The sequence below is a fragment of the Lipophrys pholis genome (genome assembly GCF_963383615.2).
Source record: "Lipophrys pholis genome assembly, chromosome: 16".
In the NCBI taxonomy this organism is placed as follows: domain Eukaryota; kingdom Metazoa; phylum Chordata; class Actinopteri; order Blenniiformes; family Blenniidae; genus Lipophrys; species Lipophrys pholis.
Genome location: NC_137634.1, coordinates 18,464,577 through 18,608,755, shown reverse-complemented (window position 1 = coordinate 18,608,755; position 144,179 = coordinate 18,464,577). Strand labels below are relative to the sequence as shown.

At 38.6% G+C, this 144,179-nt stretch overlaps 1 protein-coding gene across 2 annotated transcripts; it reads right to left on the bottom strand.

Annotated features, from left to right (window-relative positions):
- Positions 1 to 55,287: 55,287 nt before the first annotated feature.
- gabrg2 (gamma-aminobutyric acid type A receptor subunit gamma2) lies at positions 55,288 to 108,952 on the bottom strand. 2 transcript variants are annotated; one of them, XM_080482591.1, is made up of 10 exons: positions 108,471 to 108,952; positions 97,397 to 97,536; positions 92,707 to 92,774; positions 89,336 to 89,556; positions 87,829 to 87,911; positions 85,612 to 85,749; positions 65,388 to 65,540; positions 61,831 to 62,036; positions 60,438 to 60,461; positions 55,288 to 57,817 (listed from the first exon to the last, which is right to left on the bottom strand). In XM_080482591.1, the coding sequence occupies exons 1-10, from the start codon at positions 108,584 to 108,586 to the stop codon at positions 57,539 to 57,541; spliced, it is 1,428 nt and encodes a 475-aa protein (XP_080338717.1). In that variant the 5' UTR covers positions 108,587 to 108,952; the 3' UTR covers positions 55,288 to 57,538. The 2 variants fall into 2 exon arrangements, with proteins under 2 accessions (XP_080338717.1, XP_080338716.1); XM_080482590.1 differs by having other exon boundaries at positions 55,294 to 57,820.
- Positions 108,953 to 144,179: the final 35,227 nt, after the last annotated feature.

Sequence of the window (144,179 nt, the reverse complement as noted above, 5' to 3'; positions counted from 1 at the left end):
CATTTGAGTATTTGTAATTAATTAATCACAGTAAGTTAATTATCCATCCTACCAACCCCCATTTCTTTTAAACTAAATCTTTCCATCTACAGGACCAAACGACACACTGTCTTCTTAGCTGTTTGTTGTTTGATGCTTCTTGTGCATCACTCAGTATATACTATAGCAGTATACCATGAACTGAAAAAAAAACTTTCACAGGCACACCGAGAAATGTTTCTTGTGAGACTGAAATCAAAATGGACCATGAATAAATGCATACTTTTTAAATAAACTCCCTTTTCTGGAATGAAGCAAATGAAATTAACCCTTTAAAGTCAGAGTCTGCAACAGATCATAATAACTAGGTCATTTAAGATGTTTATATCAACAGTGTAGGCTTTGCACATGTGAAACTTTAAGCAAGAGAAATTATTCATGAGTGCAGACACGTGCATAATGAGACACAACCCATTCATGCAATGAAAATATAGATTGTAAGGACTATAGAACCACAATCACGCATATCATGCTGTCAACTGAAAGTCAGTTGGGTCATTGTTCAGGCACTAAATACATTTTGGTTCTTTTCTTTTTTTTTTCTTTTTTCCTCATCTTGAAATACATGATACAATCATGTGCTGCCCCCTTTAGAAATATTATTGTTCTAACCCCAAAGAAGCACGTTTATTTTTTTCTTTGTTTTTTTTCTGCATTCTGATGAGATTTAATGTGAGGGGTGCAAGTCTGTTGTTTTGAGCTGCCCATTTGCTGCCATGACAGTAAATCACCAGAGGGAAACTTTGTCCTTCCTCACAACCTTTTGCTTCTCTTTTGCTATGACTCACTCCAGGTGTGCATGTGTTTGTAGGTACACTTTGGGATTCACACACACACACACACACACACACACGCACACGCACACGCACACGCACACGCACACGCACACACACACTGGAAAAGAGAGAGTGGAAGGATAGTGTGTGTATGTGCATGCGGATACTAAATTTAGAGCGAGCTTCTTCGCTCGCTCCATCCTTACACGGCTGCTTACGTGTTGGAAGACAGACACCCTCTGGCCAGAGCTAAATAAAGTCTCCCCACCTGTTTTTGGCCTTTGAGGAAGACTGTGTGTGTCATCTCCCAGGGGCCAATGCCATGCTGACTTAAAGCCACTGAAACAATCAGCAGACTTTACAAGGCCGGGTCAGATAAAATAGCCCCAGCCCCTCTGACTCTAAGATCAAGAGCTGTTTTGTCTCTATACATGCTGGATAACTTCAGTCCAAAGTGGATGACTTTAGAGGATAAGTGTACTGCATGAGCGGAATAAAGCTTAGTCCAAGACTTGAACTTTGCTTATGTAAAGAGTTTGATGTAAGTTCAGTGATGGAATTTTAGGATTAACTGAAATGCCCCAGTGAGAATGTTTGACTTCTATTTCCATAATAGCTTACTCATTCCCATTCAGAACATCTATGGCCGAAGGTTACCACGATGGCAAAGTATATCTTCTTGAGGATTTAATAACAGACCCTTATAAAGAAAGGGCTTAGAGAGCACGCCACATATTTTGGAGTTGGTTGTGACCCAGATATACTGCAGATATACTGCATGTTGTATAGAAGGTTTAGCACAGCCGATGTGAAATGCATGTTATTCATTGGGCAATGGCCTGGCTTAGAAAAATAGTGGATTTAAATAGATATTTTGATGGATCAAATTTGTTTTAAGTGGATATTGAATGGAGCTGGCGAGCCTTTCACTTTCAAATGAAGGTTTGATAAGGCATTAGAGGTATAACCATATTAACTGATAAACCCTTGAGGATGGATTTTTTGGGGGGTTATTGTCTCACACTTTTACTGTATTTCCAAATATGAATTTTGCAAACATAAAGGTCTGGGTTGCCAGACATGAATTTTATTCCTACTGGAAAAAGACTTGCTCATGTAGGAATTAGCACTGTTGCATGAAAGCACAAGGATCCAGGTTTCTGTTGCAATGGGTGTGTTTGTACTGAGTTTGCATGTTTCACCTGCCTGTGCGGGGTTTCTCTTGGTTCCCTGGCTTCTTACCACAATTCAAAAAGATCTTTGTTTTGTTATTTGCTAACTGTGTGACGGATTGACCAACCTTCCGTGGTGAAACTTGACCTGTGCTCAATGTTGGATGGTATGGACTCTTGGCCCAGTGACCCTAACTTGGATAAAACGCATGTAAAAAGTGATTGAGATAATATGGAAAGATTTAGGAAAAGTACTCACACTCTTAATTAAGTAAAAGTACAGATACTTGTATGAAAAAAATACCTATTTAATAAACCATTGATGCTGTACATTTTGTCTTGTAGTCAACAATTTGGCAATGATGGAATTGTAATATGTTTAATGGTCTCTTGGAAACGATGCAAAAAACAAAATGACATCATGACTGAAGACTCGTTCTAAAGCAACAGCTCAGCAAATACCATTCATAGGTTAAAATGTGTTTGGCTGCACCCACTTCCATCCATCATTTCCACACACATACATGCATACACAGTGTATACTGTACAGTAACTCCCCTTGGGGTGCTGCTATACCTATAGATAGATTACTGTGAGGTCACTATCATTCCTATTCATGCAGGTGAAAATAGCTTTCATAAATATTCTATTATGATCAAGAGGACTCTGAGGACAAACATTCCCACTCAGTTTAGCTCAGAGGGAATGACTGAAATACAGGGCTTGTATGAAAAGCTTTCCGAGCCTTCACCGCAATCTTTCAAAAGCCCGGTTTGTGCCACAGTGAACTCATGTCATTTTCTAAAAGCATGTTTTTCACTGGTTCAGACCGAGCCAGGGAATGACAAAGTTAATCATTTGTCACTCTCATCTCAGATTATTTGATCACCCTCTTTGAGTGCAGCAGACTTTGCTCATCTTTTCTTACATTAACTTCTCAGTCAGGTTAGAAGTTGGGACAGATGTAATCTGTGCTGGAAGCCCTCCAAAAACCACCAAAAACTGTCAATTTACAGCGTGTAGATTGAAAACAATTTCACACATGGTTTCAGAGGGGATTTCTGGGAAGTAAGCTTTTAGATCAGTTTGTTGCTGAGAGAAGAGCAGAGCTGGTGAAGATTGGCTCTTGCCAGAGAGCTATCTCGTGAATTAATCAACTCTGGGGATTGCATGAGGCCAAATGGTGAAAACAGCAACCGGGAAAATTACTTAGCAGTAACAAGAAAATATTTGTTTCTTTAACCACCCCATGGTGTTTAAACAGTTTAACCTTTGCAGATTGGCATTTTCTTGTGTGAATCAACACAGCTTGTGCTGAAAACCGACATTCGACGTGTATCTGTGTGATTCTTGAAGGCAATTTGATCAGATCCATTTTTCCAGCAGGGGCAGGAACTGTATGACTTTCATGTCACATAATTTGCTGTTTGTACTAAAAGAGCTGCTATAATAACATATAGTCCGTGCTGTTTTTCTGGCATACCGACAGTCCAACTCCTTGGGGGGCTCGTGTTTGTGAGCACAGGTGCCTACATGACCATTATGGAGCGAGCATTAGTTCCTTTCTCATCCATACTGGTCACGCTCTGTCAATGGAATATGTTGTTGCAGCATGAGATAAGAGGATCAAGAAGATACACCGCTGCCCTGGATGTGCGTTGGTGTGTTATCACATTTTTTTGATCTTTTTGAGAGAGCAAGCTTGAGATCTTTCCCTCCAGGGCCCTTCTCAATATTTCATGACTGTGCAATGTATCTTTTGACACTGGAATATGCTGTGAATTAAACATGACTGACTGCATAATAAAAAGCTTTTAATGCAAGTAGAAGGGCAACCCTCTTTGGGTTTGCCTTTTAATTGAATAAATGGCCCCAGTTTTTGGTGACTTTAACGAGGAACAGTTCAGGCACAGTCTGTGCACCTCTTAGGAGCGAGAGCTCTGTGCTTTCTGCTCCTAACAGTCACTGCCATTTCAGTCACTCGTGAAGCAGCTCTAGTCACTCATAAAGGCTTGAAAAAGTAGTTTGTCGCGAGTGTTGAATGTAGTTGCGGCACTTTTCCGCCGAAACTTTTTTTGACGGAAAGGAGCATGTTGTTCAATTCTTTAAAGTAGACATGCATGCTGACCAATGCAAAAATAATTGGCCTCAATCAGAGCAACCTACGGCACTATATTTGAAAAACCGTGCTTGAAAAAGCTATTACTAACTGACCAGACAGACAATCTTCAAGTCATCAAGACAGTGAAAAACTGTAAGAATCACAGATGTCTTTTTTTTCTTCTAGAATTGGATTGGTGAGCTCAATCTGGTACTCACCCTTGCTTCCATTTCATGAATAAATGATCATATGAAGAACAACAAGATGAAAAACCATATAGCCTAACTCCTGTACGTGTCATAGATGGAGAGTAGCTGTCACAGATCTATTATGAATGTGTTTTATGATCAAACATGCTGCACATTCTCAGCAGAATTACACATCACTCATTACCTTTCAGACGAGCCCAGATATTCTAATATGCTAGTCTTGTTAAGTCATTCACTCATTTGAGATTGGAGTGTCGAATCAGTTATCAATATGTAGGAACACATTTTCATTGAAAACAAATAATTGTCCACTAGTAAGGATAAAAGAGAATGTACTACCTTTATTTTAGAATATGAACAGGCTAAGATTGTTTGCATGGTTAAATATATATAAACAACAAATATATGTGCTGGACTAGCTGCTTATTCTGAAATGTATTTTAGTTATTATTTGTACCTTGCTGCATAGTGGTGTAGTATTGAGTTGTCCTGGGTCCTTTCTGTGTGGAGTTTGCATTTTCTCCCTGTGCATGTGTGGGTTTCTCTTCAATAGTTGAGCTTCTTTACACAACCCAAGGACACGTTCAATCTATCCATCTTCTGTACCACTTATATTCTGTTTAGGGCTGCGGGGCGCTGGAGCCAAGTTAACCAGAGGTGAAGGAAAGATACACCCTGGACAGGTCCCCTATGCATCGCAAGGCAAACACAGAGGCATCACACAACCCCACACACACTCACATTGACAGCTAGTGGCGATTTAAGATCACCACAGAACCATGCATTCATGTTTTTATGACTGTGGGGAAAAGCTGGAGTACACAGACAAAAACTCATGCAAACTCAAAAACATTTTTCTTATGTTAATTAGTTGCTCCAATTTGCCACAACTGGTTCAAAGTGTATCTTGATGTAATTTTATTTTATTTTTTTACGTTATTTAGTTCACCTATATTTATGCGATTACAAAAACCCCAATATTGTGTAGGAAACCTGATTTAATTGCACTGACCAGTGATGATATGGTACAACTTCCAAAGAACAAAAACAATCCTAACCAGGCAGGGTGTGGATTAGGGCTTGGCAAAAAAATGTTTTAATCGGTTTATCAAATTTGTAGCGAAAATCAATTTTCATTGTGCAAACCCAAAGGTTATTATAGCAATATTTTACCAGTCCAGCCCACTCAAGATGAAACTGGACTGTATGTGGCTTCTGAAGTAAAATTGTATTTAGTATTTATTTTGTACACCTCTTTGGATATTTTATATTCATGTATATATAGAATATATCTTTATATTGGTTCTGAACTTTTAAATCAGTACTTTTTTTCCATTACATGTTGTCTGGTGTTTGGTTCGTTCAATATCGACTCCTCCTACAATTGATCAAAGGTCACAATATAGTATTCAGTAGTACACAATCTCATATTTAGTAGTCTACAATGCATTAGAATGCACCATTTAAGGTTTAAGGTCCCACCCCTTTGAGTGCACTGAGAAAGAAATAGAAAATCAAAACTCGCATTTTTTTTTTTAAATCATAGATTATTTTTCTAGGTCTAGGTGTGGATTATATTAAAGAACACACCACAGTTGTAGAGCTGTTTCTATACCTGCAGCTTCCTCAATCATGGGACATTGTCACGGTGAGCCAAAACTTCCCTGAATCCTCAGAGTCAGAGGTGAAAGCAGTTCAATCAGTTTCACAGCTTAAGATAATTATTGTTTTATTCGCCCAGATTATAATGTAATACATCACCATCCAAGGCTATCCCGAGAACAATGAAAGAGTGAGCAGCGGACAAAGTTTAAGATTTATCATAATTTTGAAAGGAACAAGGAACTTCTCTTAGAACTGCATATTCAGAACATTTGTCATGATGCAAAGGGCTGAAAGGACCAGTTGGTCAAGGCTTTTCACATTTTAATGATCCTCTCAGGGACTTATTTCCCACTTCTCCCTCTCTCACTCTTTCTCTGTCGACCACTCTCCCTCAGGAGAAATCCCAGAAATATAGATAAGAATTGCCCCACAGAGAATATATGACCTCATTTTGGTTTGTCACAGTGATGGAATAGGCTTGGATGCTAAGAGTCATGATCTGAAGGGTTTAAAATTGTCCTCACTTCATTGCTATGTGCTTTGCCATTATACATGGGGGTAATGAGGCTTTGACTGCAGACAGGATAGAGGAACTTTAAAGTTAAATCCTGTCTACTTCTTTGAACTGTAGGACATGTCAGATCAAGCCAGCGTTGAGCTTTGAAAAGTGAAACATGGCGATTTGGGGCTAATATTTACAAGAGTATGCATAGAAGATTATTTACCATTTAGTTCTTGAGCTTTTCTGCTAATGTAGGGCATTTGAAGAGAGAGAGAAAAAGGAAACCACTCTGTAATTTAATTATGCTAAAGACCTTGACATAATTAAACAATTTTGACGAAATACAAAAGATCAGGAAGAGGATACCTGAGAGGGCTCAGTGCAGTAAGTTAAACAAAATAAATCCTGACGTTGCACTGCTGGGATTTCCTACAGAGTCCGTTCTCACAACCACTGACAGCTGAACATTAGCGAGGAACTCTACGTAACGAACAACCATCAGCACTATAAACCAATTAGAAGGTGACAGGAACCAGGCAGACATTAGCACACAGCAATAGAGCAGTCTTTCTCAGCTTTTCATAAGCCCACAAAGGAGATGCCATTTTCATTTTGTAGTAATTACTACTCTTTCCATTTTACTTGATGAAGGGAAATTATATTTTAAACAAATTACAGCAAATTGAGCTATAAATACATTGAAGGAGGTGGATTTGACATGCATAATAAAAGGATTTGTTCATTCTGCAGTTAATTCTGTTTAGACTACATCTCTGCTACCTCATATTTACCTTTAACTTTGCACTTTGTAGCCATGCACAATTACATTGTTTAAAAAAAACAAAAAACATTTACATTATGGTTCTGCACCACTGTGATTCAATTAAAATCATTTAACCATGTAATTAAAGTCGGTATTAACTCGATGCATGAGCTTTCTTTTTCTCTCACTTTAATAAAAAACCTTTGCGTTACATTTAAAAAATAGTCAAATGTCTGCATTGCTTTATTTTATGTTTTTCTTTTAATACCCCCAGGCATCTCATCATTTATTGTTCTCTTAATCTGCTCCTGGAATTTCACAGTAGTCTGCCCATCACAGAGCCATCACCGCTTACAAGTCAACCTACTTTCCCTGAACAAAGCTGACATGTTACAGCAAACCACTTAGACACTTCTCCCACAGCTGTTTATCCTCACACAGAGGGGATGTCATCTGCTCAAAGTTTTCAGTCGACATCACTCCCATGAGATTCTTTTCAAACTGAAATTGCCCCACAATGCAGTCTCTCCTAAACTTTTTCACATCAAGCATCCTCAAATAGATGTTTGCATGTGTCATTTCAGTTCTTATAGCAGTCAGCCCCATCTGTGAAGCGACTGGTAATGTCGTCTGCGTCACACTCTGGAATTGTTACTGTTATTATTTTTGAAATTAAGTAAATTATGTATTGATATGTATACAAACCCATTTTCAAAAAAGGCGAGACCATGTGCAAATCAGTGTTTTTATGATGTTATATGTTCTTCATGCGTATGCAGCGTGCTTGGGGTACTTCAGTGTCCTCTATCAGTCTAAATCAGGGGTGTCATACACATTTTAGTTCAGGGACCACATACTGTTCAATTTCATATTGAGCTGGCCGCACCGATAAAATAGTACCATACTTACCTTTAAAAATCTTTTTTTTTTCCTAGTTTCCATGATGAAATTGTCTATATTTTGACAAAACCAAATAATTACTACAGAAACTTACTTCGTAAGTACATTTTAATTCTAGTCCAAAATACAGTGAAATGTGCCCCAAAATTCCTATGGCTGTTCTATTATGTATTGTTTTATAGACTCATTCTGACAGCATGGCTTTGAAGCTAGTTTGTTAGTAATGGGGCAGCTGTGTTTCATCCCATCATTGCTGATATCTCAGCTCAGGTCTCAGTGTTGTGTTGTGTCCGCTACTCTTAAGAAAGTTGGTATATGTACAAATATTTGTGTTTCCTTTTAAATTTTTACAAATTGCTTGACGGTTTGGAGGATGGTTTTGTCCCACAGACCTTATGTTTGAAGAATTTCAGTTGAATCAGTTTGCTTATGAGGGTCAACCCTGTTATGGACTGGGTGAGCTGTCCCAGGTGGAGCCTTCACCCATTACAAGCTGGAATTGGTTCCAGTCCTCTTGCAACACTGGTGTGCAGAAACTGATTAGTAATAGTTCTCATAAACTATCATTATATTCACAATATGAAACACATCATATACTGATAGTAAGGCATTCCCCAGATATTTTGGATTTGACAGCAGTGAACCTCTGAAAAAAGTGGGGATTTGGGGAGGACAGTTACAGCCAAAGGGAAAAAATCTAATCAAATGAGAGGTGTTGACAGAAAAAGACTTCTAAGAGGCCAAATACCTCAAAAATAATGACGAGTGGTATTTTAACAATCTTTCGGAAATAAAATCCTCTGAAAGTGTGAAATCCACAAATACAAGTCAAACCTGTACTGTGCTACAGAAAACAAAACCTTGAGTTTCATGTAAAAGTGAATGAGTCTGTTCTGTGGGAAGATAACATTTTAAATTCTCCCAGTGAAATATTGACACTGTTTCTTCCAGCATGAAGAAGAAAGGGACTATCTTGTACACGAAAAGCCAGCGACTCGTGGTTGCTTAGATTTAGGAATGGCACAAATAATTCTGAAGAATATATCGAGGTTTCAGAGTAACACGTGGTGCCATTGCTTATATTTGAACAACATCCTTCAAACCACAATATCTGTGGCTCAAACAGCATGGCTTCACTGTAAAGACACGTGAGGCAATATTAAAACAAGCCTTGGGACTTACTTTAGTATGATAACATTGCTCTATTATAATGGCAGACTTTTTTCTCCTCACTTTCCAGACGTCCTATTGAATTTATGTCTGCTCATATTCTGGTCTGATAACAACAAAAGGTTAAGCAACCCCAGATATGTAATACTGTACTGACATATGGAATGACCCTGATAGGTCAGTGAGCATTTCAATTCTGAACTACTCAATCAAGACCATGCTGGACATCTTAGAGGAACATGCCGGGATGGACAGGATCTCTGAGCTGAGGACCCTGACAATGGACAGGGAAATGTGAAGGACCCGCTATCATGTCCGACTGACTTCGATGGAGTACTTAAGCAAGTAACTCTTTTTAAGCAGACTTGACAATAAGAAAAGTGAATTGTTGGACATGAATTGTGCTGGAAAGACTGCCTTTGTGATGACCTCTACAGTACCAGATCCATTTCAAATTATACTACAACTATTGTAAAAATCCATCCATCTTCTATTGTACTATCCTGTACAGGGTCGCAGGGTGCTGGAGCCGATCCCAGCTAACCATTGACGAGGGCAGGATACACCTGGACAGGTCCACAGTCAACCACAGGACAAACGCACATAGACAATCACACTTACTCACATTCACATCTAGGGGCAATTCAGGGTCACCAATTAACCTCCTATACATGTGTAAACCCACACACACGCAGGGAGAACATACATGCAAACTCAACAGAGAAAGGATCTGGCCAGTAATCAAACCTATTACCTTCTCGCTATGACGTAAAGAGCAGCCTCATTCAGTAGCCTCAGCATATCCCCATGAATGTTTTAGTGGATCAATAATAATAATAATAATAATAATAATAATAATAATAATAATAATAATAATAATAATAATAATTAAGAATTAATAATCATGATTAGTATTAGTACGTACAACATTGTGGAAAAAAAGAAATACACAATAACAAGTTGTTTTAAATATAATTGCACACCTTTGTCAATGACAATCCAATTGTATTGGGTATGACAACACTATTGAGAAATGCGTAAACATTTCTATATGAATATATAATCAATCTTTTGTCAGCTGACGCATACAAGCACCAAGCATATTAAAGCATTCAGCTGAGAAAGAACGCTGCGGTGGAGGAGGGCAGATGCGGCATCCATTATGTAACACGTGTTTTCAATGACAAGTGGATGCTGGCTGGAGGATAATTAGTCATTAATGGGTATAAAAAAATCATTGTCAAACATCATGTGTTCCTGTGTGCCCAGTGCTGTAGATTCCCTAAACTATTGAATACACTTTGCATTCAAAAGTCGAGCATTGCCAAGAATATTACAGAATAGATGAGCAAAATTTGTAGCGACATAGTGGAATATATTTTATTTATAAACAACATGAAACAAACAGATGAAGATATACATACCATGAGCACAGTTATCCATCCAGGCTCTAATCTTAACCCGGCACACTCTGACAGAGATAAACATGTTGTGTTGCAGCAGACAGTGCGCCGCATGAGGCCTTCATTAGGCCCTGTGAAGCCATGTCCACCAAAGCACTGGGATCTGTCTAAGATTGATTGTGGCAGACCACAGATCAGTTAGGAGACCTCCCCCACTTTCTGCCGCTGGTCCAAACCCAATAGTCCTTGCTCGGGAGGAGCTTAGGGACCCCCACTCTACACAGAGGCAATATTGTCTGATAAATTGCCTTTCCTGGCACGATTATGCACCGGGGTGTTCCCCACGGTCTTTGGGAGCAATGTTTTAGAGCTTCTGCACTGTTGTAAGGAGGGAAAAGTGGGGCGATTTTTTACAGGAATAGACAAGCAATGATAGACTTAAATCATGGAGTATGAGACATTAAATGTACTCATTAAAACTACATGAATTTGTATATATCTCATCATGTGAACAAAGTCTTTATATTCAGTGAGTGACTAGTGTGTGGTTGTTACTGATTTTATTTAGGGAAAAGAAAAAATTTATTGAAAAAAAACATTCAGATTAGATTAAAGACAATGTATTGTCTCTTACTAAAACAACTATAGGCAGGATTTATTCATTTGAATCTTTTGGGATGTCTTTTATGACCCCATTCCATGTGACTGTCCAGACACAGTGTACATATATCATTCAGCCCATTTCTATGTATTCACAGTCACAGTTTCAGCAGATGGCGTACTGTGAAAGTGAATAACAGGGTTGTATAATCCAGAAATTCAAGCTGCAATGTTCCTTGCCTTCAAGGTGCTTCTGATGGGGTTATGTTGTATTTCCAGGCATGAAATATTTCAAGCTCAGAGGATGTAAAAAACCATTTGACACACAGACCACAGTTGGTACAACACTGAAACAAAGCAAAGGGATGTGGTTATGTGGGGAATGTCTGCCAGAACTGTTGAGTTCACTTTAATTATGAAGACAGGATTGTGCAGCCCGCCTGTCCGGCCTGACTTTATTCAAAAGTAATTAGTTGCTTGTTACGTTAATTATGGATGAAATGACACAAGAACAGAATAATTGCTGAAATAGGTCTGCTTCGTAGCCAGACAGAAATGAAAAGGAGGCACAAGTGGGGGAGGGAGTGTGCTGCACACAATTTTCATATTTCCACTGTGTGTTGTTAAATGTCTAGAAAATCAAATCCTACTTGCATGCTATTTGATTCACATCTGAAATAGATTGATGAAAGTCATTTTTTTCCCATCATATCAGCATTTTTCATGAATAGGAAACCTTTGACATGCGAGGGTCCTGGTAAGCACTAAATCCATCCATCTATCCATGTGTGCTATCTATAATGACACTGGAAAAATCATGTTGAACCTTGGGATTGTGGCTTGAAGCTAGGATAAAAAAAAAGATTCATGAGGATAAATGGACAGCCAAACAACCGAGGCTAGTATTTTTTATGATGTTTACCTGTTTAGTGATTGCCATATAAAAAGTATTAGTACTATCACTAGTGTTGCATACAAAATATTTTTACTTTAGCTGAAGCTGTTAAGTGTTGACTAACTAAAGATTTTTGTGAGAGAAACTTAGCCTTGCATAAATAGAATATGCTCAACGATATGATCAACATTAAGGTGCTCTGGGAATTTTTGTCCCAAGTGGCAGCAAGCAGGCATTTACAGTAAGGAGCCTCTTGCAGACTTGGCACAATTGCTGTCAGCGTTATGTTTTCTCAAAGGCTGTTTTGTATTAAACATATACGATAAAAATTGAATGGAGATGATTTCGTGAGAATAGCATATTAAGATGTAGCAGTCTTTTCTGGCAGAACTTTACCCTGAGGGGTTACAGTGCTATCAGCTTCCTGCAGCTCCTTTAGCCAATAATCTTTGCAACAGCATCTTGATTCCCCACTGGAACTCTGGATAGATTGCTTTAATTAATCACCAACATACTCAATGCACACATAACAACTGCTAAGTACCGGCCAGGTCAGCCGTTAAATGCTCCAGAGGGAAATATCTGGAGAAATCTAGGAACCACTGAGCAAGACTTCACACAAGGGAAAGTGAACAATCACTGATCACTAATATGGGAAACAACAGAGGTGCCCTGTGGTAACAATGTCACTGCTTCTGCATTCTGATATAAGGCTCTGTCCGTCCAATGGAATGGAGTATGTGACGATCTTTGAAAGAATTTTACTATCCGATAAGAAATCCACTTGAATTTATTTAAGCACATAGTTAAAACAGCTCCAGCGTTAGCTGATGCCCAAATGGTTTGGTACTTCAGCTCAATATAAAATAGAGGCTCATCAATGTTTTTCTTCTTATAGTCTTGTCTGACGGATAACAGCTCCTACATCACCAATTTCGCATTGTGATTGCTGGCAAATAATACTTTAACATATAACTACAGTATGTGTTAAGCCCCTTCCACATCAGGACCTTCACATATACTGTACATATATTTTAAACACCCACAAAAGCTATAAAGAACATAAAAAAGGCGGTGCAGGATTACTTTCTTTCCTTTCATCTCTTAACCAAGCTGACATTTAATGGTCACTCATCTCAATTTATAGAAATCAATCTAATCCTGTGATTACAACCCAACGCATAGCAAGATGGCAAGTATGTATGTCTTTTTAAAATGTGTGAAAATGTCAACAAATGATTGTCGAGATGGTGATTGGATTCCTGAGCCCTTTTGTTCGAGACCTTGAATTGTGTGTGTTGAGAAAAAAATATGTAACTGTCAAGTGACTTTTCAAATTTCTATTGCTGCTGGCCGACAAGGAAGGAAAATTATCATAATACTGTGACATTGTACCAAGTCAAGTTTCTGACCGTTCTTATTTGTTGCTGGTGTGCAATGGCAGCCAACAGTTTTGCGTCCTGAACACCTTAGATATGTGTCCGTGCATTCATTCCTGTGGTTCATACTTGAAATGGCAAAAATCGTGTTTCCATCGGTATCATAGTAAGACTGTATGCGGATATGTATATTTGAAACTACTGTGTGACTATTAATTCAATGCATTATTCCAAATGCTGAATATTTGACAACAGAAAAAAAGTTCCCTTGAGAAATATTTGCAATTTAAAAAATGGGGACATATTTTAGGTGAGACTGGAGCTAGGGTTAAGCATTATGTAGTTACTGATTATTTTAGAGTGAGTCCATAGAAAGGCACCGTTTACACTGGACATTTTTTAAGGGAAAACTGAAAAATGTTGTTGTGTTTTGGGCATTTGTTCAGTGCTCATGAAAATGCAACTTTTTGAAAATGGCTCCCAAGGTGGAAATTTTCAGAAGCTGGGGAAAACTCAACTTTTTAAAAACGCTGCTACTGCGCATCATAGCCGGAGTAAATATCTCTGCACATGTGTGAGTAAATGGATAATAACAACAATGGCGGCTTACAGAGTGACATGACTCCCAGTCCATAATTCCTGGGAGATTTATAGTTGAGTCTTCCGTCATAGCAATCCATCTTTGTTGTCTGTCCATGTTTAGTGTATTGTTCTCTGCAAGCATGTGTGTGTTGATTCATTGAAAAATCAAAACCAACAACACCAACACATGGCCTAGCATGCAAACTACATTGTTTTCAGCATTTTTGCCATTTCTGTCTAAACAGACATTATTTTCAAAAAGTTGTATTGTAAAAAAGAAAAAGAAAATTTTCTGAAACATGCAAAAATTATGCATTTTCACTTGAAATATTGTGTAAACGGGGCCTAAATGAGTGTGTGCATGTGTGTGCACGTGTGCGTGGTGTGTGTGTTTGAGAAAAAGTGATTCACATAAATGATTGAGGACCTCAGTGTTAATGTGTCTGTCATGCTTGAATAAGCAACACAAATAATCAAACAGAGTGATCATACAGATACGAACTTGTACATCTAACCATCTCTTCCACACACATCGCTACAAACACACACACTCACACACACACACACGCTCTGAGCTTTAATTCCTCCTCAGCAATAAGCTCTTAGGAAGCGACAGCGGCGGTTAAGGCATGACAGCTCCCTGGGGACCTTCAGTGCAACTCAGCAGAGAGCTCTTTGTGACTACAGATTACCTCCTTTTGCATTCCTTTTCCATTGACAGAGGGCCCTTCCTGGCCTTCCTCCAGCCTACAACCTGTCCTACTTGCATTTTCCCCTCCTTGTCTTTTTCATTCTTTCTCCATCTATCTAGCCATCTGTCCATTACTACCACATCCTTACATTCCCACAGGGTGGCTATCAGTTCAACGATTTCTCCTCAAGCTACTGTCGACGTTTGGCATGAATGCACAGGAGTCAATCCCCTTGGAAACCTGCGGTGTCAGTCCCGGATGCTTTGTCTGAAATAATTAGGAGTTTCATTAGCATCAGGGAGCATGGCGCCATTCGTTGCCTGCTTAGAGTACCCATAATTGGTGTCTAGAGCTTGAGAGCTTCACCTCCCCCGACACCAGTCTTGGAAAACTAGATGTCTCAGATGTCATGTTTTCCCAGGCCCTATCAACCTTACACAGGAGAGCTGCTCCCTTACTTGTCTCTTTTTTACCTAGCATTTAAAAGTTTGATGCACCTTGCCTTCCATTTCTCGACTCCATCTCTCACTGCCATTTCCAGCAGCTGCTCAAAAGGAAAGTCTTCTAATCTGTCTTTCAATATTTCATCCTGTCGTTCCATGCACATCCATGCAAAAAACAAAACAACAACAACAACAAAAACTAAAGGTAAAGCAAAGTTTTATTTAACACCCTGCAGAGAGGAACTTCTAAAAACTTAGGTCATGTTGAAAATAGCAGCATCTTCCACATACAGTCTGGTACCTATAAATTGTAGAGCAGTCACTTATAGTTTGTGTCACTTATATAAGTTAATCCACTGTTTATAAAAGGAACTGTTGCCATAAACAATTATATTACCTTGCTTTAAATTATGGATCTTTACTTGTTGACAGCAATTTCAAAATGAGACAGACTTTTGATAAATGATTACACACACTGCTGTCGTGGTACCAGATGTTAGAAACTTGACAGCAGTGCAGACAAATTTAATTGACAACTTCTTTTCTGGACATCTTTGCATTTTAAATTTCAAAACAAACTGTTGGTTTACTGATGAAAAAGCAAAGTGAGGTCACAACAAATGGATCCTGTGGTAATTGTGTTTATTTTGATATTGTCAGACAGCTTGCGTTGACTCAAAAAAGTATTGGTAATGTCGAATATTAAAATTAGTTGAGAGTCATTGCTGTAATCTCATGTTTTCTTTAAAAGGATAGAAAGTTCATACAACTTTTTGAATCATGTAAACATAACAATGGCCAATTTGGAAAACACAGCAATAGAAAACTCACAACAATTCTCACTTTGATATTTCAAACCTTTTGCTGAATGTTACAATTTACTTATTTATTCTAAGGTTTTTGTTTGTTTATAGTTCTCATGACAAGGTTTGACCCACAAACTTTATCTAGTCTATTACAGGCAGACCCAGTGACGTGCCATGAACATTAGGGTTGGGTAGGCAGGGCGTTGCACATCGAGATCACCAATGTCGACACCAATGACGGTTTCATATGTGTGTTAATCTAAAGGCCCCTGAATACTCCCATTCAGAAGCCAGAAGAAGAAGAAAATATTTCGGCACTGACGTCAGCCAGCTGCCAACAAAAATGCTTTTTCGCCAGGACTGTTCATACTCTGAGAAGAAGCTGAGGAAGTCGCAGGCCACGCCCACAAGCTTTGAGTGATGCGTTCAGGGGCATCTCGTAAAGCCGTTCTCCAACATGTCAACGAGCTGCAGGGCTCATATAGTAGCGGGGAAAATCGAGATCGGAAAACACTATTAAAAAAACTTAAACAATTATTCAATAGCGGTCTCCATACTCTCCCAACAAGATATATCTCATCACATGGCAGCACATCCCTTGTTTGTGTTGGAAACACAGAAACACGGAGACAATGACAACAACTCGGAAGGTGGAGCTGTCTGCCATGCAGAACCCACTCTTGCAGCGTGTCTGCACCCCAAATTCACATGAAATTGACAGCCAAAACCTTTACCCTAATAGGCTTGTACACATATTCAAATTGTGCAGCACCTCTTCCTCTTAATTCATCAGATCCTTCCTTTTGTACCATTCACTGTGGAAAAGGACCAACAATTTTCTGACCTTTCCTTTGCTGAAGGTCTTGTAGCTCAGGTGTTGGTCTCCCTTCTTTTAAAAGCTGGTGATTTTCCTCGAAAGAAAGTTGTGAGCATTTCTTTATCATCTCTATCGCTGTTATCCTGCCTGTTAACCTGCCAACCTGGTAGAGAGCGTAGCAGCACTGTATCAATTCACGAATGCACTGTGAACATACGTATAGCATTTACCATAACATGGTTACGTCCAGAGGCAGTGTAGCAATCTGCCTTTTTACGTAAATGATTTTCATATTGGGGAACTGACTGATACACTGGATATGACCAGCAAAGGCAGAGCAGCAGTGTGTCTTCAGGAGAGCGTGTGGCCTTCAAGAGAGGGTGTGTCTGCAGGAGAGGGCGTGGCTTTCAGGAAGGGGTGTGGCCTTCACAGTAAGACAGCGCAGGAGTCAGTGACCAGGAAATAGTGGTGTTGAGTCATTTGGGCTATGAAAAGCACAAAATGCTGACACTTTCAAACCTATAGGTACTGTAAGCTACCGGAAATTGAAAAATCAATTATATTAAAATTAAAACAAATAATCAAAATGAATATTTCATTAATTTCAATTCCGCTTTGGGTAGGCACTGCCTATTCTGCTACCCTGACTGCACGTCACTGAGCAGACAACCCCCCCCCCCCCCCCCCCCCCCCCCCATCTGGCCGAACCACCAAGCAATTTGAGAACATTTCACAGAAAACTAATTTCTTAAACACTGACATCCGAGCTGAGATATAAGTGATGCTGCCATGAAACGAAGCCTTAGAGGAAGTTGCTCTTGTGCAGAACAACATTAAATGAATATATTCTTAATATGTTATGATATTGGTCTGTTGAGTGCTTCTGTACATCTCTCGAGCTCATAAAATTTAGATAAAAATCTTTACTTGCACAAATATAAAATGGAAGGCTTGAAAAACCAGACAGTATAACATGGCATCAAAAAACATTTTTAATGCCATGTCTTTACAAGAAATTGGTATCACATTTAAATAAAAAAAAAAAAAACCTTTTATGTGTGTGTGTCATAACAGAATAAAAAACATCTTATTGAACAGAGTGTGTATTCATTTGAACAAAAGCTTCTAAACTGAGGACAGACTTACAGCAGGTTTCTGAATGCTGATCAGACAGTTATGATTCAGTGGAAATGAAGGCGTGGGCAGTAATAGAACAGAGAAGAACAGATAGCTAATGGAAATGGAGGTGCACCATCAAGCAGCCTCTGAAATAAACAAGATACCAGTTTTGTCAGTTACTTCAATCAGCTATTTTCGATGGTATTACAGCAGCACATCAACGGATAATAGATTCCAGCTGGTTTACATGAAGTCACGCACCCTCTCCAAAGTCACAGCCTGTCAGACTGCTGAAGTGTTAAAGCATGTGGTGATAGGTTGAAATACATTTCCACATTTATGCTGCATAATGTGATCATATGTTCCACTGTCACAGCCTGCCTGTGAATGTTTGAATACATTGGCACTCGTTTGCATACTTCTTCTTAGAGTGAAATTCTTGTGCATATCCTGGATTTTTGCAAGTTGAACTGCAGTTGTCAACTTGTGACATTACGTCTTGGAGGTGGTACGGTTTTCTTCTTCCTGTTTTGGCCACTGAACTTAAGCATGTAACAACTAAAATCACAATAAATTAAGATCAAAGACTAAAACTCCACTTTTTAGAACTTGAATACTTTCCTGCCTCTGTGAATCTTTGCTTGTCTGCTTGTTATTACCGGGGTGTAAGACCTGTTAATTTAGATCAAGCAACGCTTCCTATTTTAGAGCTGGAAACTTGTTGGCCTCCCTGGCAAACAGCAGACTGCCATATGGGTCTGATCCATTTTAAGATGCTCTCAATTTTCATCCTAAGAAGTTGTCATCCTCGGGACCCCCGGGCCAATAAGGCTGTTGAAAACTCTGCTCCTTGCATCAAGAACAACCAGTGCATCTCAGTGTGAATCAAATCGGCAGTCATGTTTTTGAGTCATACATATCACCTCTATTGACTGCATGCTTCTCTCACCATAAATAGTTTGCGGGTTAGCGGCACTGTAGACAGTTTTAGCCAATTCTCACTTTTTAAAAATAAATCCCTGCCAGATTTCTGCTATACTCATGACATAAAAGAGGTATGAACCACAATTCAGGGCACAGTTGTTTAGAAAGCTGTGTCAACACAGACAGAAAGTATTTTAGCTACCTGATTTATTGCACTATTTCATGAGTTTCTAATGGCAGAGATACCTCATACACACTTGTCATAGTACCATACAAGTTCATTCAAACTAGAATTGTGCATTAGTGTGTGTGTGTGTGTGTGTGTGTGTGTGTGTGTGTGTGTGTGTGTGTGTGTGTGTGTGTGTGTGTGTGTGTGTGTGTGTGTGTGTGTGTGTGTGTGTGTGTGTGTGTGTGTGTGTTACCCCGTCTAACACATCATTTGTAGATGAAACATGTTGCTCATTTTTGTGACTAAACAACTGAACTATCATGGTTAACCGACTATGATTGACTATCATGTTGAGTGAATAAGAGCTTTAAAAACTCCACACATCTCATTATTTTCTTTCTTCCAAGCGAGGCTACTTCAAAAATGCATGTGTATGGGCCTTTGTAGCAATCACCTGCCTTCAGTTCCCCAATGATCAAAACACTTGGTTTTCATCAATAATTCTGTGTTGAGGTGAAGTTTTGCAAGAAAGATAATCATTGGGCAATTATGGGACATGAAGGAGTATCCAATAGTGTCTGTGACCTAGCTTTGGGAAAAGGACAACAGTATAAATGTGTCACAACTCCTTTGCATTGTAATTAGAAAGCATTACATCGAGCCGTGCTGCTGATTTCTGGATCTGATTCACCACATCGAGTCAGGTGAGGTGTACAATGGCCTAATCTTTATTGATGGTCTTTCTAGATAGGCGTACACTTTCACAGGAATTTCTGAGAGCTTCCGATGTTAGTGGCTTTTTACTTCTACAAGGCCAGGAAAGTCTGTGGAATTGAGCAGTGTATTCTCACAAATTGAATACCTCTGAAAATCCACACAAGCTCTATTAGGGCAGATCAGGCTCCCTTGTAGGCGCAGGTCTCTCTGTCACACTTACCGAAGTAAGGGAGTGGATATCACACTGCCACTGAAAATACAGAATTGGGTGATATCAAGCACTTATGACGAGGACAGGTTGTGTTTGTGTCTGAGCACAAAGAGAGAAAAGCCTGCGCTTTTAGCTGTAGTCTGGCACGACCAATAAATATCAATAGTTAGTGGTGGAAAGGAGATCATTTATCTTGCGAGTGCTGTAAGCCATCACTTTTTGGCTATATAGTGGTTGTCTCAGGGTGGGTGGGGGGTGGGGGTGTTACCATTGATGAAGTATTTAGTATTTGCAAAACAACAACAGCTTGTAAAACATGGACACTGAAATAGTGCCAAATAAAATGAAATGCAGTAGAACAGGTCTTTTTATTCTACTTTGAACTGCCAATACTGGTGACTTTAATGGGATACTTTATTAGCATTCATTAAAAAAAGGCTTAAAAAATGTTCACATACAAGTAATAGTGTGTGATGTACAAATATTAGGCAGTTAAAATGGCATTAAAATATAATATTCTATACTTTTCATCCTGATTATGCACCAAATCTCCTGTGACAGACAGAGAACAAGCAGGACAACAATTATATATTTGTTTTTAATATGTGCTGTCAATAATCAAGGATAGATTCTCATTTTGACTTCATTTTAGTTACTTTATCTGTCTGTCCATCTGTCTGGTGCTGGAATTTTTCAACTTAGGGTCTTGGGGAGTAACATTGGGGGAGAATCAACCAAATGTACATGTATTTGGACAATTGGAGGATTGTGTTGTGACTAGAGAAAAAACAAGCGTGCTCAGGAAAAAACATGCACAATCACCCTCAGTAAATTAATTGAAGTGGGCTCCTCTTGCTCTGGGCCAACAGAGTACAACATTTTTGTACCTATTCATTTTTTTAAATATACAATGTGATTAATTACATAGTAGCACAGCAGTTACATTTTGTACTCCCTGAAAGACAAATAACAAAAGCCTCCTTCACTGTTTGCAATCCACTGATGTCCTATTTGGTGATGTGCCTAACTTTAGATAAAATAGCCAAATCAGGCAATTCATCTTTGTCCAGATAAAAACTTTTAGCATGCCAGTGGCAGCAGTGGCACCCAGCCAGCTGCTCACATCAAATTGTAAGGGCCAGGAGCCTGACTTTGATCTCTGTGAAAGGAATGAACTTACACATCCTTGTTCCTGCACTGTGACCCCCTACAGCTTTCTCACACACACACGCACGGACCCACGCACGCACGCACGCACGCACGCACGCACGCACGCACGCACGCACGCACGCACGCACGCACGCACGCACGCACGCACGCACGAACGCGCACACACACCTCTCCACATCTGTAAGGTGGAACAAACCTTTTGACAGCTTCACTGAACAAGCTGTATCCCTGTGCTGGTTTGATTCTTGCTTCAGGCCAAGACAGCTGGTGTGTGATTGTGTTTGTGTGTGTGCATAGGCCTGTGTGTTTGTGTGTGTGAGTGTGACTGCATGTTAACAAGATTCAGGAACTTTCTCCAATATGATGTCTCTTCACTCCACTTTCACAATGTTAACAGCTGCACTCTTGATTCCTGTTTGAAGTGGAAAGTAAAGTATGGGAGTACATTCAAATTCGGGGTGCATGCTATATTGCAGATTTACTCTTATCATGATTGTAATATATGCAGTAGAATTTATTACAAAAGGAGTCACTGAACTGTTGTAAATTATATGTACAATGCACTGTGCACACGCTCTGTCCATGGCAACATATATGGCCACTCGATAAATGTGAGTGACTAAGTTTACTAAGTGTAAACGGAAAGCTTCATGAGTGATGGTGGATGAGAGCAAATGAGGAAAATCAGGACCAAAAAAGATCGTGGCTAACCTCCAAGTCATATCGGGGGCAGCTTTGGCAAGTCACTACGCTGCAGCACTCAGTTATTTGCAGACGCAAGATTCAACATCAGTATTTTTATTATTCTCAGAAGTTATGTCAAGGAGATACAGTTGCCACGCAAAAAGTTATCGTGTGTTGATTGGTTCGTATTGCAGTTCATTACTATGAGCACAAAAGCCCACACATCATAGAACATTATAGAAAATACATTTGCTTATTTTGCACAAAAATACATATTGGTTAGATTTTTAATATCTTGTGTTTATGTTTCTTGAATAGCTTGTATTCAAAAGACAATTGAAATATACTGTCTTGAGCAAAACAGCAAAACATCAACCTGTTTTACAACAGCGATTTTTGTTGTTGCTTGGACTACAATGAACGATTCTCATGTTGATGGCTATAGTCAGCACCTGGTAGAATGAAGCTGCCAAAACAAAAACAATTAAATTGCAACAATTAAATACGAAAATTAACATACTGTCTAGGTCAGTTAGTTAGGATAAGAGACAGAGAGAGAAAGCTCTGTTATTTGGATGAGCAAATCTAAAAGCACAACATGAACATCATCTATTAACGTGCTTGTGTTTATCTTAAATCATATTGTCATCACAGTGATCAACATTTTCAAATACCCAATATTGTGCAGCCGTCATTCAAATGTGCAAAATGCCAAAACAAACCAAAGCAAGTTCCAGGTTTGTCCAAGGCGGTAGAGTTCTAATGACCCAGACATTGTCAGATGAAGCCAACAAGCTTTAAAGACCATTGATTATTCCATTTGACTAGATGTCATTGGAGCGGGGCAAGTTGAGGACAAGTTCAAGTGTTGATTTGGGTTAATTATCAAGCCACCAAATGCCTTTGCCTCTGGCAATGACACAGGCAGTAATGCGATTCATTTAGCTACCTACCAGCTGTAGTATCCGACAAGATAGAGTAGCAACAGGGGTCTCAGATGTGTATTGGTATTCAGATACAAGCCATTGGCTTCCTGCTAGATGTGCTGAATGTTGCTCCCAGAGGGGCGCTTGTGAATGCTGGAGGCAAATGCACCTTCATACCGCCAGCATCAGCTGCCGCCAGTGGCATGAAACCATGATAATGTCAAGTTGCCAGCCTTCTAGGGTTTTCCAGGAAAAGCTATACATCGCAAGGGTTGGGACAATATATTGCACTGTGAGGGAATCCACAGAGAGTTGGATGAAATTGAGCCCAGCGAGGGAAAAAAAAAAAAAAACAGCATGTGACAAGAAAATCAATAAGGTTTAAGAGGTTTGTAGTCGTGTTTGCAGTTGTAGCCATAATGTCAACTTGAGATGTGGTGAGTTGTATACAGTACCTCGACCTAAGTAACACATCTTCATAAATTCAAATAAAGATCAGGAAGCTGTTTGTTGTGTTTTTATAAGGGATTTTTTCCTTAAAAAAATTTTTTTTTAATGAATAATGCCAAGCCTTTGTTTATTTTTGAGTTTATTTTCAACATTCAAACTGCTGGCAAAACACTTATTTTTGTGAGTTGCAGCAGCAACAAAAGCCTGCCCAGTCCATTGCTGCCAAATATATTATTATTCAGTGACACATTTCAGGTGAAAGCAGACTGAAGGAGCTGCCACTAATGATTATTTTTTATAACATGGAGGAGACAAACATTTATTTTATTTTTTTTAACAATCTGCTTTCATTATAGCATTGGTAAGTACAAATTCACTGTGATGGGAGTTGAAAAAGTTGTATTAAGATATACACTTAGAGAGGGAGCATTGGAGGATAAAATGATGCCGTAAGACTCAATCACTACCGTCTCTTGTTTATCGTACTCTTGCCATCTGGAGGAGAAATCTTTATGCGTGAAACAAATGTCCATCATGTTCCATCTCCCCACTTGACTGTCCTCCTCCTTAACATCAGAGATGAATCAGGTAAATTGAGATAGAGGAGTAAAGTGGCGCCTGACAGCCATCTGGACAATAAACAGCAATGTATTACACACCAAAATGGAGAGGTGTTTAATGTAATTCATTGGCAGCATGTGAAACCTAAATGGGCTCCCTTGTCGCTCACAATTATGGTGCTACCTTTTTGACAAAAGAGCGGGATACTGCTTTCTCTCTATGATATTCTCGCAAAGAAATGTTCACATTCGTTACATGATATTCAATGTTTCCCATATATTTGTCCATGATGTTGGCATACTGATGAAAACGTTAGAAAAGTGCACCTTGACAATTTCTGCATCGCAGGGTTCATGTATTTCTTCATTTTTCTCTCCGTCTTTTATGCTTCAAGTGCAGTTTTCACATTGACTTTAAATTTTTTTATTGAAATTGTGACAAGATCAAACAGGTTTTTTTTTCTCCCATGGTAATACATGTTATACTTAATCATCGAGCTCACTGAGATACAGATATTTATTCTTCTGCAATGTTTACTTTGACCCGGTTATATTCACCATGGGTATAAAAGTGGGCTAAAGGGTCATCTCGCATAGGGGGATCAGGCCAACTTGAATAAAATATGAGCACACTGAGAAATGAGAAAAGAAAATCAATCTGTCCTCAGACTTCCCAAGAAAAGTTAAGTGCATGTGACAAGAATAATGCAATGTGAGGAAGATTAAAATGTGATGTCTGGCAGCCTGTACCTGAGGAGCCTGAACCCGCCATTGCGACTAATTCTCACTGAGTACAAAGGGAGAGGCAGAGACATAAAATAAAGAGAGAGTAGTGCAACATCATTTCTCTTGCTTTAGGATAGGCAGAAAGCGTACACTCGTTTGAATGAGGAACAAGTGCAACAACGCAGATTTGTCGTCATTTTGAATTTTCATAGTTCAGGGTGAAGGAACAGTGTTCATTTATTGATGGATATATTGAAATAACAACAACTCTATAGATGAAACTGTAAACAAAACTGAAATGGAGACGGTGTTACCTGCGGTTGAACACAGAAAAACAGACAGTCACACATCCACATTCACTCCTACGGTGAGCTTTAGTCACCAGTTACATCCGAAACATTTTGCGAGGAATCAGGAGAACCCAGAGAAAACCCAGAACATGGGAGAACATGCAAACTCCCTACTGTATGTAAATAGTAACTACTACACCACCATGTGGTCAATAACATAAATCGTGAGCCGGGCAATTATTTCGTATGTGATGATATGACCTCCATCAGACTGGAGATACCAGATTAATTTACATTGTTTTGTACAAAAATATATGAAACAAGACTGGATAATTTAACAATGATATTTCCCACATGTAATAAGGAATTATTGTTTAAGTCAGTGCAGTTTGTTGCCTCTCTCCCACTCACTGAATGCAACTTAAACACCATCGAAATGACTGACAGTTTTAATTTGGGCTTCATGTATACTGTGGGTTTTTAAATCTACCACTGTTAGACTCAAGATTGGCCGAATATACATATTCTCAGCTAAAATGAAACTTGTTGCCCCCTGACTATTTTAACTGTTATAAAACTGGAGTTGTTCCGGCTAGAAGAAGTTCTGATTTCTAAGCAGCAGAAAATCACGGCTGTGCTGCCAGCTTCCAGGTGTGGCTGGAAATCCACGTTAATGCAAACAGAGTTAGCGTAAGAGCAAACATGCTCAGTCAACTTTCCACCACTTCCAGCACAAATCTTCTCTTACGTAATGCGTTCTGTAATATTCATTTCACTTGTTTTAAGCAATGCAGATATGAGCTGAAGTTTGGCGGTCGTTGCTTGTGCATGACAAAACATGCTTTAACAGCTGGCTCTTTCAATTTTCATCAAACTTTTTTTTGTGGGATGTGAGTGAGGAAAATGTGTAAACTCTTCTATTGATATGCATTAGGATGCAAAGAGTTCCCTTTAGTAGCCCTGAGTGGATGGCAGTTGCTTTAAAAAGTGTTAAGCGCCAACGTATTTATAAAAGAATTTTCTCCCTTGGTTCACATTTCATTCCACATCAGGAATAAAGTGAATATGGGACTACTGTAGAGTACTGATTCACTTCATGTTTGAGTCACAGCTGATTGTTTTTAAGGTAGAGAAATGCTTGTGTTGATGTAACGGTTGGCATTTTCATCTGTCAGCTATGCTACAGTCTCATTTTAAAAGGTTTATAAGGTGTAAAGCAGCTTATGTCTGCCTATAAAATACACTGCAATTCATCATTACTGGGTTTTTTTTCCATTAAATTTTTTCCCGTTTTCCCCTTCTAAATCTTCAAGAGAAGGTCACGCTCCTTTACTCTATGAGTGCCTAGCGTTTAGTGGACGAGAGGGAAAAAAAAAATCTAAACAAGAAAAGCAATCGACGCAAATCTGATTAAACTCACATTAGCATCTAGAAGAATCTCATCAATCAATGATGCCTTCGTGAGCACATTCCTAAAGGCCACCCAGGACTCGGTGGATTTATTTTTAGGTTCAGAGTAAATGATTAAATAAAAACCTCCTTAAACCCTTGACCTTTTGTCAGTGCCCATGGTTCATCCCGACTTGACACAGTTATTTGAATTCAGTATCTTCACTCATCCAAATATCTACTTTGACTTTTATATTTACAGATGATTATTTCAAGACAGCAAGTGGCATTTTCCACTCATGGCCATGACTACCGCTTAAATCCATTACAATAAAGAGAAAAAGGCAGGAGTGATGTGATGTGTTCCAGTACATATTTGACTTTATCTCAGCATTCACCGACAGCACTTAATTGTGAAACACAAAAAGTGTCAAAGCCAATTGCTATATGCATAGAAATACACAGTGTTGAGCCATCTAAAGAGGTTGCAAGTTTGCAGGTTCGATTCTCACAGCGGACAGGTCACTGTGGGTCCCTGAGCAAGACTCCTGATTCCATCAGCTCCCCAGAGCGCCCTAATCCAACTTCCCCAAACATTAGTTAGGGACCAAATCCAAAAGGCCAGGCCTCCCTGGAGGCAAGGACCCAATTGTTTTTGTAATGATTCTTATTATTATTAGGGACCGAGCCCGAAAGGCCAGGACCCTATTGTTTTTGGAATGTTTCTTTCTTTTTTGACTCCTGACGTGGCATTGAGCCCTAAATTTGACTCACTAAACACACTTAAACTCGTCAAGACTGGCTAAAAAAATTGAGAAAATGTAAAAATGAACCCTCGGCGTGCCAAAATGTGCTCTCTAGTGCCACCTAGAAACACTAAAACGGCCACCATGGCCCATAGGAATGTTGAGATCAAACCAAAACTCAATTGTTTGTCTCATTAAGACCTAAATATCACGTGCAGCTACCCCTGACCTAAATCTAACAGGAAATCTACAATTTCTCATTCAAAGTAAGATTTTCACCCAAAAGAGGCCCTCACGCAAACGCTATCTCCTCTGACGGCGAACATCGTATCGGCTTTAAAACACAATCAAATGACAGAGTAGATGCTTCTGCTGAAAAAATTCTGTTCAACTATTTGACTAGATTTCAATTTAATTAGCTGTCAAAGCTCCGAACGCCGAATCCCGCCACCTGCCTCCTCGCATTCAAATACATGGGAAAACAAAGATTTCTCCTGAAAAAAGCAGTGACTGAACACCTGGAACAAGTGGCGACTGTAGTTAAACTGTGACTCTGATCGACAAAGTGAGCAGATCAGAAGCGCGACAAGAACCTGCTGAACAAGATGATGTAACACATGTGGGGAAAACTCCTTAAAATGTGATCTTTTTGACGAGGGAGGACAATGCTGTCATTTTTTTTGATCCCGTGATATCAAGCGACATTTATCATTGAGTCAGATGGAGCAAAATCGTGCGTCTGCGTCAATCTGAGCCTCCTCGTGTCTAAAGTTTACGTCTCACTGCTTCGAAACCCACACAGACTGAAAGACAACACATTTTCTTGTCAAGAAATGATAATTTTCTCAAAAATATTTGCCCGAAAATTGTGAATTCTGAGGAGTTGTTTTCAAAATATGTAGATATAATTCGTCCTCTCACCACTCTGATGACATCATCAACTGCAGCTGCGTCCATCAGTATTGCGTCATTCACACCAAGAATTACGGAATACCGTGTCAATCGAACTGTCACCACTTAACCTGCATGTCCTGACTTTCCAAATAAAAGCCCCGTAACTCCTTCAGAATATAAGTCCTTGTTTATCAAAAAATAAAATGGTGACTTCAAAATGGACATTAAGTGTTTACCTTAGCTCGAGGTGAGCTGGCTTTCAAAACAAAAGCCCCCATTTTTTTCTAATTGAAAGTCCTTGTTTTTTAAAAATGACATCAAAACCCTAAAAAATTCCTATTTAGGGATTAGCTAGCTTGAAGTTTAGTTGGCTTTCAAAATAAAAGCCCATACATTTTGGAAAATAAAAGTCCTTATTTGTTAAAACCTTCAAAATGTATGTTTGATCAATATTTAAATGGGGCAGAGGCTATGCTTGGGCCAGAGGTCATGACTCGGCTGACCCTGACAGGCCTGAGGCCAGAGTGTGAGGTCCCGATCACGTTATAAGACAACGCTTGAGGCCATCCTCTTCAGTTCAGATGACTCCGGCCTTGATCCAGGCCATGTTATAATTTTCTCTTTTGCAGTGGCCCGATATGGCAGATTTGAGGTTTTTGTCCATGGTTTTTAATTTTTTTGCTCTTCTTGTCTACTTATCATATTTCTGTTTTATCTTCAGTTTTTTGAATGTTGAATTGAACCCCAAACAGTATCTCACATGAAGAATTCATAAAAAAAATCCATACTGGCAACAGAGTTGGCATGTCAACTAAAAGGCATAATAAATATCATTGAGCTATTAGTTGGAGGCCATGTTTACCTTTTGATGTTGAATAAAATTCCTAACCATTTATGTTTATCCTCAATCAATTTTCAGTGTTTTATTTCTATGTTCAATAGAAAAGAGAAAATATAGCTACAATTAAGTGAATGCCCACCTTTACACGGTATTGCAAGTAATCCAGTGTTATGCTTTTTTTTTCTTACACTCTGCATAGTCAACAGGGACACACATACAGTATATATTCCCCCTCATAGAATATTAAGTATACCTGATGGAGATCATCCAGTTGTTATATAACTATTTCATATTTTACAGCTTCTCATCTGAGGCCATGCCAATCCACATTGTCAGACTTCAAAGTCCTTGAAGATGAGAGTGAATGTTTAAACATCACTTGGATGACACCTTCATACATGCATCTTTAGTTGGTTCCCTGTTTGTACCCTACCGTCATGGTTACGTGACCAAATAGCGCAAACTTTGATTTTTCTTTGGCTCAGAGTCATGTTCCAGTAACATTTTCTTAAGATATGTGAACCTTCAGATGGCAACGCGTCAAGAGCCAGAAACACTGAAAATGATGTGATTTGCATGTCAGGTCGCTAATTGGTGCTGTGATATTTTTTTTTTAAATAGTCACCTACACATGCATGCAGAAAACTGTGTGGTGTAAACATTCAAGCTCCTATATACTGTCTGTCAATGTTCTCCTTATGTAATGCGGATGGTGTACACTAATACTACACTAAATGTAAATTATTTTGCAGAAGAACTTTTGTTCTCAAAAGATTGATATGTGCAAATATTTCTATGGAATCCTCAATACTTATTGTTGTAGATCTACGAACTTTTGACTGAAAGTTTTTTGTGTTTTCCCTGTTTACACAAAGACAGAGAGTGGAGTGTTTCAAAAGTGGTGCACAGTGCAATCCATTTTCAAAAAGTGCTGTGTTCAGTGACTCCCAACACCATTGTCATGCAAACAAACAACTTACTCAGGGAGTGGGTGAATGCAGTGATGCCCTTACAACACTTGCACTTGATTACAGTTACTGTTGTTACTGCTTATCACTTTAAATAATACTGGAATTATTTTAATACCTTTTTTTAAAAAAGTAAGTATTTAATTTGTAAAGTACTTTTTGCATTCCTGGTCACTTGTCTTTCCGTGCAAATACCTGCATAATTAAGGCGTTGCTATGACATATAATGTGAGAAAACTGTTTATGGAAGTTGTCCGCACAAGTTTTTTTTGGTCTGTTTGACGAAGTCGTCCAAGATGAAAAATAGGTATGGTTAACTACAATCACACTGTCATTTTTGGCATTCGCAACTTCAACGTGATATTTAAAAACTGCTCTTCATTTAAAAAAGAAAAAAAAGAAAAAAGTGCAGGACTCTTCCTGTGTTAGTTAGATGCAGTTAATCAGTTAATTTGTCAGTACGATTGACTGTGTTATGAAAAGCCTGACACAACCTCAATAATTAGAGAAAAAAAAAAGTTTCACTCATGAACGTCGACTCTCAGACATGTGTTAAGTAGATGTAACAGAACTGCTCCTCTGTTGATTTGTAAAAAGTCAGATGGGGTAGTTCAAGCATCTGGTCAGAATATCTCCTGGATGGCTACCTGTGGATGTACTCAGGGAACGTCTAACATGCTGGAGAGATTATCTCACATGCCTTGGGATTGATAGAGAAAATCTCTCATGATGGCATCTTGTTTCGTCCAGCTGCCTTCGTGACTTTTAAGTCTCGGACTGAATGTCCCCATATAAACTTTTCAGTCAAAATTCTATTACATATTTGAAGGACGCCTCCAAGTATATGTTGAATGTACATATTTAATGCACTTCAGTGGGATGTTTGTGCCAGTGTCTTGTCTGTGTGCTTGCCGATGGGCGTGACTCAGCTGTGTGTTTGGGTGACTCACTGTGACCCCGGGGAAGTAGACTGCCAGTGGAGAAGATATCGAAGGCACGCAACCATGGGCCTTCAGCCCTGTGGGGAGATAGCGAGATCCAGTTTTCTCGACGAGACAGGCCTGACACTGGAGCGACATCACCTCGGGGAGACCAGGCAGGGGAGGTCACGTGGGCAAAGGTAGCATCAAGGACAGTGTGCTGCAGATGAAGGCTTTGCTCGCCCCCAAAGCATGCACAAACACTTTGGGATGTCGACAGATTGTGTGGCAGCACTAACTAACTCATTTCAACCTGTGTCACACTGGGTTACTTGCCATGTAGCGAGCCAATTTATTTGTTTTACCTCCTGCAACATCGGCATGATTTGAAGGGGATATTAGTATTCATCGTGAAGTCAAAATGTCTGCTAACTACGACTAGATGAAGAGGAAGATTACTTTTAATTGGTTTATATTTTGTTAGATTAATACTAACCCGTTTCTGAAATCGCTGTTGCAAAAAAAAAAAAAAGAGAAAAACCTCCGGCTTTTGATGGAGTTAGGTGAAATGAAACATGGCACAACTTACAGTGTTGTCGCAGAGCTTCAACAAACACCTGACAGTCCCTTGTGTGACTCTGCCCTGAACAAAGCCTCGACCTGACACATTAGCTCCTCACCTCAGTCGGATAGATTGAAAAAGGCAGTTGCTGAATGTGCTATAAGACAAGCAGTAGACTGTGTAAGTGTTTGTCAGTGTGCTTGACATGTATGTTGTGGGGTATGAACACATATCTCATGCACCTCCTGCCACATTTCATTCTCACAACATGGAAGTGTTTGCATCCGCACATGCTCAGAAGCTTATTGCTCCCATGTGCTTGTTGTGGATGGGTTCTGCGTTTGCTTGTGTGGCAAAGACCAAGGAGCTGGTGGTGGACCCAAGAAGGAACTCCCCCATTAAAAATCCGGTGTTTGGCATTGTGGAGGATTATAAATATTTTGGGGGTGTTCATAGACAACAAACTGGACTGCGTTCAGAACACTGAAGCCTTTTACAAGAACGGCCAATGGTCATTGAACATCTGCGGCACTAAGCTGGAGGTCTTCTATGAGTCTGTGTTGGAGAGTGCTATCATCTATGTTGTTGCATGATGGGGCAGCAGGCTGACGGTGGCCGACCTCAACAGGATCAACAAACTCATCAGGAAGGCCAGTGACATGGTGGAGGTGGAGATGGACTCTGCACAGACGGTCTCAGAGAGGAAGAATCCGTCCAAACTGAGGTCCATCCTAAACAATGTCTCTCAGCCCTCCGTGATGTCGCGGTCAACAGCAGAGCATCATTTGTAACAGACTAATGTCACTAAAGTACAGCACAGAGCGACAATAAGACTATAACTTTTCCTTTTAAATAGTGTTTGTTGTGTTTTTCTGTTAATTCCATTCATCTGTGTTTATATCGGTCACCGCTTAGCCCTGTATATATTCATAGTTAATATTGCTTCTTTAACTTTACTCTGTTGTATTTATTTATTTTCTTAACTTCTATGTTATTTATTCTATTCTTTCTGTATGGAGATACGCTACAAGAATTTCCCTCTGGGATTAATTATTTCTCTTTTTTCTCTTCTCTTCTCTTCTCTTCTCTTCTCTTCTCTTCTCTTCTCTTCTCTTCTCTTCTCTTCTCTTCTCTTCTCTTCTCTTCTCTGGTCTGGTCTGGTCTGTTCTGTTCTGTTCTGTTCTGTTCTGTGCAGATGTTACGAGTATGTGCACTATGAATCTCACTCTCTAAATTAGGTCCCATACTTTTGCTACTGGCGCTTAGGACGGCAGTGACTGGAAAAGAAAAATGAAACTGTTGTTAAGGCAGCTGAAAATCTGTCTCATGAAATGTGAACCTTAAGGGCTGGATTGTGTGTCATGTCAACACGTCTCCTCCACTCTCATACCCCATTGCTTCTGCAGAGCCGTGAAGGAGGCATCAAGCCTTTACTAGATTTTTATTAGCAGGAGCAGAAGATACTTTTTCTCCTTTCTTTTTTCTTTTTTTTTTTCTTTCTTTAGCACTCAGAAGCTCATGTTTTCCTTCTCGGCATCTCTCACTCAAAATGAGGGCAATTGCATTTTCTACTTTTCACTTCAATGCGAAGACAAGGGGAAATTACCTGGAATGGTTTTCAGTGTTTGCAGGAGAGAAGGCTGTATTTATGGTGTGGTTAGGATGACGCAACTAAACCATGTCATCATGTGAGATAAAGAGTTCAATTCTGGTATTGTTGCCTGTGGATGCACAGCGTGAGGAAGGGGGTTAAACAGTACTGATGCAATAAAGTGTGTGTGTGTGTGTGTCTTTGCGTTCGTACGGTTCTACCACTTGGCCTGCCTTTTTTTATTTTTTTACCTATTTTCAGTAACTGATCCACCCGTTGGGATAAAATGAGATTTCTCTGTAATAATTCCAATGATCCACATATAAGTCATCAATTTCTTTATATACTGGCTCTTTGAAACCCCAAGAGGATGTGCGGACAGGCACTGTACATCATATTCCTTTATTGTATCTACACAATATTCAATTACATCTGACCTGAATGTGTTTCTTGTGGATGTGCGTGTGTAGAAATAGTAGTAGTAGTTGTAGAAGTCACTGTCGGCGCATGTTTGACTTTGTCCAGCCATTTATATTCCGGTCCAAGGTGAAGCGGTTCTCTTGTGAGGACTGGGGGATGTGAATAACACTGTGTCACTCCTGTCTGCATGCTCCATCAATCCTGTCAAAGCTCACTGTCACAGTTAATCTCCAAACCAAACTGTGAAACAGGACTGGTAATGATATTGGCTTGACTTATCAGGTTTTGATTATGTCCGATCTTCATTCGGTGATGTGAGGAGACTGGGCTTCATGTTTCCCTCAGTCTTATTTCATTACATCTAAAAATCAATGGAATGTGGATTGCAACAGCATAAAAATCTGCATCGTGGGCAATAAAACACACACACCCAAAATCAAATTCAGCAGTGGATCCTTTTTTACTGATAGTATACAATAAGATGTTTTACAATGTACATTCTCTTAGATTGGTATTGAAAAGCATCCTACCACAGCTAGTCTGTTGTGAGCAGGTATATGGCTTTATAAATTCCCAATTTTCAAATGTTATATCACAGTTACAAATGATTATTTTAGGAAATGAAAGTTTCCCAAAAAATGGATTCTATGCTATTTAAATCAACGTCAGCCAGACTGTATCTGCTGTGGAACCCAAAGCAACTGACTGTTCTAATTTCACAGATTTACTCACAGTAAAGTCGTCAGAGATTTAAACACCTGGAGCTTTCTATGGCTGCAGGGTCAGCATGCTAATAGGGAACAGAATAAATGTATATGGTCCATAAAGTTCTGCGGGCTCGTCGAGAAATGGGATTATTGTGTACAAAGAGAGATAAATGACTCTCAGTTCATCAAACATGGCTACTTCTAATCTCCTCATAGTTATATCAGAGTAAAGGACATCTGATAGGATTCTTGTAGGTCACAATGTGCCATTATAACATATTTTTCAATATTCAATATAGTTTTTTCTATGTCTCATATGGTTGAAAATGCTTTACAAATTTTGGAAAATGTAAGAAAATTTTAAAAATGTAAATGACATTGATGTTATGTGTAAAGTTGAATAACAGACTAAAGAAATAAATACAAAGAAAAAAAGTTACTTCTCCCACTATGTAAAGGAAACTATTAAGGTATTTATCTCACAGTTTTTATAACCACAGAAAAATCAGTCCTTTATCTTTTTACTGCTTTTTATTCATTTCAACTGAATATTTTTTGAATTGTTCAAAACCAGCATGAGGTGCTGTAAGGACTGTAATCAACCAACTTGTAATTGTTAATAGTTTTGCACTGTTTTGAACCTCTGCTTGGCTTGAGAAATATCATTGATTGCATAAAAACAGCCACAATTTGAGCTTTATTCTGGGGAAGAGGAAGAAGTAGAAAACAGCCAAACCCAGCAAGTATAGGGGTTGTGAGGAGTAATGATCAGGCAAAGGTGGCAGTTAGATTTGCCATCATACCAGATTTCAAGTAATTTCTGCTGAATGCCCTCGTTTAGTAAATTACAGGAAGACTTGGCTTGCCTTGAGGGATGGCACACAAGCCAGCAAATAGTGAAGACAATAACAAGCATGCTCTCGGTTGTGCTCGTGACCTGGTTCTGACCCTAATGTCCGCTTTCTTTTGGCTCAGAAATTGAGCTCCTCCAGAGCGAGGGCGGCTGTTTGCTCTCTGGGTCATTAATCCAACTCTCATCACTCCCTAATGATCTTTGACATGATGTCAAGGTTATCTGGATCATCCTCTGCACAGGGGTCCTGACAGACATAAAAACGAGAAGAAGAAAAATATGGGAATGCATGCATTTATGTATCATGCAGAACGTTGCTCGCCTCATAATGTGACTCTCCTCCATATGTGCATAACAAGAGGAGTCCCAAAACTCTGGGTTGAAACTTCCCGGGCAACTCAGTAAATCCCAAACTTGTGGGTGCCTATTGCCATGGCAACCGTGGTCGTCAGGGTGTGAGTGTGTTCTCAGAAATGTTTGCATGACTGTTTGAATGCGACCAATCATGTTGAGCATGACGATTGATGTGGCCTCGTCATTTTCTCTTGTGAATCACTGGGCCAAATATGAAACATGTCCAAAGAAAAGTCTTGCCAACGTCAACCCCTTTTAAATCTAGTCCCTGTAAATTTGAGAATGTGAGGAATGATCTGCCCACCATGTTCAGATCCTGGAAGCTTCTGTACTCCTGTAATGTGCTTAAAATTGCTTGACATTTGATGACAAAATGATTGCAGGACTGGGAAGAGCCCTGCAAGTTCTTGTGAACGTCAGGCAAATGTTAACCAAAAACACATGAGTGACGTATACGCGGAGTACAGATTCATCAGTTTAAATTGTTCGTAGTTTGCACATTGATCACATTAACATCTCTGAATTGATATCTGGTTTCGTGAAGCCACAATCATGACTGTTTCCGCAGCTAATGCCAGCAGTTGCATTAAGTGCCACTGCTGATAAATAGTTTTGAATCTCTTTTTCCACAAAATATTTCAAACATAATCCAAAAGGTAGTTTTTCACAACCAAAATGAATTTCCATATATAGTATACTGCATCAGCTTGAAAATTCTTTTCGGTGGAACTGGTTGCATTATTTTATCAGATTGTTCTTACGAACAATACATCAAGAAGATTTCTACCTCGTATGAGTGCATCAATGTAAGGGATCTAAGCAAATCTACGCCTGAACTGCCACTACAGTGGTTTTATATATAAACATGAAAAAATACAGTGGAATCTCTTTTAAAATTGGTCAGGGCTTGCCAACAGCACATTTATTATATATAACCCTTTACAATTTGAAATAAAATGCACATATTTTCCTCTGTTTAGGGCGACACCTGAGGCCTGACAGACCAAAACAACCTCATTGCATCGTGTATGTGAAATACCTTCAGCTCGGGATACAACTTAACAACTTAACCTCCACCTCTTGCTTCAAATATGATGAATCTTTAATGATTCTTAAGGGGAGACGAGCTCACCTGTTGTAGGATACAGGGGAGGAAAATAAAAATAGCATGGTATAGGGAGGTTCCTTTAATGAAAAAAGTAAAATACATTGTTGAGTTTTTTGATTATCATTTGGACACTAGCATTTTTAAAACAAAAACAATGTGCCATCCTCTTTGCCTGAGAGAATGTACTGCAGAGTAGTCTAATATACTGTATTATCATATTCCTACTAGATTAAGGTACTTTACTGTCTAGACATTTGCTTCAAAAATGCAGCAAGCTGCCAGTTGGACCTTAGAGGAAGGATAAAAGTGACTGGAACAGGATGTGAGGACTCTGTAGATTCCTGTGCAGCTCTTGTTCTCAGCTTTGCCGGTGGATGGCGAGCAAATATCGATGCTGTGTGAGAAATTATAACGTCCTCGTATGGATTTCTGCTCAGATTTTCTGTTGTGTTTATCCCAGCTTATCGCTTTTCCACTTGTATTTGGCAAACTACTGCAATGGTCCCGATATATCTCCTTGGCTCGAGGGGGCCACCTACAATATCTTCCACTTTTTTTCCCCAAAGATTCTTTCAAGATCATTTCCGGTGAGTCCATAAATAATGACATTAAAATATTTCACCAGCGTGTGCACAGATGCTTGTTTAGGATGAGTATTCATCTTTATCGGAATGGCCGTGGGCATTTTAAGCAAATCTTCAAAGCTGTGGGAAGGTCAGGCGAAAAGCTAAAGATGACTTTACTGAAGGACTACTGGAAGCACAGTGTGCAGCTTCAACCATCAAGGATCGTTGAACTTAAGTTGCCCATAAAGTCTGTGCTTTATGGTGCTTTTCAATTCAAGGGAAATGTAGCTTGTCCTCAAAAAGACATTGTGCAATGTTGTCACACTGTGTTAGATCCTAACTCTTCTATTGAAAAGTAGTGGTTTCAAGCCTTTTTATGTGGATCAGATTTGCACTCAGCAAATGCAGAAAAAGAAAATCAAGTACTGTCGTTCACAAACTCTCAGCTGCATCGCATTTGTATGCACATTTGATACAGCATGAACTGCTGTGCACTTCAGATAATTTCAGTGGCATTTTAAAGGTACAAGGGCCTCCGATGGAGCTTGTTGTTCTTTACTCTGAGCCACCAGAGGCTCAATTAGCAGCTAAAAATAAAAAGCCTCTTCAAAACTGAAAACACAACAGGGATTCTCCGAACTTACAACTCGATGGGTATTTTTTTGTTTTATTACTTGGGTGACAGATTTTTCATCCAGTCACACTGTAGAAACCGTGTGCTTGCAATGCCTCACATGCTGAGTCCTCTCCTTTATTCACTTGGATTTCAGATTTTCAAATGGAAGCTTCAGAAGTTACGTTTCTGCTTCTTCAGCGCATTTTCCCCCGAAGCCGTTGCCTTTTTTCTTTTGTTTTTTCAGGAATTTATTCGGAGCTGTCATTGTGAATTCAGACTATGTTTACAGTTTCATTCTTGACTGGTGATCCTGCTTTAGATGGTCTATAAACTGAGTTGCATCTGTCAATTATTACTGATGTCGAAAGCAATGTGTGCAGCTGTTTTCTCCCTGTTTGATTGAATACACAATTATGTGGTCAAACGTCCATCTGCTGACATGTTAGTGCCTGCCTGTGCTTTGTCCATTCTCAGTCAGAAGTTCTTCATTCTTGAATTAATATATATCTCAAAGTGCCTTTATCCACTTTGACCACATTTACAATAATGACAAACCAATTGTGGCCAACAAGTATTCTTACAAAAATAATGTTTTTCTATATTTGCTTTGTATATAACAAACCTTAATAACCTAAAATGGTTTAACAGACGTGGTTTTTAACATAAAACAAATCAAAAGAGTTTTTAAAAGACCTTTTACTTCAGGAGAATGCTGTTACAAACATATCTTTTTAAATCTGTAATCACTGTAAAAATGTCCCAGCAGACCATAAGCTGCTAAGAAGGACACTGTAGGATGTTTGAGCTGAAAGGGGTAAAGCTGGTTACTCATTTAAAAAGCATGAATGTCAGAGGTCTCCACGGGCATTAAAGTCTCTGCTAATTACTGAAGTGAAAAGAGAATCAACTCGCTTCTTATTCGCCTTTCACTTACCCGCTGTCTTTAAATGTGCCCTCTTTGGACTTTTGAAGTCAGAAACGTAAGACATCATCGTGAGATGTGGGGACTCTAAAATGGACCATTGATTTTATGGCAGTTTGTTAAATTCCAGGATGAGAAACCTGCACTTAACTTAAGAAGTAAACAATAAAGTTTCCAATACCCTGGAGAATATGGACTGGGAGTCATGACACTCTGGAGGCTGCCATTTTGGTTCTTGTTCATCACTCTCACATGTGGATAAGAACTATTTACTACGACTGTAGTGCACATGGGCAGTGGAAGCATTTTTCGACAAAGATGTGTTTTGCCCCGTTTCCCAGGAGACAGAGTCGGAGCATTTTCGACGATTTCAAAAAGGTTTTCCAGTGGACACCCGAAACGCAACAAAAGTTTCCATTTTCACTTGAAAACACTGTCATGTAAACAGTATGTAAAGTATGACATACTTTGCGTGGGATGGCATGGCTTGGTTGGAAGAGCAGTCATCGCCTAATCGGAAGGTTGCAGGTTTGATTCCCACCTCCACCTGTCTCTGTGCCGATGGGTCTTTGGGCAAGACACTGAATAACAACATGCTTCCATTGGAGTGACAGCGCTTTGCATGGCTGTTGAAAAGCACTAAATAAGTGAAGTTCATTTCCCATTTACTTTCAGATTATACCAAAAAACATTGCCAGCAGAAATATGTTCTATGTTCATATTCGAGTAAATGTATCTTTTAATGCTTGTCTATAGTTGGTTTTAAATATATTTAGATTAATTTTTCTAAATACCATCATAGCTATTCTGCAAGTACCACCACAAACACAAATGCAATAGTTTTTCTTTTTTTTTTTATAATGGAGTGAACAAGGGTTTCTACATAAAAATCTAATATTAAATTTATACAATGTCCTTGTATACCCAGGCGAAAAAAAAGTATACTTTAGCACACTAAATTTAAATACACTTAGTATACTTCACAAGTATATATTATTAGTGTACTCAAGTGTGTTGTTTTCGAGCATTTTAAAAATGTACTTAGTATACTAATGATATATCATTAGTGCTACTTAAGACGTACTAAAATAGATCTTAGTGTACTTAAGTGTACTATTTTGAGACACCATTAAGATCAACTTAAATATACTTAAGTATAACTTTCTGTACTAATGCTGTACTTATTTAAAATGTTCTTTAATTGAACTGAAAGTATACTTTAAACCACTTTTAAGATTACCGTGAGTAAATTTAAAATATACTTGAAATGTATTTCTAATATAATAAAAATGTGTTGCCATTGCATTTGAAATATGTTAACAAAAAGTTTTTTTAAAGTTATACTTAAGTATATTTAAGTTGATCTTAATGGTGTCTCAAAATAGTACACTTAAGTACACTAAGTTCTATTTTAGTGCATCTTAAGTAGCACTAATGATATATCATTAGTATACTAAGTACATTTTTAAAATACTCGAAAACAACACACTTGAGTACACTAATAATATATGCATGTGAAGTATACTACATGTACTTCAATAAAATACACTTCAATACTACACAGAAAGTATACATTTTTTAAACTTCATTTCAAGTAAACATAAAAAATAACAACATACTTGCAAGTACAAAAAAGTTTATTTTTAACATGTACAGTTTAATGTTGGTACATCTAAACAACATTTTCAAACAGTCTGTCTCCATTGTGACATTTGTATTCAACAGGCAACTCCTTTTAGGAACACTCTGAACCAAGATATCTGGCGTAAACCAAATAATGAAGATGAAACTCTTTTCTATGTGAACATTTGGAGTTCAAACAAGTTTAAAGAAACTATATCCACAAACAAAACAAAAAATTCAAACACTCAAAATTCAAACAGCAGTTACAACACTGTTGTAATTGCTTACTGTTTCTTTTTGAACACAAAATTCTCATTGTTACATTTTCTCCGAATCACTGCTCTCACATCAGACACAGTTGTCCCTTGAAATTCAGCAATGACTGTATCTGTATAAAAATAGAAGAGAAAAAATAAAATGGTATTACAAATCATGCTTTTCCAGAGTTATCACGTTAGCGAGAAGGGGCGTGGATACACAAGGACAACTTCAAACATGTTGCTTCTGGCTATGGCCGAGTAATGGGTGGCGGCATAAGAACAAAACGTTATCAAGGGAAATAGATTTAACCAATACTTACCAATAAGGGCACTCAGCTTTTCTGGATGGAGCTGCTCCTTCGATGTTCCACCATGCAATGATTTTCCTGTCAGAGATGAGGATGCCAACACATCCCGACCAAAGATGAGCATGGCTAAATCCTGTGTGAACAGGGACATTCTTGTTCGGTTTAGTCTTTGGAAACTGCTTTTGCTGACCTGCACCCCTGTGTTGCCCAGGAAAATCTGTGTCCAGGAAATAAAAAAAATTCAGTTATTACAAATGGCCCTCGGAATATGTTTCTGGAATGCAAGACTAAGCAGAACTACTGAATGGCAGATAAAGATAAAGTTTGAATTCCTGCATTTCTTAAATGACTTAAAATATCATTTCTGAACACCTACATGATGAAATGGAAAATATAGTATTAGGTATTACTACAGAAAAAAAACTGCTAATAGTCAAGTAGTTTACAACAATTTTAAAGGACACAACTAAAGGAATGTGAAAACCTTTTCCGTAAAGCATTAAAATGTAATGCTACGCTATTTACTGAAATAAACTTTCATTACAAAGTATCTAAATGTATTTATTCAATAAAATGTTTTCTGTAATAAAAGGCATCTTTTAGTGGAAATGGAAAACATACCATTTCTGTAGCAGGACTGGAAGAACCAGAACTCATACTGTCAGTGTCCATAGGTGGCATTCTCTTCATGGTTGCTATAAGATCTTTGACACACTTGACTAAGGCTGGTATTTCTGCATTAGGGGAAAAAACACAAGTCACAAGTATATGAGGGATTAGACTCCTATCGATACAATTACTGGCATAAAAAAAAAGAAAAAATCATTCTTTGTGTGAATACCTTTGAGAGCATCCATCACTTCCTGTTGCATGTCAACATTGGATGTTGATTGATCCATCAGGACACTCTCCTCTTCTTCACTTGGCCCTTGGCAGAGGTCCTGCATTAATAAAAATATCAGCAATGCTATGTTAATGTGACTCACTAGGAACCAAAACTGGAATTACTATCATGGAGGAGTTTGCTTCCATGAACCATTACATGTCCAGTTACCATCCATGTTCCTAAATAATAAATAATAATACTTTCATCTAAGAACAATTTCATCTTATTAGACAACTGTGAAATGTTACCACTTGAATATGAATTCTTGAACTATAAACAAAAACAGATTTTGTGAGGTCACAGTGGCCTAACTGGTTTTCAAAAGAGCCCAGATTAACATAGACAGTAATCCCCACCTTGTCCCAACATAAGAACAGAAATACCTCAGCATTCTATTGCTGTTCCAAAGGGAAATGTGCAATCATCTTTGTGAGAGAAAGCAGGAGAGATATTTTTAGATGTGGTACCAGTCTGCTCTCCAAGCTAACTTTTTTCAAACCAGGACCACTTGAGGGCCTAACGGGAAAAAAGCATCGGCAGCATAAAAAATTTAAAAGCGCCAATAAGATCTCCATTCAACACAACAGATTCACATTAACTCTATAACTGATAAACAATTTGGCTTATTGGTAAGTTTAAAAAAAAGCTGGAGGTTGCGCCTCTGAAATAACTCTGGACCAAGATTATTAAATGGTAGCCTAACATGTGGCTTTGAGGGACAGAGAGAGATCACTGTGGAGTTGAAACCTTCCACACAGAAGCAGTGCAGTGAGATAGAAGTGCTATATGACTCTAAATAGACATGGAGGTCAATTCACACTAGACAGGTTTGTTTAGGCAAACAACCACATAGGAGTAGTTTTAGTTTCCTTTCTTACATTTTGTATGTACTTACAGTTGATCCTGTAGCCTGAGGTGGGTCAAATAAATCCACATTGGTGTCTATGTGTGTTTCATCGTCTTCACTTGTCAATGGGGTGGAGGTTGTTGGAGTTCTTCTCAGCAGTGAGGATTTCAGTTGGGAAAGGACTCTGTCTCTTGCAGCCTTTGCCAGCTTTGGTTTCTAAAACAAAGGGCAGAAAAAGTGAATGTTTAAACTGAAAATGCAAGAGAGGGGTAAATGTTCATCTTTAGATGTTTGTAGAATCGATCAACTACTGTACAGGATATTAGGTAGTGTGAGACTATATTTCACCAGTGGAACAATACTCACATATTGTTAGGCTAAAATGTAGCTTTGCAATACGTCTTCAAGTTCAATTTCATTAATTTTATCTTTTCTTATCCTACAAAGTGTCATGCTTTGTAGTTTTTGTAATTATTAGACAGTGTACAATACTTCAAAACTAACACAGCTGGAGTGCCATCATCCACTTCTGCAACATGCACTGCTATCAAACCTAAAGCTGTAATATTTTAAAAGATGTCATATCCAGCCACAATATTCCATTAATTCTTTAAATACTCACATTTTTTGGAAGAACTTGTGGGTCAATCTGTGTTTCATCTTCATCTGAAGAGAAACTGGAAGTTGTAGTCGCTGTTTTTCTCTGCACCGAACAGAAAGGATGTATTACATGACAACAGTATATGAACTATACCACAGATGCTTTCTGATGAACACATTTTTTTTTAGAAAAAACATTTAAACTATAAAACATCATAGTTTTACAGTGCCATACATTCTTTACAGAGTTTGTGTGTGTGACATGAACCTCTTCTTCTCTTTCATCTTTGCAGTCAGCAAGAGAAACTAAATGTTTTACTAGCTACTGAAGTGCATTTTGGAATATTCAAATAGATACAGATACATTTTCATCACTCAAGGTCCTATAGTTTCAGAAACAAATAATTCAGTGGGTGACATTCACTTCATATTATTATTTGTCATAAACAAGATGGTAGACAAGATATTAAAAGCATAACAAACCTGCAAATAGAGATTTCAAGTGAATCAAGAATTTGGTAACTATGATAAGAAATGGAGCAGCAATTTAATCCTACAGGTTATTTAATCTGATATGAAATGCAAAGCGAGGAAGGAGGACAAAAGCAAAAACCAATCGCTGTGGCAAGTGCTAGAGCAGCAACAGGTCATTCACAAACATGTAGTGACAAGTGATGAAACTGCAAACTATCTTCTCACTGCTGCCACTGCTGTGTATGAGTGTAAAAGACAGCAGCTGAGAGCAATATTAGTCAGCAATCTGCATTACTACTCAGTATATTACATACACTGAATATGCACATGTGCGTGTTTGCAACATATTGTGAGTTCTACCACAAAGTTGATATATTTTATTTTCATATTACCGGTAATAGGATGATGAGGGTGTTTTTGCAGTAGATTCACCTTTGTTATAAACATATTTGAATGTTATATCTATCTACAAAATATCTGGTATTGTGGTGTCCCTAGTGTATTTTCTATATAAACTACCAACACAAGCAAAACCACCTTTGATTTATTTCCACCATGTGTTGTGGTACAAGGTGAGGTCCTTCTCCTTGCATTGGCCACGTGCCAGATGTCCTCATTCTTCAGAAAGGCTGCTTTTCTTTCCATCAACTCTTTGTAGTTGTCTGTAACATCAACCATATCAGAAAAAAATTTCAAGACCATTTTTTTTCCGTCATTGGCTGTACATTGTTACATGTACAACAAATGCACAGCGGCTAATAAAATATTTACACAGAAAAGGTAACTGGAAGTCTTCTTATAAACATAGTTACATTACATATAAGGTTAACCCAAAAATATTAGCATGAGCTCTTTATCATCACTAACACGTGTGCATTTATGGTTAGCACCACAAAAACGTCTGCTAAACATTCTTTAAACGAAATATTCAACAATACAAACCTCCGAGCAGAAGCAGTTTGGCGGCCACCTTGTTTTGAGGCGCTTTCCTCGTGGACCAGCACACTTCCATCCAGCCGTCTTCACTCGAGAGGTCCGGCCGTTTTAAAACCTGAACCAGCTGCTGTCTGTACTGACGTGACACAATGTCAATACTTTCCACGTGAATTGTGTTGTCCCTAAAATAAAACATCCCAAACTTGAACTGTGCCATGATTGTACTATGACTCCAGGACGACGTTTCTTTCTGCATCAGCCAATCAGTGGCAGCACTGCGCGTGCGCGACGAGTACTTCGGGGTCAATTTGAAAATGTCCACATGCAAATTTTCTAAATATTTGACTGTGAAAATATTAATAGTCTGCCAGACAAAGACTGTACATTCTTTCCAAAAATTTACAAGAGTAATTAATAAAATAAGTATTTGTGAACATTGTAGATGTCCATCCACGCATGCGCGCATACTGTATTGTGATAGGCTCCACTTGCCGCTCGCGCCTTCTGCAATTTACCGGGTTAGAGCCGACGGGTAAACAGTAAAACCGCCGCAGACATGGCACCCAAAAGACATTACAAAGAATATCTGCTGAATGAATCAAGCCAACCTTCAAAAGCAAGCAAATACAGACGGATAGCAAAGGAAAAAGAGGTATTTAATCTTTCACATTAATTTTATCATCAACAGCAGTGATTATATGTGCATGATTATAGAAGAAGATTACTAGTTTTTAACTTTAAACACAATGATTGTTTTGTCCATTGCAGAATATTTTAAACTGCAGAGGAAATTATAAGAAATACCTCAGTTATGCATCCTGCAACAACAGAGAGATCTTGAAAAAGGTAAACCACTTTTTTCGTTCACACAATGAATTGTAGATCGTGTTACATGCAAGTTGACATTGCAACTGCACGCTCTAGATTCCACTTTCAAATAACGGTGAACCAACATCCTCTCTGGAGGGATACACAGGAGACATTCCCACAACTAACAAACAGGTAAAAAAAACAACATAAAATAAATAATAAAAAATAGACTGTAAGTATTAAGTAAAAACCGTGATTATTTTGTTTAATGCTTCCATTCTGAAATACACATAAGCAAATTACCTATTACTTTCCTTAAAAGTTTTCATTCATTCAGAATTGTATTGGTAATGTTTATTTTATCCTAAATGTTTACAGTATGATAGTTTAATACATATGTGCTTGTTCATGACCAGAATGATCCAGAAGTGGGCCTTCTTACAGAAGGAGCAAGCAGTCAGTCATCAGAAGAGTGTTCAAGAGGAAACCGTCTTGTTGGTCCAATAAGAGAGCATCTGCATCAGGACAGACCAAACAGAGATTCATCAGAGGTAGGTGTTTTTTCTTAAAATGAGACACAAAAATACATTGTTGTCATTAATGCTTACCTTGTGAATTTCCATGTATATTATATCTTCATTATTGTGCAGCCTGCCAGCGAGGGAGCATGCAGACAGTCCCACCCAGTGCTAGAATTGCCCCCCTCCACATATTCACAATGCACTTCTCACACAAGTGAGGATCAACAAGGCATGCAAGTTGGAACAAAAGCACAGGTACTGTAGATACAAGTTACTAGTTTCCTTTTTTATGCTTAAAATAATCATTTTAACCAATACAGAAAATGTTAATATAGTAGTTTTTATTTTTTTAACCCTCTGGTGCATAGCGGTCACTTCAGTGGACAGCTACTAAAAAAAAGTTTAACATATTTATTCATGTCCTGAGAAGGATAATAACATTTGAGAAAAAAATCTTGACCAGGGTTTTATTAATTCATGCATCAGAGGGTTAAGCTGTGACATATACCTTCCCTTAATTAATACGGGTCTTCAGTATGTGAAATTGCAGTCACCATTTTCCTGGATATTATCCATATATTGGATGTTCAATGCAAAGATTCTGCAGATTTGGATTCATTTGTTTGATTTGACTTAAATCTGGTGTTTTATTCCACCAATCCAACAATTTAGTATTTATGAAGCATTATTATTCAGTTTTGGTTCAATGTTTGAACTCACTGTTTTGGTAGAAACAGATGTCCTGTCTTGTATCCACCCAAGGATTAGAGCTTTTCAGTAGCCTTGTGTCTGATTTGTTTGTAGAGTTCCTTTGTTTTCTTGGTTTGAGTAAGGAGATAAACATTTTGTAGAGTAACTGAATTCCACTCCCTTACTGCTACAATTTTACTTAAAGCTAGTGTGTATCCCATTTGAATAACTCTCCCTGCTAACTACCCCATAAGGCAACATAGTACACTTTCTAAATGAAAAAACTACCAGAAGGCTTGTAGTATTATACCACTTGCCTTTTGAAGCACTAGTATTGTTTTGTATGTCAAAAAAGGAAATGAAATGATTTATGCTTATATATATATATATATATATATCTTGTCAGGGCATGTTAGAGAAGCAACCAGAATCCAATGTGTCTGCTACTCCACCTGATCAGCAAGAGACGCCAAACCCACAGGTTATTAGCATTTATTATTGTACAGTATGTTTTCTCTTGTTCAGTGCAAATGAATTTAACAAGTTTCTTTCTGTTCCATTTTATATCTTCACAGGTAGATACTTTTTTGTTGGATGGAGATGATCCAGTGTATCCCGGAGCTCCACTGACAAAGGGACAAAGTTTAATCTTACTGATGTCTTATGTACTAAGGCACAATCTGACAGGTGTGTCACTGGAACATCTACTGAAGATTTTCAATGAACATTTCCCTGGAATGGTACCAGTAACCGCATACCTTTTTCACAAAGCTTATGGACAATATGGAAATTATGTCCCCCATTTTTACTGTCCAGCATGTGAAAACTACTTAGGGGTAAATAATACCAGTGAACTACAGTGTGGTGCTTGTAATGCAGTAACTGATTCAGAGAGCTGTCTCAAAAGTGGGTGTTTCTTTCTAGTGCTTAGTTTGGCTTCACAGATCAAAGCATTGCTTGAACAAAACCAAAGTTTAAAAAAAGACTGGCAAATTGCAGATGTCATTTCAGATATTCAGTGTGGAGAAGAATACCAGAAACTAAAGGAATCAGGTGAATTAGGTGAGGATGACGTATCTTTAATTTGGAACTGTGATGGAATTCCAGTTTTCAGGAGTTCAAAGTATCAAATTTGGCCAATTCAGTGCCAGGTTATAGAACTTGAACCTAAAGAACGCAAGGCAAATATCTGTCTTCCTTGTCTCTGGTTTGGCGAGAAGAAGCCAAACATCTTAACATTTTTTAAGCCATTTGTTGATGAACTACTAATGCTAGAAAAAAATGGCATTAAATGGAAGGACTCAGCAAATGTACAACATGTCTCCAAAGTGTATGCGCTGATATGCAGTTCAGATTCAGTTGCTCGCCCACTTCTAAGAAACACCAAACAGTTTAATGGCTTTTATGGATGTGATTTTTGTTACCATGTTGGTGGTGGTCCTTACACAAACAAAGGCCCAAAACCACATCTTAGAACTGAAGCTGAGCATTTTGATCACGCAATGGCTGCAACACCAGACAGTCCTGTAATGGGAGTAAAAGGACCTTCCCCATTAATGAAACTCACAAAATTTCAAATGATAAATGGATTTATTCCAGAGTATCAGCACTGTGTCTGCCTTGGTGTGACAAGACAACTAGCAAAACTGTGGTTTGACTCAAGAAATCATGACAAAGCCTGGTACATAGGAGGAAAATCAGACCACATTGACAAAGAGCTCTTTGCAATTCAACCTCCTGTTGAGATAACAAGAGTACCACGATCTGTAGCAGACAGAAAATATTGGAAAGCATCAGAGTGGAGGTCATTCCTGTTATTCTATGCCCTGCCTTTACTGAATGGGGTCTTGCTAAAGAAGTTCTGGAGCCACCTTTTTTTGTTTGTGTTTGCAATGCACATTCTTTTGGGAGAAACGGTGAAACGGTGTGATATTGAAGTAGCTGAAAGAGCTCTCCAAAAGTTCTCACTGCAGTTTGAGAAGTTATATGGTGTATCAAATATGACGTTTAATGTCCATCTTCTGACACACCTTGCAGCAAGTGTTAGGAACTGGGGACCTCTGTGGGCCACATCAACCTTTTCCTTTGAATCGTTTAATGGCACTCTGTTGCAGTACTTCCGTGGGACAACACATGTTCCAGAGCAAATAGTTAAAAGATTTCTTTGCGGCAGGAATATAACACAAAAAGCAGAAAAGTACATGGTAGATGCTAATGAAGGGGTTAAACACATTTTTTCACATCTCCTAAACAGCAATGTATCGAGTACTAATTCAGCTAGCCTTAATGAAAATGTCAGGGTTTTTGGAAATCCCTGTCCTAGCAAACTGTCAGCATTAGACAAACTTGCTATCAAAGACTTATTAGGTGTTACAGTCAAACACTGTGTTTGTTATTATCGTTTCATTATAAAAGGCATACTGTATCATTCCAGTAGTAACAGAAGTCTAAAAAAAAGGATCAACTCAACAGTGGAATTACAGGATGGAAAATTCTGTAGAATTATTTGCATGGTAGTATTCAGAGCAGGCGATTTATCATTGCATTGTGTATTGGTAAAGGAGCTTGTGAAGACTGGTGGACAGCTCTGCAAAGACAGTCAACTGAACATTGCTTCGACTTTTATGTCTGAGGTGTCAGAATCCAGGGATGTTCATGCGGTGCTCCCTGACCAGTTTCACAGAAAATGTGTTTTGATCCAATCAAGAGACAAAGTTTATGTTATTCCTCTACCGAATAATGTAGAGAGAGATTAAATAGTTGCTGAAAACGTTTGAGAAAAAATGCTGTAAACACATTTAAATAGGGATTAAATATCAGTGTATTATAGGCGTGCCTTAAAACTACTGGACTACCTCCAGAAACAGCAACTTCAGTGTATTATATCTCCTGTAAAAATGTGTTCTTTGTGTGCTTGTCCATGTATGCTTAAAGTCATGCTGTAATAGTATAACTGTTGTGGTAAAGCAAAAGACAAACAAAATCATAAGGGTGAATACTTTTGCAAGGCCTTAATATGTTGTGATTAAACAGACTGCTTTCCAACAAAATCAAAGACTTTCAAAAGATGAATTTTTCAGGCAAGCTGCAAAGCAAATCTCCTGTTATTGACACAGGTAAACATGTTCTGAAGGGATAATGTGTTTTTTTGTTTACTGCCAAATGTAAGTGAAACAATTGAAGCTTTGGAATATGTACTTTCCATGTGATGACAAGAAATAAAAACAAAGAAAAATCAAGGTTATACTGTTGTTTTATTGGAAATACTGATGAGTGTGCTGCATTATATAAAAACAAATGATCATTTGAAACTATACTTCTTAAAAGGATGCCAAAAATTTACTTGATTAAAAGTAGATGCAAATGCACTAAAATTAAACTTATATTAGAATCATTCAAAGTACTGTATAAATAAATGTACTTATCAAACACTTATGTATTAGGTAGTTGTAGTATATTTTATAAGAATATACTTAATATAAATTTAAGTATTAGTACTAAGTAGTGTACTTCATCTAAGTAAACTGAAGTACTACTGAGGGAATAATATACTTGTAATTAGTACATTTATAATATATTATTGGTTTACTTAATTTTAACACACAAAATCATAATGTACTTGAAATGTACTTTCGAGAAATTAAGTACATTTTTAGTATATTAAAGTGTATTCTTTTTTCGCCTGGGTATATTGGCTCACATAATAAAAGGAAAACTAAAGGTAAACAAGTCGAATTTTTTTGTGTAGTGTGTGTGTGTATGCGTGTGTGTGTGTCGGTGGTGTAAATGTGCTCATGCATACTCAGTCATTCCGGTGCATTTGGGATTCTATTCATCATCGACTCGTGATGATTGTAGATTGGAGTATCTTGACAGTCAGGCTCGGTAATTAATCCCAGTTTATACTGAGTGTCTTGGCTCAAAGAAGAAGTTATGCAACCATCCCTCTGTTACGCTGCACACAGTGTTCCTGAGCCCATCAGATTACATTTGAGCTGTTAATGAGAGGTAAGGGAGAAAACCTGCATTCTGGGTTGTTATATGCAGATAAACACATGTCATTAGGACAATCAGAGGCATGGGAAAATATCAATGAATCCTTCAAAAGTTCACGAACGCTGTCCGTCCCTTCCTCCGACCCTCAATGCTCAGGCGTGAAGAGTAGTCTGAATTAAAGTGAAAGGTCAAAGTATTTTCTGGATGACATTTTACATCTCAGCGTGCATCATTGATTGAACAGTTCAAAAGTCATTAAATGTCATCTTTAATGAAGTCTGTAGTTTATGATGTGACACGATGGCTTCTTTGGTATCAACACTTGTTTTTCTTTTTCTTTTTTTTAGGTTCGTTTAAAAAGAAGTGCTAATCAAAGCCAATACAGGACTCACATTTGGTGGCGAATGCTCGTTTTCTGACGGTAAGATATTTTCTTCAAAGGCATCCCCACACAGCTGGAGTTTTCCTTACATGCTTTGACATGTGAAGTATTTTTTCATCTTCATATCAGGTTTATTGTATATCTGCACATGTCACATCATGTCACACAACATCTCAAATCACCTCACAGTGAGTTATTTGTATCATATACTGTAAGGAACAATAATTCAGTGCAGAGTAATTAAGCACACACACACACACACACACACACACACACACACACACACACACACACACACACCATTGTGTTTGGTTCAAACTGCATTGCCGCAAGTTGAGAAATTTGTTATAAATTATGAAAATATAGCTTATGGGCTTGTAATTCATGTGGCAGCTATGTGTTTTCTGGTTGATTACACAGCGGCACGTCTCGTTTTGTTGACCCCATGGGAGCTTTGAGGGGGTTATAATTGAATTTATATGCATCTCGTGCATTAGTGAGAATACAACGGCACAGACGACGTGTTATCCTGCGCCTCTGTGTGCACAGTTGATGTAGTTTTAATAGTTTTCCAATGCATCAGTAGAGTCACTGATGTGTTAATTAACACATATGTTGAGTTTGATGCCATTCTTAAGGCTAAAGAGCATGGATGATTCACAGATAATTGTGAGTAAATAATGATTCTATTTTTTGACTTGACAATAGAAGATGTGGTGTACCAGTATTTTAATATTCTAGATATCTCACAGTGATTAAATCATGCAGCAGAAGTCCTCAAAAGTGAGCCATGTGCAGACTACATTATTCATGCAGGACTCCCTGCACTCCCAGCTCTGCACTCACTGAAGAGCTTGTACCTCAGCTGATGAAAGGGCTGGCGATGATGGCACGGTGCTGCGGTACATTGCAGACGGTTGTGTAATAATCAGAGGGATTCACTGACTGCCCTCTGCAGCTGCCACCCTGCCCAGTGGAGGGAGAGCTGCCAGTGCAGGGGTCCGTCAGCCAACTGCCTCTCTGCTTCCCTTTCCTAGAACCAGACTGTTATTCCTATATTTGAGAAATGCCTCATTACATGACAATATTTCTCCGGTGGGTTATATCATGCTTCAACTAACATGTTTAACAGTTTATCTAAAAAAAGAGGTTTAAAAGCCGCCCCGGGCTGTAAAATTTCATGTCTCAACATTACATCGCCAGTGCAATAGTATATTTCACACAGAAATGTTTTGATCTGCTTTTTAAATACTTGTGGTGTGGTGTTGTGAGGACGCTGACAGCTCATCAGGCCAGGAGACGAGTGCAGTGCTACGACTGTAAAACCTCTCGAAAACATTTTGGGACAACTTGTATCAAAACTTGTGGATGTAATTTAAAAGTATTTTATTTGAGTTTGCTGTTATCATTCTGAATTATTCGGTGTAGTCATGAGAATATCTCCAGTCTGATCTTGGGGGAGTTTCTGAGTGAAGCTTGTCGGCTCTCGTGCATGTGCGGGTTAATTCAATTTGTTTTTCAGTCTATCAGTCCTCAACGCTCTAAAAACAAACAGCCACAGTCAGCCGGTGTCGGATCCAGTCCCTTTTGAAATGCTTTCCTCCTAAATAAATGAAAAACCCACTGAACCTCGGCTTGGTGGCGTTTAAAGCTTAACATAGATAAAAAGCATCTTTAGGTTACGCTGGAAGTCATTGCTGGAAACAATAAAGATCCGTGGCATTGGACTGTAACCTTAATGACCCCAAATTTTATTTTTGCAATTTTACACCAAATAAAATTTGTCTGTAGCCGTAAAACATACTGATTGTCTGAAATGAAGCAAAAAAAATTTAATAAATGCATTCATTTCATTTGATAGTTACAATTTAGGTTTAGCTACCTTTCTTTTTTTTGGTTATGTAGTGAATGTGATATATAATTTTTTCATTTTTGTTGCTTTATCCATTTAAAGCATCCTTATTATTTGAGCCATTATATTTATAGCAGCTGTGCATTTCCTATTTGTTAGTTTTAGCATTATCAGTAATTATTATTGTTCTTTTTTGACTGTTGTGATTCTATAATTTTAGCTGTTTTTCCAGGTTTTTCTTTCTTTAGTACTTTTTGCCATTTTTTTACCATCCATTTTTAGTAATTCCAGATACTTTGCCTTGAGATGAATTTAGTAAGATGAATAGACCATTTTTTTTCTTTGCTAACCAGGATGAACCTCTTGTCCATCAATATGCAAGTTAAACCAGAATTCACAAACATTTGTTAGAAGACACGAGTCAGAATTTTATATAAATAATTTATTCCATTGAATTAGTCTTTTGTAAATGAATTTTTTTATTTAATATTTCATTGTAGTTTAATGCATGTAATGACAGTGTGACATTATATTAAATGCAACCACCAGTATAGGCAGTAATAAAATGTTTCTGTGCTTATTGCATTATCACATGCACGTTGACTTGCTCGGGTAATTGTGATTGCAGCTGCAGCTGCATGAAATGTCTCAACATCTCAGCTGTAATTTGTAACTTATAATTAGTCACTCCTTTAATTATCTGTTGCTTAAAAGACATGGGGAATAAATGATTATAGTGAGTTTTGTCTAGCCTAATTCCAATAGTTAGATCGGTTTGTGTGTGCGTCCTGCAATTGTTGAGGGAACTGATTTTCTTTTCTTTTGACATCATTGTTTTTATCTGCGATTTTCAGTGTGTACACCTCATGTGTTTTTCAGTTTGTATTATCTATATAGATATATTATCTTAAATGCCATGAATTGAGCAAGTGTGCAGCACATTATTAATAAAAAAAAACCTCCTAACAGTTACAACAGTATCATCCTCCACAGAGTGATGATCAACCCCAGCCTCTGTCCTCTGAACTGAACGAAGTTCTTAAAATAAAGAAAACCAATTTACAGTTCCATGACAGTGAAACGTGTAGACTGTCACACATGACGCCCGGTCCATGAAAGAGCAGCAGTGAATTGTGGGACTTTATATTTAGCCAGCACCACACCAGGATTTTTTTCATAAGCTCTGATGTTTGAAGTGTAATTGTTCTAGAGACGACTGCTGCTTAGCAATCCGAGCTCCGCGGAATTTATTAAAATGGTCATACTCAACCCAGGGAGCATTGTGATATCGCACAAATCCCCTCCACATCACCCAATGTCCTTTGCTGGTGAGTTTCAAGTGGTTCAAATGGCACATATAATAAATGGAATAACTGCAGGAAGATGAGTTGCCACAGGAATATTACAGCTACAGCCAATAACACTGCTAATGATAATAATAATGAACCGGTACACACTGACAAATGCAACCATTTTATTGCAAAATTCCACAGCTATGTGCAATTCCCTTATGAAAAGGTCTTTTTTCATGACATGTATATTATATTGTGCAGAATTGATCAGTGCCCCTTTAATACAATAATCAAATATACATAAATGGCAAACAACTAATATATCATATGTACGAGATTCATATGAAATTTGTTTTGTGGTTGGATTCTTTGTACCGAGCTCTTCATTTCCAGTGTTTGTTGTTTTCTTTTCTGCAGTTTGACAAAATACGGAACAATAGAAAATATCTACATGTGCTGTTCACATAAGTCTCATTTGTGGGTCCCAAAGTAAATAGAGTCGCATTGGTTAAAAAGAAGTACAACATAATGAATGCCAGTATGTCAGTTACAGATAAATGTGTCTTAATTGTTCAAAATGTTGCTCCTTGTCCTAAAACCATATTCAGCATGCACGCTACTGAGTAAAAACACACTTGAGTACCTTCCATATACTTGTATCGCTCTGCAGTACAGTGTAGTGCCCAAAAATAATACATCATGAAAAAAGAAAAGAAAATAACTAAAAGTGGGGGTTCTGCAGCACTGATAAAACACAACATGCTTCGGTCATCATCAGTATGATGAGTTATTTTTATATAAAGTCAAACAAAGTAGGACATGTTTTCTAGTTGACTTTGTTAGTTTGGTATTCAGACACTTTTGTTTCTAATCTAAACCAAAAAAAAAAAAAAAAATGCAAACAATGAAATCAATATCGACTTAACACAAAACCTTATGTAACGAAATGATTGAGGGATTTCGTCGAGAAAACCTTCAATTTTAGAAAAAGTTCATTCGCACAGAGTTGAATTTACAAATGATATTTCAGTGTGATATTCTCTATTGCATGTGTATGCGTGTGTCAGTTTTTGGCACTTTTGAATGATGAAATCACTCCGTTACACTTCTTGTAACTACTGAACACTGATGATGACCAGTCTACATTGCTACTGACACACTGAAAGTCCCTACAGATGAGAGAGAGAGGGAGAGAGAGAGAGAGAGAGAGAGAGAGAGAGAGAGAGAGAGAGAGAGAGAAAGAGAGAGAGAGAGAGAGAGAGAGAGAGAGAGAACATTGTCGACAGGGTCACACTACTTAAGTGGCAGCTTCAGAAAGAACACAACAGGACCACCAGTAAGCACAAAAAGGGAAAGATCTGTAGGAGAAACCGTTGTAATGGGTTTGTATCATCACTGATGCGTTTTCATGGCAAACATCAACACAAAAGTAGACCCATGTGGGGGTGGAAAAAGCGAAAATATTAATTTCAGTAAGTAAATGTTCCTTCTTCTGGTGGCTTGGGAACTGTTTGTGTTCTTCTTTTTACCCTTTTTTTTTCTTTTTTCCTTTTAGTTAAAGTCTACTACTCGGAAGCTGCACGACAGGTAATGTTGCAAGTCACTAATTCAACAAATATAACAGTTCGACAGGCTTTCGTGAGAGTAGTGTACATTGACCACAACATAGAAAACACAAGATAAATAAGCTCAAGCTCCATCGACACATTGAACAAAAACGCATTGTTAATATAAGTGACAGCATTCTGTGTTTCTTTTTCAGGGGCTATATGAGCATAAAATGCGTTTTTCTTTCGACAAAATAAATAAATAAATACCATCAATGAATAAATAAATAAATACCCCAGCACCCCCGAGTATTCTACATGGTCAGTCCAGCATAATACATTAAGTATAATAATATACTGTATGATGATATACTGTAACAATGCTGAAATTACAAAATATATATACCCTTTTCAAAATCCCAAGGGCTTGGCAGCTGTTTTGTTCCATTTATAAGTTATGTACATAAATAGTGTGATTTACACTTGTTCCTTATGAGTTTACAAATCATTCTTGCAGCACTGATTGCATACAGGTAAAAACAGATCTGTACGGGGCATCTAGTTGGGTGTGCGTTGTGGTATCATACATAACATTTACAGGTCAGATGTTCTCTGCTCTATTGACACATTCAAGCAAATCTCAATGCAAAAAAAGAAAAAAAAGAAAAAAAAAATGATAACGGACTTTCTGCACAGCCCTGCGAAACGGTTGTCGCCATTTACATTAACACCGGGATTTCTGTCTTGAGATAAGGCTCACAAATATGTTCCTGGCTGGAGTTTGTCAATTAACATTTTTGATTCTTTATAAGCGTCGAAGAAAAACACGTTGAACGGGTTCTGTTGGAAAGCAAAGAGTTTGAAATACCCCACAGCTCAGTTCCTCTGTTTGAAGGTGAAAGTCAGCCTCTGGTTATGCAGCTGCAGCCATCACTCTGATAATGTAATGGGCGGGGGGGGGGGGGGGAGAAATGATAAATTTTTTTACATTTATTTTTTAAATCAGGACCTCTGCTTGGTTTTAGTACAGTTTCCCTTGTAACAGCTTATATAACCAAAACACAATTGCGGTGTGTCATTATGTAAATGTGCGCTTTTAACAGCAAATACAGGGAGGCATCAGGGGTCAGTGTCGTTTGTGTTTTAAGCTAATGGTTGGAGGAAAAAAAACAAAACAATCCAAAACATTATTCCAGTAATAGTTGATCATCCCACCTGTACGTCTTCAAACTTGAAAGGATAAACTATGTTTTTTTTCTTGAGATTTTTGGGAATTTTCATAGAAAAAAGTAGAACTAAAGCCTGAACGATAATCAACAGTGCTTGTTTTTTTTTTTTTGTGTGTGTTTTGTTTCCATAGCCAACAGTAGAAGACCATAAAATATGTTGATTTTTGGCCTGAAAGGTGCATGCAATAAATGTAAACCACTATGTATTAGTAAAATATTTACAGTGTCTGTACATTTGAGCAATGTCCATAAACAGCATCATTGCACTCCGACCACACAAAATCACAATGTAGAATTGTGCTAAATGGTTAGCCAAATAAACTGGTACAAATGAGCATAACCGAACAAAAAAGTAAACGTCACCGTCTAACTTAGCTTCAGTAAAGTGCTTTAGATTCTGCTGAAGAAATAAAGACATAGATAGAGGGGTTCACGTTTTTGATTCTGAAAGCGAATCGTACTGTTTTTAGATTTTTGTGTGTGTGTTTTGTGTTTCTGCCATTGTGGTTATTGTTTTTAGTCTAATTATGTTTACATGTTTCATGTACTACGGCGCAAAACAAGGTAAAATCTGCTTGTGGGTGTTTTACGTGAGTGGATTTTAATTTATTTCAATGTGTTGTGGAAAAGGCAAATTTTTCAAAAGATCCATTGATTAAAAACAATAAGAAGAAAAAAAAGAACAATAACCGACTCAGAATTGATGAAAAAACAAAAAAAAACAATTATGAAAGTCAAAAGTCAGGATTTAGTTGATCTCTCACACAAGGTTTCTTTTTTACAATATATCTATAAACATCTTCACACCTGGTAAATGTAATGCTACAACTTTTGCAGTGTCAGTCAAAGTTATCTGATAAAATAACTAAAACTTAAAGGGATTACAACAAAGAAAAAAAAAATAATGCTGAAAATCAATTCTCTGGGTATTTCTGTGGGTCCCCTCCTTCAAAAAAATGTCATTTGCTGGCACAGAGCTTATGTAGAATGCAATGGGCTGTATGATAAGGCTGGAAAGACACCCACGCCTAGAGATAGAGATAGGACACCCAGTAGACGAGGTTGAAGAGACCAAACGCAGTAGGGAAAAAGATGCGTGCATACGAGTCTATCTTGGCGATGCGGATGTGCAACCTGCCATGCCGCCAGGCTCCAGAGCGGCAGTCTTCGAAGCAGCAGAAGAAGCTGGTGCAGTCTTTTCCATCCAGACACTCGTAGCCGTACTCCTCGTCTCGCTCTTGCATGTGCGTGGCGTTGTTCATCTGGATGGCGGTAGCCGAACGTGGACGAATGTCCACCGTGGGTGTCTGCTTTTAACAGGAAAAAACAAACCCAAAAAAAAAAAACAGGACACAATTAGCCACCAGAGCCTCAGAGCCGTAATCAAGACTCCACTGACATAACAGGGGACCTCATTTAAGCACCTTTTTTTTTTTTTTTTTTTTTCTTTTTTCTGTCTCTCGCTTCATTTTCAGTCATTAATCAGCGAAATGTAATTTGCACCTTCGACTTGCCAATGGACCCTTTAACCCTTTTAATGTCAAGAAATACAAATAAACCCATAACTACCACCTGCGATAGTAATTGGTGAGGCTTCGAGTAACAAAGGGTCAATCCCTGTGGAGCCCACAATGCAAATTACACCTTTGGGTTGGGGTATAGTGGGTGGCTGAGGCAATCATGGTTAATTTTAGCACAATAGTTCATTTTTGCATCATCGAGAATGCTAAAATAAAGCTAGTGCCGGGCAAAGCCCTTCCAATTTCCTGTCCTCTCATGTTGTTATGTCACTCCTCCTGCATAGCTTTTACAAGTGCAGCAAAACAGCATCACAGACATGATGAATCATTTGTTCTAAAGAGATTTTAAGCAATGTTTCTAAATCCCGGTGAATCAAGAAAACGTCACAATTTTGGACCAGAATGGGTGCTGTAAGCATTCTTTTCTGAAACACATTTATGGAATACTGTATGTTGTAACTGGCTTATGACGCATGGGGAAGCTAAGCTGAGGGAGGAGCATGTGTTGGCAGATGTGAGGCACACAGCTCTTTCTGTCACTAAATGGGTTAAAATAAACCATTTATTTCCCCCCAATCTGTGCTCACCGCTGGAGGGCACATGCCTTTCATTTGTGGAGACTCCTAAAATAGGGCAGTGACATCAGTGACTCTGTGGTCCTGTCGTTCTAAAGGGAGACAATTAGTATTCAAATAGACCGTTTTCATCAGGTTTTTATCTTGAAATGCCATGCCACCTTTGCACAAATTAGAATTCAGGCTGTTTGGCAGATTAAATGCACTCCCTCTCCCCCCCTTTGGCAGAAATGGAAGATTCCTTGACCTTGCTGATAAACTAGGGTGTCAAGCTCATCGTTTAAAGAAACGACAGGAAGTTGAATGTACTCCAAAATTAAGCTTTTCAGAAAGTCATGTTGCTGCTTCCCCTCAAGAACGTGCCTGTGGTTCTAGTCTTATCTTCATGACACAGAATCAATAGGCTATAGATAATGAAACGGGCAGCCAGGATATAATTAACAACATATATTTACACGCTGCATTGTAAGAGAATAAGATCATTGAAATGAACTCATTTGGAATTGTGCAAAGAAAGAAAACACAATATATTAAATCTTCCATGTGCCTCAGTAATGTTTCTACCCCTTTTTGTTTGATTTGGAAAGGCATGCTTGCCGCAAATTATTAACTAAAAACGATTCCAGCTTGAGTGTTAAAAGAAGTTGCTTGCTGTAAGCATGCATCCTCAAACAAGCTCAAACAACTGTTCATTAAAATACACATTCCCCATGACTTTTCATGTTGCCCAGCACTAGTGCAGAAACCTGCTGTCCCTTTGAAAACGATACATAACCACAACAACACAACATACGGGCTAGCTTCAGCATTTTTTGTTCTTATCGACGGGCCGTATGTTAGGTGAATGGAAGGATTTGCAGAGCAGGTTATGGCTCAGTTCTCAAAGGGGATTGGTTGCACTGAAGGATGCGCGGTGGAAAGCTCAAGCAGAGGGAGCGTTAAACGGCATCCCGCCACATGGCCTGGTCAAGCTGGACTATGCTGAGTTGGTGTTAGCAAAGAAAATAAATTGGTAAATAAAAAAAAACAAAAGAAAACCATCACAGTGGCGTTGGCAGCTTTAACTGGCTGAAAGTAGACAACCGGTGAAGGAAGTTAAAATGTGGAAACACTCGGGATCATTACTGGATAACTCCAATCTGGCTGAATATCTGCTGCAAGTGTTTCCCTGCTGCGTTCGGATTTTTCAACACTATATTTAGACTTGTGTCTTAGTGCAAAGTCCTCATCATATATTGATGTGGATTGTGCGTTTGGTTAAATTTAGATCTTTGCGAGCTTTTACCCACCCTGGATGCATTTTCCGGGTGTTTTGAGATTATCATGTGCACCGGTTGTCTGTTTCAGTCTGTTAAGGCTCTGCTGACTCTGTAGGAAGCGTCAGGTTGAGAAGCCCAACAAACACACAGGTATAGATTTACTGGCAGGAGAAGGGGAAAGAAGAGGAAACTACTGAAGCGGCTGCTAGTTCACTGTGGTACCACAACGAAGAGTGAAACAGGACAGAGGGAGCCAGAATGAGTCCACACTGGGCCTGGACTAATACATTCTTCTGGACATGGGATGTGTGGGATGCTTATTTGAATTTTAAAAGCTGCACTAAGTATGTCTGGCTGGCTGCCTCCGCACTGTGCACTGCAGAGCGCCCCTTTTAAATGCTATCTCAGATATCCATTTAGTAACCGAGGAGGAGTACAGTAAGAATGCAGGTAGATAAAGAAGGAACAGAGAGAGGCGTATCTGCTGTAGAACAGACAGTAAAGCAGTGAGGTGCTAGGGGCTCGGAGAGCCAAAATGCAGCAGACACATGCAGTCAGACACAGGCAATATACCTTTGAGGAAAAGAGCCGGAGGAGCTTTTGTCCAGACAGGAGAAAAAAAAAAAGAATATATGGAATTGAAGAGAGTGACAAAAACAAAAAAAGAATATATGTAAACAGAGAACAAGAAAACAATAACCAGGAAACAAAACACAAAACACAGAGAGAATGTGTGAATATTACGAGTACTATACTGTCTGAATCAAAATGAAAAGAGAGGAAATATACTGCAGAGAGACATACATGTTACAGACAGACACATAGGGGGATGCATGGTGGGATATATGTATCTCACATGCTTCTTATGCCAGTATAAAAATATTACTGCAAAAGGGTAAAGATTAAATACAAACAACCCATAATTGAGAATACACACAGTCCTGGTGAGTGTGTTTTCATGTCATTAGCATTTTCATATAGATATGCAGATTTACACAATAATCATTTCAATATTTCCATGCAATTTGATACACAGTGTAGTAGTAATTCATTGCGTATTTCCTGAATATAAAGATTGAAATTACAGTATCAATACAGTATCATGTAATGAGTTTAAATCTTTACAAAGATACACATCACATTCAGTTAAAATGCTATTTGAACAACCACCCTGTCCACATACGGTTTCATGAAATCGTGTTATTTTCACATTTTCAGTCAAAGACCTCCTTGACTTGCATGGTTCCTTCCCCCCACCATCTTCGCCAGTTGTGCGGAGAACCTAGAAAAGCCCCTCTGAGATGGCAAACTGGCTTTACACCTGCTACTTCATTATCCAGCCGCTCGCCCATGACTCATCAGACCATGTGCAAAACTAGATCGTCCCACTTTCCCCCAAGTTCCAGTTCAATGCTCATACTAACATAGTTTCTGACTTAAAGTCTACACTCAACCACCAAAAGAGAAGTCTAGCTGATATTTTGGTTGTCGACGCTCTGAAATGGACGTAACGTTGTGCGTGTTTGGTGCTGAGAGCTTGAGGCGAGTGAACCAAGCTGCTGTGTTCTCTGGAGGGATTTAAGGCTCATGTGAGGCCAACTCTTCTGTCATGTGACCTGGGTCTAAATTACAACTGTAACAGATGTGTGGTGGATTATGAAAACGTTCAAACTGCATGCCCCACTCATTGAATAATTTCAGATGGTGGCCCATGTGAAGATGCTCCCTTAGGGTTACTAAGCAGTGTTTTTTTTTCTTCTACAGCCTAATCCAGTGGTGTGGGGGAGGGTTAAAATGTATGTCACACAACTTGACCTTTAACCTAAAAGAATAACAAGCACAATGAGAATCATATGCAGCATGTAGGAAAAAAAAAACATTTATCTTGTTTCTCGGCTGCTAACTTCAAAATACTTCGTAGAAGCTGAGGGAATATTAAAAATGTTAGTTTTGGAAAGACGCTCACCGGGTTTTTCTTCTTCTTATCCTTTTTGGCGCTTGGCTTCCTGTTGCTGACAAAGTAGTGCAGCGTACCATACTCTATGAGTGCAGCAAAGACGAAGATGAAGCAGACTGAGACAAACAGGTCCATGGCAGTCACATAGGAGACTTTTGGAAGCGATTTCCTGGCTATGGTACTCAGCGTGGTCATGGTCAGCACAGTGGTGATGCCTGGGAATGAAACAAGAACCAAGTTATCAAGCAAAACATACTATTGAGTACTTATTTTAAAATGTATGCTTAAAATGCCCCCCCCCCCCCCCCACAAAAAAAAGAATACACACACACACACACACACACACACACACACACACACATACATATATATGAAGCAAGCAGGACATATTGACCACAGCTTTATTCACTTTGATTAAACGAATACACATTTTAATAAATCAAAATCATACACCAGTTTTTCTTAAATTGCTTAAATGCATTTTTTTCATTTAACTAAAAAAAAAAAAAAAAAAAGGAAATACTGTCAAATAATCATTTCACTTGAGCAAACTATAAGCACATTTAACTCAAGCATTTGGTTATTAACCTGCACCAAATTACACTTATTTCATATTGATTACCCCGAGACAAAGTAATGCCATCAAGATAACGTGACAATGACTTTTTGAGATCTGCTTCCACTTGACTTTGTTGAAGGTAAAGGCTCCAGGAAATAAATAAATAAATAAGAAATATTAAACCAAAAATCTCTTTGCTAAGCCTTTCTTTTTAAATGGACCTATTGCCACCTCAGTTTCACATGTCCTCCAAATGGCCCAAGGATTGTATGTTGATTGTTTAGGTATTGCTCATCAGTGTCAGTTTCCCCTTTTGATAGTGTGAATTTGCATGACTGAAAGCCTGTGAATTCCAGATGATCGACGGCTCTGGATGGGAGCTCAAGGAACCATTGCTCTCTGAAACATACTAGAAAGTGCCCGTATGTAGTAGTGTGATGGAAAGGTCTGATTTTTCCAAGTTCTCGAATTTTTATTCTATTTTATTTTTTTAACTTGTTAACTAGTCTTAACTAAAATAGTTCATTAGTCGGATATAAAATTTGTCACTGAGAATGTCTGTGAGATGCCTTTCTGTGTATAGTTTGCATGATATCCCTGTTTAAGTTGACCTTGGTTGTAGCATTATTACTGCACACATATCCAGAAGGCCATATGACTTACTGCTGTTACCTAGTTTATCAATTTTTGCACTGCGCAAGGCCAAGTGATTTGACTATTGCCATGTTTGCTTTCAGGTTTTAGGTGCATAAAAGCTGATTTATTGTTTTTCACTCTCTTCAATTAGATTTCCCCCAAATAAATGATTAGCTGGCAGTCCTGTCCAAATAACTCACTGTGTCAGTGATGCATCGCAGCAAGTGCATGAAAATCAAAATTTACCATTTCTAAAGTTAGTCAACCACATGATTAGAATTACTTTCACTTGTGCCATTTGCAGACTCTCTCTGAGTGTGTGTGTGTGTGTGTGTGTGTGTGTGTGTGTGTGTGTGTGTGTGTCAGAGGTGGTTGTAGTACTCACATTCTCCACATAAATAAAGGTAAGAAAATACCTCTCCTGAGATGCAAAAGGTTATAAAGTAGAAATGTATCTATTTATTCTGATGATCTTGATAACAAGTTAATAATATTTTAGAGGGAAAAAGAAATCTTGCCAAAAGAATCAGCCAATGAGAAAACAAGCGCTGCAGGTAGTTTCCACAAACTCTACTACTCTCCCTGTGTCACTATAACTATATGTTTCATCTCACTATAATGCCAAGTGATCATCCATCAGATTTAAACACTGTAGAGACTGAATGGAATAAAACTCAAAGTACAGTTACTAGAAAATAATGGCAAAATATACTAAAGTTTATTAGCAGACTACTGGTGTGTATGCAGGTCCGTGTGTATGAATTGTAATTTGACTGCTATAAGATCAAAAGTGATGAGCTAGTTTGTTTTCCTTTCGGCTATTTTTATGAGAAGCATTTCCACTGCATAAACCTGAAGGTGTCTGTCTAATACATGAACTTATGTTGGCAGTTTAATTGTGAGCTCTTAACAGTGAGGAGGCCATGGGGGACTGGTGAACAGCTGTTTTACTGTCCCCTTGCTCCACATACTGCTTTACAGTTCCAACTACCGTTGACCACCACACTGACATACTGCAGTCCTATAACCACCATATGGGAACCCTTTTTACTTCCTCCGACTGCCTCAAATGATGATACCGATGGAGGCCGAGTGATGGCAAATGACGAGTAGATGTGTTTGCAAGTACACAGATACAGCAGATTACCAACAATAGGTTCACAACCCCCAAACAAACAGCAAACAACTAAAAACACCTTCCCTTTAAATAGAACATCCACATGTGAGGACAGACTTTGTATAGAAAAGACAATTTATAGCTAGATTTAACGTGCACTGAATGACATCAGTGTTTGTCAAGATTAATGTTGAGGCATTGTGAGTGAATTGATGTATTTCTGGATGGAACTGAAGGATTAAGAATTATGTCATCTGCATTAATCCGCTTCCTATCCTGCATCATCTTTCAAAAAGGAAATTAAGACATTTGACTCCTGGTCCAATTTTCCCGTGGAATTAATGGTGTTATTACTACAACAGCAAATCATGTCTGGAGCTGCAGGAGTCAAAGAAATGAAAACATCTTATTTTTAGAGAGATTAATGACAGACAATGTAATGGTGATGGGGAGATAGAATGAGGCTTTTCAGCTTGCAGGGATTGCTTTACATTCAGTTATGCCCTCTAATGCAAAAAAAAAAAAAAAAATGGCATCACACGGACTTGAGGTCAGATGTTATTTCCTTAAGGGTCCAAAAGGAAAGCTGACTAAGGAATATGTGTGTAACTGCATCATAAAAAAATAATAAAAAAAAGCACTTCTGAGGTGTCTCCTGGATGCCAAGGGCAAGTTCATAAGCTGACAAATTTCCTTGAAATTCTCATTTTTACCCTTATTTTTCAGTCTCTGTCCCCTTTTTTGCAAGAGGCCACCTGCATTATTTTTGTGCTGAGGCAGCATCTTCCCTGCTGTATTGCATAATTAATGCCTCATTAAGGCATGCAGGCAAACATATGTGCTGGGATAGGCTCCTCTAATCAAGATGCACTAGATTCCTAAGAAGCTGCCCCGTCTCTGAGGAAAAAGGTGTTGGAGGAATGATGAGGAAGAAAAAGACACAAAAAGAAGGCACAGCAGAGAGAGGACGCTTTAGTAGACAATCTCGCAATATAAGGGGGCGCTTTACCACGGCAGAGCTGTTGATGTATTTCACAGTGTAGATTATGACAGAATAGCCTCACAACTGCAATTTGGTTTGAGTGGCCCGATTACATAAATCTCTTAGATTTTTTTTAAAGAATAATTAAGTCTCGGTAATGGATTATATGTAATCTCCTAACAGACAAAAAAGATCTATAGTTTGTAATCAATCAGCATGTGCTACAAATAATCGATGATAGAAGGACCCTCGACCATGAATAGTTTTTTTACCTAATGATGTCCGCGCTGGAACGGCGTCCTTATTGATCCAGAATGAAACCCATGACAGGACAACGATAAGTGTGCATGGGATGTAGGTCTGGATGGTGAAGTAGCCCATTCTCCTGCTCAGGTCAAAGAAGACAGTCAGCACCACATAGTCTCCTGGAGAGATATAAAGGAGAGAAGACGAAAAGTACAGAGTGAGAGCATTCAGGGTTGTAATATCAGGGGCGCAAAGTATATCTAAGGCACAATATTCACTTCATTACCGCATGTAAATGTGCAGAAAATACAAAATGATTCATGTTGAGAATGTATTCACGGTCCATAGTTTAAAATGGCTATTTTCCGACGCTGGGTCTGGTTTATTAAGTCCTTTTAGATTGTCTTTGATAGTAAGGAATGGCTGTCAACACAGGAAGAGCAAACACAGATCAAACAAACTGTTAAGTCTTCAATACATAATGCTGTGTAACCAAAGTCTTCACTGCATGTTTGCCCAAGGCAACTGGAGATCTAAAATGAAACGGAGTGATTCAGAGAGCTGGGGCTTGACTTGCATGGTTGCACACACAAACCCTTGTCTCCAGCCAGTACTTAGCTTGAACATGAATGCCAGCATCCAGCTGATGATGAGCATGCCTGGACTGGCTGGCTGACCTGAGCAGATGTTTGGTGTTCAGAGGTTGAGGTTGGCGGAGCCCAGATAGACCTGACCCTGACAATATGGATCGTCTGGCCTGTCTGTTCAAAATTCATGCGATGCAAGCATGCCAAACACATGGGCGCTCAAACATTCACATTATGCAGCATTTTATGTGGCACACACATTCTTGCAAATGCGCTCCAGACACCTTTGGCATCTGGGATAGTTCAACCACACAGGGAGGCAGAGATACAGTATGTGAAGGAAACAATCTCATTAGACACACACACACACACACACACACACACACACACACACACACACACACACACACACACACACACACACACACACACACACACACACACACACACACACACACACACACACACACACACACACACACACACACACACACACACACACACACACACACACACAGGCTTGCCAATAGCTACTTTCTCCTTCGGTTGTCTACAATGTATCTGCTTGTTTCTGTGACTCTAATGGCAGTCCACTGCTGGCCTCCAGCTCAGTCAGATGTCTGCTAACTGATTAACATCAGACTATTAACATGTCGGAAACGTCCAATGGCCTCCCACCTGCAGAGCGTGAGCATGTTTTCTCACAGTGTGTGTCTGTGTAAGTGTGTGTTTTCTTACTCTGTTATATTATCAACATTTGCCGTACTTGTGGGGACAAAAGCGGTTCAAATGAGGAAAGACATTTACATTTTGTTGAACACACAGTAAGGTTATGCGAGTGGCAGGTTTGATTAAAGTTAGAGAGAGTGTGACAGAGATGTATTTAATGTGAAAATCCCTACAGTGTTGAACAGGCTCTGTGTGTGTGTGTGTGTGTGTGTGTGGGTGTGTCTGTCCCAAAAATTGGAAGTGCACTACACTTACCAAACAGAAAGGTTCCCACACTGATTAACATGCATTTAAGAGCTTGGATAAGTTCTTGTCTTTATGGTTGCGATACGTTTGAGGTGAGGCACCACGTTGTGATACTTCAGGCTGAAGTTAGGGACATAGGGAATGCATTTCATCAATAGCAAGGGTCTACAAAGATAGCACTGCAAGTCTGTGGCTGTGTGTGTGTGTGTGTCTGTATATTTAAGCACCCATGGCACGTTAAATATTCTCTGCAGCTGGGGATTGAACAGCTGGCTAATATTTTTCCTCATGAGAAAGGGCACAAAACCCATACTGCAGTTAGCTGAAAAACAGCCAACATCTGTGTATTTGTGTGTTAATGAGAGACAGAGAGGGAAAGAGAGGAGACTGTCAGTGTTTATTATGTCTGTGATCATGTACACTGTGTGTAAGTGAGTCCTCACCGTGTCTGGACCGGTACCAAGTTTTTTCCTGATTTATCCCAGCATGCACCTCTTTCATTCACCCAGCCACTGATAGCATCATTAAATAAACCAAGTGCAATAACCCCGGAGGCACAACCATAACTGTTCATATCACCACGTGTGCTCTGTGCTGATGCAGGCAGGTGCACGAGATATTACAGTGCACTGCCTGGGTCTGTAGGAGTACAGGAGACACATGAAGGCTGCTCTCAGGGGTCCCACAGCCCACTATTTTGTTTTTATTAACATTACATTAGTAGGGGCCCAAAACTCAGGCCCCTGACAGCTGAAATACTGCCGGTTAATACACTTATTCAGGCTTGGTCAGCAGCACAAAGCCTCCTTCCTCAGACTCTTAACGATAATGGACTTTCCACCACGGGGGTGAGGTCGGTTGTAAGACCCTCTTGCCATATGCTGCTCCTCATCTACTCCCCAGTTTCATTATGGGCTGCATTACTTGCCAAGAAGACACTTTGAGGAGGTGTTATCGACCCATGCCCTCCATTCTGGCAGCATGATGCATCGGTATCAGAATGCCAGCCATTACAGCGTTGTAGTAATGCATCAGTTTGTTAATGACTTCCTGATTCCACTCAAAACAAAATGGTTTCCAGTTCCTTCACTGGCTTAAGTGTTTGGCAGGGATTTCACAACATAACCATTTGGGGAGCGAAGAGTTCAGTGCTTCGGATAAACAGTCCCAACGCAATTAGCAGATCGTGTGATCACGTTACATTACACTTATTTGTTTTACATGGAGATGCTATGTTTGCAGATTTTGTAGTGTAGGATCCTAATGTGATTTTGAAGTATGTAGTTCTTGTCAAATATGGAGGAATTGTGCTGGAGCTGGAGGAAGGATTATGAGTGTGTATTACTGATAGATTCAAAGAAAAAAAAAACATTCTTAAGGTATGAAATGTTTTTTATGTTACGTAATTCCCGCTAACGCTTACACAATTTACAATATATATGATTATTTTACGCATAATTTCTGGATCTAAAAACAGAAACAATGGTATTTGAGAAATCTGTGGCCTAAGAGGAAAACACAATGGTTATGTACATAGATCAGCTAACATTTATTACCATTTTCCTGATATTGTGTCGCTTTCCCCTTCCTCTATGGAGCCACATGCATCAAATACCTTTATCCATCCATGACCCTGTTGCTGGTTGACCATTATTTCTACAATACAACAGTCTTGATAGGTACGGGGAACAGCCCAAAAAGCTGAAACAGTGGTTTAGCCATTACAGTTGAGCCCATCTCACAGAAATGATTCTGCTTGTCCACTTTTTCTGCTTCTCGCACATCCACTTTGAGGACAAAATGTTCACTGGTTGCATAATGTACACCACCCACTAACAAGTGCCGTGATGAAAAGATAATCAGTGTAATTCACTACATTTCTCAACGTCTTAATGTCATGGATGTTTCACTGTCATTTATAGATGTATGGAACATCATTTTCTTTCCAATGAAAGCTTTTGAACAAAATATCAACTCCGTAGCATATTCACATCGTGGATGCCAGCTTCAGTATTTCTTGGTATGACACTGAATTTAGTGGTGTTGTACTGCACAAATTATTCATATTGGACGTGTTTTCATGAACTATCTGGAAGTTCATGAAACAGCCTCAGTGTTACCCAAACCCACACCACACCATGCTGAATGCTTCAAAATATACATAAAATTGTTTTTTAAAACCTGACAGTGATTCTACATGCAAAGAATAAGTATAACCATATGTGTATGGAATGAAAAAAGCCATTTACTTCCTATAAAACCTTAATTTCTTTGTCCCTCCTAATTGGAGCCCTCAATTTAACCTCAGCAAGAGCGTGTGTTCACACTCTTCAAAGCATCCTTAGAAAGTGTTTCTTTTTCAAAGAAAATTGCACTCAGGTTTTACTTCAAGTATGCGTGGATCAACAGTGAATATTAAAAAAAAAGCTGTCATATGTGATGCCACGATCTGACAGCATTTCATGTGTCTTCAACAGCACCCACATCTTCAGTGATCCTGCAAGCAGAGTCTGTCCTTGTTCCTTCACCATCGTCCACTCAAAGACACAAATCTCATGTACAAACAAGCCAATCGCTGTTGTTGTCAAAGTTAAATGTTTGAAAATCTTCTTTATGTGATTGCCATGATCGCGCTGCTTTCAATTCCACGCAGTCTGTTCTGTTTATAATTCCTGAATGAAGAATGCTGATGACAGCTGTGTGTAAAATCAACTTAGCAGACAACAACTCAAAAGTATTGTTTGTGTTAAGATATGGTTTGAAATATTTTTATTACCATCACACATTTTCTTGGCAAAAGCGAATTACTACAGGCTGATGTAATCTAGGGAAAGCAATAAAATCTTGGCGGGCATGAGCATTCATCAGAAAATAGTGTTGCTGTATTGTTAAAGGCCACAGAGACAACACACTCAACAGAATTAGACTCACATTGCAGAAGAAGTAAAAATCATTCTTCTCATATTCTTCTATAAGAGCGTGGCACAAGTACAAAGATGATTGTTGTATTATTATTACAGTAAGGAGATTTCTATAACTTTCCTTCTTTCATAAGAGTGTTATACTCGCAAGATCGCATTATGGCTATACATTAATGCAAGATAACCGCAGGGGAGTTTATAAGAATGGAAACAAGGTAATTCAGAATTGCTGACCAGAAGAAAAAACAAAACAAAACTGTCACATGAAAGTATTATCCTGCCGGCAGCTTGGCTGTAAATTGGTGTGGATATAGATGGGCAGGGACGACCTGAGGCACATGCTGGCCATCCGATGACGGGAGACAGGCCAGACACATCGTAGAGCCGCTGACAGGCTGTCTTACCAAGCACCTCTCCCGTCAAGGGTCATGTATATGAGAGGTGACAACAGTGTGTGAGCACGTGCGCGCGTACGTGCCTGTGTGCGTGCATGTGCTAGTGAAAGAAAGGAGCTTTGCTAATGACCAGGGTTATGCCCCGTCTGGTTGCCAGGGTCAACAATCTCTCCAGAGAACGTTAACTCACCGTCTTCTTTGACGTGACTCAAAGCTATATGTGAGTGATTAACTAGTTACCATGGCTTTGCCGCTTGCCTCCACGAGCTACTGCGGCTATTCATACCCAATAGTGGGTGGCAAGATGATGTCACAGCAAAAAATGAGCCAGCATTGTCATGGTGAGTAACTGCGGCAACGCAGCGGCATGATTAAACAGCAGACAGGAATCTACAGTGTGATTGCCTTGTTGTTATCATTGTGTTTACCCTGACAGGGACAGATGATTATCCTTCTCTCAGACATACAGATAGCTCTGAAATTAGAGAGCGCAATGATTTGTAGGATTTGTGACAAGTAGTCAGAAACTGACAAAACTGTTTCCTTCTGCATTATATAAAATGTTGATTGTAAATTTTTTTTCCAAAGTTGGAAGAGTTTTCTCTCAGAAAAATTGCCACATGTTAATGTCAGTGTTTATATACTGAAATGCTTCCTCTCTGGTTTTTGTTTTTCATTCCATTTTTTTAGGCTACATTTTAGAAAACATTTTGTGACATTGCAAAATTTTGTCCAAGTTTGAGAAACATAATTTACCCTTTGTCCACTAGTTGGCAGTGCTTCGTCATTATAGCATCCAGGCTTTGAGCACTGTTGCCGCTGTTCTGGTTATTCACTGGTGTTCTCAAGAGAGGGATCCTCACCAACGGGTGCCTTTTCCATTTCTGGGACACATTAGATGCTATTATGGCTCACTGTGCCATCTTTTGTTGTAAAGTTGTACTATGCCACTAAACAAGTTATCTCCTTGATGAATTACCCATAATTGTGTTAACTGACATTTTAATGATTGCACAAGGTTTTTTTTTTAATTTTGTGAATGGATGGGATGCTTGCTATGTGCTGCTTTCTGCAGCTATAGCTCATATTACAAACTGTGTTTAAGATTTATCAAAGCACCACAAAATAATGACCAAGCAGAGCAGAGCAGAGCAGAGCAGAGCAGAGCAGAGCAGAGCTGCCAATTCTGTCCATGTGGGCCGAGTGGGCACTTTTTGTCCAAAACTGCCTGGGCAAGTTTCTGTGGAGGATTTTTTGGGCTACAGAAATCTTTTGCCAAAATCAATTTTGATTGTTTCATTTAATCAAAAATAAGGCCAAGATATCATCTCGGTCTGCAATCGTTTCATCTCTGTCCCCGCTTACTCTTTTCTAAAAATGGCTTCATTATTTCTTAGTCGCATGGTGAGGAGTGAGATGTGATTCACACTCATTACGTAAGCTTAAAATTCTAATTTCATTTTTAATATAACACCTCTTTTCTTTCTTTGGTCTCTGTTTCTGTTGCATTGAGCCAAGTTGGATGAAAGAGCTGATCCTCACTCCACAGTCACGACACTGAATGGACAAATGGGATGAAGCGACCGTGAATGTTGATGCAACAAACAAAAAACAAGTTTTCTAGAAGGCTTTTGCTCATCTTACATCAAATGGATGCATCAGTGACTCCATGTCTAGATTGATATTTTTGGCTGTTTTTCATCATGAATTCAAAAAGTGTTGATTCATGTATACATCACTAGCTTTGCTCTGAATTTTGTTTCATTATTCTCTCGATATATACTTAGATCCAGAACAGAACCCACTCAAGAAAAAAAAAGCCTCTTAGAGCAGAAACAGTCTGTTTTTTTTTTTTAATAAATAGAGGCACTGAATATTAAGCTGCAGCCACTGCAACCCCTCTGAGGAGCGGAGAGCCTTCAGAGTCAAACACAAAATTAAAGGGCCAGCACATCAAAGCTGCGACTATATTTTCCATCACTGAGAAATGAGTATAAGTGTAAACAAACACCCTGGCAGTAACAGCTCATCACTGCAGATTTTAGCTTTCAAAACACATATTTACATTTCAAATCTAAATAGTAACGAAAAAAACTAACAAAAAAACATGTCTTATAGAGCTGAGCAGATTAAGTCCATTATGGCATTGTCAAAGATACCAATCAAAAATTGATTGAACCTTATTGTAACGTCTGCTTTAATGAAGCTTCTAGATATTTCAAAAACTAAATCATGCTATTATAGGATATCTTCAGGATGGTTTTTCTATCCACGACAGCACAAAGTGCTGGTCTTTACAATGGCAATGATGCCGTTTAAAGCTAAATTGGATGGATAAGCTCAGACAAACATTGTATGAAAACAATCAGTTCACATTTAACTGCCAAAGGCTTTGTGCTATTACAGATTTGAGTTCTGGGTCACTGGTTTTAAGCTTTGAACTATAATTAAGCTTCTTTAGCTCTGTCCACACTCAGAATCGAGGATGTTGTCCAAAAAGAAAACATGTGAGCGCTCAGAAAATGCTGTGCACATTATGAATAAACATGCCTCTGTGCTTTCATAGAGTTAACTTGCATGGATGCAAGCATCTGCCTAGACTGATTCATGAACAGTTTCTCTGAGGGTAACAGATTTAGTGAAGAGAGGTTAATCCTCACAGTAAACAAGAGTCCAAGCTTAGGACACTCAAATATTTAATGTCACCACAGACACATGTATTAGCGTAATATGCACTTGACATATAAGCAGCTGGACTCATGGCTTAGTTCAACAATATCTCATAGAACACGTGACATATATTCAAACTGAAGAGGTTTGGTACCACAATAGTGAAGCAAAGAAATTAATACTTTCCTTGTGCCATTATATTTATGATTCATAGGAGGCTAGTCATTCTACTTAAATTGCAATTGTCAGATTTGCCCTCTTAAGAATTGGATTAACCAACCAGACAGACTATTTTACAAAAAAAAAAGAACTGCACTTATGGCTAATTACTTTGAAAGCTGGGGTTGCAACATATTACTCGAGGCTAATAAGCTGACTGAGAAGAATAAGTAGGACCCTGGCAAGAAACTTTATAACACTATATTGAGTATTACGGGCTTGGCCTGGGAACAATTGCTCCACAGAGTAGCATCAGCTGTGAACTGCTTTTGGCCTCTAAACCAGCTTCATGTATCTCAACAGTGTAGCAAACAAAAAGAAAGAAAAAAGGATGGTGTAGTTTATTTTGTCTGGGTGCTTGCTTTAATGAGAAAGTATGGATGCAAACTCTTATTTAGGCAACAGCCGTAGCTGCTGCACTGCAAGATTTATAAAATCCCATAATCTGCATAATTTACCCACAAAATAATCCCTCTTGTTCTGCTTTAGAAAAATACTAACCGACATACAGTGTAATAAAACACTTGGTACTTTAAGAGTAAGATGTGTTAAGTACACTCGATTTGGGCCTGTTAAATGAGTAAAGATTTAAGATTAGTGATTCATTATGGCTAAATGCTAATACATTTCACCTTAAGATACTTTTCCTTTTTCAACTTCAGACACTTAACTGGTATATTAACTCAATGTTGAATTTGACATATTTTATTGAATGTGCAGTAATATACCGGTATATATATACATGTGATCACCACAATGTACCACGTCATCTATTTTTCAATGTTTTTGCTTGTTAGACTGTTAGTGGATCTAATTTACTTACCAAAATGTAAAACGAAAGAGTGAAATCAATTAATTAAACTGACTGAGATAATATTTGAATAGACTTCTTTGTGTGTGAAGAGTTGGCCCTTCCTGTGAATAAGAACCCCTGCAATAAAACATACTATATATTACAATATGTCACTGTCTGTCCTCTTCAAGTTTATGAAGTATCTCTTTGTCAAGATTTAGGACCAGCGTCAGTTCAGTGCTCACCTTTCAGTATTTATGTTGCTTTAGTTGTAAAGAACCCTTTAAATGGTATCCAAAGCCAAAGAAGAACTCAAACTTACAAATAAAGGCATTCTTGACAGCTTTGACCTGCTTTGGTATTGGCAAAGCTTCCCCATTCTTTTTTCTTGTCTTACTTCTTTTTTCTATCCTCTTTTATCCATTATGCATCTCTCCGCCTCATGACCTCCATCTTTGCCTAGCAGCATCACAACTGAAAAACAGGAACTAACAACGTGGCTTATTTGCATTCACTTGCGTTCTCTCTCTTGCAAATTATAAGACTTTAATTCTGTAGCCCGTGTATTTCAGTGTCCTAGTTTATCACTCTGAAGCGAATGCTGTAACTGCAGTTGTGCTGTGGGAAGGTTTGGTGTCATTAAAGAGCTTTAAAAAGAGAAGAAGAACAACTCAATTCATATAATAAGGAATTTAGAAGTTACAACCTTGCTAAGTAAAATAAGATAATTCTACTTCACAAGCTTAAACTACTTATTTTCTCATTATTCATTACAAATTGTGTGCTTCATGGCTTGCCCGTCAAATAAGAAATGCGGAAGATTGATAATTGTACATGCTACAGGGACAAAACAAATGAGCGGTTCCTTAAATCTGCGCTGTGCACAAAAAGTCCTCTTTTATATGCTGACGGCAGTCGATCGAAAGGAAAACAAGAGCCTTATTTTCCTACAGCAAGCTCTCGTCCAATGGCCTATCACCATTCCCTGTTTTCAGGTGTTAATTACTGGCTTATTAGACCGTCAACAGAGAAAGGCAGACAGAGAGAAAGAGAGGAAAACAAGGGGGGGAGGGGGAGTGCTTTAAAAGTAGGACACAGGAAGACACCATGCACAAAATAAAATCATCTTTTTGTTCGAGTAAGCAGTGGATAAGGTTGGGGAGTGGGGGGTTGTATAGAGCCGACACTTGTAAATGTAAAGACTGTGAGCTTTATCGGGCGGGTGTGGATGTGTGTGGGTCGCATGGGAGAGGGGATAGGGAAGAGTGTAAATTGGTATTTAACTTCACAAAAGAAGGATTCGGGCTGAGTCAGAGCATCCTCTCCTCCCACTCCTGCCAATCACAACTATCACCCAGAAGCAAGAGGGAGAGCTCATGGATGGAGCGGTGGAGGAGAGGGACAGATTAAGAAGTATAACATGCCTGAGCTAATCGATGGCTTCGCTGCTCCTTAACCTTTAAGAAAGTGCAAAATCTTTAAGATGTAGACCCCGTTATCTGATAAGAATCTGCAAGATACTACTACTGTGAAAAGGTTACTGTTTCATACACAGCACAACATTTTCCCCTCTCGCCTCTGCGAGTGATCTTCTCCTCCTTCGAGATCTGGTCTTCACCTGAGAGTATTGCATATTGTCTCTATTAGAAAAGCTTATGTTTGTTGAAGCTGTAGGAGACTCTGTCTGTTTGAAAGTCACAGATAGTGTTGATTTACTCAGAGAAACCCCGTTGCCTCCAAAAAGCTCCAATCCGGCCCACCGAACCATCAAGCCAGTTCAACAAATTAGTTAAGAGAAGAGGACACAACACTGAGATCGGAGATGAGATATCAGTGTTTATGCCATAAAGATAGAAAATTGGCCTCAAAGCCATGCTGACAGGGTGAGTTTGTAAAAACATGCAAAATGTAACAGCAATAGGACACTTTCTTTTTTACACATTTCACTGTATTTTGCACCAGAATCATTAAAAATATTTTCTTACTAATTGTTTAGTCTTGTGAAATAGAAATATAAACATTTTAATGACGTATACTCGACGACACAATAAAGAAAAACTTTAAAGGTTAAATTTGAAGGTTATTATGTCACTATTTTACCAATTCCGTCCACTCAAGATGAAATTGGGCTTTTATCTGACCCCTGAACTACAATGTGTTTAGACCCCTGGTCTAAGATAATACTCAGCTAACATGTTCCTGTACTTTGTTCACCACTTAATAACAAAATTTTCTTGTATTCAAAGCCGATTAGCACATTGAACCCGAGGTACTCGTAGCAGAAATATTGTTCTTCTTGAACTTTCAGAACCCTGAATTTAAGACATGCGCCCTTTTTAAAAAAAAGCTCATATTTGGGAAAATTTCGGAAAAACCTTGATTTCATTTTCTAAAATATAAATATTGAAAACGGGTTAATTAAAACAGCCATTGTCACACAATTAAAAAGCAACTTCAGTTTGTAACATAAAGTTTAGTCTCCAGTCTCTAGTGGCCTCCAGTGGACAATTCTTCACACAGATGTCCTGCCCCGCTGGTTTTGCTGCAACCACCGTCTTTTTTATGCTCCAGTTCTGCCCACTTCTCCCGCAGCGCATAATACTCTCTTGCATCCAAAGCATTTGAAGAGCAGTATATTGAATACCTGCCACCAAAGTTAAATACAAAGGACGACTATTCAGCCGGGTGCCAGCGGACCACAACCAACATGTTCCTGTTGTTTCTGAGGCTCCCGTGTTGTTGGTATGCAGGACCAGAGCTGAGGAAAACAACCTTTTCAGTCCAAGTTCTAAAAAGTAAAAGACAGATCAGGTCATATTCAAAGTCAGCACTTTGGTGTGGCTGGTATTAATGTGGCCCCATCATATTCCCTATTTTCTTTAATTTTTCAATCATCTGCTATCTTGCCATGTGCATTTAAACCCTTTAAATATGACTACCTTCCCTTTCTTGCACTGTGTCAGACCTATCCTGTGTGAGTTATATTTAAATTTTGCTTTTGTCGATCGTTAATAGAGTGTCGGGTTTGATAGATGGCGGCGTCCTTCCTATAGTTGGCTTCTACCACTCGTTGAGATGATTTGAACAAGATGATTCAACCCCAGCTTGGAGAATTTGGAGTTGTGGATGTTAGGACACTGAGTTAGTAGTTGTTAATGTCTTCTTGTAGCTGTTTGGTCCAGACCTTTTTATAAAATGTTTTATATTTTTCCAATCGTTCACTCAAGTATGACTATCTCTTTTAATAACACATGCTTACGGTTGGCCTCTCGGTGATCGTACCCTCATGTGACATAACAATTACGGAAAACCTATATTTTTTTGGTACCATTTAAAGATCAATTTGCAATTTTATCTGTATTTTTTTTTTTATCTTATTATTTCTTTGGTTTTGTAAACGATTCTGGAGATCAGGCATAAATTCATGAAAGCAACTCATGTATTGAAGAGTGGGATAATTTTGCACAATATGCTGCAGCTCTCGCAGGTGTTTTATTTGATCAGGGATTCAATGTCTCAGTAACAATGAAAAAAACATTGGCATTTGGGTTTTATTGCTTTTTGTCTCCTTCTATTATTTCTTGATTAAACCAGGCAGCCAGTGACAAGGATTCTCACTGGCCTCATTTTTTTGAAGAGGTTTATACCATTTTCCCTTTCATTTGCTTTGGATCATGTCACCATGGGGAAGTTTCACAAAGCTCCTGACAGTTACTGCCACAATCTTGTCCTGTCTCTTTTTGTTTATAATGCTGACTTTTTATTTGGAAGTGCAACAAAAACAAGTATTTGCTTCATCAAAGCCCATTAAATATGTACTCCCAACGCAGAGTTTAAATGTTATCAAAGGCCTCTGTGACAAAAGACCAAGGCCCGTGTTTACACAACAACATTCTCCAGTGAAAACAGAAAGCTTTCATTGTGCTTTGGCTGTCCGTTTACACAACAGTGTTTGGAGCTGCTGAAACGGCCACTTTTTGAAAATGGCTCCCAAGGTGGAACTTTTTGAAAATGCTTCAAGTCTGTCTCCGTGGAAACAGAGGTTATCGCAAGTTTTTGGAAAAGCTGCTACTGTGCATGCACGCCATGGCTGACATCAATAATTGTTCTGCACATATGCAGGTAGATAACAACAATAACAACAATGGCAGCCTCCAGAGCAGGGGTGGGCATTCCTGGTCCTCGAGGGCCGCAGTCCTGCATGTTTTCCATGTTTCCCTGCTCAAACACACTTGAGTTGTCATGATGAGGCTCTGCACAAAGTTTGATAACGAGCCATTAATTGCTGTCAGCTGTCTTGATGGGAGGACACATAGAAACCGTGTAGGACTGCGGCCCTTGAGGACCAGGAATGCCCACCCCTGCTCCAGAGTGTCATGACTCCCAGTCCATATTCTCCTGGGACTTGGTAGTTTTATAGTTGGCAGTCACTGTAATAGCAATCCAACTTTGTTGTCTGTCCATACGAATGTCCATACGAATGTACTCCCATTGGCAATGTTTATAGAGTCAAAGATGGACCATATTCTAAGATATTTACCGTCTAAAAGCCAACACATACAAAACTGGATTATCATTCAAACTGCTAATTAATTTACTCTAGTTTTGTATGTGTAAGAGTATGTTGGCCTTATAGCCTATTTACATACTGGAGAGGCCCAAAAAAACCCAACAATGATAAAGTTCTTCATGCTGCAGGGCTAATCCTTTGGTGTGTGAGATTGAATGTGTGAGTATGACAGCCTTTTTAAAATTGTGAATAAATATATTTATTTGTTTTTCCTGACTGTTTTTTCTCCGGCCAAGCCATCTCTATTTAACCACAATGCCTCTAGATTTGCCCCATCAAAGAATCATCTGGAAACTGTGGCGCTCCGTAATCAGGAGAAGGCCACTGATGTGTCCCTGGGCTTTCTCCACTCAAACTGAATCACACAGGCGGGCGCACACAGACAACAGGGCTGCACGGCATGGCTTTTGGAAGGTCACTCTAAGAATAGCTCCCAATACATAAAAAAAAGCCTCATATTCAGTGGAGAGCGCACACTGAAATGTGCATGCGAGCAAGTGGACACAAAAAACATGCAATAATTCATGGATGCAGGCACAGTCCAAAGCACTCTGTCTGTACTGTCAAACACACATGGATATGGACCAGTGGCTGATGCACACAGGGGACATTGTGCTAAGCTTAAAGGGCAGGAAATTAACCACCTCATGTCCCACTCGAACAATCCCATTATTCATTGCTGAGGAAAGTGAGTCTAGTTGAAAAGCAAGAAAATAAAGACAGCAAGTAGCATTGATTCTTTTAATGCTAGGAAGAAAATGCCTTTCGGCAATCGGAACGACATTTCTGTTCTCATTTATCCCACTAATGTGCAAGATGGCTAATGGCTGGAGAGAAAGTCCTGTGAGAATGTGTTATGATTAACGTAAACACACTGCACTGACTTAAGCAGAAATGTATCCCAAAAAATAATTTCTTGATCAAGCAAATCACTCTGCCACGTTGGTTCATCTTTATACAAATGCAATTATGTAGCACTTGCATCTTTTACGTATAGCGAGAAAAGTTATTAATTGTTCATGTTTGTCGGGAATGCACTGCCAAAATGAAACTGTAGAACGTGTTTGAGGTCACTGCAAGCAGTGATCGTAATGCACTGCAGACACTTTAAGTGACACAGTATCAATCTTCCAGTCGTTAAAAAATGATCTGTAGGATGCTGTAGTGGTTATCACTAACATCAGAAATATTGAGTCTGTGTTCTGTACATGGACTTTCTCCATTAATCCCTGTTTGCTCCCATCATCCAAAAACCATGCATCTATGGTTAATTGGTGTCTGCACAAAAGTGTGAAGGAGTGCCATTGTCTGTCTCTGTGTTTGCATTGTGATGAAGGCAATTCTGCCTTCACACTTTATCAAGACATTGTATGAAATGCAATAGTTTGACATGTTGCTGGAATAAGTCATCAACCATAATAAAATATTACAACAAAAAAGCTGAAGAAAACTGCAGTATGGGTGACTATCTATCACAAAGTCAAATTTGTGAGAAAAGCAACAGCAACAGAAAGGATGGACCTGAGAAGGTGCACAATCCAGAAAATATCTCATAGTGAAGTCTGCAAATGAGGAAGCAAGTTGAACAATCACCTCTCAACAATAAACTGCAGCATCTCTGTTAAAAAGTGGAGATGAACCACACTTCCTTTCCATAAAAAAAAACAACACAAGCCTAAACTTATTATGACACACTGCTTATCACAATGTTTGTTAATGTTTCACATCAGTACTCCCAGCATTGTGCATTTGAATACACAAGTTACATTTTCCAAATTCATGAAGGCAAAGAGGCTAAATCAACATTGTTAGATAAAATCCTTCTGCATCCCCTTAGCGGATCAGCTTCCACATGTACTTGTATAATTTTTAGTGCTCAACTGCAATCGGCTCCTGTGTCCCATATTCCTATTCCTAAAATGGATTGAGCAATTACAGAAAAAGGATGCTTGGACAGATAATCCATGTCCACTGTGCTATTCACTTAACTATCGGGATGTAGGTTTTCAAATTTGATCAAAATCTATGACTTGACATTTGTAAATGTGTGCTATTATGCAGGTTTATAAAATGCAGCAGCTCTGCCTGTAAATACTTTTCTGATTGTTGTTGTCTTCGATTTGATCCAGCATGACAGATGGACACACACAGGTAAATGAGTGATTATCCTTGAGGTTAACAATGTTACCTAGTAGCTTAGCTGCACACCACTCAAATCCTCTGCATCTGTGTTAGTCATCTTACTCTTGTTCTGCTCTTCACGGATGTTCTGCAAGAGTCCTCGCTTGCCCTCACAGTAATATTGTTTCAGCCTGCGAGTGTGTGTGTTTGCGAGTGTGTGTGTGTGTGTTTGCGAGTGTCTGTGTGTGTGTGTGTGTGTGTGTGTGTGTGTGTGTGTGTGTGTGTGTGTGTGTGTGTGTGTGTGTGTGTGTGTGTGTGTGTGTGTGTGTGTGTGTGTGTGTGTGTGCAGGTATAGGCTTCCAGGCAGGACAGACAACCCTGATAAGAAGTGACATGTGAGAGACCAAGCCTTTGGACACTAGCTGAGGGAAGGAAGAGAAACCATATAAAAATGGACATAGCCTTTATGAAAAGCAACAACAGAGCTGGACCAAAGCAGCAGATGGCATGCCCTCTCTGGCGCCCTTTCATTTCAGTTTCACTCAATTGCTCTTTAATCTTGCAACACGTTTTATCTTTTTATTATAAAAAGAAAACAGGCTCGCACGAGAACGCAAGCGCCGATACACAAGGCCAGAAGAGGAGTGAGCACTGGCTCAACTTGTCACAGTAAGGGGAGATTGGCTTGTCTCACAAAATGAGAGGCAATCTCTTCCTCTGGCTATCCGCTCCAGTCATCATTGTCTGGATCAGGCCCATTCACCTGCCTGCCTGTCTGCTTAGCTTACCATTAAGTGTTCTCCTGTTGCCTCACTTGACCTATCCCAACTCATTTTATTTGATTCAGCATAGTACTTCAAGTAGATTTTTTCTTTTTTCAAGAATAGGTGTAAGTTACTTTGATCTGCCGTGCAGGGAAAAGACACATAACCTGAAGGACAGTCACCTTGTTCAATATAGTCCACTGCCAACAGAGCTCTATTAGTCTAGACTAGAAAATAAAACCGCTCTCTAATGTCACTTCACCCTAATACAAAAAATAAATAAATCTACAGCTTGCATTTTTGTATTTTAAATGACAAACCTTTAAAACACTGTCTTGTTTAGACAATTTATATGCTTAAATTATAAAACAAGCATTGGCATCGGGGGAGTGTCTGATGTGTCCCAAATTCATTCAACAGTGTGGCAGTGATCCCAAATACACAGAGTCATAAAGAAGAAGAATCAGCATCAGCAGAACACGGAGTTCGGTGGCAGGTGTTATGGCTCATATTTACAATGCTTTGAAGCAAGCGTCCACCAGGGTACCTAAACACCTACTTAAAAGATGCAGATGTGGCAGGGATGCTGTTCTAGACGCTTGAAAACCTTTTGTTTTACTGCCTTTAGAGATGGAGATGATTGCACTATTCTTTCACAAATGTTTTAACTCCTGAGCCATCATATTGTTCCTAATCCTTTACATCTGCCTATAAACATGTCAATTACATAAAGAAAAAAAAAAAAAGTGCAGCTCAGCGACACCATAACACACCTACATGCACATTATTAAGACGAGCCCAGCAGAATAAGACAAATTCAAGTGAAGCTAGAGTTTATTTCCCAACTCACTAATTGTTCTTTGCAGGAGGATGACCTTATGGCTTTCTAAAATCGTAACTAGAAACTGTAACCACCACAACAGAGTTAAACCATTACATTCAGAGTTGAAATACAACTTTTAAGACATACAGTCAACTTCCTTACCATCATATTAGTGGTTCCCATTTTTCTTGAGGGACACAATTATTTTTTTTTTTAACCATCATAAACGTAGGTGGCCCCCCACCCCCCCACCCTCCCATCCACCCACTACACTCTTTGGGTTTACAACACCATCTCGGGGTGTTTACTGGTCTGGTGTCTCTTCAGCTTGCAGTTTCAAACTTTCACTCGCCAGTTTTTCACCACAAAAGACACTTTCAGCTCATATTTTATTCATTGCTTCAATGAAGCCACAGTCTATGCTAACTCTCTTGGTACACTTTTCTTTTCTTTTTTGACAAATTATTCTTTCTGTGTACCCTCACGCTCTGCCATTTTTTACTTTGTGAGCTTACCTTTGTGTATATTGAAGACAAGATGTTCAAATTCAACACGCCCATATTGTTGTAGTGCTTTAAAACGTGTTATTAGTGGGTTTTTTTTTATGTCTTTAAATAAATGATAACACTTTACACAAATTCAAACGTAGTCATTTTTTGACCCAGATTAAGTCCATGCTGACTCATGTATTTGTAAGGCATAAAAAAAGCTATACTACTTAAACTCAAAAGGGCTTCATGATCCACCATGAAACTTCGGTCGGGCCCCCCTAGTTAGTAATCATTGCCCTACATCACAAAAGTAACTGCCTAGTCACCTAGTTCCTGTTAGGAACCAAGTCTAACCAAATGAAATTGATTCATATCATCTTTCTAAATTTTTAAACCGAAATCATAAAAAAGCAAAAAACCTTCTTTGATGTGCTTTATTAAATTATTATATTTTATGAAGTTGGGGTTACAAATAAAGTCTATTTTAAATAATTAATTCATTAATTAATATTAAATAAATAAACAAAATGTGTGAGTCAATTTTCTGAGTTTTACGGTTGAAATCCATATTAAAATCATGACAATTAATAAAACAAAACTATTATCACGCTTTTTAAACCAAAAAATCTAAACACAAGTAGAAGACAGTGATATTGTGCTATGAAAAAAACATTAAAAAATCGTTCAGAAGCACTTTTGTCTCTATGGTCGGTGCTTGAGACGACTGGGCAATTATAACACCTTAACTGACTGCTTTTCAAGACAGATGTTGTGTTCGCCAGTCTTCAAGCAGGTCAGATACCCAAACTGACTGCAAAATGAGACAAGAGGTCTCTCAGCCACAGTCAAGGTTCTTTGCTCTGACAAGAGAGCAGATGGCCGTTTGTGGAAATAACAAACCAGATCAAAGGCAGAGGGAGAGTCAGAGGACCCTGCAAATTCTCCAGCATGGCTCAGACTCTTACAGATCGCCTTTTCATGTTGTCGCTTGGACATTTTTTTAATCGAAACAGGGAAAAAGTGCAAAAAGTTTTGACTTTATTTTTAAATCAACTTGCGCAGCAATTTTGACACAATCCACATGTTCTGCGACACACAAAAATAATCTATTTTGTGCTTTTGTATGTGCATAACTTACCCCAACGCCTATAAGTATGAATGCATGTAAGCATTTAGAAACTTTGTACTGAGCACAACGCCTCTGTTAGGAGGTCAGCACATTATTTAACTGGTTATGTTGCTCAGCTAAACTGTTGGAATACATTTTGTAAAAGCTGATGGCTCATTATGATTTGCCTTTTTTTTCTTGTATGTGTCACATTTATAGAAAAGGGAATAACAGCTTTTACACCCCCAGAAAACACTTCAGAAACAATACATTGTATAACATCAGAGTTAACTGTTAACACCTCCACCGTCTGGTATCAAAAAACAAACAAACACAATTTTCATGCCTAAACACCCTTTTTAAATGTCACAATTAACAAATCTTGCAAAAAGAATTACTGATTTTCTAACCAAGTACCTTCAAATGTCAGATTGGGATCTTATCTTCAGGAGATTTCCTAATTTGCAAGAACCCCACACACTTGATAGATGACTGAATTTGTCAAATATGAACTTTGCTACAGCTAAAAAAACAGAAACAAAACTGCTATATGGAGGCTGATAAATACCGGCTACTTTTTTAGTAATTTATTAAGTTTGAGCTTTGGGCTAATAAACATTGAAACTGCTAAATCTTTCTCACAGTGACTTAAAAATGAAGCTTATGAGGAAATGTGTAACATATGTATACGCAATAGGCATTTGTTTTATGTGTATGTCTATGTGGCTGATAAGTATGGACTTTCCTCTGGCCAAAGTCAATCCTTCTGGCAGCCTTTCTTTGAGTTGCACAACAGACGAGCCTAAAGAACACATATTTCTCCATGCGATACTTTACACACATTACTCGGAGACGTCTCAGGAATATAAACATAAACAAATAAGCATACGCATGCCAGCAGTTTGTGATACTTCTCTAAAACATTAGCCCTGTCCAGTGAGAGCAGATGTTTTTCCTTGGGCAAATATCCATATTCTCACATCACTTTTAAATAGAATCCAGCCCGTCAAATAGAAAGCACTCCGATGATGCAGAACTTCCTTTTCAGTACCTACTCAGCACTGCATTCTTAAAACTCATCCATCCTTGCAAGTTAAGTTTGAAATGAATCACAGTTGACCCAGGTATGAAGGATGAACTAGTGAAAGAAATATAGCCAGGGGAGATTTTAGATGATTCTAATGATTGCACCACCGTGAGTCTTGTAATTCATGTGTGGAACAAGATGGAAACAGAGAGACTTTCTGAATGTCGTACATTTTCAAAATGAGGGCTGAAATAAAATCTGAGCGAGCAATATTCATTGGCACGAATCGGATACCATCCTGGAGCACTGCTTTCCACTTCCTACATTACAGGCTCGAGCTGTTGTAATGTGCCATCCCACTCGACCAAGCAAAATAGCTCTATCGAAAATCTGTTTGTCTGTCCTGCAGGGGAAGTGAGATATACGAAGGTAGAGGTATGGATTTGTCTTGAGGCAGTAGAAGCTAAATGGGGATGAAAACATGATGAATCACCTCTTTGAGTCTCTAAAAGTTGTTGTTGTTGTTGTTGTAACCGTTGGCAACACACATACATAATTATACAGATCATCAATTGGTAACGTGCATCGATTTCAATTTGGATGAACTGTATGTATTTGGTCATTCAGCTCTACTACTCAATGAGGAATCACACTGTGAAAGGTGCTGCGTCAGTCGGGATCTTTGGTCTGTCGTGGCCCTCACATGTTAGTAAAAAACTATATTGATTCAATCAAAAGTTCTCAATAAAACACATCTTTGATTGATTGTAATGATTGATTTCCTACCTGAGACGGTCCTGACAACTTCGGAGGTGTTCCTCAGCCCCACAAAGGAGAACTGGTAGAGCCTCCAGGAGCGAATGTCTCCAACTTCCACTGAGCTCCTCTTCCATTTGTACACAATCTCCTCCCTTGGGTAGCCATCTGAGGGAGTGATGACACACGGCTTAGTTGAAACTCAAAGGAAAAACACAGGAGAGGAGCTCAGTGCAGAAATGACACAATTCTTTTCAAAGACGTTAACGTTCAGGGAAATATCTTAAAACTTGAATCCTTAAATATGCTCTCTGTTGCCGAAAACAACTTTTCTTTTCAATATAAGACAAAAACACTGAGCGCAGTCTGTTTTGTTTTTAAGTAATCCATACACACAAACCATTTTATGAAAGAACCATTATATAACAGTCTCCTGCCTCCTGCACACCATGTTGATCTAGTCCATCTGTGAGGAGAAACTTGGTTTTCACTGAACACTCTCAAACACAAAGCTGAAAAAGAAATGATCAATAGCCAGCAATAAGCATCATGTCTTCAATGTTACCTCCAGTCCACATTTAAAGGTTAAGAGAATCAGCATAGTAATCTCATGCAACTCACTTTGACAAGAAGCGGCATTTTAATATTCAAGTGATGGTATTGACTGTCTCTAGCTGGTGTCTCAGTTTGGGAAAAAAAACAACTGAAAAGACAGTAAATCTTCTTTTAAGCCAAGAGCAAGAACCTGACTGTTCCAAGTGTTGAAGTCTGACTGTAATGATATATTCAGTCGGTCCTCTTCAGATTTCAGTGTAGTGCCATTTTCGGTCTGGAGTGGGCGACGCGATGAGGGAGTGGCTTGAATAATGCACGCAAACTTTCCTCAGTGCAAACTTTAAATGATTTTATGACTAAAGTGCTCTCAGACATCCAGTAATGGTGGACCTCAAAGGAGCCGGGGGATGAAAGGTGCTGCCCATTTGCCACATTACAGCAATGCAGGCAGGCAGTCGGCTTTCTTCACTGGTAATGCATCGTGGAGGCATTATTGATTCAGTGTCCGTTTTGGAAAGATAGAACGATAATGCCCTCAGAGTAGCATAAATTAATTTAGAACCATGTGGTTGAAAAAAAACCCCCAAACAAACATAAAAAACTGTGATTAAAATATTAACGTGTGATTCTGAGCATTCTGAGACGCTCTCCTGCCTCTTGCGTAACGGTAATTTTTCAGTTTATTTCAGGAGGTCTGATTTTGTCTGACTGAAGTCAGAAGCTCTGCAGAAGAGAGGCTGCACTAGAAAATTTACCATGCTTTGTTGCTTTGTGGCACGTGTTGTAAAAATATGCCGCGTGATAAATTTGCTGCACGCAGCTCCGCCTGCTACTTCTGAGATTGAGCTCATGTACTGTACATCAAGCATTTTTTTTTTTTTTTTTAAAGTTCTGAAAACATTCATGGCTTTCATCAAATTTAAATGAATGCCTGTGTTCCATTTTTAGGCCCCCCCCCCCTCCTGTTTTTTCTCTTTCTGGTGCACTGACTAGAGCTTTTTAGGAAGCATTTTCTCAGGAGAATATCCCATGTTGCATCTCTCTGTTGATCCATAGTGGCCTAAATTGCATAACTTAGCACCCCAGTTACTCTTCACATGGAGAGACTGACACAGTTGGAGTTGTGTCACTTCTTTTTTTCAAAGTAGCATATTGACAGAGTGCACGTAAAGCTATCAGTACTGCCTGTGGTTGACACTTTTCTGAGTGCCACTACATACTATGACAATGAGGTGATAAATTATATTTCCACAACGTATGTATTAAAATAAAGCAACATATGTTGAAAACATTCAACTTATTATTGATCTTTAGTCTGAAATAGCATTAAAATGAGCCAAAGGGCATATTTGGATTATCTGAAGGGCTTTTTATTTAAGTACAATGCGTGTTTTACTTTGTCCTGCTAATCCAAGCACAATCGTGTACATTTAGTGCATGCATATGTGCAATTTATATTTCAATAAATATGTGTAAGACTAATCTGTTTCAGAGGCGACTGAGGCTCAGGAAATCTAAAGCTGTTAAAAGAGCAATTAATACATTTGGCATGAGGTTACAGTCTTTTTTTTTTTTTTTTCTTGAACAAGATTTCCTGTTCATTTCCAGAGAGCATCTGTGCGTGTTTAAGATAATGGACAGGAATACAGGGCGGAGCGACGCAGTATGGCATCAGCATATGGCCAAACTTACAGCTTGAAAACTCCAGGGGACACGAGTGCTCATCCATCGGGAAGTTGTTCAGTTTAAGCTGGCACTCGGCATCAATGGTCAACCTGCAGGGACACACAGTTATGACCCATTAACAAACAACAACAACACAATGTTTTCACATATACAGCATATGCAAATATAATTAGTGGCCCGGTTTATATAAAAAACGTCAGATTGTGAAAACTCTGACCTCATCCTTAATGACATTTATTAAAATTTCACAAAATAATATAGATTATTTTTTTTGCAGCAACACGCTTGTCTCTTCTTTTCACACTTGAGGAAGTTTGAAGGCAAAGTCATTTAACTTCTTCTTAATGAGAGAATGACCTGAAATGACTTTACCTATCCATGCGCTCGCTATTGTCATGTATCATTGTGCTCTGCATCACAGCGGTCATCCTAATTAACCAGTGGTTAAGTTCTGAGTTCCTTAACAAATTAATGAAGTGGAGGGGTAGTGTTCTGCATAGGAGAACATCCATCATGGCGAGATTGAGTCCGACGACTTCACTTTCTCTCTTATTATCACCGGTGATAAATTGTGGTGTCAGCGTAAATGTCTGCTGTATTTATGATGGAATACAAACATGGAGAGAAGTGTAATTAATATTTTTCCTTCATTTTCCCATCTGTCTGCCACATATTTCTCCGTTAACCCCCCCCAGGTTTAACACTCCAATGATATGGTTAGATATGTAGTCAGAGGTAATGAGTTCACACGCACTCACTAATACTAAGTAAATGTGTTGGTAAATCCCTAGTTGCACTGAAGTGTAGTTAGGAAAGCAATTTTGAAGACGTGTGTTCATGCCAGAGTACCAAAGATCAACATCTACCTAGTGTATTCCCTAGTGTAGTTGCAGCCTTGAATGTCATTTTGTAAGGCTGACTTCCTGTATATTCATATGTATGTCACTTGAAAAGTTGAAATGCCCCAGTGCCTGTCCAAAATAATCAACCTAATGATCCATATGGAAATTTATTATTTTTGTCCTTTGCAGCATGTAAGTCGATTTTGAACTTTTGAACCTTAGCTGTCATTGAGATACAGAATTTGTTTAGGTTTTTTGGGTAAAAATTTACATTTGAAGAATTTGACAGTTTTTTTTACTCTGTGCCGCACCAAAAAAAACTTTAAAGTTTAGAGTTAAAGGTTATCATAGCACTATTTTACCCGTCTGACCCACAAAAGATGAGATTGAGTTGTATGTAGCCTCTGCACTAAAATGTCTGCAACACCTCTGATCTAGATACATGATATGGAGAATTAAAACTAAATGGATAATGTCTGAAATAAAAACTACTTACAACTGATGTTTTCGGTTAAGTTCAATGATTGTGATAGATACTAAATCAAATTGTCTCAAGAATTAAATTCCCCTTTGAAGCAAAACGTAGGTTCAAAAGAAATACATCCATCTGATATCTCAGGTCATTTCAAACATCCCCGATTTTTCTTTCCCCGATTTTTTTTTTTCTTCACCTGAGAGTGTAGAGTATCCGTCCGTCATTCCAGATCCTGAGCATTCGATTAGGTGTAGTGATCCAATGAGCGTCTGCCTTCTTGGAGTTGCGGAAGAAGGTGTCTGGGATCCAAATCTTTCCCACCATGTTGCTGTTAAGACGCAGGACCTTCATCGTGCTGTTGAATTTTAACCTTCTGTCGTACCAAGTCTGAGCGAAAAAGATGTCGATGGTGTATTCCTGATGACATAAAACACAGCTTTACCAGAGTCTTCATTTAGAAGTTGAACATACTTAAGTTACACAGTGTTGAGAAAGTGTTAAATCCATCCAGCCCTGTCAACAAAGTGCTGCTTCTCACTGTGAGCAGCAATCAGGCCGTCCTGAAATGTGGCCCGCAAAAGCAATCGTTCTTGCAGTTTGAAAGAAAGTCTTCCACGCCGGTGAAAACTTCAAAGCTGGAACACAATTTTCCCCTCACACAAGACAGTGTCTATTCGGGTCGAGAACTTCTTTTGTCCTTACTAAAGAGCGTTGCTGAAAAAGACCATCTTGACGCTCTCAACCTGAAAATTAAATGTTCAACGGGGCAATTAATAACACCGTATTGTTTGACTGAAGTATTACCCAACCTTATAACCTGCAGCTTTGACAGCACTTTGTCTTGAGCTTTGACAAAAACCTTCCATCTTCTATTCAGTCTTTGTGAATGCTATATATATATATATATATATATATATATACTGTATTTGACGAAGGTAATAGGAGCACAGGCAGAATAGGGGAGCTGAGAGAAAAGGTGAGGAGATGCGCTCTGATGTGAGAGAGAAAGAAGAGGCAGTGAAAGCCGGGGAGCTATCAATCTTTTGTTATTCATTTTGTTATTTGGATGTGTTGAGCCTCAAAGTTCAAAGTGAGGTACAGCAGGAGAGAGAAAAAAAAGATCTGGGGATTTCTGTGTAAGAAGGTATAAAGCATTAACTTTCTGACAAAGCTGAGCCCAACAATAAAGCCCGAATCCACGCCAAAGAGGACTAAATGAGATTTGAAAAGCATTTTCACCTGGTTGCATTCCCATCTATTCAGCATCCTTTTCTTTTTCCACCAGGGACGGACCAACAGTTCAAAACTAACAACAAGAGAAAGGTTATATGCCTTGATCTTCACCTGGGCTTAACCCAGCAGGATAAACATGGGCTTTTTCTTTATTTTTATGTACACTCTGGGATCCTTCAAGAATTACATTTCTCTCAGTTCAGACAGTTGCGCACATTAAAAGCATCCAAAGACTGTTCGACTGCAGAGGCTTCAAATCATAAATTTATAATTATTTTTCAGATTTCAAGTTCTTTCTCAGGGTTAGCCTGTCCCAGCACTCTCCGCTCCCGCTCTCTCACACTCATTGGAGTTGTAACGTTTCCATAATTCAAATATTCCTCACGCATAATTAACAATTAACAAATCAGAATTGTGTTCATGCTTAGACACACACCCCCGCACCATCGGCTTATTCTCTACTCTTCAGAAGAGAAAAAAAAAAAAAAGCTACCAGCCTCCCTTCATTTGTCATGTCACAGTGTGGATGCACAGACCAGCCACAGAGATTACATATGAATGTGAGCCCATCAGTCAACCTTTCATGTCAGCAGAATGCCCTCGCCACACAGATGCAACTGTGCATGCAGGCGGACGCCCTAATGCGAGCACAAACACACATTTTCTAGCTGATGCCATCAAGCGATTCTCCTCTCTCAACATCATTGTGGGTGCAGTTATAGAGAGTGGGTGTTTTGGCTCAGACGAAGTAAAAGAGAATGTCATCACCATGTAGAGCAGACTGCTCTGCAGAAATACAATCGAGAGGAGGCTCTCAGCAAGGGCATGCAACAATGACAATGACAAAAAAAAAAAATGAAATGCTGTTGAGTCTCCCAGTGGTTGTTTCAGTGTTTTTCCTCTAACCTGTTCTCCATTGTTTTAATTATCATTTCTGCATCACAGTCATCACACCTTATTTCTCAGCAGTACGAATCGTTACCACAAGATGAGTGCGGGGCAAGGTCAGCAAATACTAATCAGCTTTTTTTGTGTTGACAGGAATATATTGGATGAGAATATTTGGAACTGAACCCCCCCCAAAAAAAGAAGCTTTTTCCAAACATTTTAGGCGGATATTATGCCCAGTTCTGAAAAACTAACAAAACCGTGAGCAAATGAAATGACTGTCTCTACAACAGGGGTCTCAAACATAAGGCCCGTGGCCCAAAAATGGGCACACAAGAGACTGCCACACCACCAATCAAATGGAAAAAATGTCAAAGAAAAGATTGATTTTTACTTTTTTTTTTTACATTTCTTTAGAGTAGCAGACACAACACAACACAAACCTGAGGTACTGGTGATGCTGCCGTGAAATATAGCACACTTGCATAAGCCTCAATGTCATGTTGCCATGGTAAGTGTGTAAAAACATGCTTAATGAGCAGCTATATAGGTTTTTACAATTCACAGTATTTTGATGGTTTCATTAAAATTGACTTTATGTTGAGATTATAGTTTATTTTCTGGAGTAATTGTGTGGTTTTGTAAAAATATGAAAATTTTTCATCACATATGCTTTGCACCACAACAAATAAAACCTTTAAAGTTTCAGTTTAAAGGTTATTATAGCAGTATTTTACAGGTACGGCCAACTCAAGATGAAATTGGGCAGCATAACGAAAAAAAAATGTGTTTGACACCCCTGCTCTTCAACAATCACATTTTACTGATATGTTCATAATAGCCACATTATTATTGTTAATATTTCTGAAATTGAATCAAATTGTTAAAGCTCGTTGTTAGAAAATAAAACACACTAAGTATTGCTGTTGCTAATTTAAAAAATAGCCCTGCAGCCAATATGATGTTTTCAATAGGACAGTGTCTCACTCCAACAATAACAAGAAACAGATGATGAAAAGCTCAACAAAATCTTGTCTTCGAACCAAGCTTAATGAGAATCACAAATCGGTATATTTGCCTTAAACAAACCTCAAAAACTGTGAACAGGTGACACCTCAAATATTCGCTGATGCAATTTTTGGCAAATACAAAGTGAGAAGATTTTAGAATTTGCTGGATGCATTAGGAAATACAGTGTTTTGAGTCCCGGATACTTGTTTATCAGTGTTTCTTGTTGAAAGAAACATTTGCTTGATTGCAGTCTGATGAATTAAACAGGCCACATTTTTTTTGTGTGGAGTAGGAAGTAGGGTAAGGTAAACCAACCGTTGCTGGAGACAGCAAACATCTGCCCCTGTTGAAGTCCTCCTTCCAGTTTCTAACAGCAGCTTCAGGCAGATTATTAATAGTACCAGTGGCATATTAACATATTCCAGTATCACTTACCATATTAATAGCATTCACTGGGCCGATGCTGTTGACAAACATGTCGGTGTGGATCACTGTTGGCTTAACTGCGAAAAGAAAAGGAAAGCAGATTTTAGAGACAAGCATTAATCCTTCATAAAGATGTACAGGTTTGAGGACGGTGCTTATTATTTCCAAACTTTGGTTAGTTTTGCGATGAAGCCATTCTCCAACAGAATTATCGGACTCATAAATTTATTAGTTCCCGTACATCAAATTGCTGGACAAAAAGGTTACTCGACAACAGCAAGACGTCAGCCATCAGAGTGCTCCCAACCTATACACTTATTATCAGAACTTGTGATATTTTCTTCTATATGCTACCGTGGGAATCAAACACAGCTTGTGACAACTTTCTTTAAAAAGTTGAAAAAAACTGAGATAACACAGACAACATTCCACCTTCTCTCTTACCAAAATAATTATCTTAAAATAACAGCATTTTATTGGATTAACACTACTGAAATAAAAAAGATTCTCCTCCTGTAAATGTTCAACTGGACACATCTCTAATTATACACATTTTAGACTCATCAGTGGATATGTATGTTGTTGACATTTAATAAAGAGGTTTCCTTTTGCAACATATCGCTTTGAATCTTTGATCCTTTTCAATTATTGAGTGATTTACCTACATTTTCAGCACAATAACACATTACATGTGTGTTATCCCGTCTGTTATTTATCAAATAATACTAATTGAATAGAATGTGCCATCCGAAATCAGAGCCTGCAGGTCCAATTGTCTTTTCAATCAAGCCTCCTGATAATTAACTTTGTGTTTTTGAGCAAACTGACCATTTGCTGTGTTTTGCATGCCTACATGTATGTAAATAAATTGTTGACCATTGTGAGTTCCACCTTCTGGTGGGTTCGACCCACACTGGTTTAGTAAGATGGCGAGGCAGGCTTCAGACAGAGTATGGGTGAAGAACTCGGTTGGTGTGAAATGGACATCCATCCTCTGTCAGGGCCTCTGAGTTAGCCTTGGATCAGCGCTCGCACTGCCAGCCGAGGTTTACGGTTGACTGGGCGTTACGTCTTAGTAATGAGTGAGGTTCAGACTCGGGCGGCCTCGAGGCTCCATGTTGGAGCTAAAGCAAGTGTGAGACGTAGACCGAAGGGATGTCTCCAGGTTTGCATTCCGTTTCCATGTCACTCATGACATGAATGTCGATCTCTGTCCCACTCTGCAGATACAGTACAACTTCTATATGCATGAAAAACAGACTCACACAGCTCCTGATGGTTTTCTACTTGCTTCCACATATTGCTTTCCACAAGTTAATGTGGATTTCTTCTGGTTACATCAATATAATTAGAATATTTAGGCTGCGACTGGGCATGAACTAGAATGTAGGCGACATAATCAACTGTAGGCATGATTTGAATACAATATTTATAGGAAAAACACTCAAATTTAATTTTCTTATTTCATGCAGCCAGCTGGATAGCGATAGGCCTCCATCAATACACAAAGAGGTGCCAAGAAATCATTATTACAAAATGACTGTGCAAACTTGCTGTCTGAGACAATGTAATGCATGCCAACACTCCCACTGCAGACATAATGGTAAAAGACAACTCTGACCACAGCCATGCATTCCCAAAAAAATCACACATCACTAAATTCTCTTTCACAGTTTACTTCAGATCTTTGTTGCTGCCCTGCAAAGCTGTTTCTTCTCTGAAATAAAAAAAGAAGACCTTGATCAATGAATGGCTGTGTTATGAATCGAGGATTTTCACTTTTTATTCGGTTTTCTTTCTCTGTCCAATTTTCTTCAGATTTCATGTGTGCTATACACTCCAGTGCCATTAAAGTTAAATGAGCATCATAATGGACTTCAAAGCGAAGACGTGGCACAATCAGCAATTAATCTAAATCTATGCTCAGCGCTCTGAGGAACGGAGTAGAAACTTCACTTTGCCTGGCTGTGGCTGGTTGGTTGGCAGCTCAGATGACAGCATCGCCAGCTAATTATAACCCTGGTGTAGACATGTAACTTGGTAGCAGCTGGAAGACCAATGCAGAGAAAGCAAGATCATAGCACATTTGAAGACGGTGGCAGTCGGTCGCCCAGTTATGTAGCATCTTTCTTGGTTGAAGCTCCACCTCAAAGCAGATCTGGGCTGCTCTTGAACTTACAGTACAGACCCTCTTCTAAAGTCACAAGAAAGTGAAACAATGCCCCTCATGGAGTGTTTCATATTATATTCTGGAATGTATCGTACGGTGTACAGAAAAACCATCAATGCAGACGGGTGTAAAGGCCTATCTATACACATCAGTGTCACACGGCTTCTCTAAGTGCGTGTAGTCATTTCCATCCATTCATTAGTTCTGCTTTAAAGCTTTAGGACTGGCATACGGTCAAATCACTGCATTGGTCCCTTTCAGTTTCACCTAATGGTTTTCTGAGCTTCCTCACAAAGAGATAAGATTGAATTTGGAGGGAAAGGCATCAACCTTTCAGTGGGATGTCTGACGAAACGGTTGATGAGATTTTACTTTTTACTCTCCTAAGTCGACAGTGACATGCCCAAGAACAAAAAAAAAGAAAACAAAATATTACATGTATGTTTCTTGTGAAAGATTGAAGGTAAGTGGCTTAGTTCACAGTTCACAACTAAGGTCAGTCTTTTCGAATCAATTGCTTCATTCCTGGTCTTTCTTCTGTTTTTCTTTGCCTCTTTCTGCCATCTATACTCTCTCACTCAAGCGCATAGAAATGATGCTATTCCCTAATATATTCTCACCATTTTCTGCTTGAATAATCAAGAGGTGGGACACCTCTGCCACAAGGGCACGCAAACTATTCACCCCCCAGAATAGATTGAGGCTTCATTATATGACAATACATGACAGTTCCCGATTCCATCCAGTTGTCCCAGCAACATTGGCCCATGCACTGAGTGATGAGGCTACTGAGCTTCTCCTAGGTCTTCCGTTGCAGATAGACTCAGATAGGCTTATGCAGACAGGTCAGACTTGCCCTGCTGTCCATCAAAGTGAAGGGAGTAAGCTACTTGTCTACAGGTTCACAGCGCCGTGACGGACAGCCTTCCTGGCCGTAATGCATGCATGTACACAAACACAAGTCCACGTACTTCATAAAAAACTCAGCTGCCTGTCAACACGTAACACTCAAAGACACCTCGTACTCTTCTGCAGTGAATGTGTCTCTTTTATCCCATTATAAATGTTTTTTTTAATCATTTTTGCAATGTATGTTAGAGGGAATATATTATGACAAACTAATGACACAACTACAGGTTATGTCTCATTTGACATTATAGTCATTTGATTTGGATGTGGGTTGTGTAACATTTTTATCAACACATTTACCAAATAACATCACACCTTTATTCAGGCATTTGAGTAATGTGGGTACCAGATGTTGCATTAAAACATGGGTGTGCAGTTACTTTTCCCGTGGGGATATATGATGGAAGTGGGACTTCCGTGAAGGGGCGGAGCCTTGAATTAAATTCAGGTCTGCTCGATTAGAAAATATCACTCTAAGAAAGCAGTTTGGTCCACCTTTTAGTTAGAATAAGACATAGTGCAAATGTATTTCTTACACTACTTTCACAGGCACAATGAAAAGACAACATGTGGCTTGCAGGCTGTGCAATGCCAAAGTCTACAGTTCAGAATGTAGTAAGTCAGCTTTTGTTTTTGTTTAAAATTTTGCATAAAAGGGGAGAATAATGTTTGACATTTCAGTTATGTGTGTTTTTGCTGCCTGTCTTGTCAGTATGCCCAAATGAGACAGATTACTAATTTCAAGTAGCTCATGTAAAAATGTACACTGTGTACATGAAATGAATAAATAAGTCCAGTCCCCCATATATATGTTTTGAAACAATTCTGGGAATTGAATTCATTGGGATTGAGAACGATTTTTATTACAGAATAAATTAATATATATATACCTTAGAGAATTCATAGGACTTGCTATCCCAATTCTGAGGATCCAATATCCACAGAAGGTGATCATTAAGAGACCCAAAGCAAACGAAAGTCAGTGCTGCTTGTGAACGCTTTATCTCAGTAAGGATGTGATAGAGTTGACAGCCTTCAGACTGTATGAATCCTGTCAATGTCACAAAGTGGAACAAACCATCGTTCACTTGATAAACTAGGTGAAAGAGCTGGAAGTGTAGACAGTGAGGTCAGACCAAGCTGCAAGCGAGCTATATGGAAGAGTGACCGTTTGTCTTTATCAGTAGAAAAGTAGTACTAATGTCACTGATTAAACACGAAGACGTTTTCACCTCCAAATATATTACTTGTAAGAACCTGCACGTATAGATGAAGCTTTTCTTTGTGGTAGTACTATAAATGTCACGTCTCAGTTTGCAGATGCATCTCTACATGCTTTATAGGAAATTTCTGCTCTATTATGACTCACTTCATCCTGTGGGTTGTTGTTGATCTTCGGTAGGACTACTTTGATTCACTTGCATTTAAATATTAAGAAAATGTTAGGGACAGTTCCACCAGCCTGACCTTACAATGTACTGCTGTTTTGAGGCACTTACATGCATCACGGGTGAATTAAAATAGCGCTGTTGACTCTCGGCGCATATGTGCGATCGTATATATTTGTGGATGCGTCACTACACAGATGGTCTATAAAAAAGAAAGAAATCGGGGGCCCACCTCCGATGTCAGGTCTGAGCTTGTTGTCGTATCCATCTAGTAGGCTGTTTAGGATGTGCGTGACGTCACTCTCGTACACTTTAGGAGTGAGCACCCACGTCTTGTTAGACACCTCGTCATCATCTTCAGTCTGGAGGGAGCTGCAGAAAGAAGAGGAGAAAACATGCTTGCAATCAATAATGTGAAAGCTTGTCCTTTCAGAATGTGCTCTGCGTTTGTGCTAAAGAAACAGTCATAGATGAGCGAGGCAGATGAAGAGCTCAGTTCAAGGTTGGAATGAGAATCTTCTCTTTCTTTTTGCATAACTGCCATTTCTCATGAAACAAAGTTGTTGCGTCACTAAGTAATGCTAAACGTGCAAAAAAAATCGGCCATTTTCACTGTGAAATGTACACATTTATGTTCCAGTGCTCCACGCAATGGCACACTGCTCAAAACAGTGCCCCTTTAAACATGCCTTTTGATTTCATTCAGATAGGTCTTTTTTTTTTTTTTTTCTGTTTACCAAATATTTAAGACTTAATCCATGTCTTGGGCATTTTGGAATGCAGTGTTTTGATGAAGAAAACAGCAGTATTCCAAGACCAATCCCATCATGCACTTAAACCACATCTGATAACACACTGTGCTCTTTTTGATGTTGTGATGGGAAAATTAGATGAAAGGCTTCAACTTATTTGCTTCAGATCTTTGCATTCCCTGCATAGAAATGACATCTGGGTATTCTCGCTTGCTTTTTTTTTTATTCGTATAATTCCTTGGTTTTCAGTCTTGCAGGCAACGTTCACATGAGATTCAAAAGTGACGAAAATGCAGATCCTCAATATGACATATGCAGTTATGACGAGAGCTTATAGCATGTGACAGCCATTACAATCCATGTGACATATAGCATTAATCATAAATCTTCTTCTTTAGGAAGCCTTCAACACCGTTTTCCTTCAGGGAGCTTAAGCCACAGTAGGGCGTGATTTGACATTAGAAAAGTATGTATCTATATTTTAACTGTATTTATATTTCAATCTCTGTTCAGATTTATATGAAAAATTAAATACATTTGTAGGATCATTCTGAATTAAAATTTGGGGGCTTTTTTTTTTCTTCTCTTTGAGATGTTCACCTTCCCTCACAAAAATCCCTGTGATATGCCAAACAGAGGAGGAAAATGTAGTTAATTTTATGACATTTTAAAAATGATGTCCATTTATAAGGAAACAGCAGAAACACTGATATCTATGTCATTTTCACATATTTGTGTAGAGACCAATAGGCTATAGAAATGAACAACAGGCATTTGTATGGACAGATGACCAAGTTTGATTGATATCCCGGTGACTCTCAACTATTAAACTTTTTCTTATTGTCCGTCTACTCACACATGTGCAGATTGACTATTTATGACAACCCCGGTGCGCCAGCCCAGGGGCAGCATTTTCAAAAAGGTGTGTTTACCTCCATCTTTAGGAGACAGAGTCTGAGCAATTTCAAAAACTTGATATTTCCCTGTTTCCATAGAGACTAAGTCGGAGCTTGTTCATAAAGTTCCACCTTGGCAGCCATTTAGAAAAAGTTGTGTTTTCAGTGGCTCCAAGCATTGTTGTCAAAAAAGCTGTTTTCACTTGCAAAAATTTTTTTTTTTTTTGCAGTGATCTGATCAAATAAATAATTTTATTGTAATTTTATACATTTCATGTCACACATGGAACTCAGTAAAAATATACATTTTGTGTAAAATGTCAAAGTTTCCATCCATTATATATATATATATATATATATATATATATATATATATATATATATATATATATATTCTGGCACCTGGACTAAACAAACATAAATTAATTGAATTGACAAATTGTAGTAGTTTGTAGTACTGAAATCACTGAAAATAAGTATTAGCTATCTAAAAGAAGGTTTTTCATCAACTGTGAATGACAACTTTAACAATTAAGTTAAAAATCCACTTTTCAACTCGGTTACAAAATATACATTTTAAGACAGTAAGGTTAAGGAGATTAATGGCAGCCATGTCTTAGTTTACCCTCCCCCTCAATCCTGCACAGCCTCACCTCGGACTCCTTGAAATGATACAACAAACCGAAAATATAGTTTGGGTGAATAATATATATTTTACAACAGCTTTTTATTGTTGGATTATCACTTTGTTCATGTTTGACACCTGAAAAGTAGATAGAAGTATTCCAGTACTCATGTCTCATGGGCAATTAGTCCACTGACAACATGCTTCTTTTTTTTCTTTTTTTTTCTTAAAGGCAGGGCCTGTCATAACACCTGGCTCTGCATATCGCTGTCAAAAGATAAAAGAAAATGTATGTAGGAGGAGTGAATATCTGCAAGAATATGTATATATATATATATAAATATGTACGTGTGTATGCGCAATACGAAAAGAAGGACAGAGTATGTGTGCGAATAATGCTTTGTAAAGGAAAATGACATGGAGATATTTTTTTTCTTTATATTTCATAGAATTAGTAGTGATTTATTAAGGATGGATCTGATTATATAATCAGTGTCTCGGACCGCTCTCAAGATAAGCTCCATACTGGAAGTTGGAGTTGGAGAAGTGCGGTTAAGAGGTCGGATATTCAAGAGATTAGCAATCCCTTAAGAAGGTGAAAGGTTTGGGGAGTTACTGAAGAAACACACACACGCAACACACACACACACACACACACACACACACACACACACACACACACACACACACACACACACACACACACACACACACACACACACACACACACACACACACACACACACAGCCAAGCTTGATAAAGACAGACCAAAGACTGGGTGTATATTCTCTGTTTGTAGAGAATGCTAAACAGTAGTGCAGTATGCATTACCATGTCATGCCAATAAACATATCCTCATTACTTTAAAATAGTTTTTGGAATATTAAAAACCTGCGACTCAAATGCTAACACAACAGATTTGTTTTTCTTTGTATGTTTGTTGATTTTTTATACTTGTTAGTATGCATCATTTGATATTACCCCCTTTCCATTATATCCCTACTTAATTTATTTTTCATGCTTTATGAATACACATTAGATTTTATTTTGGTGATCCATTAATTAACTTGCTCTGCCAAATCACTGGTACAATCCCATCCATCTCAAGTCCATCCTTTGTAAATAGTAATTCTCCATAACATATTGATGTCAGTAAAATGACATGTTTCTGTTTATTTTAAAGGGGATTATTTGATTTGGTAAATTCAATCATGGTAAATTCAATCATATAGTGTTTTCCCACTGATCATCAGCATGAGTTCAGCCTGAGTTCTGATTGGGGATTGAACCTACAACCTTCCAAATTGAGAGACAATTTGCTCTACGAACAGAGCCACAGCCTAGAAAGGCATGTTGGGTTAGGGTTAGAAAGGTCTAGAGAAACCTTAACAATCCATGAAATCAAATAGAAGAACCTTTGCTATTATGCAATGCTTGACTAAATCAATTATAATTAATATAATGTAATACAATTATTAAAATTATAATTAATGTTCTTGCAATTCAATGAACATCAATCCTGAAAACAGGGGTGTCAAACATAAAACCACCCACAATCCAGCGTGCGAAACCACCAAGCAAATTGTCAAACTTTCAAATGAAACACATTTCTTCAGAGTAGTGGACACAACGCAACACTGAGACCTGAGATAAGATATTGCTGATGCGAGCGTGAAAGCTGGCTATTATATTGCAAGCAAACTTCGAAGCCATGCTGCCAGGGTGACTTTGTAAAAACATTCATAATGCAACAGACATCAGAGAAGTTTTTAAAATATTTCACTGGATTCTGCACAAGAAAGTATCATTAAAATTGGCTTTATGTTGAGATTGTAGTTATTTTCAGTAGTAATTGTTTGCTTTTGTGAAAATAAAGATATTTTCACCCCATAAAAACGTTCAACATCACATTTAAATGTTATGTGCTGTGTGTGGCCCCTGAACTAAAATGTGTTTGACACCCATGGCTTAAAAAGAGCTAACTTTACAGAGGACATGCATGTAAAGGATGAGGTCTGATAAGTTATAGGAAAATAAGATAGGAAATCCACTCATCAGAATGAAAGACAGTCCAAAATGGAGGGAAGTGAAACCAGACAAATGGTAGAAACTACGAAAGGTTTTGAGAACTCCAGTTGTGTCTAATCCTCAAGCCATCACAAATCTGTATCAGATCAGGAAGATAGCCAACAGCACCATAAAGCAACCTTGAAATACTTGTGAGCGTTCAGCATGGTGGCTCAGCACTGAGAAATGAAAAGACTTCTGAATGAAATCTGAGATGGTGAAAAAACAGTTTCCATGGCAAAACAGGAGTATTAGAAACCCTGATAGCTTTCTCATGTTCTACAGAAGAGAGTGACGAACGAATGGACTGCATTAAATGCCATAAAGTGCCTTCCATTACCACCAAAATACTAATGCCTGAAACATTGAATTCTACTTATTTCACTTACGTGAACCCTTTTAGATATAACTGACTGACCAATATTGGATGGATGGATGGATGGATGGATGGATGGATGGATGGATGGATGGATGGATGGATGGATGGATGGATGGATGGATGGATGGATGGATAGATAGATAGATAGATAGATAGATAGATAGATAGATAGATAGATAGATAGATAGATAGATAGATAGATAGATAGATAGATAGAGTCTTGCTGCAATTCAACCATCTACAGTCATCTCAAGCAGTCCTCTGCATATATGGAAATGTTCCAAAGATGAGCAGATCAAAGAGAAAGCCATGTGTTCTCCACTACAGGCAGATCTGAGGGTTTGCCTACTAATTTGGTACCTGAAGGCCCACAGAGAGCTCTGTGCCAGCGTGTGCACGTGTGCTGTATGCATGTGTCTGTGTCTATATGCGTGCACATGTAAAGCGATGCACGCAACTATCATAATTATAATGAGTGTACATGGGTTAGATCTCAATTAAAATCTAGCTCCTCGGCCCTTGCAGTTTCACATATTCATCAGAAAAGGGGGTAGGGGTAGCAAGGGAATCAGCTCTGAGAAAAAAGGGAGGAGCCCACTGCCATTCTCATATTTCTATGTTTCAAAGATTAACAGAGAGATTGACAGAGGCTAACAGAGAGAACATATTGAATGACACATTATGCTCATTATTACTCAGCACTAAATTGGCCCTGCACCTAATGGCAACAAGACAACAAAACACTTATACAGATCAAGTTGTTGCAACAACAAAGCTTTCGCAAGCACTACCTTTTTGCAAAAGAAAATGACTGACTACAGTGATCAGTTTTAATTAATGAACAAACTGTCATCGTTTGAAGTGGATTTAAATTGAACTTCTGCTTAATCAGTCATCCCATCAATTTGTAGAAATGAACATCTGCAATTATGATAGCCGCATACAGGAGTTTTAGCAGCCAATTAGCAGGATTGTATCAGCCTGCTCTACTTAACTGACTTCTGGCACAGAGAAGCAGACCATTTGTAGGTTTAACTCAGCTCAGTGGAGACCAGATTACACAGATTGCTCACATCGGTATACAAGGTTAACCTGATCCTGTCAGTGGTCAGGTACAATGAGACATCAGGGCAATCCGTCAAGGTGCCAGGACTGTGCACAAAGTTAAAAGCTTGGCCAAAAGATTTTGGACTATTCAAATGGAGTTTAAAGTCACTAACTGCTTACTTTTATATGACGCAATCAGCATCATATTAAGTTGTGAAAAGTATGTATGCTTTTAACAACCATAAATTGTCAACCATTTACGGCATCTTTAAATTTTGAAACACTCCCAGAAAACAGAGAAATATAGACTCAGGCTGCTTTCACACCAGGATAGTACAGTAACTTGGTTCGATTGGTAGCAATGGACATTTTCACATCTTCATTTGGTTTGGTTTGCTTTCACACTGCACTTTTGAGAGCGGACCAAACTGCATGGACAACATCACACAATTACAACAGCTGCTTGCTTGGGGGCGCCATCGCTCGAAACGAACACTGACCACAGAGGAAGAAAAGCATGAGAAAGTAGAAACCCAGCTCATTAATTGGTCCAGATTGAAACCGGAAATCCTGCCCCCCCAGCTGGCTATGGGCTATTGGGTAGTCACAACCAATGGCGATACATATTCTTCAGACCATATATCAATGAGCACCATCCCCACAACTTACTCCTCACTACTCTGCATCTGTTCATGAGACATTTTCCAACTTTTTCTTTTTACGAATATCTGTTTCTTCGGATTTGCGCTGTTAGTTTTGTTTGTTTATTACCCAAAATGCATTGCACTCTTCATCACATCCTCTCAGTCGGTCCGCCAGATGGTCCGTTGCATGGTCCCTGATGCTTTCACACTGCGTGCGGACCAGACCTTAGTTCACTTGCAAGTGAACTAAGACCCACATTTTTAGGCGGACCAGAGTTCACCTTTTTGGCCCGGACCAGAGTTCGGGTGAGCTTTCACACCTGCCCAAATGGAGCAGACTATGCCTGAAACAAACTTTGGTTCCGAACCAAACAATGCTGGTGTGAAAGCACCCTCACACTCATATACTAGTCGTTAAACGACAATGTTTTAAAGTAAAAACAGAACAATTTCATTGAGTTTTGGGTGTTTGTTTACAAGATAATGGTGCTCGGAGCCACTAAAAATACAACCTATTGAACACAGCTCCCAAGGTGGAACTTTCCTAAAAAACTCCAACTCCATCTCTGTGTAACCATGGGAAAATAAAAGTTGTCTGAAACTCTGCTACTGCAAATGCACACCGCACCCGTAGTAAGTGTCATGTGCTCAGTGATTTAGTTGAAAGTCACCTTGAATAGCATTCTAACTTGGTTGTCTGTCCACACGAATGTCTGTGTACTCACCATTGTTAATGTTTATAGTGTTTTGTTTTCTGAGTGCATGTATGTGTGGTTTCATCACAGAAACAAACGTCACCCAATCATGGCCCCACATGAAAGCGACATCATTTTCAGTGTCTCTGCTGTTTCTATGTAAACAGACATAATTTTCAAAACGTTGCCATGTAAATGCTCAACTTTTCTGAAACATGTAAACAATGACAATGCAGTAACAGACAGTACGCCATGACATTCTAAACGAGCTGTCGCCTACATTAAAGACACAAATATACCAAAGAATATGCCCAATATCAAAAGTTGAATTTGAGAAAAGGGGCAGGAGCCCTCGTTGTATATTATTTGATACACCACCTAAATAAAAAGAAGGCATCATAGTCATAAAATATAGTATACAACTAGATACTCAGTTGTAGCAAGGACTAGTTTTATTTCTTAAAGATTTTCACTTCACTTTGATCCTGATCTTTTAACAGGCTGAAGTGGTTTCTTTAAAAAATACTGTTTTTGGAACATGGTTTGTCAAATGAACTGTAACCTTACACTCACAAGTACTAAAGTCAGAATTATTGAGGCTGACAAAGCAAAGTTATTTTGTTATGATAATATTTTATTCCGGGCCCTTAAATTTGGCATGTTATGATCTTGTACCCATGGTAACTTCGGTTTTATTGTGACACTTAGTCAACTGAGTAAATGGGAGTCATCAGCGCAGGCGTTAATTTAAACCATCCTAACTCTATCTGAAATTGCTCGAACCTTAATGTCTCCTGGGTGATGAATCTGAGAGAGCCTCTTAATAGTAAACAGGAAAGGAGCTGTGAGCTTAGTTTGTCACATCAAACTGCCTCTACTTTTTGCCACAAGAAAGTTGATATCTGCATGCGACCAACTCCAAATTTTGGACCGCAGACTGCTTGTTATGGGATACATGACTGTCAGTCAAGAAACAAATGGTATAGGACAGCTTGATTGAGTCCAAAGCCTTCTGGGTGTTCCATTTAAAAGATTAAAATCATAAAGGAACAATATATGTAAAGCTGCACGTAGTAGTTGTTAATGTATAATAATATATATAACATATTAATTATGTCATATTTTTTTTTCCAGACAAAGAGTCTTTCTGTGTGGTGTCTATATGTTCTCACTGTATTCTACCTGCAGTCCAAAAACATGTGTTTGAAGCCACTTTGAGACCCTAAACTATCAAAAGTGTGTGTGTGTGTGCGTGAGTGCGCGTGCGTGCGTGTGTGTGTGTGGTTCTCTGTCTCTCTCTGTGCCCATGGTGCACCCTGCCTTTGCCCAGAGTCAGCTAGTATTAGGTCCAACCTCTCCTAACAACCATGAGTTCGATACATCAGTAAAGAAGAGTTGAAATAATTGGAACACATTAAATGAGGGCCCGGTGGCCAAAACCGGCCCCCATCTGGCCCACCAAGCCACCAAGAAAACTGTAAAAAAAAAATTCAAAGATAGCATTATTGTTTTTAACAAAATTACAAAGAGTAGAGGCCACAGCACAACACTGAGATATTGGTGATGCTGCCATGAATGCTACCAAACTAGTTTTAGCCACAAAGCCATGCAGTCAGGGCGATTTTGTAAAAACATGCATAATGCAACAGCCAGGGGGGAGAATTATTTATCTATTTTTTGACATTGTTGGGTTTTGTTACATTTTCCTCTCATATACCCCACAGCAAATAAAAACTCCAAAGCTTAAATTTAAAGGTTATCATGGCACTATTTTACCAGTCCAGCCCACTCAAGATGAGGTCAATTGGTCCATATCTGGCCCATAAACTAAAATGTGTTTGACACCTCTGCATTAAATGGTAATTAGAAAGAAAACTGCATAAAATATTGAACAGCAACCAGTTTTGCAACAGCTACACACCATATCTACATTCTGTAGCACTGCGCATTCTTAACTTCACTCTTTATTCATATGAATTAGATATTTAAAAAGCTATCCAAATAATTTCCTGTTTAACATTTTGAAGAAGGCCTCTCATTGGACACAATTACATGCAGCATCAAACTGCTGCAAGGATCATTAATAATTTGACACATATTTGCTTTCATGCTCTATATTGACACTCTATTTACAAGATATGAGAAGGTTCATCCATCCATCCAGTGTCCATACTGCTTCATTCCAAGTCAGAGTCTTGCAGGGTGCTGGAGTAAATCCCAGCTGAGTAAAGGCGGAGGCAGGGCCGACCGGCAGGCCACCAGTCCACCACAGGGCAAAAACAGAGACTGAATCTCAGAAGCTTCAGATTTATTAAAAGTGAGGTTGAAAAAAGTTAAATAAATTCGTTGCGCTGATCATGTTTCTTTAAACTTGATGAAACTGCTAATTTAAGTTATATAAGATGACAAAAATGTGGCACATTCAAACAAATACAAGGCAATGCTTAAAATGCAGCTTATTGTAATGTGCAGTCCATCCATTGCCAATTTTGATCAAATAGTTAAATACTGCTGTTGAAAAATAACAAGAAGATCTACAAAAATGTTCTTATGTTATGAATATTGTTTGAGATATTGATAAGAATGGAAATAAAAACTTCACCTGCAGCCTGAAACATCTCAGATGAGTTTGCAAAACAGCAGCAGACACCTCACTTCCTGCTGCCAAGGCCCTGTTCCCACCATTTATCACTTCAGACTCTCCTGTTAGATTCTTAATTTGAATCTGAAAGCATGATTACGGACCAATAAAACAATGTACCAGAGCATTTGGACTTTTTTTCTACTTCTGCTTGAGGATGTTGGACCAGAAACGACCCAGTCACACCTTTGATCTGAAATGGTAATTGGGGTTAATGTATTGTGATGCAGTCTGACATCACCGAACAGTAAATGTCAACGACTCACTACTAGCATCCTGAAAGCATGCTGTGGAAGTGTTTTCTTTAAAATGTATTTATTTATTATTATACCTATATGAATCACAATTGCAAATAATTACAATGATTGTTATGTACTAATGCTCAGCATACTATCTGTTAGGACAAGAATTCTACAAATGTCTCTTTGAGCTTAGCATTGTTATCCACAAAAGCCTGTCATGTAACAACATTATAAGGAATCCAGATCCCTTCCATAGATCTGTAATGCTTCACTGTGCTTGAATCAGTCCTCCCAACTCATATGTGGACGGCAAAGACATGGCGTTTACTCAAGCATATTGTAAACACTACTAATGCATACATTTAGGATGACAGGGGCCTGACGGTGCAGAAGCTCTGAGGTTTGCGATCGGCATGACGGTGATTGAATGTCGACTGATTTATCTGCCTCCATTTTTTACCCTCCGGCTGCATAAGAGGAAAGCGACGCGAGGAGCAGAACAAGACGCTTCCCCTCAACTGCTGCTGTCTCAGTACAGGGAGGATGAAGTCTTCACAAGGGACAAGCAAACAGCATCTCTCAGCAAACTGAACCACAGCTTTAAAGAAAAAACAAAAACCAAAGGAATCCTTTTTGTGTGCATGTGCAGCATCAGGACCACTCCATATGTGCAGTCCTTGCCCTTATTGTGCCTTTACACTTGCTGTGTGATTGTCTGCCATTTTGAAATGCTTTTCTTTATTATTATTACAAATAGGTGGGATGAAAGCCTCCTTTTATTTATATTGAGGTTGTCTTTCCTGCAAAATGTCTGTTTCCATCCCCTCTTCTCGACTTGTGCCACATGCCGTTTTATTAATGAGGCTTTGCCTCTTAGAATAGACCTGATCCTTAAAGACAGCTTAGCACAGACTATATGTAGCTTTAGCTTCACTCAACTTAGCCTGAGCTATTTCTAACACAGGACAGATTGAGAGACGCTGGATGAAACGTCTCCCCATACAAAAAAACCTTTAACTGCACATAAACGCATCTCAGCCCTGTATGTATGACTGTCTAATAAGATAGAGGCCATGCATGAAATGTACACAGAATTGCGATTGAGGCTGAAATGATGATATTCCACTGTCATGTAGAATCAAACACTGGATGTATATCTCCATTTAAAACGGAATTCAGTTCGGGATTACACTAATAACAGGGAGACATTGGATGGGAAGCTTTGAAATGAGAGACATGATGCCCACCGGAGCGCGCAGAGAATGGTGGGGTATATTTGTTCGCAAATACGCGTAAAAAAAAAGAAAAAAATCTTACCTAGACGAGAGATTGACGACAATAAACACCCATAGCAAGAGCTTGAGAGGGAGAGAAGGCTTCGCCATCGGTATCGAGCATTTGAAGGCTGGTTTTGGCGAAGCCATCATCACCATCTTCGTTTCCTCTTCCTTCGCAGATGGACGTGTCCGTCTATTTACTGTGTTTCCTCTCTATGATACATTACGCACGTTAAAGCAGGAGTCGATCTGATCCGAGGCGTGGAGGACGTGCGGTGGATTGAAATCAAGGCAAAACACAAAAATCGATGCGAGTCGAAAAGCCGGATTTCGTGTCGCTCCGTCGCTCTCTTTTTTTTTTTTTTTCGTTGCGTGTCTGTTGCCGATTCGACAGCCTGGCAGCGGCCTTGCGCACAATCCGCCACAAACGGCGCAGCTCCGAGTAATAAAGCTACTCCAGCACCGAGCGGGCGAGGAAACCAGCGGAGCCTCAGTCTGCATGCAGATCAACACACTGGGGTCAGAAACCAAGGAGCTGATGCACGCTGCTGCAGCACGGAGCAACACATGCGTGGTCTCACCACCAAACCAACACAAGCATTTCAATACTATATTTCAATATAAATCTAATTCAATACCATATATGTGTATGTATGTATGTGTATGTGTATGTATATATATATATATATATATATATATATATATATATATATATATACACCTACACACACACAAACGTAGTGTTAATGAAAAAAAATTTTTTGCATAATTAATCAATAGTCACAGCGAGAAGTACCCCAGAAGTCAACTTGAATACAGTAATTTCATTTATGAGTGATTGTGCATATATATATATATATATATATATATATATATATATATATATATATATATATATATATATATTTAAGGGGAGCCTAACTGTGGTGCAGTCAGTGGTTAACGCTCTTGCGTCACAACAAGAAAGTTTTGGGTACAAATGCCTGCCGGGCCTTTCTGAGTGGCATGTTCTCCCCGTCTGTGCTTAGTTCTCTCCGGTTACTCCAATTTCCTCCCACAGTCCAAAAACATCCCCATGAGGTTGGCGACCCTAAATTTCAGTTAAGGAGGCTAACACAGTCTCTTCTTTTAAGTTTAGGCTTAAGACATTTTTATTTAATGACTCTTACTATTCGGACTGGTTAAGAACAGCCGTGGACCATTTCCTCATGAAGCTGTCGCAGGTTTAGACTGGTGGGAGATCTACACTGAGCTTCTCTCCTGTCTCTTCACTATTACATAGTGCTGTCATTCTATCTCTCTCTGTGGCTCGATTGGTAGAGCGCTTGTCTCCCATTCGGATAGTTGCAGATGTGATTCCCGTCTCTGCCTGTCAACATGTTGAAGTGTCCTTGAGCAAAACACTGAACCCCAAACTGCTCTCAGTGGATGGATTATGCGCCTTGCATGGTGGCCGCCTCCATTGGGGTGTGAATGAGTGAAAGGTCCCTGCTGGATTTCCAGCACTGTAACAGGAAGTTCCTGGTCTGACACTCCTGCCGCCATCGTACTTGCAGCAAGTGTAAATATGCTTGTTGCTATCTCTCTCTCTGCCCTATTGTTTTCTCTCTTTCTATCCTCCAACCAGAACGGCAGTGAGCCTGGTTCTGCAGGTTTCTTCCTGTTGAAATGATTTTCTCATTTACACCGTGACCTCTGTTTGCTCATGTGGAATTGTTTGGTTTTTCTATGTGGATGTGTTTGGGTTTTACTTGGCACTATAAAAATTAAATTAAATTAAATAAATGTATAGTGTACACATTCACTTGCGTGTGTATGTCACACTGACTAAGCCTGTATAATTAAGTTCCAGAAAGATAATGAGGCCCAAGCAGCTATGTGATAACAATGAGTTCTAACCTTAGATCTGGAGCCCTCTTAGCAGGGTAATCAACATCATAGGTAGATGGGCTTTTTTCTGTTCTCGAATTTGCACATGTTGCACAAAGCAATAATTAGACATGTCCTCGTTTTTTTTTTTTCTTCCTCAGTTTTACTTTAGTATGTTTCAAAACCAAAGATTTTCTTTGATTGTGTCAACAAATTAGCATCTGGAGAAGTGGACCGCAGCTTTTCCTGCAGAGAAACCAGAAAGACAGTGTCAAATATCCATGAGGTGAAATTTATTGATGAAGATCCCCAATATTTTAACTTCCACATTATAATGGGTGAGAAGAGCAGTCTATTGAATGTACCACTCAGTAAAATGCAGTTCCATTCACCACCACTGCAAACATGAACATGCAGGTAAATTAGAATCCCTCATATAAAATCACACAAGAAACAAATCACAATAGTATTGTACAAAAGATATGTCAGATTAAACTTCAAATATCAAGTTCAAATTTCAGTGGCTGTATCTTTTAATTTGACACTGAAATTGAAGTAAAAATGTCTGCTGTGTGTGTGTGTGTGTGTGTGTGTGTGTGTGTGTGTGTGTGTGTGTGTGTGTGTGTGTGTGTGTGTGTGTGTGTGTGTGTGTGTGTGTGTGTGTGTGTGTGTGTGCGCGCATCCGTGCGCATGTGCATTAATGCGCTATAGCTGATGCTACGCAGGCCTACTTGATCTAATTGCAATACAGTTCTATTAAATGAGCCACAGGCATCAGTCCTGGTCAATCACTCTTTCAGAACCACGGACAGCTCCATTTGCTTTGTCTGCATTACAAACCACTAATCAGCACCGAGGACAGCTCCAGTCAATCTCATTGCTTCGCTCATAGGAATACATGCTCCTTTTGTGCAGTTCATTTCACAAAACAAGTAAATAATTGCTGCCCCACCCCCTGGAAAAAAAGGATACCTGAAATTAAGTTGCCTTTTATGTTTTCTTTTCTCTTTTTTTTCTGTCATTAACCTTATTGATTGTTTGACTGAATGAGGTTAAATAGGAATACCATGCCAGGGGCACAATACACAATTACCTTATGACATATGTTGTTTTCCAGGTTTTTTGTCACATTTTGAAACCAGTCCAGGGATATCATGTGGTTTTCATTGCCATTTGTAAGCTGCTCCAGTACCCATTTCAATTTCCTTATGCAAGTATGCTAATGATCCTGCTTTGGGTGTAACTCCTTTTTCAAGGAGACCTTGAAAATAAGTTTGGGGAAATAACAGGGAAAAAAATATTTTCATAATCTGAAATACAGAATGGTACTGTATCTCACATTGCCTTATGGGCTACTTAGGTATAGGTGCCACATTCTGCTGTGTGTTACACTCTCACCATCTCATAGCGACACACACATCATCATTATCGGAAATCTCAGTTCTCTTTAAATGTGTCTTTTGAGAAACAGTGTCGCAAGAAAGAGGGTGTGAAACTGATGGTTGTTACTGTGACTCAATTGACATCAGTAAAATAGGTCACATGTTCTTATTAGCATGTTTCTTTTTTTCATTTCTGCACCGAACTATACATATTTCATTATACTCATGTATTCATCTGCTGAGAAGAGATGAGACTTTCCTTTTAATTGCATTTGTTCCCCAAATATTACAAAGAAACTGAAATTGTTGAATAAACAACAATATTGCTGGAATTATTAGTTGTTAAAAAGTAATAAATGTAATGATTGAAACATAAAACACCCTAATGTGTTCAGGCGCCTCCCCAACGTGTCAAACAATTGTGTTGAAATACAAAGAAAGCAAGAAAATACATAAAGTTCATCAAATCCAGTTCATGGGGTGAAGCTGCCAGTCCATCACAAAGTCAACACAGAGAGAAAACAACATTCACATTCACATCCACAACACATTAGATTGAACAGTTCAAATGCATGCTTTTGGACTGTAGGAGGAAACACAAGTACTCAGAGACAACCCTTGCAAACACAGGGACAACAAACAAACTCCACTCAGAGAGGCAATTACCCGGACTTGAACCTGAGACATCCTCACTGTGATGTGAGAGCACTAAGCACTGCACCACTGCGCAGTCCTGCATGAAAGCTGAATGAGGAAAAATAAAAAAAATAAAAAAGAGAGAGCAAGAGAGTGGCAGGCACACTTGAGGCAAGCAGGTGCTTGCCGAGTCGTCGTCTTGTCATGGTGCATTAGTCTGAATTCCCCTCTGTACATTTATTCCACAGGCCTGCAATCAGTGAACATGCTCCACTGTCAGTTATACATTCCTGTGACCCTGTAGTCATGACGCACAGTGGGGACATTTTTTGTGGTTTATGAATTCACTGATTCAGGACGATAAACATCCATTGTCTGGTTCCAGTAGTTGAACGTTGGATATTAAAATTTGACTGTAGTAATCATCTTTGATTGCAGTTACAATCACCATAGTGTGATATGCATGGTGGATGAGGTGTGTCTGATTTGAAAACATCATCATGTGTTTACTCCTGGCAAGTGAGGCTCCATGGTAATTAATCATCTTAAGAAAATTGACAGACGCTTCACCAACCCCTAATGAATAAAGTTTAACTCTGTAAATCTCCTGCAACAATTACCACAGAAAAATACTTCCCTCACCACATTGTATCACTCTCGCTTTAAACTCACAAGACAGACAGGATTATCTTTTTTTCCATTCCATTCGCTCACATACATACATAGTCCATATCACTCACTCTCCAGAGACGAGTATCTCTCACTGCCCTGCAGCCATGTGTCTGCAGCTGTCAGTTTCTTTGACCATGGAGGTCCTGACCCAAATGTCAGCCTCAAAGATACTGGTTAGCTGTGGGAGGGTATTGATCTGGCTAAGAGGGAAGAGTTAATTGAGATAAATGCGATTGGACCCAATGGCCACTATAGCTTAACAGTTAATTAACTCAGAGACAGGTGGATATAGTTGACCACTGAAAGACATTCACTGTTCATTGGTAATTAGAGGCAACAGAGAGGAAATGGAGTTGGGATGAAAAAGGCAGATCATTGTTTTGTTTTAGTTTTCTTTGCTTCTAATATTACCCATATCTGACATGTGTTCTAATGCTACATGGCAGCCAGCTTAGTATTTTTGTTTCCAGCTTTCAGACGATCTCTCACACAGACAGAGATGTCAGGTTAAATTTACTCGGTTCAGTCATCACAGCAAAAATTCCAAATCAAATTGGCGTGTCCCCACATTAGGACACACCTGGACATCCTTTCACTGACCTCAGTTATACCAATGAAAACCTGTTCATGTTTGTGGAGTTTTTTTCTGTTATTAGTATTTATTCAGGTTGTTACTTACATCAGGAGCAGGTTGCAACTGGGAATGGAGGTTAGTTTTTCATTTAGGGCCTCAGATCCCTCCTTATTTTTCATCTCTAAAGCCAATTCACCGGCAGACAAGAACAAAAATGTCTTGAAGCAGGGATGACACCACTTGCGCGAGTGTAACTCGTTCAAATAACTCTACGCTCATACACTGCACATCATTTGACTCACACTAAGTAGTACATTTTGGTTGAACACTTGACATGTAGCACTTTAAAAATGAAATGCATAATTTTCAAACCCTTAACAACCCCCTACCCACCTATCTATTGAAAATGTCCCATTTCTGCTTTCATCACAATTCACACCCTGCCTTTAAGTGACACTTGAAACTATTGCTATATAGCTACATTATACAGATGTGATGCATGCATAATGCAAAGCAAAACTAATGTTACCTCTGTAGTTTCTTAATAATATCATTCAATGTATGTTTTAGCAAAATGTTCTTCACAGCACATAATTATATGAACACCGATTGTAAACATATATGGTTTATTATAAGGAAGTGACAGTATAAATATATTAAGGCTGAGTTCATGGACACGTGGGCTTAAAAAAAAAAAATTCAGTAATGTCATCTTTAATGTCATCCATTCTCTCTCCAGACAGTGTGACATGTGAGAGTCTGGCTGTGATAACGTGTTGTGTCATCTTTAGATAAGAGCTGGGGGAGGTATAGTCTTCTATAATAACAACAGTGAACACACAGATTCCCAGTTCCACTCACATTCCAGTTTTACAACCCACACATATGCTGTCACAGCCCCACTCGGTTAGCACCAAGCTGTGGGAGCAGAATGATCTACGGTAAGCACTATTGGATATGAGAAACAGCCTGGCAATCAGACCAAAGTGATGTAACGTCAGAGGCGAAAATCCAATAACTGCAGAAAAAAAAAGTACACAACATTTTCTAGAACTTGTTCGGGGGAAGATTTTGCTGTGATTCTACTGCAGAGATGATAAGACCATTTTGGAAATGGAGGAAGGAAACTCTTCAAGTGGAAAGTATAGGTCCGGTTTAAGACGGAGTGGTCTGTTTATAAGATTACCAAATGTGCAAATGCATCTCTCCTTACTGAGATCCTTTGGACAAGAACACGAGAAAGCACTCTGTGGTCTCACTGTACTAAAAATTTGAAATACTAAAACCCACTAAGATGGTCCTCGGTCCAGTTAATATTAACCTTTAATTTTGTGTGTGTGTTATATTGAGGTATTGTATTATACCTCAGTTATTCAGTTTCTTTGTCTAACAGCTTGTTGTGTTGTGTTGTTTCGTTTGGTGCTCTCTGCTGATTTAATGAGGGCCCGCAGTAGGAATAACACCTCTGCTTCTCTTGATTAACTGCAGTTCACTTTCGCCTCCATTCTGCTTGTGGTCTTTGTCATGCTTTTTACACTGTGTTAACTCAAAACATTCTGATCACAGGCACCGAGCACAGGATACCAATAACATTCTGTACATAAGACACTTTAATTCAATCATGTTTGCCATATATACAGGGATCGCAAAAATACTCATCTGAAAATGGCCATCTACAAGCCATGTTGGAAACAGCAAACATGTGGAGGACGGCAGTCTGATCAGATGAGACCAAAACTCAACTTTTTGTTTCAAAATACGTGACACTTTGTGTGGCATAAAACTAGCACTGCATCCTGAACACACCATTCTCACTTTGAAACTTGGTGGTGGCAGCATCATGCTGAAACACAGGCAGAGCGACAATGGAATGATTTCGATCAAAGCAGATTCATGTGGTAGAATGAACAGGTCAACGTACTGACCTTCATCCGATTGAAGATGTCTGACATGATTTGAAAAAAGCTGTTCACAGACACTCTCCATCCAATCTAACTGAACTTCAGCTGTTTTGCAAAGAATTGGCCAAAATTTGGGTGTGTAGATGTACAAAGCTGGTAGACACCAACCAAAAAAGACTTCCAGCTGTGATTGCAGCTACAGGTGACTCTACAAGATACAGTACTGGCTCAGGGAGGATGAATACTTTGACATGCCACATTTTTTAATTTCTTATTGGTAAAAAAAAGAAACTGAAAACCATGTATGGAATTCCTTCCTCTTCACTATTGACACAATACAATATTTTTACATTTGTGGTTGTAATGTGTCAAAATGTTTAATGGGTAGGAATATCTTTGGGACCCACTGCATATATATGGCCTCAAACGCCCATCACATTATCCAGTGAACTTTCTCTTAGGCTCAGAATACATAACAGTGGCATCGTTATTGTGATGTATTTGTTGAGGATTTCACTTATAGCCCATGTTATCAAAACGAAGGACAGCACCATTGGAACAGGGTTGATTTGTGATGACAAACATGTCAGCGCGAGCAAAATCATGAGGAGGGTCTATTTAGATTCTATGGCACTGATCTGTCATCTGGAAGGCAGCACAGGGCACCAAATAAATCACCACTCCGCCACGAGGGCATGACTAAATAAGCAATCAGACCGCACATTGTTTTTGTATGGCCCAACAGCCACATGTGGCCCCTTGGCTGTGCCTGATTGGCCCGCAAAATGATGAATCAAATAAACATTACTATACATGATGCATTCAATGCAATGCAACAACTTTGTTTTGAAATATATGCTGGTCACTTTTTGTAATTGTACATAGTTGATGCTTCTAGGCGTTTTTTTACACATCTTGTAATGGTGTTTATTATTCATCATTAGACCTTTTCTAATTTTGTATGAATGCTGTTCCATGTTCTGGTCCTATAAAGCACTTATATGTCATCTATTGTACATGGACTACAAACCATACGATTATTTAGAAATCCAGCGTTGCCATTAATCTGGTTTGTGATTTTCCTGCCAACATGTAACCTCCTGACTGTGAATATGGGGAAATTTAGCTGGCTGATTTTACAGCCTTTTGATATGGTGTTTGGTCCGCTTGACGGTAAGCAGGTATAATCTCCTCTCCCAAAGGTAGATCACAGAGAGTTTCTGCTTTCAGCGCTGGGATTATTTCTGGAGGTTTTATGTTTTCTTCAGGGTCACAGCTTCATCAAACAAAGGAAACACAATTGAGCCGGAAGTCAGTCATGCAGATTTTGCAGATGGTATAAGAGGGAAAATGCCAAACGCATGAGAGTTGCAAGTGTCTGGTATAGCAGTGCCAAGTGAGTTAAAACTGATGGGTATTGGAATAAGTAGTGTTTTTATAATATTTCAACCCTAAGGATTTTGTCTATTCATCATAAAGCCGCTTTGTGAAAAAAAAACAAAAACAAAAAAAAACAAAACAAAACAAACATCAATGTATGAGAAAGCTGCAACACAGAAACACTTCCAATGCAAACACATATACCATGCACAGATGCCAGAACACTTATCTGCTTTGGGATGTACTTACAGTTTGATGCATTTTCCTATCAAAAGTAAATCTCCCTATCATTACACAACAGTTGCCATCAAGATTAGCTGTTCCCGTGGCGCGATGCTAATGCCGTGAACATTTCCGGCAATGCTTTTATTGCTGCAGAGAACAACTTGGCTGTGGGCAACAAAAATGAAACATGTCATTCCACATATCAAAATATTTGCCACTGCATTTCATTGTTGATGGTATTTCCCTGCTCTAGTTCAGCTTTCGAAGTTTGTTATTGAAGATGTGCCAGATTTCAAATTTTTCATCATGGTATTTTTAATGTTGTGATTCTTCATCCCCAAAAGAAACTTTCCAATTCCATAGTGTCTACTCATTGTCTGTTGGGATTACAAAAACAGACCAACATATTGACTTTGATCATGGATATGTGAAGAATCCTCATGGTGGCCTGTGTTAGAAAGTGCATAAGTACTTGCAACTATATAGACAATCCCTCTGGACGACTTCTCTCATCACAAAGACCATCAGTGGGAAATGCTTTGCCATTGTTGGCCAAAGGCTGTGACTCAAAATATTACAAATCGGAGAGGACCCTTAAATGACCAGACTTTAGTGAAGCTATGAAAGTGTTGTCATTCAATTTTCTAAATGATTCAGAAGAAAAAAAATGCTGGCATAACTAAATAATTGCATTACTGTCAACATATGGTTTTGATAAGCTGGAATGTTCCAACAGAACACACAATATAACCACCTCAGGTGTCAAATAATAGATAATTATTCAATAATACCTTTGAAGGGATCCATTCATCTTACAAAAAGCCCACCAGTCCACCACAGAGCAAATAGAGAGACAGGCATACCTTCATATTCATTTCTTCATGTGGTTGAAGAAATAGGAGAACATACAAACTACACCCACCCAGGCTTCAGAGGATGGACTTGGACCAGGGAATTCACTGTGAGGCAAACATGTATAGCACTGCACTACTGTGCAGCCCACTGTTAATGAGAATGGATAAGATATAGGAGATGGCTAAAACTTGTATTTTTACAGTGTGCAAACGTCACTGTCACTTCCCCCCCAAAAAGAAAAAAAATCAAAAGAACCAGAGAACAAAATAATTACTGTAATTCACCACAACAGTTTTATTTTTATGAATGAGGGAGTCTACCTCACATAATCATTGCAGTATATCTTCACGCACCCCAGTCATTCTTTTTTTTTTATTGCCTTTGATTTCATTTCATTGCGTAGGAAGGAGAAGGTTTTATCCAGAGCTCATCACTCTTTTCTGTGTCTCCACTGGGATGCTTACATAACATCTTGTTCAACCCAAGGCCATAGCACTATGTCCCATTGTGCATAGCTGGCACATTGGCTATTCACAAGAACAGTTGATAATGTACGCAGCTGCGCTGTGCTCAGGGTGGAGGAGCTTCTGCTTTTGTGTTTGCCCAGAGGACACCAACAGCCGGGGATGATGTATCATAGTCTTCACTGCAAGTAATTCCCTGGAGACATCTGACAAATTGTACTTTTTAAGAAAATTTAAACTGGATTTAGTGGTTGAGAAAATTACAGAATGGATACATAATGATAATAGTTAATTCTTTCAATAATCATACCCAAAACCTTGAATTTTGTCACAAATGTAAAATTATGTTTTAACTGCATGTTTAATACGGAAACTTCTTGTCAGAGAACAACAAAGTCACCGACATAGTTTCTATATTAAACAGAATCGAATTAATGTTTTCATTTTTTAAAATTTTGATCAAATCATGACTTCAGCTTTGAAGATAATACTGTTTTTTCGCTTGTGGTATCCAAACACAGTTTTGTAACTTGGTTTGAAAGTTGTTGTTAAACCTGTTGTATACAGGGCATGTACTCACAGCTTTGTATGTCTTATCCTTCTCTACTCAGCAGCGGGGAGTCGGCAGAAACTTATCCCTCTGTGCTCTTCTGCTCAACAGTCTTTAAAGGCCTGGCAGGGGCCCTGGTCCCAACCCTGCAGGCAGTGTATGAGCCAGCACAGTCAGGCTGTAATCTTATGTTGTTGTTTCTTCCTAAGAATTTCAATCCTTGGGCTTCTCACACAGATATACCACCAATAAAGTCAACAGAATTAAAGTGTACCGCAGGGGTTGTGTTGGGAGACATGTCTGGAACACGACTGTGGTATTACACATACGAATGCCAAATCTGATCAAAGCCACAGATAGACAACGAAGAAGAGCGACGGATGAGTTAGCCGGTAAAGTAGATGGAATTGAAAATATTCAGGGTGTACAAATGCATAAGCTGTTTGAAAATATGACAGAATGTCAGGAATTTGTGTCCACCGACATGTGGCAGAGGTTATGTTCTTATGTTCTTTATTCATCAGCAGCCAGTAGAAATCTGGATTACTGTCTTCACAAGGCTGGTTGCCTAAGACCAGCGCCTTCTGGCCTTACCTGCGAGATTAAAAATCCATTTAATTTAGATAAAATAAAATGCCTCAAGCTCACTGGCAACTGATCAAAAAGTCCAAATGCATGTGGTAAAGATGTTAGGACTTAGCTTTGGGAGTGTGATTCAGTTCACAGTGACATGCCTGGTTATGCTTTACTTGCATGAGCTTTGAGAGGGTTAGTCTGAAAAACTCATGTTAAAGTTGTTTTTATAATAATAGTTAAAACAGCAGTATAGAACAATGAATGTGAAGACCAATGTCAGTAAACACAACAGGAATCTCACCACTATGTACTTTTATATTTTGGTTAAAAGAATTTTAAAGATTTTAAAACTTTCCCAACATGTTATTTCCTCTGAAATTGTTCCTTATATCTTATTAAACATCATGAAATATGCATGGGTACATTCACAGAATTGTAATTGGAAGAACTGCAGTCGGTCCACTTATTTCCACTCATTCTAGTGATTTTACAAGTAATAACGCAGTAAAATATTCTCTGCAGAGTAAAACTTAATGGGAGAGAACTTTTCATTAATAATAAATATAAACATTTAAGGTAATTTTTGAGCATTTTATGTCTTCCTCTTTATGTTTAAAGATGTTCAATGATCCTCTTCAAACATCCAGGCGCAATTAAGTTCAAATGTTCTTGTGATTTTTTTCTTGAGTTTTCTAAGTATTAAGAAATATGTATTACGGAAATTATGCAACCCATAGAAAATATGCTCGCCAACTGATGACCAACTTTACATGTTTGGAAGGGCATGGGGAAAACAATTTAAAAGATGAATGTGAAATCAGCCTTGAAGAGTCAAATACACAAGGAAGGTACAGTATATGTGGAGCATTAATCAACAGGAAATAAAAATGCAGTGGAGAAAGACTGAACGAAAAGGGGAGTAACATGACAATCTGACTACATAAGAATAACTTCACGCCCAAATGGGTTTTAAATCTTAGAAAGTCTCGGAGCTCTGAACCAAAATATGTGCCCACATCCCCAGAAAAGAGCCTTGAGCGTTGTCACACTATTCCCAAATTTCCCCCATTCGCCATGAACGGTGCAGCTCCAGGAGGTGTCTCCTGATAACATCAAAGATTTGTCTTCACTCTTTTCTGTGTGACTTTCCTGTTTTATGTGAGCAAACGTAGACTAAATGAACCAAGGTCACGGAGACACAGTGTACACTTGAACATTTACTTTTATCCCAGAATGCTTTTGAAGGCGACAAAAGACATCAAAGTATTCATATTTGAAGAGAACAAATGTAATGGAAGAAAGAAATTGCTTTAACTTAAGCTGCCGCTGCACATAAATTGACAAAAGTCTGAAAAAAAATTGTCTTGTGAAAGTGATTTAGTTTTTTGGTGAGCAAGTTTTTTGTGTGTGTTCAATGTGTGTGGTGTGGAACAGACTTAAAGCAGCGGTGTCAAACGCATTTTAGTTCAGGGGTCACATACAGCCTAACTCCATCTTGACCAGGCCGGACCGGTAAAATAGTGCCATAATAACCTTTATATTTAAAAGTCTCTTTGTTGTGGTGAGTATTCACAATGAAAATGTCAATATTTTGGTGACACTTAAAAAAATACAATGGGAAATAACTACAATCTTAACATTAAGCCACTTTTAAACATACCTCCTGGTGAAAGATACAGTGAAATAAAACAAAAGCCAAAAAAAATGCTATAACTGTTTCCAAACCCATCAACAGAACTCATGTCTGCCACCCCTGACTTTGAACATCATTTCTGGATGAAGAAGTCAAACCTGTCAACTGGACTGAATTCAATGCACAGAAATGGTAATGAGTCTGCTGCTGTTGTTTTACATTGAAACTTGATGAGATTCAGTGTTTGTTTAGTTCGTTTCTTTTTGGGGTTCTTTTTAATTAAAAGATTTTCAATAATACAATACTAGCTTTTTATAGGCCCTGTGTAAAGGTCAATTTGGCCTTTACATGTTAAGGATTTGAGTAATTTATTGGCCGTTGCAAAGTCATTTTTCTTACTCATGGCAGACGAAATGAGGACTAATGTGGTCTTTCTCCATTGTGCTGTAATATCTAATTGGTGTAGTATTGCTTTTACAAACCTTGTAGTTTAGCACATATTAACGCTGTCTTTAGTAAATGTTGCTAAACATGTATTTTCTTTATTAAAATCTATCCCAAGAGTTTTAAATCCTCCTTTGAATTGAAGTCGAACTGAGCTATTTCCATTATGGCAAATAACTTTATAGGGTAACATCCTGGTGTGACACCAATTACTAACTGTGGCAATGACTTCCTAATAACTATGAATCGTGAAATTTGTACGTCAGATAAAGTAATTTCATAGAACCGTTCCAGAGCTGATGTCTATCATGCTGTAGTAACTGAGGCAATCGACATAGCTGTATTACCTATTACCTATTACACTGAATCCTTATTTACTGCGAGGGATTACATATTCAATCCTGAACTAATTTGAAACTCCAGACCAAAACAGAAATGAGTGGCGGTCCCAGAGGAGGTAATCTTATATAAAGAAAGCATGTTTCCATATTTTGAGTTTTGAAGTCCAAAATGAACATTGGCATACTTGTATCATACCTGGAGCAACTTTCTCAAACAAGCTTTAGATGAACTTTAATCAGTTAGTCAGAATGACACACACAGTGATCTATTGAAGGTGTGTGCACAGGTTCAACCATAATATCGTATGCAAACATTTTGAAAGCTAATCTACAGACAGGATGCACTAAGATTACACTGACAGACTCACAAAACAATGCACACTTCATATTTAGCACCAGTATAAAGTATTGGTGTCTCTCCTAGATCATGAAAAAATACTGGGAGGAGTTTAATTAATATACAATGCTGAATGTGATTTTATTTCTTTATTTTTTTTACTTCCGAAAACAATTATGCTGTTGATTATTGTATTAATTTTTACCATGCCGATGGTGCTGTTATTGTAAAAAGAGACATTTCCTCCGCTGGCTAGCTGCAACTTTTGTTTACGAGATTTTCTCTGCATTGACTGGGGTAATCAATCTTTTTTTTTTATCTAAAAGATTTTTTTTCCCCCTAATTCAAATTTCTTTGGTGTAAGACTTCAAAATGTTCAACAACTTCCGCTATCAACAAATCCAATGGTTTTGTTTGCACATTATATCCCTCAAGGTGTAATTACTAGTAAATGACCCTGAAACTGGCAAAGTATTTGTGTAGATGTGGAGCAGCTCAGTAAATCAGGCCCATCATGTCACAGCTTGACAACAATGCTCAAAGAAGTCACTACTAAGTGTGAATTAAGATTGTTTTTTTTAGAAATGTGTACAAGCACTAAACATGTTAAACAAGCACGCACAGTGTGTGTACACGTTTTCTTTATTCGTCCAGACCAGGGCAGTGGTAAGGGCAAGATTTACAGTTAGCAAGTTTGAGTCCCGACACCGACAGGTTACCAATCTGGGCCCTTGACTCTGTCGTTAAGGTTAGCTATTTAAAAAAACAAAAAACAAAATACTTACAAGGAGTTTTTTTTCCACAAGGTTGGTGAATCTCAAAAAAATCCCAACCAAAAAAACCAACAACAAAATAAATCTTATTTTCTTCCTCCATGTAGTCACATTGTTCTGTTAACTTGTCTCATTTCCAATGGCCTTCCAAAGACAAACATTCTTACCTTGAGAAATGTACCCAAGCTTTCTCAGTTTCCCATAGTCCTGCTAAGCCAGAGAATAACTTTGTATTGGAGGGCCTCCATAAAAGTGTCAGTGCACTGCAGAAGCAGAGAAGCACCATCAGTAAATTCTGCCTTTGTCGGGAGAGCTAAGTGTGTCATCATCACTGCCAATTTTCTTGTCATCCTTGATCTTGTTTCTACTTTATTATACTTCATCTGATCCCATCAACGCAGTAGTAGGGGCACACTTATCAAGGTGTAAATTGTATCACCATAATCATCATCATCATCATCTTCATCATTTTAAAGATCATCAACTGATTCGTTCCAAACCTTTCAGTTTACCCATCCGGTTTTCCAGACAGATGGGACTGAGTGAAAGAACATTCATGGGGTGGGAGGAGGATGTAGTCTTTCTAATGTGAGAACAATTACCTGAATGCATGATTTGATTTAAAGTAAAAAGGCAGCCAATTCCTGTGGGGGCATAATAGATGTATCTAAGTAACTTACTAATGCTTTTTCTGGAGAGCATTCAAAAGCTGTATTGGTTTTTTTTTCATAGCCTTCCTCCCGTCACTTTCCCCGTCTCTAACAATGTCTCCTCGGTTGCTCACCATGTGTCTCTCCCACTGTCTTGCTGTCTCGCCCTGCCCTGTATCCCTTTGCTGCCAGTAAGGCTGAATATGAAAACTGCTTGAATGCTTGCAAGACAGCATGGAAGTGTCAGTAGGGTGTATAAGATAACGGTGGTCTCCCTGTGCCCTGCCGGCAATGTATCTGATGTTGTGTCATTCACATGCTAACCCTTACTTGAGATTCACCGCACGAGTACATTCACAACACAATACAGTAGATATATATATATATATATATATATTTTTTTTTTTCAATTTGACTTTGTGTGACTTTGTTTTTGCTGGTTTGTATTCAAGTGTGCTCTGCTTGTGTTTTTGAAACAAATTCTGAGGTACAGCTTGGTCAGGCAGGCAGCAACAACACACAGCCAAAGTTCAGTGACATAAAGCAAAAAAAAAGCTGACATGACGCAACAAACATTGGACCGCCATCAAAAAATATATTTCTATTTAAAAAAAAGTATCTTAAAAAGAAAGAATGGCAAGTAGAGATGTATTAAATCCATCCCATTGTTTATTTATATGGTCGCTGGCAGGTTGGAATTTTCCAGTGGTGATACACACTGGGCATCCAGTCATTCTCTGGTTGACGCGTCCTTCGTTCCGCTGAATTTTTTGAGTAGGATGATCTCTACAGTAGGGCTTTGAGTAAGGAATAGGTAGTATTTAATATGCTACTAACATGCATTGAGTGTCATACTCCCGCTTTGAACCATGGCATTGAAAGCGTGAGTATGACACTCACACTTTCAATGCCATGGTTCAAAGCGTGAGTATGACACTCACGCTTTGAACCATGGCATTGAAAGCATACTTGTCTAAAAAATAAAAAACATACGTCTGGGCTATGTAATAAATCACGGTTGACGTCAGACTTTCTCAGTCATTTTTCATTACAATATGTTTACGATACTGTAGTTTGCACTTTCAGTCTGCATGGATTCCTTGTATGGAGAGCTGAGCCCACACAAGTCCAAAATTTATTGTGATACTTTGGAGTTGGATGTGTGGTTGAGGCAATTACAAAATATATTACAGCAAATAAATCAGATTAATTGAAGATTATTAAAAATAAAGAAAATAAATGCAATCTGGGAGACAATCTGTCATAAGTCAAGACTCTGGGAAAAAGAAAAGATCCAAGAAGGGTTACAGCACAGAAAATTAAGTTGCCAAATATAAGCAATGGGGGCCAGCTGAGAAAACACCGCTCACCATAACGACAGCAGCCTCTCTAAAGGCTGTCTTCATTTGGATCTTGTTCCTTTTCATATACATCATAAAATATCAAAAATTTTTTTATAGTAAATTACACATTACTGTATCCTTTTTTCATCATGATTGCAAGTCTGCATCAGATTTGTTTATGAAACATGAGTTTAAAATGCACTGTTGTTTATCTTGGTTAGAAAGCCCCAGTATCTTTTATTTACTGTATATTATTATAATTATTACTACTCCTATTTTTATTATTATTATCATTATTATTGATAAATATGGTTCAACCACATATGCAACTTAATTTTTGTTCTCTTACAAGAAACCAAATTTTGAAATGAAATGTCTTGGGCACTAAATGACCATGAAGTCTCCACTAAACTATTAAGCATTTCATTTAGTCAAAACTGGCAGCCTTAATTTGCCACAAAACCATAATTTTGGCTACGCTTTCAATCACAACCACACCACGGCTTTTAGAGTGAGTCATGTTTGGCAACAGTTTTCTTTTTCAAACCAAAGAAATAACATTCTAATCTTTTAGTTTCCATCAGTGCATCAAAATGAAAAGAAAAAAAAAAAAAATTACAATCAAATAGCAAAGAATTGCGCAAAATCTCTTGCATTTGCTTAGAAAATCTATGTGGGAAATGAAAGATAAAAGAATATCAACTCTAAATACGTCCTGCAGTTTGTTGAGTGTGTTAAATGTTGAGTTAATACTGATTTCCAGCACAAGAGAACTCAGACACTAAAAACATATAGTTATCTTCAATGGAAGTTAAGTAAACTAATTTATTGGAAACACATTTTTTTTGTGATGATGATATAGTCTAATACCCATGATTTAAAGTGGCCATGGTGTGTGTAATAGTGAAGCAAGAATATCCCTGTCCGTTTGTGTCGCATCATCCTTCACATACCCCCCTTTTCTTCTTCACTTGCCTTCCAAAAAAAGTAAAATGTCAAAACCTCCCAAGTGAGGGGAGACATTTCATGGTTTTGAAAAGCTCCTTCATGACCCTGCCCTCTATTCACCTTTGCTCCAACCAAGTAACTTGCAGCACAAACATATGGCAGTCATGCAGGGAAGCGAAGACACAGGGATTAAATAAGAGGACACAAACACACCAGCCTCTTTTCAATATCAAATGACTGTGCGGAGTCTGCCGCAGTTCTGCCGACCTCTATTTTGCAGTGCTCCTCAGGTGTGGGGAAAAAGTTGAGTTTGTGAGTATGCATGAGATTAGGTAGTTAGTTGTTTTGCTTGTTTTTCTTTTTCTTTTTTTTGTCTTGTTTTTGCTCGACTGGCAGCAACCAACCAAATATTGCAACACCTCCCCCTGCTGGATCCACTGCAGTGAGATGAGCAGATGAATAATGGAGGCGCTGTCTCTCTGCCTCCAGCTCAGTCACTCACTCGCTCTCTCACACAGCTTTTTTTTTTTTTTTTTTTTTGGTGCACTGATTGTATAACAATAACTGTATTGCAATCCCCTAATGTTTTTAAACACAGCTATCTATATGGGTCTATCTCTCTGTCTGCCTGTCTGATCTCATTTATTTGGTGGGAGAAGCTCGATGACACAATGTAAAACAATAAAGGGCCAATAAGTGAGAAAACACATTGCCTGTAGATGGAGCAAATGTCAACAGCAGCAAATTAAATCAGCATTAGGTGTCTGACTGTGTGATCGGAGTGTGTTACACGCACTGATTTAAAAAAAAAAAAAAAGAAAATGTTCACAGAATTGAATACCAGATGCAAGTGTGATGGATTTGAGGACTGAATTGCCCTGAGTGGAATACAGTGCATGCATGGAGCACAGTTAGAAACTTGGACTGAACAAGGAAGCCTTCTCTTTTGAGAGAAAGCTCGAGGCGCACCCTTATGTCATGTAAAACTGTTTCCCCTAAATAAAAAAACCAACAACTAATAGCACATTATAGTTAAACTACATTTGTATTTGATTGAAAAAATATATATTCCCTCAAACATTCATTGTGTGGAACATTGTATTTTCTCAGGATTTAAAAAAAAAAAGAGTGCTGTTACTCAGTAGAGCTGATTCAAAAACAAAATCTGGCAAAGACAAAGCCATGCCTCTTTCCTGTCAAAGACCCATCTCAGCTTAACACCACTGCAAGCTACCAACTTTAATTCAATTGACCATTGTCACCTTTGTAAAGACAAAACATTTGGTAGAGCAGCTGCAGTGAATCACATCAGATTGTGAAGAAGAAGTGTACCTAATGCACTGTCCAGCATTCTCCTTTCAATCTCTCGTCATATTGACTTTTCAGGCAGTGAACTGTCAGATGACACGTTTTCATCTAATAGAATAGTCGCTATGTCAGTCCGGCAGTTTATGAAGTCTTAAATTCCCACTCTGACAGATGACACAGTGGTCACCGTCCAATTATGGCTTGCCAGTACACAACGGTGCAAATGGAACAGGCTGTCTAGTGTTCAGACAAGCCTAAAAAAGAAAGAAGAAAAATGGATGGCAGACCTGTCATAGTAAGAGAAGAGTATTTTACTGCAAGTGTGCTAATCAGCCCATTTCGAGCCATTCAGGAAGTGTGTGCTTCATGATGTGATTTCTTTCTCGTTCGAAAAGGATCCGCATAAAGCTTTCACAGCTATGTTGCCCTGCTGACTGAATCCCTTGAGAAGTGATATGTGTGGAGTCAGTGTTCACACGATGCAGTATGTGCTGCAGATCCAACAGAAAACCATTGTTGGAGAGCTTAACCCAAGACCAAGAGAGTATGAAGAATCCCGGGTTTGTTTGTTTTGACACACTCTGCCATCATGTGACAACATGACAATAGAAGTTGAAGCAGAAACACATCTCTTGTTTGAGTCAGATTTCTTGTTTTTATATACGTTTATATAGTTGCACTGCAATATTATATTGTTTCTTAACTATAGATCCAATTAATGTTTCACACTGTGCTTCTTTGGTCACGCACCATGTTATCATGTAAGTTGTTTATTGATTCCTGCTGTTGAGGAAGAGAAAGCACTGCCTTCAAGTGGAAATTATATTTTAGACTTGTAGCTCCAAACTGATATATTTGCCAAGGTTAAACCTGGCACTGTGTCATACCCACAGGAAATCAGTTTTGCAGGGTAATCCGCGGTGGGAAACAAGGGAAATCACTCCAAATGTCCATGGCACAGCGATGTGCAATCAGAAACTGTGATGTTATGCTTTTTTGATTGAATTCAATTTAATTTGTGGCCTCTGAGTGGCTGTTTGTCCTTTTCAGAAAATGTGTACTTAAAGGGGCATGTCATTGTAACAAGATGCGGTTGGATGGCATGAAGTGGGCCTCATGTCCTGATCAACTCGTTAGACATAATCATGGCAATTCTTGGTTTTGACAAAAAAAAAAAAAAAATACATCAAAGAAGGCTTTGGGGGGGACATGGAGAACTGAACGGAAAAGGAACTGAAGGATAGGGGGAGAAAAGGCTAAAAAGAAAATTACAATAGAGCAATGAATACAAGTGGTTCCCTCAGAAACCCTGAAGGATGCAAGAGTGTCGAGTTGAAACAGGGCACAAGTGAGCAAACAAAGAGAACTGTAACAAGGTGAATCTTGCACTGACCATGGTGAATGCAGGTCTATGTCGACATTTACAGAAGAAAATGTACAGCAACACAGCTTCAGGCAGGACTCACATTTACACACACGTATGTGGGAAGCAGATATGAATGGTCCTTGTGCATTCAGGCACTCACTCAGAAATACACACACACACACACACACACACACACACACACACACACACACACACACACACACACACACACACACACACACACACACACACACACACACACACACCATGTAACCAGCCAAGGTGAAACCATAAATCTATAGCTATTGTTTGTCGGCTTTACACCCACCTGTGGGCAAATGTTCTTGTACATGGTGCTCAGCAGCTCTTCTGGGTGTGACAGGTGCAGTCCTGTAGCTTCACTGGGTCAATACTGGACAGACCTACTATAGCTCACATTAATACAAGGCAAGTGGCTGCTCAGGCATGTAGATAATACCCCTTAAGGAAAGTCATTTCCAAACAAAAGGAGTTCCAAATTGCCATATTGTCCACTTTGGATCCAAGAGTATTTATGCTTTGACCTTCAAGAATTAGGCAGTGTTTACTGACTATGCAGCCAACTATAGCTTACTGCAGCAAAACTGGTGCCAGGGCCATTGTTCGGAATGAGCGAATTCAAAATTGCGAACGGGCCCAATTTGTTCCACATAAATCCAGTTGTATGAGTACAAAGAGTGGATTGTATGCTGCAGATATGGTCAGTGAATCCTCAAGCACTACCTTGCTGCTCTGCCATAGTGGAAGTCCACTGCAAACAGACATAATAGTAATAAATCTAATGAGTGTACCTGTTTTGTCTCTATTTGGCCTCTCGCTAAATCACAGTGATAAAATGTGTGGTTTTATTATTTCATGACAGCAGAAAGAAACAGTCATTGGTCCAAAATAATAATAACAATAAGCCTTCCAAAATGCTTCGGAGACCCTTATCTTAATTGTTGGGGTTAAAATTAACATTTCCTAAAGAAGCAAGAAAACTCGTTAATTCCACATGAAAGCCTTCACTTGCAATTCGATGGAATAGGATGCGTTTGGTGATGAAAGCCAAATAAATTACCCTTCTGTTGTCTGGCATTAAATATAACCGTGGATTGCGACAAGCTTAAGACCGCTCTAGATTTAGGATGCTTGGCTGGCAAGTGGAAAGCACACCAATGTAATCCAATGATGGTAAAACAACAACTTTTAATTATATTACATAACAGGCCTTATATAAGCAAGACCTCAAAATGAATTGAATGTGTAGCCCACGAAAAAAAAAGAAAAAAAGGGAAAGCAAAGCAATTTCGTAAATGACAAAGCGGCTTTTGTCTTGTTAAAGTCCATAACACATATTTAGAAATAAAAGAGGAGGACAGTGTTTCCGTGGAGCAAAGAAGAAAGATGTCTTTTTCCTGCATTGAAAAAAATAAATAAATGGAAATTTGAAAGAACAGAAGTGCAAGTAAAATTATGTATTTGAAAGACACTGCAGTCAAAAGGGCAACGTTGGACGACAGACACAAAATAGATAATCCAACAGTAATTACCATATATTTTTGAAACCAAATCTTCATTTTGATTTAAACGTATTTTTTAAAGTTAGATTTGATATCGAACAAGTGTTTTACGCTCTACTACATCCCGCCATCTATGCTCCAATCATTTCACTGTGCTCTTTTCTCATCTGAATATCTCCCTCCTGCACTATTTTTCTTCTGCTGCCCTCTCTTATGTGACTAAACTCTCATTCACAAATCCCAAACTTTTCCTATTTCCCTGTGTGATTGCACTCATTTTTCTCTTTCTGCCTCCCATTCATCCTTCTATTTTCTCTTCCCCTAAGAATTTCCTCCGACTGTCCTGTGCAACCTCACTCACCCTAGTTGATCATCCCTTTTACGTCCAAATTCTCTGACCTTAATGTCCTTGCGCAACCTCTTCCTCTCATACGCCTTGTTCCCTTTTCTACACCCTTGCCTCTCCACTTTCTTCTTATCAGTTCAGCTAGTCTATGCATTCTGCATTCTGTTCTTCATTATATTCTGGGAATGTTTCTTCCAGGAGAGCAAAGCAACAGCACATCAGTTGTTCCCTAGATGTCAACTTCAAAACAAGACAAGGAACGATAAAAGGAAGATAAAACGGGCAAAAATATATAAAGATCCCTGGAAATGACTATGACCCTTTCCTTCACCTCACATTTAAATGAAGATGACAGAAGGGGAAAGCGTTTAAAAAGATTTGTGTGATTTGATGGGGAAAAACAAAACAAAAATGAAACAATATTGTGATTTTATTGTGATTGCCTTGAGTGTTCTGTTCTTATCCATCTACAAGGCTGTCCATTGGACTGACGAGGTTCGCCCTCGGCTGATCCGACCATCATTATCTGTTGCCCAGTGTTTTGCAGCATCCGACCAAAATCTAACGACTCGCCCATTCAGATAAACCTGTCACTGTGGTGGCTCTGCAAATGTCGCGTTAGATGACTAACATCATTTTTATTGCAAAGAACAGCTTGTGGGCCAAAGACTGTGCGTTGCACCGCTTTCGTGAGCGGATCCGGACAAGATTAGTCATTTTCATGGCAACAATATGACTGCAAATGGCAAAACACCCCAAAAGCGACTTGTGTTTGTAATATATGCATCCAAGCACATGCAAGGTTCATGTTGATGTATATGGGGATGTGTTGGGTTTTAATAAGTTGTGGAAATCTCATACAGTGCAACCAAGACCCCCCAAGGGGAACAGCACTGTCCTCAAGAGAGGCTGAAATGGGGGAAAAAAAGTACATTTTTGTAGAAAAGCCAGGGTTTGAACATCATGAAGAGAAAACACAGCAAAGAAAAAGAAATATATGCAGTGATATTATACTTCCCGTTCAATGCAACAATGAAGATGGGCCTTTATTGGGTTCCGTTCTGAATTTATATTGGTGAGACAGTGTTAGGGTGGTTTGAATCGTTACCTCAAAGTGAGCAGGTACCCGGTTCAAATATGTTGGTTTTTCTTTGGTGCAGAGTTTGCATGTTATCCTTGAGCAGTTTTCTGTAAGAACTGTAGTTTCTTTATGCGTATTATCTTTATTCTCCTCTTCAGGTAAGTCTTTAACGTGTCCGTAACGCGAGCTGACGTGAAGACCCGTCATCTACCACAACTGGATGAGATTTCTGATGAAGACGGGAGAATCTAGTTGAAACAGTTGAAAAAGGTATGTTGAAAATGAAACCTCCTCACCTGAAGAGAAGAAAAGAGACACTATTTAAAAACAAACTAAAGACATGATGAACCTAATTAACCTACTCTAGTATCTTTTCTTAAAATGACTCGAAACTGACTGAGAGGGTGAGGGCTCGTATGAATTTGTCTCTTTCTGTCTGTCAAGATGTTTTAGTCACGTGATGGACTAGGGAACTATCCAGGGTATACACTACATTACTAATAACCAATCACCACCTTGTGACCATAACTGGAATCAAGCAGCTATGACTACAAATACATGCATTACTGAAAAAATGTAGGATTTGTCACTTCAAATAAAAAAAATTTTTGTTTTTTTTTTACAATGTTTGACATTGTATTAGAAGTCTGATGTAAATCACATCACACCCAAAGTGAGTTTTTTTTGTTTCGTTTGTAGTATATGGTAAATTAGAGTTCAAAGCAGATGACTCAAAGTGAATACCAGTGCATCTAATATCGCTGCACTGGCATAGTAGGCGTATACGGCCTAAAATGCTGTTACTTACGCTTCTTTACGTGTTGCCAAAACAGCACCGACTCACCAGAACATGGCTTGTGTTATCTGGCTGCTGACACGAAAGGCAGATCCATTAGGTCGTGTAACTTGTGAGTGGAGCCACTGGATGAGTTCCATGTTAGAGTCTGTGGGAAAGGTGGACAAATCACTGCTGACCAGCAGCAACACCACAAGTCTTAGGCCCTGTTTACACGACAACATTTCACGTGACAACACCTAATCCGCTAAAGAAAAGGAGTGCGTTTACACTGCAGCAGCGGACACAGAGACAACGATGTAGTTAGTATGCCGGGCCACTGGAGGGCGCTGTTGCTTGATTTTGTAATGAAACTACACAAACGTGTGCAGAGAACAAAACACTATAAACATGAAGAAAATGGAGAGAACCTGACATCCGCATGGACTGATGACACATCGGATACCATCAGGGGTGAGTCTCAACTATTAAACTACTGATATGGACGATGAAACTAGAATATAGACCGTGAGTCATACCACTACGCGGCCGCCATGTTTGTTTACAACTGGATGAGCAGGAGGGAGGGGGATAGATGTGCATGTGCAGTAACAGGCTCTGGATTTGCACCGTGAAAGAATCTTTCCACCTTGAGAGCCGGATTAAAAAGTTTGCGGATACAGTGCATCCGCAAACTGGTGCCGTGTAAACGGACCCCCCCTAAAGTGAAGAAAGTTTTGCAGATACACTCGAATTCGTTGTTCAGTAAACAGGGCCTAAGTATGTATTTTAGATGCCTGATCATGGCACTGTGCGATCTCAATATTTGTCTTTACTTTATCAAAAATTACCATTTGAAATAAATCGAAGGTTATTTCTGACAACGTTTTTTTTAAAGTTGTATTCGGCTCTGACCCAAGATGGTGATGATTGTTCACAGCACTTGGAAATTTTCCATTGATTCAAGCAGATTGCACATGTGCACAAAAGTAAAACATATTTCTACAGACCTGTTAAACTCTCAAACCTTATCTGAGTGGATAAATAAGATATCACACAATCACTTATCCTACTATATTAGATGGATATGTTATGCATTATGTATCTGCTAATGTACATAAATAGACAACTAACTCAAGTATTTTGTAACTTTGTTTATTTAAACAGATTTTTCACATCTTTACTTTTCTTGAGTATTTATTTTGACTATGTTTCTGAGGACATTTTGCTTTTACTCCCCACATTTGTACATCAATAGTTTTGACTCTTTATATTCTCAAAACTAGATTATTACTTGTTTTGACTGTTAGATAAAAGCCAAGCCTGGGAAGAGAGTTTTGTCGAGTAAGAAAAACACAACAACATATAAATAAACTTTCTCTGGATCAAAATAACGTATATTGATCCAAACTGGGCTCAAGAGTTTGCGGCATTTCAAGCAAATGTATAATGCATAATCAAGGAAAACTTTGACTTTGAAACATTTAGGCCCTGTTAACGCGATAAAAATTTCAGGTAAAAATAGAAAACCTTTGTTCTGTTTTGTGGGTCCGTTCACCCGTCTCCATGGAAATGAGGGAAAACTATTTATTTCTGAAATGCAGCATCCGTGGGATCAGGGTAAATGCAATTTTTTGAAAATGCTGCTACGGAAACGCAAAGTTTTCACTTGATATGATTTTGTGCAAATGAGGCTTTAGTCAATCTGTATTTCATGCTAAAGCTTATCTGCTATGGTTTTATATCAGTGTTTTTACTCTTTTTGCCTCTGTTTTATAGCTTTTAGGTTTTGTCACTACTTTTTTTTTTTTTATCTTATTTCTGCTTAAAGCACTCAATTCTAAAACAGCATGCTTTATGCATGATAAATATTAGTTTTAACCTTCTCTTATTGCTCAAAACTATACTGACACAATTGACAGTTTTTAAACTCAGTTATATTGTTCAAGATATATACATTCAAACTTCATCCCCACATTACATATACATTTTTTGAATGTACTTTTACAATTCAGAAGTAAAATCATTATGCACGTTTCTGTATGTCTGATTTAAGTTTCCAAGTATTTGTACTGTGTATGTTGCACTGTAATTGCCTTTTATTAATTTATATATATTTTTTCACTGTTGTTCATTGCTTATTTAATGTTTGTTCTTTTGTGCATGGGGGTTTCCTTTTTATGTTCTTTTCACTTTGTTGGCCCTTTTCTTTTGAGATTTCTTCATTCGTTGCCCTTGTACTGTGCCTGTCTGCTGGCATCAGCGGTAGTAACAGAGGAGAAACAGCAGTAAGACAGGATCTGTGTGAATGGGGGAGCAGGCACAGTTGGACTGGACATACAATGAGTAACATGTCGTGTCTATCCCTGTTCCTACGGCGGGAAGTCGGCTCTTTGTGTAAAATCAAACAATAGGCAGTCCTACCTTGGTTGTATGCATAAAGCCACAATCTGCATTTGAAAGCAGATGAGCTGATTTCACTTAAATACATCATCTTCTATCTTTGTATTGCTTTAGTTTCCAACAATGAAACACTTTGCATTCAAATTGTTTTGTTTGTAGGAATGTGCTTCTTTGTTGGTGTTAGCCTCGGATCCCCGATATGGCCTCAGACTGGCCGGAGAGCGGTTTGAGCAGTGAGAAAAACAAGTGATGACCGTGTCAGCTTTTTGGGTGGTCCACATCTTTTTGTTTTTATTTTCCAAAAGTGCACAACAAAAAGTGCAAAGTGCAAAAAAAGTGCATTGGAGGATTCAGGAGTGTGACTTCTCCAGCAGCAAAACCCTGAATGATGTAAAATGGCGCCTTAAATAGAGTTCCCTCAACTGGGTGAAACCATTAAAACTCCATGGGTAATAAAAGTTAACCTTAGTGTCTTAAAACTGAGTTAAAATCCTCACAACCAAAACCATGAATATAAATTAATAAAAGAAAACCCTTATTAGCAAATACACCTAAAAACCAAACACCTAAATGATATACTAAATCCTAAACCCTTCTAAAACTATGTGCCAGCCCCCACTTGCTCCTCCTCTTGGTTCAGCCCGGAACCTTTAGCAGTGTCTGTGCAAGGGGGAATATTTTGCCTGGACACCGGCCTGAACACAAGAGAAGAGGGTAAGTGCAAACTCTCCTCACACACTACACAACACTCTCACCCACATCTTAAAACATTTACAGCACACGCATTAACAACTAAAAGAATCAGCCAGTCTTAAATACACATATATTGCACAATGCTCAATTCATCAATTAATTGTTGCGTTGCCTCCACAGATGGACGGATCTACGGACAACAGAAAATTCAATAAATAAGTTAAAAATAACAATTGTGAGCAAACTTATTTATATGTGCAAATAGCCTAATCTTAAAATGCTGTGTGCTACTCAAAGTGCTGGTGAACATTTAAAGTGCTGGAATAAAGTGCTGCAAGTGCTTAAATCAGGAATGAACTGCCATTTCGTTACAGTTGGGTATTGACATTTTCCATTGTAAATGACTGCAATGTCCATCCATCCATCCATAATATAAATTATTAAAACAGAATCCATGACAAACTTTTTTTAATGTAAAAACAATGTGTGTTAAATGTAATTATGCAATGCAGCCAAAATCACAATTTATATTACAAGTACATTACAAGTAGTATTTGTCAACAACGTCATGCATTTGCTATTAACGATGCTATATTTCAATTTCAAAATCCAGAAAATCCAGAATTCAACAAGATTGTTGTACTTGGTGTGCCTCATACACTGTGCAAAATGTGAGTGTGTTTTCAGATGTTTCACTCTTGGTGCGTTGCAGGTGACAGTTCTGTTTTACTGATGGAGCATTTATCACCCTGAGAGGGGAATGCATTGCATCCCTTCTCCAGTAAAGATAATTAAGCAGAAATGGGTTTATGTCGACCAGAAGGGCGGTCATCCATAAGTATCAGACACGTCCTGCAAAGGTCACTGGTCACTGCATAAATAATGGCAACACTTTCGAATTTGGTGATATATGCCTCACCAAATGGTTATGAGTGACTTGTTTATTTCTGATCATAATTCAACACATAACAAAAAAAAACAAACACCAACAAATGCTGTTAACTTTAACTGACCAAAGACAGGAACAGGCTGCAGCCAGTGGCTTATTTATGCTTCATAATATGAATTCTATGAATAACTTATGTGCAATAATTTGTACAACTTACACACACACACAAAACTAAACAATATCACTTTGACAAAAGTCTAAAAAAAATAATGAAAAAATATATTTGAAGCATGATTTTGGTGTTTTAGATAAGAAATTGCTTTGTTTCCAAACATGAGCTGAAAGAAATGATAAAATTGTAAAATAGGGATATAACACATCAACATTTATTATAAGTAAAATAACTACGTGAATGGTAATGTTGCATTTAACATCAGAAAAGCTATGGTAGTACAGTAAGCAGCACATTCCTCCTCATAAAAGACTTACGGAGCACTACCTCACATTACAACATGTTACTGTTATGGACACCGCATTCAAATCTTTATTGGAAATCCTCATATGGAAATTCCAGTTAAGCACTGAGTCAGAAAGTCATGTAAATTAACAAATAAGGCACAGATCTGAATGTTTATGAAACAAACATGTCACAGAAGATATTTATTGTGCATTTTCATGCACAGTTGAAGGGAAATAAAAATGTGCCTTATAACAGAAACATTTACTTTCTGAGGGTAAATGTATGGTGATTATCTTTTGCTCAAATTACATTTTCCTTTCTGCTTATGTATTCATTTATTCATTTCAATTGAAAGGGAAAAACAAATCACAGATCCAGATACCTGGCCAAGTAATCTACAGCGTCTCACCAAGGGTAATTAGAGAGAGAGAGAGAGAGAGAGAGAGAGAGAGAGAGAGAATCTGTAATAGTCTCCAGAGTCGTTCATGATGCAAAACCCAAATATTTTGAGTTTGTGACACACAATATTTGTAGGAAAGGCTGAACATGACAAGAACAGTTGTGAAATATCCTGTGCAGTAACTCAATGATTGCAAAAAGTGCAGTATTTTGTCCATAACCAACATTGATTTGATGACAGCAATGTGATAATTGGCCAATTATCAAAAAAGTCTGTATATTTATCAAAAGCACAGTGCAGAGTCTAGATGTGACCCTGAAAGCTTTGCAGCTTGATCATTTTAATAATCTGATCTCATATCAGCTTTGATTTCAAATAGCCACGGTGGAAATGTGTGGCAGTCCACACCGAGCTACAAAGGCTATTTTATCCTGCCGCAATTAGCAGCTCCATGCACCAGATATGTTATAGTTGTGGATCTTGGATGTATTTATAGTTAGGAAGGGGCATTAGCATTTTTTAAAAATGTATCTATTTGTTTACTGTTGCTCTGTTTGCCCCGAAAAACAAACGGTCATACAAAGTGATTCTGAAAGATGCGCAAGGCTTTTATCTTTAATAAAATAACAGTAGGAATGTGTATTTTTTTTTCCTGCTTTAAAATTTCACGCAACTTGTAAATTCGCAAGACAAATTATAGGTAGGATTTCTATTGCAACAACACATCATCAGTAGGGTATAACTAACCTGTCTCACGACGATCTACCTGGGGTGTCCAAGCTCGGTCCTGGAGGGCCAGCCTCCTGCAGAGTTTAGCTCCTCCCAGTTGCAGCACACCTGATTGCAATGTGGGGCTCCTTATTGGGCTTTTTCACAACCTTGGTGATGACATCATCATTAGATTCAGGTATGCTGAAGCAGGGAGAAAACTAAAACATGCAGGACACCGGCCCCCCAGCACCCAGTTTGGACACCCCTAATCCCAGCTCACGTTCCCTATAAAGTGGGTTAACAATCCAACGCTTGGTGAATTCTGCTTCACAATGATAGGAAGAGCCGACATCATCCACAAATCAGCTTGTATTGGAAGTCCCTACAGCCAGGTAGAGACACTGGGGAGATCGGGCTTTCTCAGTTGCTGCCCCCAGACTCTGGAATAAACCGCCCCCTGAAATACTTAAGCGACATTGGCCTCTTCAAATCCAGGCTCAAAACTTATTAATTCAGAATGGCTTTTGATACACAGTAATACAGTGACATTTTATCTTATTTCATTTAGATTCGATTTGATTTTACTCTTGTTGATGTATTGTATGTTTTTACTCTTCTTCTCTTTTAATTCTTTTCTTTCTCATTTTTACTGTCTGTTCTTTTACTGTGAAGCACTTTGGTCACTTTGTGTGTTGTAAAGGGCTTTATAAATAAATGTTGATTGATTGATTGATATGCAGGATGAACATGATTGAGAAATATAAACATTATAATAGCAAGCTATTGAAAGCAAATAGCAATACTTTTGAAACTACAGACTTCTAAAAATCAACAGTCACTTGGGTTTGTATAAATTAAGTACAAATGTTTATTAGACTATATTTTCTTCAACAGGGTTTTAACATAATTTAGCATATTACGTTCATGGCAGTCCTGTCTCTGATGGTTCTGGGTCAGAATATCTTAAATTTATGAAGGGACAATTCAAATTGAGTTTGCAAAATTAACTGACAAAAATGTAATTCATCTGCTTCAGTCTTGTGAATAGTAGATGCCGTGCATGTGCGGTAGTCCAAATCCAGCAATAAACACTGAATTTTCATTAGAGAATGGTACGACGCAGACTAGGTAGGACATGTGCCCCCACAATTGCTTTATAGGAGGTAGAAGTGACATGTAGAGAGAGAGAGAGAGAGAGAGAGCGAATGGGCAAACAGAGAAGAGAGTTGGGTGGAGGAGGAGAAGCTAAGTAGAGAAAAGAGAGAGGAAAAAAAAAAAGGATCTTCTCCTCGCTGTCCTACCAGGGAGACGCAGCTTTATTACATAACAGTCTCAGGGTTTGGCAGCTCACATGCTTTTAAGGAAGGAGCGCACGTTCCGCTGCACCTGAAGTCTCATGGCACATTGGGAAAAGAGGCAAGGATGAGGTGGAGGCTTTTAAGCACAGGCAGCCAGGAGAGAGTAAAGAGCAAAATTCTGGGGAACAATTTTTAGATTGTTGGATGACTTTTTTTAGTGGCTTGAGGACAGCCATTAGCCGATTGCCACAAAGACTGCCTCAATAATAAAGCTTTGATGCATCCGCTCCAATTAGTGTTTTGGTGCAAAAAACATTATATTATATTATATCATAACACAAGCCCACTTTAAACCCACAAAAAGTAGGGATATCACACTAAATTAGTCTAGAGTTTTAAGGTATATTGTGAATTACACTGCTTGATTCAGAGTCAGTTTGTTCAAGTGTGACTGAGCCCGTTTCCTATTGATGAATGCGATCACACATTATAAATTGAACTGGGTGTCGGTGCCAACATTCCCGCGAGACCACGAGCTGTGCACAGTCAGCGATCACCCAGCAGTGGTTGTTACTCCAGAGAGCGTAAGCAGAACTAACACAACAGATTTACTCTTCAACTCAGTTCATGTACGATGCGCCTTGACACTGAATCCCGAGGAAGAAAACAACTGCAATTATCCTTCACTGACACACGTTGTGCACGAGAAAATTAGAAAGATACTCTTTAGGTAACATCTCAGTGGAAAATATTGGCTTGGGGCTAAAAGTGAATATGGGTGAGTGGTAAACTATACTTATGTAAAATACATAACTAGTAGTTATGTGATGTTTTTGACCTATTTTTAACAACCGTGCTGTGAAGAAATTGGCATATCATTACTGTTAACATGATCACTGTTGAAACGCTAACATGTCAACAGAGAGACAGCCTTTTTTTTTATTTTATTTTTTAATTTTCTTGTTGTTTACGAGCCCAGGTCTTTAACTGGTAGTAGACGGAGCTGCCAGGCAAAAGGCAAAGAAGGCTTCATGGATGTAGCTAATGAGGCCATAGAGATGTGGAGGCAGGAGACGAGGGTGGAGGATCTGTTTCCTGGGGCAGTGGAGGCATAGGTTAGAGAAGCAGTCAGTTCACAGGTTCAAATCCCACTGCTGACGGGTTACCGATGTGGGTCTCTGAGCAAGACCCTTGCTCTAAAGGCATTGCACCGTAGCAGCCCACTGCTGCTAGTATACATTGGTAAGGTTAACTATGAATAGGGGGGGTTAAATGCAGAGAAAGACACTAGGCATTAGGTTGGGACTGATTGTGACCAACAGCATAAAGCGTAAGGGAAATCCCTTTATTGTGAACATATGTGAGAAACTGATACGTTGACTATAGGAGCAGAAAGAAAAAAGACAATCTTGAAAATAAATATTTTATTGAAAGAGCAATGAGAAAAGATTGTATTTATTTGTAGTTTGTCTCATTAAGTTTGTGCAATATTAGGCTTCCAGTCTAATCTTAGTCTCATTAAACATCCAGAGAACCCTGCCTGGCCATGTTTTTAGTTTTATGAAAGCTCTTGAATCATTCAGGCATCTTTCCATCACAGATGGTTTGGCTGTTTTGAGCAAAAGCAGCTTTTCACTTATACATTTACCATATGGTAACTTGTAAATATATCCCTATTTTCCCTTTATATCGATGGAGTGAAACTTTCTTTCAATACTGAGTAAAAATTCACATTTTTCAAATAACCTCTGTGTGCTGTTTAAATGACAGAGTCTGAAAATGACAGATCTTTAAAGCATATGCTTCATGAGTCATACTTTAAGCCAAGGGTGGGCAATTAATTTGCCAAACGGCCCACATGATAGACGAGCACTGCTGGGCGGGGACTGAACTGTGAATTGAACTAATTTCTACAATGAAAAACAGCATATCTCTCCGTATAAAGCAGTAAGTTTCACGGTTTTGCTTTTCTCTGGGGATGATTATTCTGATTGTAATCCTTAAAAAAAAAAAAGAAAAAGCAATCTACCCAACTTCAAATTAAATGTACATAACACTACATACTGTATCGGTCTGTTGAGTACGGTGACGGTTTTTATCTCGGGAAGTTAACACAATGAAGCTGGGTGAAAAGAACACCCACAAGCATGAACTACATACGCTGAGGAAAATATAGCTACCGCCTTCAGAATGAAAAAAAGCGAAAGCGGTTGTATTGAATGCGTCATTTTCTTTTGAATCCAAAAATCTCATTGACCACTCGTAGGCCGATCAGGGGCGCCCGGGGTGCCACATGTGGCTATTCCCTGGATTCTACAGTGCCCAGAAATTCTCTAAGCCACGGGCTCACAAGAGGTTTCAATCCAGCCCATGAAAAGACTAAGCCAATTGTAAGAAGTGCAATAAAACCATCACACGTTTAACCGTTTTCTCAGGAGTAGTGGACATAACACAACACTGAGACTCCAGCTCATTGCTCGCAGACTGGGGTTAGCCTCCATGCTGTCAAGTTGAGTTTGTAAAAAAACTGCATGCAAAAGGCTGCAAAATTACTTTTTGTTTTCGACACTTCACTGTATTTTGCACCAGAAAATGTGATTAAAATTGGCTTTATACTGAGGTTGTTCTAACTTTGGGACAAATTGTGAAACATTTTGCAAATTAAAAAAACTCTTTAAAGTTAAAACTTAGAGGCTATAATGGCACTATTTTACCAGTCAGCCCACTCATGATTAAGCACCTGAATAGAATGATATTGACACCTCCGCTCTAAGCCTTTGTGACGGAACAGTCCAGTTGAGATTCTTGCTATATGTTGCAACAGAAATCTGTATGCAATGGGCACACAAACAAATATAGAAGATATAACAACAACAACATTCATTTGTTTTCTTTTTATTTAAAGACTAATGCAGAGAATCAGATTTTACAGGGCCATATCATAACCAAAAGAAACAAAAGAAAACATTTACAGAAGGTCCACCCTTTCATCTACATCCATCAGAACCTCTTGTCAGTATCATTGAACTACCGACATACTGTATGTACTTCATGTGAGTGTGTGGAGGTGTGTGCAGATTGTGTGTGTGCGTGTTTTATATTTTTCATGTCCATATTTCTATTCTTTCTGTAACTTCTCTTATCCTAATCAACTTTTGTGCTTTAGAAAATTAGTTTATTTTTTTACATTTCAGTGAAAATCAGAACATATTTTGCTTGATAAAAATACAAGAAAAAACTCCAGTAGGTATCTAGGAATAACCAAAGACTCGATGTTGAAAAGCAAATGCTGCTGAGACCTGCAATGGATCTTGCATTAAACAGAATGGAATAAATGAATGGTGTGCCTACAAATGTGATATTTACATGGATGCTCTGCTTTATGAGTGTGAAGGTAAATGTTGGAAGCTCATGATTGCACTGTGCCTCATATTTCACATTCTTTTTCTGGAGCATTAAACGTAGCAAAACCAGACCTGGCTCAGAAAAAACGTGTGTATATTGTTTATAACCTTTTGCTTTACTGTCCTGCTTGAAATGCAAGATAGGAGAGATACTTCGAACATAAACGTTGAGTATAAAATCGATGCTCACTCTATCAGTGTCCAAACTCTGTGGTACTCCCTGTGAAATCTGAAAACAGAAGATAAACAAAATGATCCATTTCACCTGCCTCCATTTTGGTGATGGCACAAAACTCAACAACCGAGCAGAAATATTAATAACAAGGTGATCTTGTTACAGTTTTGCTCCTGTTTTTTGTTTGTTTTTAGGTTGTTATTTTTCCAGTTCAATCACTTTATTGCATGTCTCTGGAGAAAAAGTGCAATCAACAATGAAAGCCGTTTTCCCTTCAACCACCGACAAATCCAAAGCGCAAACAAAAGAGATAATCCACTGTTTTCTTTGATGTCACCCTGTATAGCCATGGTTGGGGGGAAAAAAAGCTAATGGGTGCACAGCTGATATAAAAAGCTAAGCTTTTTCTGTCTTTTTTTTCTTTTTCTTTTTTAATAATAGCTTGTAAATCTGAAGCACAATGGTCAGGGAGAGAAGGTCAATGATGTGGTTGAAAGCTGTCCTTGCATAGCACGAAGCTGACTACGTAAATGTAATGTTATTGTTCATCTAAATGTGCAAAATGCATAACAATAGGTTGATAATACAAACAATATTCATCATCATCTTAGCTAATATCTTCAATAATAGAATCAAATACTGTATGCATTATGTATTTTACATATGTATATATATATTTTTCTTCATGGTAATAAACATACATACAATAGTTTAGAATTCAATATCTTTATACAACTCTTCACCCTGAACTTTGCAGTTCCTTGACCCTCTGCTTGTAGGTTAAGTGGCTGTGAACAGTAGACTGCTTGCATATGCTTGTAAAGATGTCTGCCATTAGGGGATAGACTCAGTGTTCGTCACAATGATAATGCAAATAATAACAATAGCAACAACCACCTATTAGTTTTTCAGTTCCCTCGGGTGAAAGCGTAATCTTTTTGCCCCAGCGCACAAACACACAGAGAATTCTGCACAATTCTAATATACCTTTTGGCCTGTTCAGTGCCCTGTAAAACATATTCAACAAAGCGTACTGAGAATCAATAATGCGATGCAATGCGCCCCCTAACTCTTGAGTCTTTCTTAAACAAGGTTAGAGTGAGAGCCAAATGCTTCAGAATCCAAGTATGGATACAGAATGCAAAACCTGTTGTCTTAAACCAAATCTAAATAGAGTAGATTAAATTTCCATGTACAGCATACAGATGAAACTACAAGTAGAAAGGGGTCAGTGTAAAGCTACAATGGATTTTACCCCCACACTGAGTGCCAGGTTCAGGTCCTAGAAAAGCCCTTGCTAATTAATATTGCTACATTAACATAATTTAAAATGGACTGTTCAGAAA

Excerpts from the sequence above, each read along its gene's own strand:
- gabrg2 (XM_080482590.1), bottom strand. The coding sequence starts at position 108,586 with ATGGTGATGATGGCTTCGCCAAAACCAGCCTTCAAATGCTCGATACCG. Across the intron at positions 89,557-92,706 it reads CAGTGAATGCTATTAATATG|GAATACACCATCGACATCTT; the intron begins GTAAGTGATACT and ends TTATGTCATCAG. Across the intron at positions 65,541-85,611 it reads AGTTGTCAGGACCGTCTCAG|GAGACTATGTGGTGCTGACT; the intron begins GTAGGAAATCAA and ends ATATCTCTCCAG.